The 144,179-nt window shown below is 41.0% G+C and overlaps 4 protein-coding genes and 1 pseudogene across 5 annotated transcripts; 4 read left to right on the top strand and 1 right to left on the bottom strand.

The window, feature by feature from the left end:
• Nucleotides 1-3,427: 3,427 nt before the first annotated feature.
• On the bottom strand, nt 3,428-8,065 carry LOC139474603 (uncharacterized). Its single transcript, XM_071257676.1, has 3 exons — nt 7,833-8,065; nt 7,679-7,721; nt 3,428-3,637 (listed from the first exon to the last, which is right to left on the bottom strand). Exons 1-3 carry the CDS (start codon nt 7,947-7,949, stop codon nt 3,492-3,494), a joined length of 306 nt encoding a protein of 101 aa, XP_071113777.1. The 5' UTR covers nt 7,950-8,065; the 3' UTR covers nt 3,428-3,491.
• An 11,132-nt stretch (nt 8,066-19,197) lies between these two features.
• LOC139473933 (uncharacterized) lies at nt 19,198-43,667 on the top strand. Of its 2 annotated transcripts, none has more exons than XM_071256751.1 (6): nt 19,198-19,410; nt 21,623-21,907; nt 34,154-34,543; nt 36,092-36,196; nt 41,447-41,530; nt 41,708-43,667. In XM_071256751.1, exons 1-5 carry the CDS (start codon nt 19,350-19,352, stop codon nt 41,515-41,517), a joined length of 912 nt encoding a protein of 303 aa, XP_071112852.1. In that variant the 5' UTR covers nt 19,198-19,349; the 3' UTR covers nt 41,518-41,530; nt 41,708-43,667. The 2 variants fall into 2 exon arrangements, with proteins under 2 accessions (XP_071112852.1, XP_071112853.1); XM_071256752.1 differs by lacking the exon at nt 19,198-19,410 and adding an exon at nt 19,817-20,019.
• A 21,520-nt stretch (nt 43,668-65,187) lies between these two features.
• LOC139475708 (uncharacterized) lies at nt 65,188-120,103 on the top strand. Its single transcript, XM_071258896.1, has 37 exons — nt 65,188-65,205; nt 65,422-65,455; nt 68,020-68,057; nt 69,279-69,363; nt 84,076-84,276; nt 85,971-86,017; nt 86,332-86,416; nt 87,048-87,221; nt 87,517-87,563; nt 87,806-87,890; nt 89,271-89,432; nt 91,062-91,126; nt 92,754-92,838; nt 93,393-93,551; nt 94,605-94,666; nt 95,486-95,570; nt 98,823-98,999; nt 99,372-99,427; nt 99,582-99,666; nt 101,661-101,738; nt 102,991-103,077; nt 103,408-103,505; nt 103,660-103,744; nt 105,740-105,892; nt 106,278-106,363; nt 106,528-106,612; nt 106,980-107,156; nt 107,676-107,734; nt 107,971-108,055; nt 108,692-108,871; nt 109,787-109,863; nt 110,378-111,365; nt 113,519-114,424; nt 114,934-114,980; nt 117,245-117,329; nt 118,587-118,790; nt 119,946-120,103. The coding sequence occupies exons 1-37, from the start codon at nt 65,188-65,190 to the stop codon at nt 120,101-120,103; spliced, it is 5,388 nt and encodes a 1,795-aa protein (XP_071114997.1).
• Nucleotides 120,104-135,306: 15,203 nt separating this feature from the next.
• Nucleotides 135,307-137,875, top strand: LOC139473597 (perlwapin-like). The gene is made up of 4 exons (XM_071256270.1): nt 135,307-135,327; nt 135,495-135,552; nt 137,381-137,506; nt 137,616-137,875. The coding sequence occupies exons 1-4, from the start codon at nt 135,307-135,309 to the stop codon at nt 137,873-137,875; spliced, it is 465 nt and encodes a 154-aa protein (XP_071112371.1).
• Nucleotides 137,876-138,431: 556 nt separating this feature from the next.
• Nucleotides 138,432-140,578, top strand: LOC139475707 (putative nuclease HARBI1; annotated as a pseudogene).
• Nucleotides 140,579-144,179: the final 3,601 nt, after the last annotated feature.

Genomic DNA, 144,179 nt, shown 5'->3' with positions numbered 1-144,179 from the left:
TATGTAGATGACATGATGCATGGCGGCCACGTGTGTCTGTACACATCACACTCACATGTTCTTTGATGTTATGCCAGCACAACTACACGTTATGTTCTTAGACTTTCACTTCATGTGTGGATGTTGGGTCCGACGTTGTTGGTATTTGACGTGTACGCAACAATCCGATCTATTTCTATAGCTCTTCCAAGAGTCCCTTATTTCCTACAGTGTGTCATGGTTCACCCGGTCAGAGTGTGTGTATAGTGAGATGTATTACTTGAGGTGATTACGGCTGTTTTATTGTTTTCCACACACTCATTTCTTGCAATAAAAAAATGTTCATTGATAACAAAGTTGTCGAAATGTATATTAATCGTTTGATATTCTGGGTTGTAGGTTTGAGTCAACTGTGTATAATGCCACTGACGTCAGTGCTAAACTCATAGTTGCCATCTTTTGGCGGACTTTGCAGGGTGCGTCGCGAATTGTGTCCGTCATTGGTTACGTGTTGCTTATTCGTCGGAATCTAAATTGTCTTATTGTCTAATGACAATACTTCAGAATATGATATTGTTACGAGCAAATGTATGATGAAAACATTATACTGAAACACACATTTTGAAACCCACACTCTCCCTCTCTCTCTGTCTGTCTGTCTCTCTCTCTGCCTCTCTTTCTCCCCTCTCCCTCCCTCTAACACCCTCTCTCTCCATCTGTCTCTCCCCACTCTCTCTCCCTCTCCTCTCTCTCATTCCCGCTCTGTCTCTATGTCTCCCTCCCTCCCTCTCTCTGTGTGAATATCTTGGGCTCCAACTCATGTTGTTTATGACAAAAGTCATCCACAGACACCATGAATAGATCATGTACTTGAAGATAGAATATGCATACGTAGACATGTCTTTTCGGAATGGATTCGAAATGGATTTTAGCCTTTGTGACGTTAATCAGAGTGACATAATGAAAAAGTAAATAGTGATTTTAAACAATTCCCAGTAATCCTTGTTGTATTGTTGTCCACTTGTAGGATGAAATCGTGGACTGACTCAATAACGTATGTAGTATAAGCATGTGTCAGTTTATACAGGGAAAGTACGTCAAAGTATTTCAGGTACAAAGTGACCTAAGTGTTGCCTTATGGTCCTCATGATACACTGCGGCTTCGCCAACTTCATATGGCCGGGCTCATTTAGCAGGAATATGTATTTGACAATCCAGTATTTTGAAATGGTCCTGGCAAAATCGCACACCACACGAACAGAGAATGCCGGTGACACTGCATAATGTCCTATAATTCAACCTTGAGACACTTTGGTAATGGGCGGAAAAAACTTTCAAGAAACATGCAACTGTCATCAAATCATTTTTTCTGGACGTGTTGCTCTTAACCCGATATTAGCATCTCCATCAGATGACAACATGGTACAATACACTGCTGTAATCAACAAATGTGTCCCGTCTTTCCACACATGCTCTGTGATCCAATATGTCTGTGTAAATCAATAACAGAGTAACTGTAAACGTAGCAGCTGTTAAACATAACGGTACTTTACCTACATATGTATACGTACACAAGAGCACACGCACCTGTTTGTATTGCGGCAGTAACTTTTACTTTTCATGTATATATATATACAAGACTCGTGATCTGTGAAAGTAAGTTAATGATGCACGTGCAAGCTGAAGGGGCTGGACGTTCATTGTGTTGTTACTATTTGACTTAATAAGAACGGATAAGCTTATGGAACGGGTGGCCCAGTCGTCTAAGGCGCCGCGATTCGCCGTGCAGAGTTGCATCCCTTGGGCACGCCAGAAACCCATAATTGTGGGCTCGAATCCCGGTTCGCCCCGAACCATACCCGTGCTCGTTGGTTTCACCGAAGTGCTAAACGTCTGAGACCTGCATCACTTTGGGCTTTCCTCCCACATTAAGCTGACACGCCGCGATATAACTGGAATACTGTTAAAAGCGGCGTTAAACCAAATTCACTCACTCACTATGACTGCAGACGCTTCAATGAGTTTTGTCGTAGTTCAGTGATATGTTACTGTTAATGTTTATACATGCAAAGGTAGTACATGCTCAAGTCACAATATGACAGCAAAAGCGGAGGGACGAAGGTGCAAAGATGGCTAATAATCAGAATGCCTTCTACAGCGTTGTCTGGATTGTCTGGTTCATCGATCACTTGATTGTCTGGTTTGTTGAAATCTCGCTGTCGCATGACAGGAGGACTGCTGTGTCCGGCAATAAATACTTACTTTTTTATGCAAATTGTGTGAATAGCGTGTGCTACTGGTAGGACAGGATAGGCTTACCCTTTTTGCGAACGCCTGGTGTCATCACTGATTTTCAGCGGTCCATTGATATAATTTTCATAGCAATATTGTCATTTACGGCAAATGGAATCTGTTACATGATCAAACCAATGTTGTGACGAACCTTCCACGATCAGGGGAGTCACCTGTGACGTCACCATGAGAAGACAGGGTATTGCTTCGATTAGTACTACGACAGCCGTCCTGAAGCGGCCCTGGCAACTCAATCTGTCAACCAGAACCGTGAGGAACGTCTTTAGAACAGCAGAAATGGCCCCCAGAAGAAACATCAAGCGCCCCCTACTGGCAATCGGTATCAGAGGTGACGTTTGGCATGGTGTTTAGCACGACGGATATGAGAACTTGGCGGAACATGTATTGGTCTGAGGGAGTAGGTTCCCGCTCCATGTTACGGAAGGGCGAGTCAGGGTTTGGAGCACAGGAATAATGACACCCAGGAACATCAGGCCAACTGGTCCTTATGGGGGAGGCTCGGTAATGATTTGGGTATGTATCTCACACAAATGGTGGCTGGACCTTGTCGCCATACTTGTGTACCCAAGTAATCGTGGACTGATGACGTCACCACAAATAGTGATGACGTCATGATGACATGGCCGCCTCCTGTAAGAAATCATCTGTATTAAAACCTAATCTGAAGCAATCCGCTCTCCATCATAGATGTAACAGTAATCAGTACATCCGACATGCCCTGAAACCAGTTGTCGTCCACCATTTTGACAGCCATCAGTCACCACAAGACCACAGTTAGGGCGACAGCGCCAGGCCCCCTCGTTCCCGGGCAGCGGCAGCCTACCTTCAGAACAATGCTGTGACGACTATCTATGCTTTTGCTCCCAGGAGTCCAGGTCTAAATCCGCTGGAGCTAATTTGGTCTACGAACCTCTTGTACGGAGTCGGCATAAGCATATATATGTACAACACATGTACAGCAAATGTACGGGAGTAAAAAACAGCTCGTTATATCCGGCAGTTCGTTATACGGGCGTCGCTTATAAGCGTAGTTTACTGTATTTCATTAGTCATTAAAAATATTCTTGGGTGCCTAACTCTGGGATGCAACGTTCAAGCCACTATCCCGGCCATGCAGTTTACCAACCCTTCCCATTTAACACACAACGCCTTCTTCTTACAACGGACAACTTTTATTTGTACCCTTAGTCACAATAATCTCAAACAAGGCAGCATACAGCGAATATGTCCCTCGGATCAATGTGGCATTCGCTGAATTCTGGACAGACCCGGGAACGTGAACCCCTCCCACAGAAATACTCTTCCCCCTTGTCGTCCACCAGGGGGACTCCTGTTGGACACTGAGCTGAAGATGGACAGAAACACAGCCTCGTGTAAGTTCAAACAAAGCACACATTGTCTTTATTAATACATATAATAATGGTGTTCACGCCGCAGTCAGAAATATACCAGCAAAATATGCAACTGTACTAAATATTCGAGTGTTAACTAAGTACAAGCTGCTCATAGTGTAAGCAGCCACCTTTGTCGTTGGGGTACATGTCACTCCAAGCTTCACTACAGATATACCAACAGCTTGACTACAGTCACTCCAAGCTTCACTTCAAACACATCAACAGCTTGACTACAGACACACCAACAGCTTTACTACAGACACATCAACAGCTTGACTACAGACACACCAACAGCTTCCCTACAGACACACCAACAGCTTGACTACAGACACATCAACAGCTTGACTACAGACACATCAACAGCTTCCCTACAGACACACCAACAGCTTGACTACATATAGAATAATGTATTCACAACAGTCACGCCAACAGACATACTGACATGTTCACTACAGGTATGCCAGATTGAACACAACATATGTAATACAAGTTTTATGAGAGACATACCAACGTGTTCATTACAGACAAACTCACAGCTTAACATCAGACAAACGACTATGCTCAAGACAGACACATCAACAGGTTTTCTACAGATTTGATCATAACAGACATAGCAGCTTGTTCACAGCAGATATGATGACAGGTTCACTATAGACACACCAACAACTTCACTATAGACACACCAACAACTTCACATTAGACATACCAACAACTTCACATCAGACACACCAACAGTTTCACAACAGACACACAAACAACTTCACATCAGACACACCAACAACTTCACATCATACACACCAACAACTTCACATCAGACATATCAACAACTTCACATCATACACACCAACAACTTCACATCAGACATATCAACATGTTTACTATAGACACACCAACAACTTCACATCAGACATATCAACATGTTTACTACAGACATACAATTGAGTTCACAACGAACACCATAATCCTCACTACAGATACGATTCCAGGTGCACCACAGACAAAATAACAATATTTTCACTACATATATACCAATATGTGTATATAATACCAGATATACCAAATGGTCATCAAACGCTTTCAAAAACGATCGCGACATACATACTACCTTGATATACTACCTTGACATACTACCTTGATATACTACCTTGATATACTAACAGGGGCACAACAGATATAACAACAGCTTCACAACCAACACACCTATATGTTCACAACACATACGCACTGCAGCTTCACTACGGACATACCTACAGGTTCACATCACACACACACTACAGCTTCACTACATAAAGAATATTCATTCATTCATTAATTCATTCATTCATACACACTACAGCTTCACTACAGACATACCTACATGTTCAAAGCACAAAGGCACTATAGCTTCACTACAGACATACTTACATGTTCACATCAGATACACACTACAGCTTCACTACAGACATACCAACATGTTCACATCACATACACACTACATATTCACTACAGACATACCTACATGTTCACATCACATAAAAACTATAGCTTCACCACAAACATACCTATATACTCACATCACATACACACTATAGCTTCACTACATACATACCTACATGTTCAAATCACATACACACTACAGCTTCACTACAGACATACCTACATGTTCACATCACATAAACACTATAGCTTCACCACAAACATACCTATATACACACATCGCATACACACTACAGCTTCACTACATACATACCTATATATTCACAACACATAAACACTACAGCTTCACTACAGACATACCTACAGGTTCACAACACATACACACTACAACTTCACCACAGACATACCTACATGTTCACAACACATAAACACTATAGCTTCACCACAAACTTACCTATATGTTCACATCACATACACACTACAGCTTCACTACAGACATACCTACAGGTTCACAACACAAACACACTACATATTCACTACAGATATACCTACAGGTTCACAACATATACACACTACAGCTTCACTACAGACATACCTACAGGTTCAAAACACATACACACTACAGCTTCACTACAGACATACCTACATCTTCACATCACATACACACTACAGCTTCACTACAGACATACCTATATATTCACAAGACATACACACTACAGCTTCACTACAGATATATACATGTTCACATCACATACACACTACAGCTTCACTACAGACATACCTACATGTTCACATCACATACACACTACAGCTTCACTACAGACATACCTACATGTTCACATCACATACACACTACAGCTTCACTACACACATACCTACAGGTTCATAACACATACATACTACAGCTTCACTACAGACATACCTACATGTTCACATCACATACACACTACAGCTTCACCACAAACACACCTATATATTCACAAAACATACACACTACAGCTTCACTACAGACATGCCTACATGTTCACATCACATAAACACTATAGCTTCACCACAAACATACCTTTATACTCACATCACATACACACTAAAGCTTCACTACAGACATACCTACATGTTCACATCACATAAACACTATAGCTTCACCACAAACATACCTATATACTCACATCACATACACACTATAGCTTCACTACAGACATACCTACATGTTCACAACACATACACACTACAGTTTCACTACAGACATACCTACATGTTCACATCAAATACACACTACAGCTTCACTACAGACATACCTACATGTTCACATCACATACACACTACAGCTTCACTACAGACATACCAACATGTTCACATCACATAAACACTATAGCTTCACCACAAACATACCTATATACACACATCACATACACACTACAGCTTCACTACATACATACCTATATATTCACAAGACATACAGACTACAGCTTCACTACAGATATACATCTTCACATCACATACACACTGCAGCTTCACTACAGACATACCTACATGTTCACATCACATACACACTACAGCTTCACTACAGACATACCTACAGGTTCACATCACATACACACTACAGCTTCACTACAGACATACCTACATGTTCACAACACATACACACTATAGCTTCACTACAGACATACCTACATGTTCACATCACATAAACACTATTGCTTGACCACAAACATACCTATATACACACATCACATACACACTACAGCTTCACTACATACATACCTACATGTTCACAACACATACACACTACTGCTTCACTACAGACATACCTACATGTTCACAACACATACACAAGACAGCTTCACTACAGACATACCTACAGGTTCACAACACATAAACACTATAGCTTCACCACAAACATACCTATATATTCACATTACATACACACTACAGCTTCACTACAGACATACCTACATGTTCACAACACATACACACTACAGCTGCACTACATACATACATACATGTTCACATCACATACACACTGCAGCTTTACTACAGACATACCTACAGGTTCACAACACATACACACTACATATTCACTACAGACATACCTACAGGTTCACAACACATACACACTACAGCTTCACTACAGACATACCTACAGGTTCACAACACATACACACTACTTCTTCACTACAGACATACCTACATGTTCACATCACATACACACTACAGCTTCACTACAGACATACCTATATATTCACAAGACATACACACTACAGCTTCACTACAGATATATACATGTTCACATCACATACACACTACAGCTTCACTACAGAGATACCTACATGTTCACATCACATCACATACACACTACAGCTTCACTACAGACATACCTATATATTCACAACACATACACACTACATATTCACTACAGACATACCTACATGTTCACATCACATCACATACACACTGCAGCTTCACTACAGACATACATACATGTTCACAACACATACACACTACAGTTTCGCAATAGACACGGTGTACATATTATCTTTAGATTTCATCACTGAAAGTATGACGCTTGAACTCACCCCTGGAATGCGACAACATGGCGAGGTAAACAAGGGCAGAAACCTGGAACAGACATGACAGACATCAATGACAAGGAACAAATCGCTGAACTTTGATTGTCTGTGAATCTGAATGTGAATGGCAACATGGCCAGCACTGGGCTCCTGTACTTACCAAGAGGACAACACGAGCCGCCATCTTGCCGTTACAGTCTTTGTTAGTCCAATGTGTTTCTTGTCGTTTAACACTGCGGAACAGCTGTCGCAACCTGTTCAACAGGTTGCTCAACATTCATGTGTAATGAATAGGCGAGGTGGGTCGAGAAGAAATGCGGTGTTAACGTCGCGATCAAGAATTTTGTAATTGTATGGTGACGTGCATGTACTTGAGTCTGTGTGTGTGGACGACTGTGCGTCCGGACAACTGCTGGTTTTATAGCGCTAGCCCACTGAGATACCACTCTGCAGTTTTAACATGGATACCCCACTCAGACACAAGATACTGACTCTCATCCCAACCAGTCTTTGATTTATCTCAGGCAGGGTAACAACAAGTACCACCATTAAGCGACCCGGTATCGAACTACCGACATTCCCCCTCTCCTGGTAGTCACTCTATCCACCCGACTGTGGAGACGGGCTTCGGGCAGACGCTCTAACTGGACTGTGGAAGCGGTTGTATAGATCAGGAAAGATCAGAAGATAATTTTGAGGTACAAATTATAAGGGGTTTTTGGACTAAAATAAACAAAATAGTATTACTTCCCAGTATTTGTTATGGCGTATAGTATCGGATACCTCTGGAGTTTTGTATGACAAGAAGTAACAACCGAATACTTGTCTCAAAACAGAATTATAAAATTTTCCTGCTGATACAACGTCACTCAAATACCTTGTGTATTGTTTATAAATTCCAACATGTCAGACAAACCAGTGATTGATGATAAGCGCATCGCCATGCGCCGTCGGGGTACGATGACATCACATGAACAACCTGTCAAAGCCAGAGCTGCCAATCCAGCTCATTGTCAGTCGCCTGTTACGAATAACGTTCGTGTATGTAGGACGTGCTGTGTGAACTAATGAATTGAAAGTTTCACAATACCGAATATTTACATTGCATGATCCAGGTAAGAGATACACTGTCTACAGAACGATCATTGATCGCAGGTTCCAGGAGCTTATATCTCGTGATATATAAGATATGAATTCAGCCCAGCTGTCAGAGCTCATATCCTCTACAATAGGGGTTATACCACCTAGTGATGTCACAAGTTTTACTTCGTCATCTGCGCAGTCCTCAATACACATATATTGTTCGGGGTTTAAAGTGTCAAATAGATGTTCATGGAGGGTGTCCTGTGCATTAGCTAAAGCTGTACAACATTTACATTTGTAATCTATGTGGGATACCGGGCTCCATATATTTGATATACCTATCAATTCTCTCTAACAAGATCTTTTCATTTTTTTGCAGCAACGTCCTGTGTACCTCAGATAAGTCTTAGGTCTTAGTTTGTTTACAGCCCTGTAGAATCCAGCAATATCTAATTCACCTGCTGAGCTTATTTTTACATATTTTTCTTTTCTTATCTTTAACAACGCCGAAAAACACATTTAGCCAGTTTATATAGGATATACGGGTCGCTACCGGCATCCTGAGGCCTGCCTTCTGCTGACCACACTCGTTTTGCCTGGCGCATCTGGTAATAATTAAAGTCAAGATTCGAACTCTTCCAGTAAGGTTTCAGGTGCGGTCTATAGTGTCCACGTGGTGTGAACCTTGCAGCAGACGTATCTGGTGCACTGCAGCTCCTGTACCAAACACATAACACATGTACGATACATCAGCCTTAATGATGTTCGTGTTTGTCTGTGTTTTGGCGTAAATAGGAGGGCCAGTTGTGTCTACGCGTCGTGCGTGATACATTTACAAAATAACTGCCCTGTCAGCAGGACAGATAGTCACTCGGATTAATTGTTCAACTGAGGTGGCACTTGTCACACCATGGCAGGTTGATGGTCTTGTCTGTACTTGTTGCCTGATAACAGTGATATATTTAGCACGGAATTCGTCCTATATACATGGTGTAATCTGGAGTTTGATCAGATGTACTAGCTGTGATTGATCAGTTGTTGGAGTAAACTGCTAAACCAGATATACAACGTGTCAAGAAAAACTGAATATTTCTGAGAAGATGCCGGAAGTCACAAAACAACTATTTAGCACTGGTTGATGTCTCTGTTCAAAATACGGTTGATTACAGTTTTCCTCAGGTCAATGATTGACTGCTCATTTGTAATTTTAGGATGATTTCAAAAGTCCTGAGCATAATTTATGGACATGGAATTAAAGAATATTTTCTCCAGCATTATTGGATACAAGGTCCATTGTCTCACCTTACATTGACATACTGGCTTCTGATTGGTTAAAGAGTGGGTCATTATTTCCCATGTACCCCGCTGAGAAATAAATCGGAACACACCTAATGCAACTTGCTTATCTCGCACAAGTATCTTTGAGCTGAAATAAACCGATGTTTATCCGAATGCATAAGGTAAAGGGAAGCACATTGTGATCGTTTGCGTCGTCTGCTAGCTGTCGAAATGGCTAATTTCAAGCGTTTTATCTAGTGAAGCTTCGGACATATATTCCGGGTCAGTATGAATGGATGTCGATGAGATAAATTCGTTGTTAACCGATCCCTTGGGGCATATGGTGTCATGTACCCAGTGTGTGAGCGTATAAATCACGAACCCCATATCGATACAAATACGTGTGTGTGTTTATATCACTCAAAACAGGTACATGGCATATACATGTAATCGATGATCTGATTGGTATTAGCAGGTATAAAAACTAAGTAATGATCAATGTCAAAGTACTTGCAATTCGAGTGTATAGTCCATTATAATATATCTAATTTTTTAAGCATTACACAACGCTGAATGCTTTCTCCGGCATCTCTCACTCACATTCAGATTCTCCCCGTTGAGTGAAACATGACATCGTTTTGTTTTACAAGACAATACAAGACAAGAGGTGTATTCAGTATACAGGCATATGACCAACAGTACAGATAGAAATAATAAGGACACCAGCTCGCGGTTAGGTAGTGGGGATACAGTCTACACACAGGATCTAGTATCTACAATATGCCATGGTCATCAATTCAAGTAATTTATGGTATTGCATGTATATCAAATTAAAGTGATGGCTACCTAAAGTTGTCCCACTTGAAGCGTTCATAGAATAATCTTGAGACGTTGTATCCCTTGAAGCATTCATAAAATACCCATTTGAATTTTGTTTGTTTGTGTGTTGTTTAACGCCGGATTCAGCAATATTCAAACAAGATGATGGCGGTCTGTAAATAATCGAGTCTGATAAGACAATCCGGTGATTGACTTCATGAGCATCGGTCTACGCAATTGGAATACGATTACATGCATCAACCAAGTCAGCGAGCCTGACCACCCGATTCCGTTAGTCGCCTTTTACGGCAAGCATGGGTTGATTGCCCATTTGAAACATCACTGAAATACATATTTCATGACCAAAGCCATTGATTGATTAGGCCTACATTATTTGAAGCTTAAAATATAAATATGAGATATTTTGCATGTGAAATCTTGGCAAATGTTTCGAATATGAAGGAATATTTCCTACATATGTTAGAATCTGGTCTTCATCTTAAATTTGTCCAAGATAACCGTTACTACACACACAATCAAGTTTTTGGACATCTTGTCTCCTTCTGTACAGATTTATCTGTTAAAGTTATGGAATGATGTTCCTAATTTACAAAGAGCTCTAATGAGTGAGCTATCCTGAAGGTCAACGCTGGTGCACGTGTGACTATAAATCGGCCTGAGTACTTGAAAACTCTGATGTACTTGTCGATTCATGCCACAATTGTGAACAAATATACATTAATCTTTGACAACCCTGTAGCAAAAAGTAAGTGTCTGACATCAGACACCTAATATAATTTATTTTGTCTCTCCTTAGCACCCAAACATTTAAGCTTTTATCAAACAAACCTATACGTTATTTCGAGAACAAATGGTATCATCACTATTTTATAGTGATTCTTAACCAAATGCACCTGACATAGTCAGAATCCTACAAACGACTACGCTTTAAGCAAATCTGTCTTGTGAATATGAAAGGGATTTTGTTTTATTCAGTGGTAACATGTTAACCATGTTCCATAACCTTAAGAAATTATTCTTAAAAATGAAATTTCTAAGATGCTTCCGAAAAAGAGCAAAGGCGCCGACAGTACCATATTCTGCGATAAAGTATACGTCAGAGTGGGCTGACGTCATGACGCTGTTCAAGTTACCTCCCACTGTCACATAAGGCATCCTTGGTAACACTGTTCTATCATTCCTGTCAAAGAGGGCGCACACAACATCTTTTAACGATGGTGAAACAGTGTCTGATAATGAGTCCAATAAGACATTTGACAATTTTGAGAAGGTAAAATAGTCACGGGCGTGTCAAGAAAATAGTGACAATTACCCCTTAAAACGTTAAAAACTCTCTTCGTACCTTGTCAAACGAATCCCAACAAATGATGCTTTCTTTCCTCATCCAATTTCGAAACAGAAGTCGGATTGTCAACAGCCCATGGGTGAATACAGTTTACAACGGATGACGTCCGCCATCTCCCTCACCGTTACTCTAACCGTACAACAAACACACGTGTCCTCGCCACAGCAGCCACAAAGTTGTCCGAGGTGAGCATTGTCTGTCACAGTCTGACAGTGTCAATGGACACAGAACCCGTGACGATCAGGGTCAGAATTGATCTTCAGCAACCCATGCTTGTCGTAAGAGGTGACTAACGGGATCGGGTGGTCGGGCTCCCTGACATGGTTGGTGCGTGTTATCGTATCCCAATTTCTTGGATCGATGCTAATAACGTCAATCCCTGAATTGTCTGGCCCAGACTCGATTCACAGACCGCCGTCATATAGCTGGAATATTGCTGAGTGCGGCTTTAAACAACAAACAAACAACATAATTGGAGTAGATAGATTTACCCCCAAAGGCCTCTTACATGCCGTTATCTATACAGATTCAATTTTTTTAAATCTACCCCCGTATTTAAGCGCCATGAAGTAGAACTGGGGCAACCGTTGTGTCAAATATCTCAAAGAACAGGTCATAATGAATTGGCTTTAATTTATATGGCAGTCTCAAAACATTGAACAATATCTTCTTAGCCTGTCTAGTAGCATTTCCTATATGTGGGACCCAGGAGAAAGTTTTACTGAGAGTAGCCCGCAAGTCTTTATAACATGAAACACATTCCAGCACTCTTCACTTCTCGCCAGAATATCTCCTTTTATAAAAAATACAACTTTTGTCTTATCCAGGTTAATAGTTAGTTGGTAGTTACAGCAATATTGTTCTATGACCCAACTTGCCTCTGGAATTCAGAAATAAGAATAACATCATCAGCGAAAAGTGAAAGGATGTCTGGATGAAACTGGATACCGTAACTCCACGATGTTTTGATTTCCTCTGCCAATAAACATCGAAAAAAAGTGGGGACTGAGTCCACAGCTATGGGTTTTCAATGTGGCGACCAGCACCAGCACAAGGCTATGGGGTCGGTTTCAACAGCATGGGTCAACACGTGATAGGCCAAGGTCGGGACGACCAAGGGTGACCAACCCCGCCCAAGATCGTTACATCCGACTGCACCAGCTACATGACAGGACGACCACAGCCATCTAAACCGCACCCCAAATACCCGGACTGCGGAGAGGTTCCGGCCACACCGTACGAAATCGTTTAAGAGCAGCAGATCTACGAGCAAGACGTCCTGTTCGACACGTCATATTGAGTCGACAACATCGTCAACAACGACTGCACTGTTGTCGTCAACACAGGGTATGGTCTCAACTGCGATGAAGAGATGTCTGGTTCAACGACGAATCTCGAATCTCCTCCGTCGAGGGGATGGACGTCGTTACGCCGGAAACAGCGTACAGGTGGTGGACGTTTGATGGGGTAGCGTTATGATGTGTGCGGATATCTCTCATCGTGGCAGGACAGGTTTGGTCCATATCCAGGGCAATCTTACGGCTCAACGATACATCAACGAAATTCTCCTACCACACGTCCTCCCAATTGCCGCCGACGGCAACGATGTATTCCAGCAGAACAACGCTCGACCGCATACAGCATGGATCACAAGAGCCTGTCTACACAGCAACAACGTTGCTCCCCTCCAGATCCCAGGACATACGCGTTATTGATGGTAGCTGACCTTCACCTTGGACTTTTCCGATGTACCGATAACTGAGATGACTACAATAACCAAGTATTCTCTCCGAAACATTTTTGCTCACTGCCTTTACGGTTCCTCGTATAAATGTATTTCCCTACCTCACACAGCGGTTTTTTTAAAGAGTATACTTTACTATGGTCAGTTGTATTCAACAAACCGTTGTCTGATCAGAATACAACTGTCTTCTCCTCACTGCCACAGTAGTAAACGCATTCCGGACTTGAATGTTATTATCTAGAGAATCCCTGTTCTTACACCGACGGAACACATGGACAAGTTTGATTCTCTCACAACAAAGAAACTCACACTCTTTATCAAACGACCTCTGTGGTTTAGACCTTCAAAAATCAGCAGTTACTTTTATACTGCTAGAAACACAACATATAGCGTCAGTAACGATATCAACGGCATTATCTAAATCATCCAATACTAAATCAGTAAAAGTGTCAAACAGGGAAATAACCACATCAGAGAGTGGGTTTGCTCTGAAGCAGTCCCGTTTTCAATCGTCCCAAACATAGCGGTAATCAACACGGGATGCACGTGCTTTCTCTGCATCAGAGTCTACCGGTACAGAGTCACGTGACAGCAGTGAGCGTGCAGACGGAAGGTGACGGGAGTGGGATCGGGATACAATATCCAACCGTGTGCATAAAGAAACACTTGAAGAGATGACATAACATAATCGACAACACTAGACTCATTCGTACTAGTAAACGTAAAATCACTCCAAAGCTACAAACATTCAGTGCTGTATCCAAGTATTTGCACTATTCACAAATTTGCTCTGGGGTAGACATATAATTTATACCAGCTAGCACAGATCATAAACGCAAAGATATATAAGATTCGAACGAATTATTTCGAAACTTGTAAAGGAAAAGAAAGCTATCATCGTAAAGAGATCAGCATAAGATACTGATGGAAAGTGTTAATGAAAACTTAATGCAATGAATATAATGGGGTTTAAATTACCTAAATGGGTGACGTACATATATTCTGATTTATCTAACCTGTAAGAGACAAGTATGTTACTCCCACACAGTGTAATGAGTTAAAGATATTTATGGCATGTCTAGCGCTCAGTTACATGTCCTAACATTAGTTGATAAGATTGTAATTCTTCCTTTTTTCTTAACACCTTAAATCTGAACGAGCTTTGAATATTAAAGCTTGTTTGTTTTTGTTTAACGCCGCACTAAGCAATATTCTATCTATAAGACGGCCGCTCGTACATAATCGTGACACCACCAGGCAAACCAGTAATTGATATGGTAAACAACGATCCATTATTATTATTATTATTATTATTATTATTATTATTATTATCATTATTATTATTATTATTATTATTATCAGTCATTATAGAAGGAGCTATAAAATGTGTTTCAAGCTTTGAAAAGACAATGTCAAATTTGCCACATTGCCACGCTTAACGGCGTATGTCTGAGAAATTCATTATTGAAATTACTTTAATCACAAAAAACACTTTTGTCTTTCGTCAGTTTTCTTCATCTAACTTTAATATCTTATTTAAAACTAAATAATTTACAAACAGAACATGAAAAGTTGAGAATGAATGAGTTGAATAGCCTGCCAAGTATACTTTTGTACAAAAGTACATACTAGTATTTGTATGAAAGAGGTTCACTCCTTTTACAACAGGAGTAAGGGAGCGCTGCTGTAACGCCTACATCAATTCTACAGGAAGATGCTGGTAAAATAAGAGTTATCGTTCTTGTTTGAAGTAGTCCATACGCCAGTATGGAAACTATTTAAAAGGCAGTACTGAGAAGTTGACGGATGACAAACAGGACACAACATATGGATAACAACTTCTTTAATACTGTCAACGCGCATGTGTTGACGGGGAATTAGCTCTTGGGGGAATAAAGGACAAAATCGACATCACTGTCCCGGAACGCTTTATGCACAACATGTAAACAATAAACAACAATTGCACAATGAGCGGAATACCTGCTCTGACAACACAAACACAGCAATGAGCAGACTTTCCAGCTCAGGCGTACGAGAGGTGCTCTTCCCGTGTCTTTAACGGAGCTTGCCCATATGTTATGGGTGCTATGCCCAAGGAAAATAATAATCCTTAATTCCGACATCAAAATTCTGAAATGCTGAATACCGCTGTGCTGTTAATTACTTAATACTGACATACAATATACATGTGTGTGGGTGGATAACCCAAGAAAATCCCTAATCTGCATTCAAAGTCCAAGACAATACTTTCAATTTTGTACCAAACTGTGCACATTAAAAACTTGTAACGAATGATAAATTTGGTCGTTTAGATTTTTGAAATTACGAGTCTAACTTTCAGGTGTGACACGATAACCCTACAGCTTAGGTTTGTCTGGGCCCTAGCTGTATCTATATGTCTGGCGTTGCCTAGAGACATTTCCAAGATTCCCTACACAATAACTTCAAAGATCTAGCGTGACTAAACATGGAATTGGAGTATATTGCACATATAAAAATTAATTTTGGAAAGACACATTTTGGCATTAATATACTGGCTTTGATTAAACATACCTGGTTGAACTTATCAACAGTCACACATCATATATCCTGGATTGAGTCCATGTAAGTAAACACAAATTAGTAAGTCCCAATGAGATATCTTGTACACAGTGTCCATCTTGTAGGTGCCCGTGAGGCGGTTTCTGTATGATCTGCATCATGATGGCTGTGGTCAGGATCACTGCGGGATAGGCGTTTATACTTCCTTGGTCCTGTGTATGAACGAAATCTTGAGAGATTCGGAGAGATTCCTGTTGTTTTCTTCAATCTTGTTTCTTCATGGCTCGAGTTGATGATTGTTCTTCAGGGTGGTAGGCACACAGAGAGGTTACGGGATCGGGAGTAAGCTCAAAAGTTACTCCAGCCGGATTCTAACACCAGTTGTCAACGCGCATGTGTTGACGGGGAATTAGCTCTTGGGGGAATAAAGGACAAAATCGACATCACTGTCCCGGAACGCTTTATGCACAACATGTAAACAATAAACAACAATTGCACAATGAGCGGAATACCTGCTCTGACAACACAAACACAGCAATGAGCAGACTTTCCAGCTCAGGCGTACGAGAGGTGAGCGGAGCTCCAGCTCACCTCAGGGCGTTTCCTACGAGCAGCATATCCTGCTCGAGGTCGTCCCTATGCCAGCACTCGGAATACCAAGCCTGACTAACACACTAGTAACTGTGTAATGGTAGCACATATATAGTAATGAACAACAATGGACAGACAAAGAGACAACGACGTTGCTTTGGACATATGGGCGTGATAAACAAACACAGTTCATGGGATGATCAATTAGGGCAATAAATGCCATACTATAAAAAGCAGTAGTTAAAGGGAAGTGATATGGTAGTCCAGGCTGACTGACAGTCAAAATACAATGAAATGTTGGTGAGGATTAACAACGGGGATTAGCGCCTAAAACGTAATGACAATTAAGTTATGGAGACATGGCTACAGGGTAAATTGCCCTTGAAGTCAAATGTACTGCAGACAATGGTAGTCATAAATCAGTCGCTATGACAATACTGTAAAAAGCGACGTTTCGGTAAAGATCCTTATACCGTTGTCAAGCAATACTGAATGAGGGACATTGTACAGAATATGTATAGTAGGTGGAGGATTAACAGTAACAACAACTGCTTGCATGAGTTGGATAACTTGAGTAGGTAATGACAACAGAAGGATAATACTGTTAAACATGATGGACAGAGAGCACCTATGTCCCAAAGAGAGACGAAAAATTAAAAAAAAACTAACGACAGTGCACAAAATAATAATGAACGAATGTGCCTCATATCTAAATGATTTGTTACCCCACAATAGATCAGCTGCTTCAAATTATAACCCACGTAACAAACAGAACATGACTGTACCTTTCGCCAGAACAAGTACATTTCAGAAATCATTTATTGTAGACTCTTTAATGGAAATCACAAAATGAAAATGTTAAAAATGGTATCTTTGTAGCTGAATTAAAAACAAAAATGTACCAAAATGTTATTAAATCTCCATATTTTTTCAGTTATGGAAAGCATGAAATTAATATTATACACTCAAGACTTAGACAAAGATGTAGCAATCTAAATGATGATTTATTTAGGTTTAATTTGTCAGGCACTATTTCTTGCTCTTGTGGTTCCCCATGCGAAAATGCTTTTCACTATTTTATTGAATATGAAAATATACCTCAATAAGACAATCTTAAATCTTAAGACAATCCTACATGAGATTAAACAAATGTGACATGCATACTGTCTCTCTCATGCAACTCGTGTCTCTATGTCAAACATTATGGCTTTGCTCACCAAAGAGTCTTTATTGATGAGTGAGTGAGTTAGTTGAGTTTAACGCCGCTTTTAACAGTATTCCAGGTATATCATGACGTGTCAGCTTAATGTGGGAGGAAAGCCCGATGTGATGCAGGTCTCAGATGTTTACCACTTCGGTGAAACCCACGAGCACGGGTATGGTGCTGACAAACCTAGAAACATAATCGGGGCGAACCGGGATTCGAACCTACAATCATAGGTTTCTGGCGTGTCCAAGGGACGCAACTCTGCATAGCGAATCGCAGCGCCTTAGACGACCCGTGCCACCATGTATTGATGAAGATATTGAGGTCGAGAATATTTCTTCATGCTGAGATTTCTGTTCAAGCAGATGGGAGCTAGGAAATAGACATAGTGTTTACTCTCGCGTGTCACGTTATCGTGCTTACCGCCGTACAGCAATATGAATACAAGTGCGTTAGAGTAGAACCATTTCCTCGCTATCCGAATTGGAACGCTATCAGAACTTGATGCGTTTCAGATCCTAGATCACGAAATGATTCCTCTTTGACATGTCACCTTGCTCATCAACACTCGCTAGCTTCCTGTTGTTCTATTGATTTATTCACAATTACTTAGGCCTAATTATTTTGCGGGTGTACGTTGGATCAATATTGCCGACCAGCGTTTTTCAACCAATCATTTGTCAGCATACCTGCCCAACTATTTCACAATGCGTCTTTGTGTGGCCTCCGCATCAGTGATATATGAACCGGTTTGGGAACCCAGGTATAGCATCTACCGGTGTGGCCATGCATGAATCATTCTACTGTAACACGGCCACGCCTTATTGTGCATCGCATCATAGCGTTTTTTTTGGTTTTGTAACCGTTATTGATTTGAGTACATGCACATGAAACGACAGCTGTTGGTCTTGTTGAGTCAGTCACATTGTGAACGCGGAGGGAAAGTGAATGTTGTAAGAGATATTGTGCAATACTGTCAATAAGGAACGAGTACCGGCATACCCAAAGACTGCATTCACTCGCATCCTCAAGTCCCCCATCTCTCACCATGGCTACGACAAGGCTGACTGTTGTGTGCTTCCTGTACAGTCTACATCTCATGGTGCGAGGTGAGTTCAACTACGACCATACAGTGTTAGACCTAAACGCAAACCTTTACTGATCTTTACTGGGCTAGCCCGGCTGAAGGTAACACGCCATTAACATCTGGCGGAGAGCCGCGATATGGTCCTACAGTCAAAACATAGCTAGGGTCATGTTTTGACTATTGGATTACATCGCAGCTCTCGGCTTCATTGTAATGTTAATAGGGACATGTGTACTAGTTCAGGGGATCCGCCGATGCTACGTTGATGATACTCAGTGTTATCTAACTCTGGATTTTGGAGCACCTTTAGAATACAGCACCACAACTTCTCGTGAGGACGATCTCTGCCGTAGGTCACGTGTCTCAAAGACAAGCAACCAGCCTCTGTGGGCTTTTGTCCCATTTCGTTATCTACATGTACACGAGTGGTGAGGAATGTGCCGATATGGCGAGAACAGGGTACGGCTCTTGGCGTCAGACGTCGAACACGGGTTTGCATGAATGACATGGGATTTAATAATTCTCCGGGTGATTTTTGTGACAGTAAAGTGTGGTAGGGAACACTGTATGGATAATGTGGATAACTGTAAGGAACAAGGGAGGCATGAGCATTGCTAGTGACGACACAAGGGTGAGTTCGCTTTTGAATCAGTACTGAAAATATGTAGCTGGTGAAAGTGGCTTGTGTGAATGTTCCAGGACAGTTTCCGATAGCCAAAATATTCGACACTTAACCATTTCATCCTATTTTCTCGACGTTATTGTGTGAAGAATATTAGCAGCAGCTATAGAACCAATGATAGCCACTATAAACAGGTACCTTACCCAAATGATAGTAAAGGGTGAGAAATCGTATAGGGGATCCAAGGGCTAAGGATAGCGTTCGGGGTAACCTACCCAAACACCGGCGACATTTGGATGTGTTCAGCGCCAGTATAATATTTAAGGACCGAACAGATAATATATGTATCTTAGTTCCTATTTATCATCATTTTAGCTACTTATTACGAAAGAACAAAATAAAAGATATATAGCCGCAGGCTATATTTAGTGAACAAATATTCAAAACTCTCAACATCGCTGGGCCTATTCAATGACATTGCGTGTAGAGATGATAGATCACTGGGTGGAGCTTATGCTCACTCGATGACCCCTGACGTCACAGGGCATTTTTAAAGACCCGTGGACATCATGAACACAGTTGTGACGTGGGTCATAATATCACAAAATGCTGTATATATTTTAAAATATTAGATTGTTACAAAGACACGTGACATTGGACAAGTTTTTTGGTTCCTTTATGTGGATATCCGCGGAAACATTCCTCAAACAAGGTAACTGCCTGATATTACACAGATAACTTTTGTCGGCTGTAATTACGATTTTTACATTTTGTTTTCATTCATTTGCTGTAGCAAGAACACAGGAGGCCTTAACGACAAGTGATCAAATTGTTCCATACCTAAAACATATCCGACAATCAGTTGTTCCAAAGTGCTACACTTCTGATTATTATTATTTTACATATACATAGTAAAACCTGGAACTGAAATACCTCGATGTTGGAATATTTTATGTCCGATAAAATAATAGTTTCAGATATTATTCATCCGATCATTGCATCAATATTCTTTGAAGTATTTTTTATTGTGTATTTTTTTAACCGAATCACCAGTAGAATGGTAGAAAATATGTAGAGCTGATTGCTATATCCAGCTTAGTTCACGAGAAAATACACTCGTAAAATTATAATTCTGCATATAAAACATTGCCTAGCAGAACGGAAAATACAATTTAAATGGTAAATCATCATGTTTAGTGCTAATATATCTGAATTTCACATTTTTCTATTGATCAAGAGGATTATCACTTTGTCATTATATCAGAGGAATATGTAGGTTTTTATTGTACAATGTTGATCGATATTTCCATCCCTTTCAAGTCGTACATGCATTAATCAACAACGAAACACATGTCAGTTTGGCTGCAGCTCTTTACTGTGTACCTTTGTTATGATATACGTCTTTTCATGCTTCGATCCTCCAATAGGTGTCGCTTCGCACATCGCAGCGAGAATAGCACAGCCAATTGAAAATATAGTCCATAATAAGCGAATTTTGAATCCATGAAGACAATGCCGATCCATATCTAAAAACTTTCCAAATTGGAGTGTTGTTTCCCTTTAACGCTAGGTACTATGTGTGTCTTGTGGCCATACTTCTTCTTCATTCCAGGTGACGACGTGAAGGAAATGAAGACGTGTACCTCCGATGCCAATACTACATTCAGCATCACATGCCAGGAACAGGAGATGATGTATTTCATCAATACAAAGTTGCAAGAGATGACAGATGATTGTAAGCCTGGCAGCTGCTCTTTCGGACACTCCATCAGTACTGACAGTGACTGCACCGGTGTCAGAGCGTGCGAGAAGACAGTGAGGAAAAGCTGGGTAGATGGCGGTTGTAACAAGACGACCAACTTCTATCAACCTACGTTATTATATGAGTGTATTTCTGGTATGTATTGTCTGGATATTACTTTGGTTGTCACACACTCAGCCTGGTCACACATGCAGTCAGGTCACACACTCAGTCAGGTCACACACCCACTCACTCACACACATGCAGTCAGGTCATAGGTCACACACTCAGGTAAAAATGCCGTCAGGTCACACGCTCAGTCGAGTCAGACATGCATTCAGGTCACGTTCAGTCAGGTCACACAATTAGCCAGGTCACATACACAGTCAGGTCACACACACACAGTCAGGTCACACACACTCAGCCTGGTCACACACGCAGTCAGGTCACACACTTAGCCTGGTCACACACGCAGTCAGGTCACACATTTAGCCAGGTCACAGGTCACATACTCAACCAGGTGACACACATACTCAGGTCACACACTTAGCCAGGTCACACACACAGTCAGGTCACACACTTAGCCAGGTCCAACGCTGGGGTCACACACTCAACCAGGTCACACATGCAGTCAGGTCATAGGTCACACACTCAGTCAAGTAAAAATGCAGTCAGGTCACACGCTCAGTCAAATCAGACATGCATTCAGGTCACGTTCAGTCAGGTCACACACTTAGCCAGGTCACAGGTCACATACTCAACCAGGTCACACACATACTCAGGTCACACACTTAGCCAGGTCCAACGCTGGGGTCACACACTCAACCAGGTCACACATGCAGTCAGGTCATAGGTCACACACTCAGTCAAATCAGACATGCATTCAGGGCACGTTCAGTCAGGTCACACACACAGTCAGGTCACATACACACAGTCAGGTCACATACACACAGTCAGGTCACATACACAGTCAGGTCAAATACACACAGTCAGGTCACACACACAGTCAGGTCACACACACAGTCAGGTCACATACACACAGTCAGGTCAAATACACACAGTCAGGTCACACATAATCAGGTCACACACACAGTCAGGTCACATACACACAGTCAGGTCACATACACACAGTCTGGTCATACACACAGTCTGGTCACATACACAGTCGGGTCACATACACAGTCTGGTCACATACACACAGTCAGGTCACATACACACAGTCAGGTCACATACATACAGTCAGGTAACATACACACAGTCTGGTCACATACACAGTCAGGTAACATACACAGTCAGGTAACATACACAGTCAGGTAACATACACACAGTCAGGTCACACACACACAATCAGGTCACACACACAGTCAGGTCACATACACAGTCAGGTAACATACACACAGTCTGGTCACACACACACAATCAGGTCACATACACAGTCAGGTAACATACACACACTCAGGTCACATACACACAGTCTGGTCACATACACACAGTCAGGTCACATACACAGTCAGGTCACATACACACAGTCAGGTCACACACACAGTCAGGTCACATACACAGTCAGGTCACACACACAGTCAGGTCACATACACACAGTCTGGTCACGTACACAATCAGGTCACATACACAGTCAGGTCACACACACAGTCAGGTCACATACACAGTCAGGTCACACACACAGTCAGGTCACACACACAGTCTTGTCACATACACACAGTCAGGTCATACATACAGTCAGGTAACATACACACAGTCTGGTCACATACACACAGTCAGGTCACATACACAGTCAGTTCCCACAGATCACAGATCACATATCACAAACCTAGCCAGGTCACACATGGTCTGTCGAGCGGAACGGATGTCGCTGGTGTTGATTGGTAATCTGCCGATCTTGTCGAGGTGAGGTGACCCTAGGACGACCGCTCCGAGGAAGGTCATTTGTGGTCTGTCTAGCATTGTATCGATGCAGGAGACGGTACATTGTGGTTATGTTAACGTTGAAATGACTCACAAGCTTCCAAACAACCTGGTTTCTCTAAATTTGATTTAGGCGTGGCATTGTTGATCAAGGAGTGGTAGGTCCAGGAATCGGCCACAGTTTTATACCCACTACAGTTCGTGACAGTTCGTGCATTTGCGATTTCGCGAGAAATGGGTATATTGAAATGGTGCGTTTTGGCGATTTGTTTATTATGTTGCAATTTTATGTAGTAGCGGGTAAGGGGTGGATGTTGGTGGGGCACACACAACACGACGCTACTCGTCAGTTCACATGACAACCATCTTTATTCCGAGAGTAGATACTAATCATATTAAACCCTGAAAATATAATGCAAACATCATAAGTATTTTTGTAGCAGAACATGGAGATTAAACACAATTACAAGACTTCATCTTATCAGCTAGCACATTAGCACTAGCATGAATAAATCCTTAAATATAAATAGCAGGTTGTAAACTATTTCTGAATAACTATATAAAATTTCCATTTGTAAATACTTTGAGAATACATTAAATTCACACAAAACATTAATTTAGAAGAATAACCATATACTAGTTATTAGTTTGAACCATATATATATAATTATGCTCCCTACTTACCACTGTGTGGCAATGAGCTTATCTCATTGGTTCGCAGTCACGTTCAATGTTGTTTACGGTCACATCATTCTATAACAAGTTGAAATACAACCTTGACAATACTAATAATGGCCATATAAAATAAGATATAAAAACAACCGATCTCCCATACATACGTTCTTATTTCATACCACGTTCAGACAGTTATAGATTTAAGAACATGTTTAAATAATAATTTAGTTTAGTAAAGTGTATACTAGTAATGCAGTATTTAAGAAGATAACATACTGTAAAGATGCAATATGATACATTTTAGATTGAAATTAAATAAATTCTACATACAACCAACTGTAATGATAGTTGAAATACCTACTTTACTTTAACTACCAGCTAGGTTTACTTATACACTGATGCATTAATTTAACACCTCTTAAGTAATACAATATGTACAAGACCATATATACAATAGATGAAATACTAAGCCCATAGAAACTAACCTGGATAATGAAATCCTCAATACACAAACATCGAGTTCCCTGAATGTACAATGTTCAACATCCACAATCAGCAAGGGGCTGATATGAAGGAAAACGATCTAATACAAATCTAAGTGACCTCCTTGAATAATTGTGTACAACTGCCAACAGGATATGCCGGACAGAAACCTTTAAATCTACATACACAATAGATAGTAAGCTGACCACAGAAACTAAAGCAGACAGACAAAAGAAACTTGTGCAGTGTGCATACGCATGGGTCAGAACCTGGCCTGACCCAGTAAGGTGGCTATTGTTAAATGCAGGGTGCAGGGATAGGCTTATTGTATTGAGGGCTTGTATAACTCTAAAGGTTTGTTTGTAGGGTACTGTATGTAAAGTTTAAAGCTAAAATGAAACATCTAAAATATCTAACTTATATGTACAAATACTTAAAACATGACTTGGCCACATACTTCCCCTCCCCCAGAAATGACGTCCTCGTCATTTGGAAGTTCCATCCAGAATAGAAATAAAAGCCTGGGATAAACTCTCACTAATATGCTTTAAAACACCACTAGCTGCAAGTTCCTGGATTGCTCTAGATCTTCTGTCCATAGTAGCCTCTGAACCTGTCACTCTGTGACTCATCAAGTACTCCCCTGATGTCATCCAAGAAGGCTTCTTTGAGTCTCTTCCTGAACGTCTAGGTGCAGATGCAGTTGGAAATATCGATGCAGTTGCAGCAGCAGATGTTTCGTCATCTATCCCTGAAGCGGTCTGAGCCCCAGGTTCCTCCTGTTCAGTTTCGTCCTCATCAAGTTCCTGTATTTCTTCTTCACGGGTCTCTTCTGTGTCCTGCTGTTCCTCTGACAACACTGACGAGTGACCGTCGCCACCAGAAGAAGATCCCTCTACCTCAAGAAGTTCTTGGTCGTCACCAGTCTTTGCTTGGGTAGATTCCTCATCCCTCTCTGCAGATTCTGCGTTCATCACTGTGGAGCCATGAACGTCTGCTGTATCTTGGGACGTCTGAACAGGCACTGTAAATGTTCCTATCTCCATGATATCTTCATTTCCAGTAGACATCTCTGATGTCGCGTCTTGAGTGTATGCTGGGGATAACACAGTTGATGTCCTTCGTCTAGGAGCTGGAGTTGGCCTCTGCTTGACCTTGGCATCCTTTGACTGTGAAATGGCTCCAATAGGCAGGAGATGGTTCCGGTGCAAGGTCCTCTTCCGTCCTTCACCAAATTCCTTCTGGACCACAAACACAGGAATGTCTAAATTTGGCTGTTCCAGAACTACATTAACATCCTCTTCCCATCGGTCTGCTAGTTTATGTCGTCCATCGAAAGCCAAAGCTTTGACCAGCACTCTGTCTCCGACCTCTATGGTTCCGCCTCTAACCTTCAGGTCATAACCTGCCTTCTGTCGACCTTGAGCATCTTGTGTGGTCTTGGCTGCCTGCTCATAAGCACTCCGGAGTCGTTCCCTAAGGGCCTTGGTGTACTGAAACACTGATTTCTTCTCTCTGTTGAGCTCCAGTCCAAAAGCAAGGTCGATTGGTAATCTGGGTTCACGTCCAAACATAAGGAAGAAGGGTGTCTGGCCAGTGGTCTCGTGGCGGATGCAGTTATAAGCATGAACTAAAGGTCCCACATAATTCTTCCAGTCCCGTTTCTTGTCAGGCGATAGGGTGCCAAGCATGTCACAGAGGGTCCTATTAAATCTCTCACACATGCCGTTGCCCATAGGGTGGTATGGAGTGGTCCTTGACTTCTTGATGTTCAGTAAGTCACATAATTCCTTCACGAGCTTGCCCTCAAAGTTTGCTCCTTGGTCGGTGTGGAGACGCTGTGGCATTCCATAGTGTTGAACAAAGTGGGTGTAGAAAGCCTCTGCAGTTGTCTTGGCTGTCTGGTTCCGTGTGGGAATGGCCATGGCATACCTGGTAAAGTGGTCTGTAATTACCAACACATTCTCGTAGCCTTGGGATGATTCCAGTGAAAGGAAGTCCATGCACACTAACTCCAGAGGTTGGCTGGTGTTGATGCTCACAAGAGGTGCTCTGGCGTTGGTAGGAGACTTCCTTCTGAGGCATCTTCCACAAGCACGTACCCACGCTTCAGTATCTTTGGACATCCCTGGCCAGAAAAATCGGTCTCGCAGAAGTGATAGAGTGCGGTCTCTTCCAGGGTGTCCCACTTCGTCATGGCATCCTATCATGGCTCTTTCTACACAGGAGGCAGGGAGAACCAGCTGTAGTCTCTTTTCTTCTCCTATGGTGACCTGTCGATAAAGGACTCCATTCTTCAGGATGAGTCTGTCAAAAGCCTTGAACAGAGTTGCATCCGTCTTTGTTGATGGAATCATGTCTTTTTTTGGTTTGAGACCAGCTCGCACATTGGCTATCCATGGCCTGAGAGTCGGATCTTGATACTGTGTTTTCCTCCAGTCTCTGTCAGTCATGAGGCGGATGTCTTGTCCTTGGTCTAATTCGATATCTATGACCTCAGCTGATAGGCACAGGGTTTCTACAAAGGCTTGAGAATGGATTACATTACAAACAGCTTTGACAGATTCTATAGGAACCTGTGATCCTTCCTCTTCCTTTCTTGACAATCCTGGAAGCCTGGACAATCCATCTGCATCTGCATTACTCTGACCTGGGCGATACATAATGTCGAAGTTATAAGCTGCAAGTGCAGCTAACCAACGATGGCCAGTAGCATCGAGTTTGGCAGTGGTGAGCACGTAAGTCAGTGGGTTGTTGTCAGTAAATACAGTGAAGGTATTGCCGTACAAGTAATCCCGGAATTTCTCAGTCACTGCCCACTTGAGGGCCAAGAACTCCAACCGGTGTGCAGAGTAATTCCTCTCTGACTTACTCAACCCGCGACTTCCATAACAAATCACTTGCTTCTTCCCGTCGTCTGTCTTCTGGTATAGAACTGCGCCAAGTCCGTGAGTACTAGCATCTGTATGAAGTTCAAAACTCCTCGTGTAGTCTGGGTATCCTAGGACTGGTGGTGATGAAAGAACATCCTTCAATGTCTGAAAAGCTGACTCTTGTTCTGGACCCCAAGACCATGGCTTACAAACGTATGTCTTCTTCTTGGTCCTCTTGCATTCCTTGGGAGCTGGCATGAGACTTGAGAGTGGTTGAGCAATTCTGGCAAAGTCCTTCACAAATTTACGATAATACCCAGCAAAGCCCAAGAACTGGCGAACTTGCTCTGGTGTTATAGGACGTGGCCAATCCTTGATACGTTGTACTTTATCTGGATCTGCTTCAACTCCTTTCGATGACACAACATGTCCAAGAAACTTTATCTTCTCCTTGAAGAAAGAACATTTATCTGGTGTTAACTTCAGGCCACACTCTCTGATTCTCTCGAAAACTCGGTCAAGTCGTTCCAAGTGTTCTTCATATGTGTCCGAGAAGATAATGATGTCATCTATGTAGATTAGGCAGATCTTGAGATGAAGCCCATCAAAACACTCGTTCATTAATCTCTGGTACGTTGCTGGACTGTTACACAAACCAAAGGGCATCCTGGTGTACTCGTAAAATCCGAGTGGTCCTACTGTGAAAGCTGTTCTCTCTTTATGTTCTTCAGCTAACTCCACCTGGTGATACCCACTCTTCATATCCAAAGTCGTGAAGAATTTGGATCCAACCAGAGCATCAAACATCTCTTCCACTCTCGGCAAAGAATAGCTATCCTTGATAGTCCTGTTGTTGAGCTGGCGGAAGTCCACACACATTCTAAGTTTGCCATTCTTCTTCCTTGCGAGCACAACATTAGACGACCATGGTGAATAGGATTTACGAATGATCCCACTCAGTAAAAGTTGTTGAAGATGGTCTCTCACTTCCTGATACATCGGTGGTGGGATCCGTCTGTGTCGCTGTTTGAAGGGATGCTCATCAGTCAGCTTAATCCTATGCACCACCCTGTCAGTATAACCAACATCTGCATCCCCAGTTGAGAAGATGTCCAAGTGCTGTCTAATAACATCTTTGCCTCTGGCCAGTTCATCAGGAGTCACAGCAGCTTCTTCAAAGTCCATCTTCTCAATCAATGGTCCATCACTAGTGGTAGATGTCTGGGGTATGTCTTCAATGGTGACTGGCTGTACTTCACAAAGTATTGCATTGGGTGGTATAGAAACGGTCCTGGTGGTGACATTACAGATGTAAACATCAACTCCCATCTTCTGTTTACTGTTGTAGGAGACTAGACTTGGGGCAATGTCAAGGTCATCTGGTATTGTGGAAGTCTTCGTTGCCTGCAGTACAGCACAAGTCGAGTGGTACTCAAGAGGTTTATCAAGATATCCATGAATCTTTACTTCACTATTTGGTGGGATGATAAATCTTTTGAACTCGGCGCTCTTCACTAAAGCTAACCTATTGTGGCGCTTGACTAGCTCCTTCTCCCTAAGTACGAGACATCTGAAGGCAAGGTACCACGGGGTAAAGAGATTAGCACACTGTAAAAATCTGTTCCCATGATGCTCCTTACAATTAACCATAAGCGCATTCAAAATGTTTGTGCCCATAAGAATAGGTACAGTCTCATTGTAGTCACTGTCAGGGACAACAAGAAATAATCCTTGCTGGTCAGCTGGTGACATACCAGTTACCTGAAGCGGTGTCTCTACATATCCAAGATATGGTAATGGCTTACCATCAGCACACTCTACATGCAGGATACCTTCAAGTGGCTGTATAGGGAGGTGGGACAGGTGATCTCGATGGAAGGACTCGCTCATGGTTGAAACTGTAGCTCCGGTATCCAGTAGGGCTTTAGTGTTCACTCCATGAACGGCAACTTCCACTTCTGATGCAGTACCCACAAGGCCAGTTATATCATCATCTTTGGGACCCTGTACACTGAAATCCATAACATGTCCCACCTTATGGATTCTCCTCAGTTTAACGGATTCCAACTGTGGTCCATCCTAACTGTACACTTGTAGCTGACGTGTCCAGGTTGTCCACAGCGGTAGCAGATGGGGGTAGGCTGTCCATATGCATCAGTTGTCCACCCCTGCCTTGGCCGAACTGTCCTTGGATGAAAGGCTTGCTGTCCCCGTGCATTGTTGTTTTGAGTCTGAATAGAAGCAGGGGATGAAAACCGAACTGGAGGACCCTGAGGGTGCCGTGGCATCTCTTGGACTCCCTGAAATGGTGGATACCAGGCACCTGCAAAATCAATGGCGGGTCGTGTCTGTGCTTGAGAGGTATTGTCGCACTTCTTCTTGAGATCAGCTACTTCACCTGAAAGTTTTCTGATCATCCCCTTGATCTCTGCCAATTCCTTGTTCTCCTTGGAGACAGCCGCCATACCAGGAATAGGATTCTTCTTAGTAACAGTAGAATTGGGAGTAAAAGACAGGGGCCCTTCACGTGTCTTTAATTCCTGTTCTATTCTTCTGAGGCTGATTAGAAGATCGCTGAAGGTGAGGCTCTGGTCGTACTTGTGGCCGGAAATGTCCTTTAAGTCAGGCAGAAGTCCTGTCCATAGCATGGATTTAAGCATTCGGTCTTGCTTGTTAGCTTCCACTTCTCCGGCATCTATGGCCTGTCCCAAGAGGTCTTCTAGACGCACAGCCCAGGTAGCTACTGACTCAGTCTTGGTCTGTTTGGCGGAATAGAACTTGGCTAAAAGTGTCTCCGTCGCATCCACATCGCCAAAGACGCTGTCCATTTTGGCTAAAATAGAGCTTCCATCAACGTGTGGGCCTAACCTAAGTAATACTCTGGCAGCAGGTCCCTTCAGTGATCTCCTGATGGCTTGCTTGATGTTGTCCTCCGAGTGTAACTTATCCTGATATAGACACTTCACTTCATATCGCCAAATGTCATAACTGGCATCCTTGTTACCTTCCCCAGAAAAAAATGGTAGGCGAGGTACCTCTGCCACCTTTAGAACCGTCTCTGTACCAGTAAGAACTCCAGGGGTCTCATGAGTGCCTGTCTCAAATGGTAATTCTGAATGCTTAGATTCGGTCTTTACCTGTGAAGTACCAGAACACTCACGCATCCAGGCCATAAAGTCTTCTGGGGAACCCAACTTGGGGCGCATCTTGAGTGTATTGAGAGTAGACACAAGCTGGTCTATCTCCTCTTCAGTCATACCATCTGGCTCCATAATGAATAAGTAAACAAACTAGTAGATAGAAAATGAAAAATGGTAACACTTCTCACCAAATGTACTATCTGATGATGACTCAGCAAAGTCAAACACAAAATTGTGCCCTAAGTAATATACATGTTGGCGGAAGAATAAGCAGTAAACTTGTTTAGGAAGACATACTTGTTGTCGACTGGTAAAAAGCACAAAAATTGAGTAGTAACACAACTAAGAAGGAACACAAAAACAGCTAGAGTATATACTGCAGGTATGTATACTATCTACTTGAGTCAGGTATGTTGTATACTTCAGGCGAGTATACAAGTATAATATATACTTCAGGTAAATATACTGGGTACACTATACAGTGTATACATTGATATTTGCAATAGGATACTGGGGAATTTATGTATGATCAATTATGTGTAGGCTAAGTGCTCAGGTTAGTACACATTTCATGCTTAACTTATGCAGGTGCAACGCAAGCGCAAATGATAGGTGAAACAGGAGAACACTGAAGAAATCCAACTGCAATAAAGACAAACTACTTAAACCAATTAACCGAAGAAAGGATCAACACACTAAAACCTAGTCGAACGAGATATCAACCCCTTTAAACTAAATGCTAAATACTAACAACTAAATACTAATATCTATATTTATGATAATAAAGCATTAGACTATGCACCTTAACACGTAATTGAAATTATCTACTGGACGTAAATCCTACATTACTAAAATTTATTTAATAGTAAGTAATTATATACTTTATTGATTCCCTGTTTATTAATAAACACAAACTCACACCATGCAAACTCAATCACATGATATCAATCAATCAAAATCAAATGAAGTGACAAAAAAACACTTCAAGATGAACGCTTGGTTACATAATAAATTACCGCGACAATAGCGAGTCGTGGCAGTACTGCGACAATATAAGGCTAAACAGTCGCGACAAAATCTGGAAAACCAAAGGCCTGCAACAATATTATCGCAACATCAGCGCGACAACAAATCATGGCAACGGCGCGAAATGAAAACAGGTCAAATATGTATTTATGGCAATGATCTAGTTATCAAAATAGTTATCAAAATATAAATTACATGAACATATGAAGCCTATAAATCACACGAAAGTCTGTAGCACAAAGACTCTGGCCCAAAGTCACTTGGGCTAATGCATGGTAGTCCCACTTGTAGTCTTGCAGATCAGAGTCACTGAATGGCACAAGCACCAATATACTCCCACTTATATCATAGTCAGTGGCACTAGCACCGAATAGAGTCAGATGTCACAAAAATCATATAGTCACTGGCTCACATATCACCACATAACATGGTGTCTCTCACGGTGTCTGTCTCCAGGGGACGGGTATCACTCTCTGGTTGTCACTCCTCACTGGGGGCTCCAAAATGTAGTAGCGGGTAAGGGGTGGATGTTGGTGGGGCACACACAACACGACGCTACTCGTCAGTTCACATGACAACCATCTTTATTCCGAGAGTAGATACTAATCATATTAAACCCTGAAAATATAATGCAAACATCATAAGTATTTTTGTAGCAGAACATGGAGATTAAACACAATTACAAGACTTCATCTTATCAGCTAGCACATTAGCACTAGCATGAATAAATCCTTAAATATAAATAGCAGGTTGTAAACTATTTCTGAATAACTATATAAAATTTCCATTTGTAAATACTTTGAGAATACATTAAATTCACACAAAACATTAATTTAGAAGAATAACCATATACTAGTTATTAGTTTGAACCATATATATATAATTATGCTCCCTACTTACCACTGTGTGGCAATGAGCTTATCTCATTGGTTCGCAGTCACGTTCAATGTTGTTTACGGTCACATCATTCTATAACAAGTTGAAATACAACCTTGACAATACTAATAATGGCCATATAAAATAAGATATAAAAACAACCGATCTCCCATACATACGTTCTTATTTCATACCACGTTCAGACAGTTATAGATTTAAGAACATGTTTAAATAATAATTTAGTTTAGTAAAGTGTATACTAGTAATGCAGTATTTAAGAAGATAACATACTGTAAAGATGCAATATGATACATTTTAGATTGAAATTAAATAAATTCTACATACAACCAACTGTAATGATAGTTGAAATACCTACTGTACTTTAACTACCAGCTAGGTTTACTTATACACTGATGCATTAATTTAACACCTCTTAAGTAATACAATATGTACAAGACCATATATACAATAGATGAAATACTAAGCCCATAGAAACTAACCTGGATAATGAAATCCTCAATACACAAACATCGAGTTCCCTGAATGTACAATGTTCAACATCCACAATCAGCAAGGGGCTGATATGAAGGAAAACGATCTAATACAAATCTAAGTGACCTCCTTGAATAATTGTGTACAACTGCCAACAGGATATGCCGGACAGAAACCTTTAAATCTACATACACAATAGATAGTAAGCTGACCACAGAAACTAAAGCAGACAGACAAAAGAAACTTGTGCAGTGTGCATACGCATGGGTCAGAACCTGGCCTGACCCAGTAAGGTGGCTATTGTTAAATGCAGGGTGCAGGGATAGGCTTATTGTATTGAGGGCTTGTATAACTCTAAAGGTTTGTTTGTAGGGTACTGTATGTAAAGTTTAAAGCTAAAATGAAACATCTAAAATATCTAACTTATATGTACAAATACTTAAAACATGACTTGGCCACATTTACTCGGGGCTTCCAAAATGCAACCAAAAATATTGATAACACCATCAGGCTTCAGTACATGCTAAAACCCGTATCAATGTATGGTTCCGTGTTTGTGACCTATTTGCTTAAAACCACTTTCTTTTGCGTGTGAGTATATTAGGACTAAAATATGTAACATCTCACTCGGCTATAAATCTATATATATCGTACAGAAGCATGGCCTTGGATATGGACAAACCCTATTTTTAACATTATACACAACAAAATATTGAGGTCATTCACAAAATGTTTTCTTAGATTTTCAAAGAACCACTAAATGGCATCTTCATAATGAGTCATGTAATGTGCTGGAGACAGGACAGCTGGGATGTCCTGTGAGGCCCGGGTCCTACTTAGGACCTGACCCGAGTACCCGATTTACGCTTCCCAGCCTTAATCCACTCACTCACTCAGTGTGTGTTGTTTTCCAGAGACACCACTTGACATCTGCAGTGTGGGCGGAGTTGCATCCGGGGTGGACAGTTACTTGTATCTGAAGTCTCCAAACTACCCAGGGAACTATAGCGTAGACTACCCAAACAAGACCTGCACCTGTGAGATCCGGGGAGCGGGAATGACAATGCAGATCATTGATGCCCTGATCCTGCCCCGCGCCAACGACACTGACAAATATACCATGACTGCAGGTCTCACAGTCTATCCCACAGCTGGAGAAGTTAACACTGTTGTGGGACACAGATTTTCTGGTGTACGACCATTTTTTGATTGGCAATTGAGGGATGTGAAGCAGGTGCAGTTGGTGTACAATGCCGGGGGGAATGAGAGCAAAGACGGCAACCACTTGTGGATGAGAGTGAAGGGTAAGAGGGTTGTGTCACGGAGGGCAGCCCATGTTACTGGATGTAAACATTTCTGCACCAGTTCCTCCGTTAATACTTCTATTGTCGATAAGCAGAGGGAGGTTTCCAATGAAGGAGCTTTAAGACATTTGAGTTACTTAGAAATGAATTATGCATGATTAATAATTCAAGTTCATGGTTATGTTTTTACGTCAATGTCATTGGGTGTCCTACTACCTTCCTCTTCACCATGATCGTCCGAGAGCGCCGCGGTAGACTCGCAAAACTCTGTAAGGTTTTCACAACAATTCCAACGAATAAGCACTTCGTTTGAAATGAAAGGCCTACATAATATTCTTGATATTCCATCAAAATAAGGAAAGATGTGTTTACATTCAAATGTAATTTTACGTATAATCAAACGCCTGAAACGATGGAGGAATTGGGGTTTAATTTTGTCAAAATATTAATTAAGTACCTTTTATGAAAATGACTGTGCCCAGTAAGCGCTATACATAAAATTGAAGTGTGCCGTTTCCTATTTGTGTGTGCCGCGGGAACAATGGCGCTCTGACTCTTCCTGAAATATGGAGAAACATGGCTATAGAGATAACATCAGAATCTGACAATGATGTGACAAAAAAGCTGAACTTTGACCTTTGACTTATTTTGACCAACGCGTTTCCAATCAGGGCTACATTGGGAAGGTGTATCCAAGTTTGATGATAAATGTATTTGTTACTTTTTGAGAAAGTGTAACCATAAACCTTATATGTTAATCGTTTCTTTCTCATGACCTTGACCTTTGACCAATTCATTACATGAACCAAAAGAATTGCCAAGGTCAATGAGAAGTCCAGGGAAGGATATTCTCGGATGTCAATGATCTTTTTGTATTAGACATTAGAAAAATGCAGGGGAACAAATTCCAACAAAATTTTAAAGCAGTCCTTTTTATTTGGGGAGTTAAATATCCCAATATGCTGTGGGAGTGAACAGGATTCACAGTTAGTGGGAAGGAAAGTAGTTGTAAGTAATTGTGTAGGCTCATGTAGTGAAGCCAAACGTGCATGTGACTTATTTGCCTTATTTGCCAAGAGATTTCAAAGAGCGACTCTTGCTCAGAAGTTGTTTGATCAACGTTACATCATTCAATAAAGTAAAGCTTTTATGGGAGTTTTATGGGAGACATTTGGAGGACATTTCCAAACTTGACGCATCAGTGACAAAATTGTCCGATGCAATTCCCTATTTTGACTTGTACCATATGTTCCTGTAGGTTTTTTAAGATGAACCATTGACTTGCCTTTGCATGTGTTTGTGACACCGATAGGGCAGGATACACTCCCCCTATCGCGAACACCTAGTATCATCACTATTTCATAGTGATTCATAAAAACATGCCCATGACATAATCGGAATCGCACAATCGACCCTGCAGTCTCGATTTCTATTGGATATGGAAAGGGTTTTGTAGCTTTATTATTTTAACAACTTATGAAGCAGTGAATAACATAAGGATCATATTTAATGTTATGAATGTCGAATGTACTTTTGTATATATTGTAGGCACATCAGCCACAACCGTGTCTTGCAATGGAGCTCCACATCCAAGCACACCTGCCCCAACCAACACAGTCACCCCAACCAACAAAGCCGCTCCAACCTACACCGGTATGTCCAACACATGTTCCTGCTTCAATAGTCATGCTTTACCTCAACCGAAGTAGGGGCGGACAGGTAACCTACTGGTTAAGTGTTTGCTCGTTACATCGAAGACCCAGGTTCGATTCCTGACATGGGTACGATGTATGAAGCCCATTTCTGGTGTCCCCCGCCGTGATATTGCAGGAATATGGCTAAAAGTTCAACCTGAGTATCTGCGTGGCAGCACCGACATGTTTGTTCCATGTCAATATCAAAGTACAGAGGACTCGATACTCTTGAACATTAGGTGTGTAGACTTTAGTATGGAACTAATACTCCTTGAGCTACATTTTCCAGATATATCAAAACTTTGTGTATTTTTACACATACATCTAAGGGTGCTGCTACCTCATGACAGACACACACAGACCTCTGGGTGTATGTATATTAAGGATGTGCTACCTCATGTCAGACAGCCTACACAGACCTTAGGGTGTATGTATATTAAGGGTGTGCCACCTGATGTCGGACAGTCTACACAGACCTTAGGGTGTATGAGTATTAAGGGTGTGTCACCTCATGTCAGACATTCTACACAGACCTTAGGATGTATGTATATTCAGGGTGGGCTACCACATGTCAGACACACACAGACCTTAGGGTGTATGTATATTAAGGGTGTGCCATCTGATGTCGGACAGTCTACACAGACCTTAGGGTGTATGAGTATTAAGGGTGTGTCACCTCATGTCAGACATTCTACACAGACCTTAGGGTGTATGTATATTAAGGGTGTGCTACCTCCTGCCAGACAGTCTACACAGACATCAGGGCGTATGTATATTAAGGGTGTGCTTCCTCATGCCAGGCAGTCTACACAGACCTCAGGTTGTATGTATATCAAAAGTGTGCTACCTCATGTCAGACATTCTACACAGACCTTAGGGTGTATGTATATTCAGGGTGTGCTAGCACATGTCAGACACACACAGACCTTAGGGTGTATGTATATTAAGGGTGTGCTACCTCATGCCAGACGGTCTACACAGACATCAGGGCGTATGTATATTCAGGGTGTGTCACCTCATGTCAGACAGTCTACACAGACATCAGGGTGTATGTATATTAAGGGTGTGTCACTTCATGTCAGACAGTCTACACAGACATCAGGGCGTATGTATATCAAGGGTGTGTCACCTCATGTCAGACAGTCTACACAGACATCAGGGCGTATGTATATTAAGGGTGTGTCACCTCATGTCAAACATTCTACACAGACCTTAAGGTGTATGTATATTCAGGGTGTGTCACCTCATGTCAGACACACACAGACCTCAGGGTGTATGTATATTAAGGGTGTGCCACCTCATGTCAGACAGTCTACACAGACCTTAGGGTGTATGTAAATTAAGGATGTGCTACCTCATGTCAGACAGTCTAATCAGACCTCAGGGTGTATGTATATAAGGGGTGTTGTACCTCATGCCAGACAGTCTACCAGATCTAGGGTCATAGATCCATGACTCGAGATGCATCATTTGTCTTATGCAGGATTAGCGTGTCAAGTTTGAAATCACGTGCATCATATCGTGATGAGAGTGAGTGAGTGAGTGAGTATGGTTGAACGCCGCTTTTTGCAATATTCCAGCAATATCACGGCGGGGGACACCAGTAAAGGGCTTCACACATTGTACCCATGTCGGGAATCGAAACCAGGTCTTCGGCGTGACGAGCGAACACTTTAACCGCTAGGCTACCCCTATCGTGATAAAGACACTATGGTGACACTTGGCTGATTGTTAGTTTTGTCATTAAGTGGTAAATAGCGGAAACATCTCTTCTTGAGGTACATTATTCTCTTTCTTACCTCCGAGGGCAAACATATCGAAGTTAATATAAATCATATGTGCCCTAGGGTAATATCACGTCACGAGACAACTGTGTATGGACCATCTTTTTGTTCCAAAGGGCAATAACCCTCCTTTTGAAATTATATAAGCGACGGTCCGACCTGTCGCTTCCGGTCAGGTTCACGGATCTATGCGCGCTGCGGCAACTGGCAACAGAAAACGGAGCCAAGATAATTTGTTACCCTGTTGCACCGACATTCAAAAACGGTCAATTACAACTGGATATGTTTTACTAGCACACATTTTGTAGTGATTATTAGTTTAGAAAATCAACATCTGTTGAGTCTTCAACTAAAAGACGAATTGTCACGATGGAAGATAGCTGGGAAATCGGCATGAAAAACGGAACATTGACACGATATTTTCAACGTTAGAAAACGGCGAGGCATTCTGTCAGTCTGGGCTAACATTTCGCATCGATGAAATAATGCAAACTCATTTTATTTATCAGCCTTTGTGTTACTTCCCACGACAATTCCAAGTATTCCATGGACTTTAATGTAATATAATTGGACTTACACTTACTGTTGCAGCACACAGACATCTTTGACAGGCCTTTACGATTGATCTGTATTTAGTTTACATCTGTGCCAAACAAGAAATAACATTCATAATAAAACAACTGATTTTAAATGTTACTCTTATGTCAGAATTCAAGTTACATCTGACTTTTATTTCTTTAATTCTGAAATTATTTTTTTAGAAAATAAATATGATATAAAAATAAAATAGATATCTACCATGCATCTATCAAGCAGTCAGTTGTTCTGTTGCAATTAATATACATACCAGTCATTATATACTTTGAAATAAGAGATTTACCCATATTATTCCTCCCCTTACAAAATGTGTCCGCCATTAAGTGTTAATTCATTGATCCATCATTCCTTACAGGACTCTGATACTCATGTTCTCAAAATTGTGGTAAATTACAGAGATTTGTCCAAACAAACAACAAATCATACTGACTACCCCAAAAGTGAGTGAGTGAATATGGTTTTAACACCAGAAATGGGCTTCACACATTGTACCCATGTCGGGAATCGACCCGGGTCTTCGGCGTGACGAGCTAACGCTTTAACCACTGGGCTACCCGACCGCCCCGACTACCCCAAAAGACGTGTATGATACATAAATAGATGTAAATCATAGTTGTATAGTTTTGTTTTAGTAACATAATATTTATCATTCTATTGACAACTTATTTCCCTTACAACCCATACACTACCCTGCTGTAGCTATGTATCAACAGTACTTCAAGCTACCTGTAGTATTAAGTTTATTTATCATCCAAATCTGGCTCCCACAGGAGATATAGCTTGGATGAGATCAAGCGATATCTACACTGTAGATATCGCTGCAATGAAATTACAGCACAATGCTTTGCAGATCATTGTGACATCACTGGTTACCATGACGTCACAATCACATGACATCACTAATAGCTCTGCTACTGAAGCTGTTAGCAATACTTTTTACACTGAAGACACTGCTAATTACTGACTACAAAATTGAAAAAGTTGGAAGAATGATGTTGGATGATAAATAAAATCTCACCCACGTGTCTCTTGACATCAAATATATCAACACTCGTTGATATATTTGATATCAAAAGCCACTCGGGTGAGATTCTCTATTTATGAGATATTATTATCATCTAGCAAATATGATTTAATAAAGTTTATAATGAAATATTCTGATTACATAAATGCGAATTTAACCGCACAATCATTCCATGTAGATGTATTTAATTATCTATGTTAACTGGTTTTGCATATAACAGATTATATTTATATATGTTACAGTCAGTGTCTACAATCACGCATATGAATATTAACTGTGTCACTCAGGCAATGTGTATATTGTCTTACATTTTCAGTCAGTATACATATTACTGAAATGACTCCTTAAATTAATCTTATTTTAATTTGGATCTATTTAGATCTTACAAAGATCTAAGTAACATATGTAAGTAGTTAAATATGTTCCCACAGTGAACTGAGTGGTTCTTCAAACATGAAAGTATACTAGATATAGTCCTGTTATATGTTACTTATCTGCATTGACATAGTATACAGTTCAGTAAAAGATAATGACTGCTAAAAAGTCCTGCATGTGTAATCTAATACTAGCACACATGTACAAGTATACCAAGATACCAAACAAACTAATAACAGTCATTGTGCAATGCAGATACCTGTTGGTGTAAAGGGAACAAAGAATAACATTAATAATAAGTTTAAGTGGGAATTTGGGACATCAGTTTAGAATAAGAAACATTGAAAGCCAGGCCTAATGAAATTATGAATGAGCTCTATCCCTATTACACTCATCTGATGATTGTCAAAGCAATCAGTGCAGACACTGCAATGTTAATACAATCATCATTATAGATATTGAAAATTAGCATGGATTTATTGTTCCAATTTATAAGATGAAAAATTGTAGTTGGTATAAGAACCTTTAAATAGGCATTGAAACTAATATATATAGTGTCTTGTGTCTGAAAAAAAATATAATTTTCTAATTTTTTAAAATTAAAAAGGCCACATTAATAAATATGATTTATTTATCATATTGAAGTATAATCACACTAGTAGTTGGCAAAAACAGGCACCATTCATCCATAAAATCTTTTTATACAACATGCACCAACTAAACCTTAAATATCAAAATAGATTTCAGAAATTTCCATTTCTGTTATATTGAACATTGTTAATGATATCTAGTTGATGACATAATTTTTCAGTGGCTGTTTCTTTTACCATATCTTGAAAACCTGATTAACACTTACATGTGTTGCAACATTTAGGCTACTGGCAACTATTACGTTGCATAAGACCTTACTATTCCGCGTACCGCATCGCCTAACCGCTGTACTGATATTCATGCATTTGATGTGGCGATACTACAAGATTGATATGGGAACGTGTACAATGAAATTCTACTTCATTTTTAAAAGTGTGATACTTACATCAAGGTCAGCACTTCCAGTACCGATTGTAAAACGTCAACAAAGCGACCTGGAATGAACGATCAGCTGATCTCACCCTATCGCTTCGAACGGCTATCGAGTGGTTAACTATACAATTTAATCAGTCGTGGTTATCCCTGATGCATCACTGAATCACGGAACAGTTATTTCCGGACGTGACAATAGTTAAATCATTGTTTAGGCGAAAAGATATACTGTCAACACACCAGCGTGACCGTTGCCGAGAGAGATGAAGGTAATACTGGTTAACTGTCTATAGGCGTCATAGTAACATTAAAACTAAAATGCGTCTCAGTATGTAATAAATAAAACATTATATTCGTGTTCATGTCATACTATGTCATATGTTTCTGTGGTTTTGCGTTTCTTCAGGCCATCATCGGCTGACATTAACCAGTCTGGTTGCTATGGTTACTGCCGTTGTGATGTCTAGTGCTGCCTAACTCAAGGACTACTGTAAGTGACATCATCCACAAGACCAAGCCGTGTACGGAAAGCACGACGAGTTTAATGCTGTTTATATTAATAATAAAAAAACAGTGACGACATTACACATAAAGTTTTGAATCAATGATGATAATCAGTTGACATTATATGTTTTGTTTGTGTATTCATGCGCTCGTCATGTTTCAGGACCGATGACACGGCAAAAGAAGAGTTGGAATCCTCCTATACCGGAATATATATTTCTTATAACCAGATACATGCCTTACTGAACAATTACAGAAGATTGGTTGGAATCCTCCTATACCGGAATATATATTTCTTATACACCAGATACATGCTTTACTAAAAAAATATATATTTCTTGTACACCAGATACATGCGTTACTGAGCAATTACAGAAGATTGGTTGGAATCCTTTTATACCGGAATATATATTTCTTGTACACCAAATACGTGCTTTACTAAACAATTACAGAAGATTGGTTGGAATCCTTCTATACCGGAATATATATTTCTTGTACACCAGATACATGCTTTACTGAACAATTACAGAAGATTGGTTGGAATCCTTCTATACCGGAATATATATTTCTTGTACACCAGATACATGCTTTACTAAACAATTACAGAAGATTGGTTGGAATCCTTCTATACCGGAATATATATTTCTTATACACCAGATTCATCCTTTACTGAACAATTACAGAAGATTGGTTGGAATCCATCTATACCCGAATATATATTTCTTGTACACAAGATACATGCTTTACTGAACAATTACAGAAGATTGGTTGGAATCCTTCTATGCCAGAATATATATTTCTGATACACGAGACACATGCGTTACTGAACAATTACAGAAGATTGGTTGGAATCCTTTTATACCGGAATATATATTTCTTATACACCAGATACATGTTTTACTGAACAATTACAGAAGATTGGTTGGAACCCTTTCATACCGGAACATATATTTCTTATACACCAGATACATGCGTTACTGAGCAATTACAGAAGATTGGTTGGAATCCTTTTATACCGGAATATATATTTCTTGTACACCAAATACATGCTTTACTAAACAATTACAGAAGATTGGTTGGAATCCTTCTATACCGGAATATATATTTCTTGTACATCAGATACATGCTTTACTGAACAATTACAGAAGATTGGTTGGAATCCTTCTATACCGGAATATATATTTCTTGTACACCAGATACATGCTTTACTAAACAATTACAGAAGATTGGTTGGAATCCTTCTATACCGGAATATATATTTCTTATACACCAGATTCATGCTTTACTGAACAATTACAGAAGATTGGTTGGAATCCATCTATACCCGAATATATATTTCTTATACACAAGATACATGCTTTACTGAACAATTACAGAAGATTGGTTGGAATCCTTCTATGCCAGAATATATATTTCTGATACACGAGACACATGCGTTACTGAACAATTACAGAAGATTGGTTGGAATCCTTTTATACCGGAATATATATTTCTTATACACCAGATACATGTTTTACTGAACAATTACAGAAGATTGGTTGGAATCCTTCTATGCCAGAATATATATTTCTGATACACCAGAAACATGCGTTACTGAACAATTACAGAAGATTGGTTGGAGTCCTTCTATACCGGAATATATATTTCTTATACACCAGATACATGCTTTACTGAACAATTACAGAAGATTGGTTGGAACCCTTTCATACCGGAACATATATTTCTTATACACCAGATACATGCGTTACTGAGCAATTACAGAAGATTGGTTGGAATCCTTCTATACCGGAATATATATTTCTTGTACACCAAATACATGCTTTACTAAGCAATTACAGAAGACTGGTTGTAATCCTTTTATACCGGAATATATATTTCTTATACACCAGATACATCCTTTAATGAACAATAACTTTGCTTTCCTTCACCCTGTGAGACGTAGAGTAGTTTAAATGGGAATCAACTTTTGGGGTGTGATATCTTGAAGCAGTGCCCACCTCTCTCACACCCTAAGACCCCTGCCCTCTCGAACCCAATCTCTTCTAATACTGAGGCAAAAGTAACTGATCCGATACATTTATTAATGACTGAAAACAGCTTAGAAATAAACTTTTTTATGCTTACTGGAGTTCGTAGACAATTATTGTATATGTTCAAATGGCTGGTAACTGGCATTGTCCTTTTGCCGTGACCAAGAACGTTAGATTGAAATTAGAAGGAAGTTTTTCATGGATTTTACTTCATCTAGTGTGGCGTTTAATAAAAGCAAACCAACAAACCAAAGTCCGAGTTTGTCGATTGGTTTGTGCCTCAAGATTCCTCATTACCTCCCTGATGTAGTGTTTGGCCGCAGATGTTGGTGTGGCATGTGTGACGTGGTGTGGCAGGTGTGACGTGGTGTGGCAGGTGTGACGTGGTGTGGTAGGTGTGACGTGGTGTGGCAGGTGTGACGTGGTGTGGCAGGTGTGGCGTGGTGTGGTAGGTATGACGTGGTGTGGCAGGTGTGACGTGGTGTGGCAGGTGTGACGTGGTGTGGTAGGTGTGACGTGGTGTGGTAGGTGTGACGTGGTGTGGTAGGTATGACGTGGTGTGGCAGGTGTCACGTGATCCCAGGCTTATCTGCAGTAGACCATCACTCTGGAGGACAACTGGGGCCATTGTATTATCAATACAGTCCATCAGATGATTAAGCTGGATCTTACGGTTTGGGGAACTGAATGATTGTGTGTAACACGGGTGTATCACTGGTGTATCACAGGTGTATCGCCCAATCATTCAATTCTCCAAACCGTATAAACTCCATCATCAAGGGGTGAGAACTGCGCAGGAATTAGACAACTGAGTGAATGATTCTCTGTGTGAGGATAAGCTGTGAAAACAGCTGAGGTCAATGTAATAAGTTAGTTGAGTTTGAAGAACTTCATTTCCAATTTTTGTAACCTGTAAATTGAAACGCTTGTTGTGAAAAACATTAGCATTGTCATTACACTCAGGGTGTCATTTTGACCAGGGTGGCATTATGAACAGGGTGGACAGTGCCTGTCAATAATAGGGATTTCACCATCATGCTCATTGAGTCTGTGTTCTTTAACAGATGGCGCTGGCCATGTATTAATGATATTATACTCTGTAGTGTACGATTTATTGGAATACCCGTGAAGATCCGGGTTAGAATAGATCTTCAGCAACCCATGCTTGCCGAAAAGGCGACTAGCGGGATCGGGTGGTCAGGCTCGCTGACTTGGTTGATCTATGTCATCGTGTCCCAATTGGGGAGATCGATCATGATATCAATCACTGGATTGTCAGACTCGATTATTTACAGAACGCCGGCATATAGGTGGTATATTGCTGAGCGTGGCGTTAAACAACAAACAAACAAACAAAATATTGGCATTAACATGTAGGCTATTGTGTTGATGGTGGTGTATTCATGTAATATATTATCATACTCGGTGCGTGGTCAGTAAAACGACTCTTTACTCTGCTGCTGCTTGGGCGTGTACTATTCTCCAAGTTAGAATCATATATATATATAACTGGAATGTTTATGGAATGTTGGTGTTTGTCTCTGCACGTTCACATTCCACAAAACAATTAAACCCTACGAACATACGTACGTATATCCCACCGTCGGGTTCGCCATACTATCCTCAACAACAAAAGTTCCTGTGACACCAATATTTTAGTGTATTTTTCAAACAAGTAATGTTTGTTTTTCAATAATGTAGTACATGTATGGGACCAAGTCACAAAAACGCAACTGCTACAGAAAAGCATGCATTCCATGCATTTCACTACCCAAGAATGGGTATAAAAACATGTGCGTTAACGGGATTCCATCCCATTTTAATTCTGGAAACCCAAAAGTCCAGAAACTCTACGCTCTTTGCCCAGTCTCGGTTAAAGGTATTTACAAAATTAAACATGCCGTTTTCATGGGAACATACCAAGGAAGAAAAAATGAAAAAAAAATTGTTTAAAAAATCAATATTTAGACTATGTCGCCCATGGGCCTGCCCATGGGCGAAGTCTGGCCCATGGGTAGGCCCATGGGCAGGCCCATGGGCGAGAATATGTTCCTTTACTTAAAACTCATGTTTTTGTTTCGCAAATACATTTAATGTATTTATTCAAGTATCATGACACAAAATTTAACTCATTTTAACTTAATTCAACGATTTTATAGCGATATTGAAATATTTCGCCCATGGGCGAGAAAAAGGTTTGGCCCATGGGCGAGAATATGTTCCTGTACTTAAAACTCATGATTTTGTTTCGCAAATACATTAAATGTATTGAAAGAAGTATCATGACACAAAATTTAACTCATTTTAACTTAATTCAACGATTTTATAGCGATATTGAAATATTTCGCCCATGGGCGAGAAAAAGGTTTGGCCCATGGGCAGGCCCATGGGCGAGAATATGTTCCTTTACTTAAAACTCATGATTTTGTTTCGCAAATACATTAAATGTATTCATTGAAGTATCATGACACAAAATTTAATGAAAAAATGAAAAAAAAATGTTCAAAAACTCAATATTTAGACTATGTCGTCCATGGGCCTGCCCATGGGCGAAGTCCGGCCCATGGGTAGGCCCATGGGCGAGAATATGTTCCTTTACTCAAAACTCATGTTTTTGTTTCGCAAATACATTAAATGTATTTATTGAAGTATCATGACACAAAATTTAACTCATTTTAACTTAATTCAACGATTTTATAGCGATATTGAAATATTTCGCCCATGGGCGAGAAAAGGGTTTGGCCCATGGGCGAGCATATTTTCCTTTACTTAAAACTTATGTTTTTGTTTCGCAAATACATGCAGGTGTTCTTACTATTTTCATGGCACATAATGTAACTCAATTTTACTCAATTCAGCTATTTTACAGATTTATTGAAATATTTCGCCCATGGGCGAGAAAAGGTTTTGCCTTCGAAATCCTTGATTATTATATCATGCCAGAGTTCTGAAATACAGTGACAATGTTGCTGAACAGTAGAATCTGATGGACGTATTGTGCAGAACCTGTTTGACACTATGGGTTCCAGGACCACTAACACTTTGAGCTGAAAAAGTTTGGTCCTAACCGCACCCAACATCTTTAATGAACCCGGCCTTATCTCTCAAAACGTTTTGGCAGTTTATCATACGAATTCATGTGCGTGTACAACATTAAATTTTAGTTAGTTTCTATTTCATTTCCCATTTTATGACCCGTTGATACATCCCACTGTGCAATTACGTGACAGGTACGCGTGCGCGTATTTTAATGGAAAGAAACTTTTCGTCTTTTATTGCATAACGTTTGGCTGAATATCTTACATTCTAACGAATTCTCGAAATAATTATTTAATTACAAGCAGTGTCGAACTGACCAGTAGGAATTATGTTTCAATGCGATTGAGGAAAACGTGAGTGAATATTGTGACACTAAAGCAACTTTTAACTGCATTGTCACTTTTGGTATGAAAATGGTAATAGTTAAGAAAAACGTAACAGCCTTCTTATGATAATTTTCATATTCTCATTAGTACGTTGTGTCTAATTACAGCGTCGACCTTATTTACAGGTGATTCTACAATACTTGTTGTCGGTCAATTACAATCTGCCACACCACGCGTGAATAAACAGTTATGCAGGTGTTGCTGTGGGCAAATACCTAGCCTGTACATGTATATTTTTGTGGATACATGTATTACATATTTTCGTTGATATGTGGATATATTAAGCACCAAGACACAAAAAGTTTATGAAAGATGAATTTGTGCCTTGATATATATATTCAACGCGAACGAAGCTTGTATTTTCTCCGCGATCCTGATGTGTATCATCGTTTAATTGGTCATTCATTAAAAGTATGTTGTGAGGCGATATCAAAGGAGCCGCTCAATATACACAGTGTCGTCCGTTTCGCGTGAACTACCACCCCACCCTGTCAGTAAGAGTTATGTAATCGGTACACAAATATATTTGGTGCGATGTCAGTGTGGAAGGAGTTTGAATTACGTCCGCCAGTGGCCACAGAAAGTATAGTACCAATCAACAAGGCCGTACTAATAACCTAGTGACTCGCGTAACAACGGCTGTCAATATGTCTGCTACAACTACCATACCATCATCCCTGTCACAACTGGCGTAATAACGGTTTATTCAAAAAATTATTGTAGAAATGTCGTTACCAGACTAACGTACGTCGTATTCAGTCCTCAACTGGATGTCACATTCCTTATATCAGTTAACAGCCCTGTTTGTGAAAATATTAACTAGACATAAGATTTAAAGACTAATAAAATCAATTGTAAGACCGCATAGACCATAAAACCGAATAGAATATGTCTTGGTATCATCTCTTGTGTATTAGATGATGGCAATGACCGGAAATGTTATAACGTTAGATTAAGAAGGAGAAACATTAAAGTGTTTTACAATACTTGGAAACATGAGCAATAAGATGTAGCAACATAAACATGCATGGAATAGGGAAAAAGGATTAAAACAAATTGAAAAGGATTTTAATACAAAATTATCGAACTAAATAACTTGCCTGAACAGAAGGGGTACCCAAACTTGTTTGACAGTTATTCGTGTGTTGTAGACTGTCGAATGGGACTCATGTGTGTACGTAGGGTACGCATATCTATTGCAAGTTTTAGTACTCATACACTTTCTCTTTTTGTGTTTTGTTTGTTTGTTAGTTGTATAATGCCACACTTAGCAATATTTCAGCTGTATGACGGCGGTCTGTAAATAATCGAGTCTGGACCAGACAATCCAGTGATTGACATCATGTGCATCGATCCACGCAATTTGGATACGATGACATGCATCAACCAAGTCAGCGAGCCTGACCACCCGATCACGGTAGTCGCTTCTTACGACAAGCGCTGTCGCCCTTTTACGCCAAGAATGGTTTGTTGAAGATCTTCACGGGTCTATTGAATGCAGGGATTTGTTTAAAGTCATCAGACAGCATACAATGCCAACTAAAAAATTATACTCAGTGTCTCCGCAAAGTAATATAGTACGGAACTTAGAGTACATGTGAGATTATACTCAGATTAGGGAGATGTTTAATCCATATAACGTGTTATTATTCTACCTAACAATGTATTTAATGAAATGAATGCAAAACAAACTCAACGGCTAAAAGGTTTCATTGAAAAAACTACCCCTAGTCTTGACTAATAAAACAACTGCAACCCGACACAGATTAAACGCAACTTACAAACACAATCATAATCTGGTTAGTCTGTATCACTCAACGAGGCCGCTTACTCTGCCCACAGTATGACAGTATTGGGCAGTTCAGTAATTAGGAGCCAAAACCAGGCAGGTACGCTGGTCACACTTGACTGGTCTGACTGATGATTAGGTCGTCTGACAATTGGGAGTGAACCATAGCAAGAAGTATCTGCGAAACTATTTGCTCCTTTTATGGGACCGATTAGTTTTATGACCATGGGCCTCGGCACAATCGTGGTGTTGGAAGACAAGTTATACATGTACATCCGATATGGTGACTGTTTTTCGCTATTCATATTCTAAATACATTCATAATACCACAACATTTTAGTACTCCTTGAAACTTTACAATCACTTCAATATGTACAATAGATTGAACGAGAACACTTGATATATTGCAGATTATTAAATCATTGTCTCTATTATCAGCCGCTACGTTTGTATCGTTTGCATTGTACAAAGAAATATTTTATCTGTCCTTTTGCAGATTTAGCCTCAGAATGTGCTCATTCGAATTAGGAACGAAAATAATTGCTTATCATGAGTATATATCATACAGTTAAAAGTTACTTGTACACTGTAGACGTATTCACTTTAAAGTCGCATACGACCTTCGCGAGCGAGTTGAATGATCCAGGTTAATTGGAACGAAGTCTAGAAAGGGTTATAAAGTTTTGTATTTGGTAATGTGTAGGTTTGTTAAATATAATTTTTTAAATTCCTTTTATTTCAATATGTAAAAACATAACTATGCGCTTAAAAACAGAGCTGACTTGATGGGAGATAGCCACCTCAGATTGTCTGTTGGACACGGTTTAACCTTACTGTGTCCTCACCCTGGTTGTTGTTACCGTTGTTATAAGGGATTAAGAGCTACGGCTCATTGCATTTTTGGTTACAGTCTGTATCACTAAAGTGGACATGTGCAGGTGAACTCTTTTCAATTAGTATATGAAATGCCCCAAAATGTGAACTCCAGACAATAATAACCTGAGGGTAAATCCACGTGCGTCTGCCTTTCCCCTCGTTCACCTTCGAAATCCTTGATTATTATATCATGCCAGAGTTCTGAAATTCAGTGACAATGTTGCTGAACAGTAGAATCTGATGGACGTTTTGTGCAGAACCTGTTTGACACTATGGGTTCCAGGACCACTAACACTCTGAGCTGAAAAAGTTTGGTCCTAACCGCACCCAACATCTACAAGTTTGTAAGCTTGTAGACATCATTAAGAAGTAATTACCAGTCCCATGCTGAGACCTTTCTCAAAATTCAGACCGGTGGCAGGCTGCCAACAAAGAGAAGAAAATATTGCAACCCCGACACGAGTGTGCTCAGGCAAACAATGAACTTACGACCGGCAGAAACGTCGTATTTTAGGAACAGTGCTATAACAAGACATTTGAAATTTCTTACAAGCAGATACATTAGAGACAGTGACTAGACTACAGGTACGTAATCCGTATCAATCAAAGGTGTAAAAAAACTGAAAATCATATCTGTCGGAGACCTACCAAATTAACAAGTTTTATCATTACTATATTTATTACAATGCAAAAACTTTAGTGATACATTTTTTAGCGGAGAGGGCATACACACAAGTATATTGCTTCCGTGTGTGAATGCAGGTTGTACTTGGTATATCAGTTCTCAGTTGCATACCGGTTGTATAACTGAATTTGTATATGGAACCATGCGTACAGCATGACAATTACTTGCTATTCGTCAGTTTACAACACACATAACACGGTCAAACAATTTTAGGCACCGCTTTTGCGAGTTATTTAGTACAATAATGTTTTATTAAAATCTATTTCAATTTGTTTTCACCATTTTCCCTATTGACAGTCGTTGTTACGAGCATCACTAGGTAATTAGTACGGATTGACCTTGTTTATTGTTTCTATACTTTGAGGATTTCTGTGGCAAGTGGCGGACGTAATTCAAACTCCTTCCGCTTACTTACTTACGTTTGGAGATTTAACGTGCGCTTTCCGACTGGAGCGTATTTCGCACACGGGCCCGGTCGGGCCATTTAGCGTGGTTTTGAAGGGAAAATAAAGGTGTTGCAACCAGAGGAGGGTTTTAGTGGTTGCTTATATAAGTTTTGGAGATTTTGAAATTTGGAATGCATGCCTAGGGGTGTGGTAGTGTACTAAGGGAGTGTGTTGGTGTGTGTTTGTTTGTTTATGTGGTGTGGTTGAGTGTTTTTAGATGCGGATCATTAGATTGGTTTTAGTTAAGTATACGCCTAGTGCTTTAAATTTTATTATATTGTTATGTGGATTTAGGATTGATTCTAGGGTTATGGCTTTATCTAGTTTTAGATTTGTTTGGAGTGTTGCTCGGTGGGTTTGGTAGTGCGTGCAGTGTAAGAGTGCATGTTCTATTGTTTCCAGGTGTGGGCAGTGTGGGCATTTTCCGGTTGCGTGTTTTTTTATTTTTAGAAGTTGACTGTTTAGTTTAGTGTGACCTGTTTGGAGTTTGGTGATTATTCTATCAATTTTCTTGGATGGATGGAGGATTTTAGGTTTGGTAAGAGGTTTTTTGAGGATTTTGATTATCTGTGTGTTTGTTTTTAGGTATGTCTTATGCCATTTTTGGGTGATTTTACGTTTGTTAATGCTTTTGATCTCTGCTTTAGATATTGGTAGATTAAGGCTTATTTCAGGAATTTTGAGGGATTTTTTTGGCGGCTTGATCGGCGTTTTCGTTTCCATATATTCCTACGTGGGCTGGGATCCAGATAAATGCTATTTGTTTGCCTGCCTCTGTTAAGTTATTTGCGCTTTTGAGTATTTGGTTAATGAGTTTAGGGCGGTTTTTGGTGTTTTTATTTTGGAGGGCCTGTAGTCCACTTAGTGAGTCTGTGAGTATTAGGATTTTTTTAATGTTTTTTAGCATGTTGGTTATGGAGGGCGGATGCTATGCCCATTAACTCTGCAGTGAAGATGGACTGGTTGTTTGGGAGTCGATAAGATTGAGTGTTCCTATTTGTTGTGCTATGTGGACTCCGAAACCTGTGCGATTTGTGATCGGATCGGAAGATCCGTCTGTGTAGATGTGGCACCAATTTGGCCAGTTTTCGTGTATGTAAGCTAGTGTGGTGGATTTAGCTATGTTTGGATCGGTTTGTTTGTTTATTGAGTTTGCCAGAGATGTGTCTATTTTGGGGATTTTTAGTTTTGGGGTAAATATATTTGATGGTTTGCAGTTTTGTTGGAGGTTATCTATTTGGTTTTCGTTTAGGTAGTTGAAAATTCGTTGAGATATTGGAGTAAGTAAAGGGTGCTTCCTAGTTAGAGCCTGGTTACGAGGGCGGATATTTTCGTTTAGGAGGTTTTGGATGAGAGGGTTTGATTGGGACGAGGCCCAGAAATTAAGGGTTAAGTGTTGCCTACGTAGGTTTAGTGGCATTTCTCCTGTTAAGGCCTGAAGTGAAGTGAGAGAGGTGCCATGTTGGGAACGTGTGACTATTTTAAGAGCTTGGTATTGGATTGAGTCTAGTTTTTTGGTTAGGTTATTGCTAAGCGTATCATAGATCGCACATCCGTAATCTAATTTAGACCTAATTAGTGATGTGTAGAGAGAGAGAGTAGAGTATCTTTGGAGGCCCCCCAGTTGGAGCCGGTGAGGCATCTTAGTGCGTTTAGATCTTTGCTGCATTTAGTTGTTAAGTTTTTAACGTGGGCCTCCCATGTTAGGTGTTGATCGAAGATTAGCCCTAGGAATGTGGTTTGTTTTTGGAACTTAATTGGTTTATTGTTTAATTTAAGATTTGGGGTGGCGTGTTTCATTTTTCGGTGTTTGAAGACTATTCCTGTAGTTTTTTCGGAGTTTAGGGAGAAGCCCCACTTGTCTGCCCATTGCTGTATTTTATATAGGGATTTTTGGAGTAGATTTTGGGAAGTTGACATACTTTTTGTGCGGATCCAGAGGGCTCCGTCATCTGCGAATTTGGATGTTTTAATTTTAGGGGATAGGCCCTCGAAGAGGTCATTGATCATTATGTTAAAGAGTGTTGGGCTAAGAATGCTGCCCTGGGGAGTGCCGTTTTCTAGGGGACACTGGTCCGATAGAACCTGGTCTATACCCACTGTGATTTTTCGGTTATTTAGGAACTCCTGGATGTAGTTAACGATTTGTCCTTTTAGTCCTATTTTTTTTAAGTTTTTGAATTAGCCCGTTGTGCCAAACCATGTCGAATTAAGTAAAAATTAGTTAAATTTTGTGTCATGATACGTGAATAAATACATTTAATGTATTTGCGAAACAAAAACATGAGTTTTGAGTAAAGGAACATGTTCTCGCCAATGGGCCTGCCCATGGGCCAAACCTTTTTCTCGCCCATGGGCGAAATATTTCAATATCGCTATAAAATCGTTGAATTAAGTTAAAATGAGTTAAATTTTGTGTCATGGTACTTCAATAAATACATTTAATGTATTTGCGAAACAAAAACATGAGTTTTAAGTAAAGGAACATATTCTCGCCCATGGGCCAAACCTTTTTCTCGCCCATGGGCGAAATATTTCAATATCGCTATAAAATCGTTGAATTAAGTTAAAATGAGTTTAATTTTGTGTCATGATACTTCAATGAATACATTTAATGTATTTGCGAAACAAAAACATGAGTTTTAAGTAAAGGAACATATTCTCGCCCATGGGCCAAACCTTTTTCTCGCCCATGGGCGAAATATTTCAATATCGCTATAAAATCGTTGAATTAAGTTAAAATGAGTTTAATTTTGTGTCATGATACTTCAATGAATACATTTAATGTATTTGCGAAACAAAAACATGAGTTTTAAGTAAAGGAACATATTCTCGCCCATGGGCCAAACCTTTTTCTCGCCCATGGACGAAATATTTCAATATCGCTATAAAATCGTTGAATTAAGTTAAAATGAGTTAAATTTTGTGTCATGGTACTTGAATGAATACATTAAATGTATTTGCGAAACAAAAACATGAGTTTTAAGTAAAGGAACATATTCTCGCCCATGGGCCTGCCCATGGGCCTACCCATGGGCCAGACTTCGCCCATGGGCAGGCCCATGGGCGACATAGTCTAAATATTGAGTTTTTAAACATTTTTTTTTTCATTTTTTCTTCCTTGGTATGTTCCCATGAAAACGGCATGTTTAATTTTGTAAATACCTTTAACCGAGACTGGGCAAAGAGCGTAGAGTTTCTGGACTTTTGGGTTTCCAGAATTAAAATGGGACGTGTTATATGCATTTTTCGCATCGTGCTGACAACAACCACTCAGAAAAGCAACAAGATTACGCAATTATTCAACATTACGAAATGCCACGCCTGTCCGAAAATGAGCGTCAGTGAGCCATTGGTATGCTTGAAGCAGGATCGGGTGAACGTGATGTTGCAAGACAATTTAACGTCCACAGAAACAGCATTTGGTGTTTATGGCAACGTTGGCAATAGACAAATGCAGTCAGAGACCATCCTCGGAGTGGCAGGCAACGCGTAACCAATAATCGACAAGACAACTGGATTCGAACAACACGACTACGAAATCGATTCCAGCCAGCAACAGTGACTGCAAGAAGCAACCCTGGCCTTCGACGAATATCTTCACGAACCGTACGTCGTTGCCTCAGATGTGCGGGGATTGTCGCCAGAAAACCCGCCAGACGTACTATTTTGACAGGAAACAACCGTCAGACACGTCTACAGTGGTGGAGACAGCGTCTACGCTGGACGGCCATGCAGTGGGGACAAATTCTATCCACTGACGAATCTCGTTTTCACCTAAACCACAGCGATGGACGGATTCGAGTGTACCGAAGTCGCGGTGAACGTTACGTCAATCATTGTGTCATGGAAGAATATCGGTTCGGGGACAACAGCGTTATGGTATGAGGTGGGATTACAACAAGACAGAGGATCCGTTTGATAGTGGAAGAGGGAAATCTCAATGGACAGCGCTACCGCGACGAGATCATCGGCCCTGTTGTTCTACCGTTTTTGCGTCGTCATGGCCCAGGCATTACCTTTCAACAAGACAACGCCCGGCCTCATATTGGTCGACTTGTTCAGGATTCTCTTCAACAAAACAACGCGAATGTCATCCCCTGGCCGGCTCGTTCCCCTTATCTCTCTCCAATCGAGCACAGGTTGGATGTGATGGATCGGCTCCTTCGACGTCAACCACGTGTTCCACAGACACTCCAGGAACCTCGAAACATGCTCCAGCAGATATGCAGATATCCCACAGGACTTCGTGCGACCCCTGGTCCATTCCACGAGACGAAGATGTGTTGCTTGCATCGCAACCAGAGGTGGACACACACGCTATTGATTTGTAAATTGACATTTTGTCATGTTGTTTTGTTTTTTTATGAAATCATGCATTTCCTGAAGTCAGTATGGCAAATCAAACCATTTGAACACTAAGAGGAGTCTATTCTCTGTTGCAAACCGAAATTGTTTCAGATTTGGTAAAAAAACATAACTTTGCCTTAAATCTTATTCATTGTCACAGGAACTTTTGTTGTTCAGTATATAACAATAGTAACTCTAAATGTAACATTGAACTGCTTGATCAGTTCTTATTAGAAAACTTTTGAGAAATTTGTGATTCTTACACAGTTATTTGTGGTGATATGATTGAACGTTCAGTTGAACAGAACAACCAACTTGCTAACTTGCTAACTTTAATTTGATGATGCTTTTGATAAACACAACATTCCATTTAGTGAGGAGGAAGATCTACCTATTGATGATCGTAACTCTCATGACAGTGTGATAAACAGATTCGGACAGATATTGTTAGACATGTGTGATTCATTCCAGCTATTTATTGTTAACGGCAGGGTATATGAAGACGCAGAAGGGGAATATACATATTGTTGTCACCGGGGGACGTTGTGTGAATGATTACTATATCTGTTCTCCGGATCTTTTTCAATCCATTGACATGTTAAACATTGGGGATCGTATAGAGTCCATTTACCATTAGAATTAACATGTAAATTCCCAAACACGAACAGCCAAAATGATAAGCCAACATCTGGTGGCTTTAAAGAAAAGACTGTTTGGAATGAATTTCTTTGTGAAACGTTTTTAAACAGCCTGCAGGAAAGGATAGTGTCTTGTAATCAACTACTTTTGAGTAAACTGGATTTTAACATTGATGGGGCTATAGATGATTACGTCGATGTTATCTTAGATTGTGCAGATTGTATGAGGAAAAGAACTAGAATTATGCGTTACCAACATACCAAGGCCCCATTAAGTGACGAATGTAAGATTGCTAGACGGGATGCTCGAAAAGCATTGAGAACATTTTGACGTAGACGTACTGTTTCTAATAGAAACATCTACAGCAAAAAGAGAAATCACTATAAATCCTGCTGTAGGAAAAATAAACCTGACTTGTGTAAATTTAGGCAAAAAAAAAGTGTGTGATACTATCTATTCTCCTCTATGTTTTGGAAATAAACACGGTCATTAAAAAAACAGACAAATAGAAAAATTGGTATCTCAAAGGCTTATACATTTTATGAAAGTGTTTTTCAAATGACACTGTTTTCAACACTTACAGTGATTTGTTTTACGATATTATTGATGTTTTCCTCTTCATGTTTATAATGATGTTGACGATGTTGATTTTAGAATCACCCATGAACACAGGATGAAATTCTGGACGCTATAGTACATCTAAAAAGTGGAAAAGCATATTGTGGTTGAAATGATAAAATGTTCCAAATTTGAGATGAGGCCTTTTCTCCAAAAATGTTTCAATAAGATGTTTAACAGTGGTATATTCCCCAGAAGCTGGTCTTGTTCGGTAATTATTACAATACACAAGAAAGGAGAGTTTAACAACCCAGACAATTATAGGGGAAATTCCTTATTGAGTATTCTTGGAAAGATTTTTACATCAGTGTTTAATTCAAGGATTACGAATTGGTCTAACATGCGAGATTAGATTCCCGAAACATCAAGCTGGTTTTAGAAAAAAAAGTACTCAACTTCAGATCATATATTCACATTATATGTAATAATCTAAAAATATCTATCACGTCGTAAACACAAAGTTTATGAAGCCTTTGTCGATTTTTAAAAAAGCTTTTGACTCCGTTGATCATTATACACTATGGTACTGTTTAAGAACTACTATCCTTCATGAGAAAATGTACTCCATGTGAAAAGCTATGTATTCAAATATCAAATCATGTGTACGATGTAGTGACGATGTAATCGATTTCTTTGACTGTCCTGTTGGCTTACGACAAGGATGTATCTTGAGCCCGATAGTGTTCTCATCTTTTATTAGTGAATTCAATAGAAATTGTTATGCTACAAAAGACAACAAAAACAACTTAACATTTTAGAATGTAAGTCCAAAGCGTGGAAACTATCAGTTAACCATGACAAAACAGATATTGTCATTTTCAGAAGGGGGGGGGGAGGGGGGGTCAGGTGTCACTGAATGAAAGACGGTTTTTCGATGGTAAATGTGTTAATGTTCTGAACCGTTATACATATCTTGGTGTAATGTTTACCCAATCAATGAGGGGCGGTCTGGTAGCCTAGTGGTTAAAGCGTTCGCTCGCCACGCCGAAGACCGGGGTTCGATTCTCGACATGGGTACTATGTGTGAAGCCCATTTCTGGCGTCCACCGCCGTGATATTGCTGGAATATTGCTGAAAGCGGCGTAAAACCATACTCACTCACTCAGACTTGAATGTTGATAACATGCATATGTGTGATCAGACCTGTCACCTCTGTTGACCAAACTATTGTCCTATGGGAGTTATCTAATTCCAGTAAGAAGTTGTATGCCAGGTTGAGTGAAAACATTATACTTCCAGTTAATTGTACCCAAACACTTTATTGAGAAGTTTTATTCAAGTGACCTTATCATTCACCAAATATATGAAACTGTCTCAACCAACACAAGGTATTGTTTTGCCTGCCTTGATTCTGTAGAGGGCGAAATTTATATGCTGTTTAACTGTCCCACAATTACCATAGTTACCCTTCTCTTTTTACACTATCATAGTGCAATAGTTTACGATTTTATTATTTTGTCCATGATAAAATGTTATGACAGCGTTTCATGACAAGGCATTATTGTCGTTTTCTTCAGGTAAAACCTGCATATGAATATTTTACATAAAAGAACATCATGTATATTGAAGTTTGTATGCTCTGGGCATCAGGATGTCATCTGTATCACCTGTTTATCGGATGGTCTGTCCCAACTTCTGTAGATGTGGCTTGTACATCTTTGTTTTACATGTTGTATATGTCCTAATGTATAACATCAACCTTATAATAGTGATGTATACATATACGGCGAGTGCCTTATTGTAGATGAATGTTTTACCTGCATATATATTGAACACGCAGTTTTAGACACAGTATAATGATATGCTATCATGGTTCCCTGCCTTGTTGACTTGATATATGTGGGACACAATGCACACAAACACATCTCAACATTTGATTCTGACATGTGTTGAATGTGCATGGGGTTGTTTCAAATGTGCTATTGATTTCCCTGTATTTTTCATTGTTCCCTTATTCGTTTCCATCTGTTTGTTTCAAAAAGATGTTTTTATTTCATGTGAAGAAGGATATTGTTTCATCCTGTATATGCTACAGTCTCTCCTAATTGATGCATGCATATGTATATATGTTGTAACCTGCTTACATTAACTGCCTTCCTGTCTGCCCAAACATCTACAGCCTAAAACAAAATGGTGCTTATCCCTTGTCTCTTCTACCCAGTGTATTTAATTGTTTATTGTATTTTTCTGAATTTAAAAACATTTTGTTTTGTTTTTGCTCGATAGTATAACGTAGACACATAGAACATTAGACGTAATCTGGCTGTGCAGTTTGAATTCAAGTGTTGAGGACAAGGTTTCACCCGATGTCACTGTGTTGGCTCCTAGTAATCGTTTATATTAAACAGGGTAAATACAGGGTGTTGACACACTCACAAGAAGAATCATGTCAGACAAAAGATCCCGCCACACTCGCTCTTCCTCAATCGCTTATATTTACCAATCATAATGGGAGGGCGTGGTTTGATTAACGTGGAGGCTCCTCATGATAGAATGTTTTGTGCATTTTCGCACACGTTTACTCTGATGATCCTTTAGTGATGCATGTCAAGACTCATGATGAAAACAAGGCATTCTACAGCGTACGTAAACTAGCCAATGATGAGGGAAATAATCTCAATGCCAATGTTGATTCGTTGATGGTTCTGTACTGCTGGACGGCACAGACATGAGTCTCAACCAAGCGGTGTGCAAATCGGCAAAGGCTCGGTTTCTCAAGTGAAGGCTCTCTGAACGACCACCTCATCGAGTTTATGTGCAGTATGTTGAGAAGATCCTACGCTTTGATGAGGTCGGATGGCCTGCTAAGTGAAACAGAAGGCTTTCTGTTTGCTGCTCAGGACCAGGAAGGAAAGTGCCCACTCGAAACCGTCAATGTGTGATTTTGCATTAAAATGTAAATATGAAATGTAGATTATGCAATGAATTACTGAGACTGTCAACACATTGTCAGTGGCTGCCGAGCTTTGGTTAAAACACAGTATCTTAAGCAACATGATGGAGTGGCTCGATCGTTCTATTACCGTCTTTGCCTTTCTTTCTTTTTTCTTTTATTTAGAGGTCCATCCATGGTACGACCCGGAATATGTAGAGGGCGTCATGATAAATGGTAATTATAAACTTCTTTGGACAAGGGCCGTATACAGCCTCAGACCTATTCAGGCCAACAAACCTGGCCTTGTCCTTTTCGATGAAATTCGATGAAATTATCTGAAGTTCAGAGCTGAACGCTCGCAATAAAGTCAAAGCCACAAATACCTATGCTGTACCCTCGTACTCTTCCACCTACAGACCTTGTTCATAATGTTTTTATAGTGCACGTAAAATGAAAAGTAGTATTTTTTTTACAAAAGTATGTAGTCAGATTGATGTACAATACGAGTAAAAAAGTGAGAAAACGCAAACTTTGCGCTGTTTCGCTAAATAAAAATAGGTATTTTGAGGTCTGAATAACGACTCAAACGAATCTTAAAAGCGCTAACGAGGAGGCGTGGTTTAATTAGCACGGCCGGCTAGGCCTGCAAGCTGATTGGGAATTATCACCACCCGGGTACAGAATATACCATATTGTTTCATTTGTTGTGACATGTGATGTATATGAAATACCGGTATGGATTCCTTATATGTCAAGGGTATGGCTGGTGGGGGCGTATATAACTATAATATTTAACATTGTAAGATATTTTCCTTCTCAATTATTATGGCGAGAGTTCCTTACATGTTCGCGAACACCTGATATCATCACTCTCTTCAATAGTGATTCATACACATGTGTTTAAATTATGATCGGAATCGAACAATCGAACCTGCTTTCAGCAGATATTATGTATGAATATGCAGTGTCCTTTGAGCAACACAGCAAAGAAGCACTGTACAAAATAACATCCAAATGTAGACGTTAACCAACTGTACCTTTCTTCCTGCCCCTGCCAATTCTCACATAGCCAAATGAATGCTCAACGTTGCTGTACAGACTACCAGAACTGGATGACAACAAACTTTCTCAAACTTAAAGCCGATAAGACCAAATACCTGCTAACTGGATCGAAAAGCAAAGGTCTAGATTGTGACATAACATTTGGAGATGTAAAGGTAACACCAAGCCAGAGAGTGAAGAACCTTGGAGTAGGGTTTGACAGACATCTCCAGATGACAGACCAAACATAATCGGAACAGCTAACCTTCATCTCCGCAACACTGGTAAATTACGAAACTACCTTAGTCAATCTGCTGCATCCACTCTGGTCCTGTCTCTTGTTATGTCCCGGATACACTACTCCAATAGCCTTCTCTCTAACATCAGTCAACAACAAGTAAACCGACTTCAACTACTACAGAATGCTGCTGCAGGAATCGTCACAAGAACCCGCAAAATTAAACATATAACCCAGATTCTAGAGAACCTACACTGGCTGCCGATACCTGCACGACTTGACAATAAACTTCTCCTCTTTGCCTACAAATGTGTCAACCATCTAGCTCCAGCCCACTTGACAGAACTGATTACACTTTACAAGAATGTGCGCTCTCTGCGGTCCCAAAACCAGCTACTTCTAACAGTGCCACCTGTGAAGACATCATCATTCGGCATGCGATCGTTCGCCTACACAGCAAGCTCCAAGTTGAATGAACTCCCTCTCTCCATAAAGACTTCCTCATCACTCTCCTGCTTCAAAAAAAACATCACGACCCACCTGTTCAAAAAACACTCTTTCTGACTATAAGTTTAATTGCAGCGCACAGAGCACTTATGCATAATGAATGCTGCGCTATACAAATGCATATATTTTTATTATTATTATATCATTTTTATTATTTTTATTATGCACTCTATCCCTTGAGGTTAAAAGCGACGTTAAACTAAACTCACTCACTCATTATCCCTTGAGCTATCTTGACCAACATCTTTCCAAATAGGACAACAAGGCCCGGACAACAACAGATGGTGACATCACCAGCCCAGACAACAACAGATGGTGGCACCACCAGCCCAGACAACAACAGATGGTGGTACCACCAGCCCGGACAACAACAGATGGTGGTACCACCAGTCCGGACAACAACAGATGGTTGTACCACCAGCCTGGACAACAACAGATGGTGGCACCACCAGCCCGGACAACAACAGATGGTGGCACCACCAGCCCGGACAACAACAGATGGTGGCACCACCAGCCCGGACAACAACAGATGGTGGCACCACCAGCCCGGACAACAAAGTATTGACAAAGCTGCTGCCACTCCAAGGAAAGGAGATCCAAGGATGTCAGCAGCCTCCGGTCAACAAGACAAGACCATCATCTTCCAAAGTGGCAGACAAGTTAATAATGTCATCACGGCATGGTGAGTTGCCGCTTGAGTTGCAAGGCACAAAGGATGCTGCAAGGGGCATGGAACAGCTAAGTTTTAAAAGATTTTACTTATGTTTTATTGTGCTCGAGTTCTTTACTACATATTATTATTCATTTTCATTTATTATTGATCAAACAAAACCCAAGTATACACACCTTCTGTCAGAGAGTTCCATATACCAAATAACTGTCTGCTGGCCACAATTCTGAATAGAGGGAGTGTTCATTGTTTTTCTTGGGCACGCTAGAAACCTATGATTGTGGGTTCGAATCCCGGTCGCCCCGATTATGTTTCTAGGTTTGTTAGCACCATACCCGTGCTCGTGGGTTTCACCGAAGTGGTAAACGTCTGAGACATGCATCACTTCGGGTTTTCCTCCCACATTAAGCTGACACGCTGTGATATAACTGGAATACTGTTAAAAGCGGCGTTAAACCCAACTCACTCACTCACTCTCTTTGTATGTACCTGTAAATTGTTAACTATGAATTTATTTGTGTTTATTGATTGACTTTACTGATTCGTTAAGGTGAAAATTTTAACATCATTGTTTAATCTACTGCGCATGCACACTCAGTCAAAAGGTTAGGTGCCCCTATATCTGAAATTATTTGAGACATGTTCTTCAAAACGATGACCAATGTTGTCGCTTTTATCATTAAGTGTACATTCCGTATGGAAACCTGATCTCTAATACTCAGCTGAGTACAATGTTCACCCAACAGACGTTTGAAAGGGGATCACACAGAATCAACAAATTGGCCTGCTCTCAGAAAGACAAGGAACAGGTTGTATATGGCTGCACTCGTCCGTATAAACAGGTTCACTGCAATGAACTTCAAAGTGATTAAAGGAACATGATTTCTACCGAGATGCAACTGATTGTGAATGAATACAAACCACATCAGGTAAGGCCTCTATTTCGTTGGGGAATTGCATCATGAAAGTGTAACAGTAAATAAATGAGTAATTTCTAATGTGTCGGAACATGTCATTCGTGAACATTTGACTAAACCTGGAATGATCATATAGGAGCAGACGTATTGTTACATAGTAATCAGGAAGGCCTGTTATCAAATAACAATCACGGCTAATGAAGTAATGTACATCTAAAAATGTAGCCGAAAACATTTTGTGTGCTTTGGTTTTGTCTTAATTATATTTGATCAGGATTAAAATGTATTGAAAGATAAAGTGACAGGCAAAATATTTTTCAAAATATTCATTTAAAATTGAATTTGACCAAAACATAACAAACGTTATCAAAACATTACGAGGCTTAAAACAGTACCCAAACCCTGTAAACTTAGGATCCGAAACAAAACTATGATTCCCGTATCAAATGCATCACCATCGAAAACTCATTTCGTGTTTGTTTCATTTTTAGCCATCCGTGAAATCCGAGTTAGAATTAGTAACATGCGACCATGCGACCATAAGAGGCGACTTACGGGATCGGCTGGTCAGGCTCGCGGACCTGGTGTGTGCATGTTAGGGTGTCCCAATTACGTAGACCGATGCTCATGATGACAATCAATGGCTTGTCTGGTCCAGACTCGATTTTTTTACAGACCGCCGTCATATAGCTGGAATATTGCTGAGTGCGTCGTTAAACAACAAAGAAACAAAACTCATTTAGAGCCACCATCAACGTGGATATATACTTTCGACAGTATATATCCGACGCATGTATGTGTTAACTGTGCAATTTTAACTGCTATGCTGAGTTCTTTAATGACATACGTCAAGTCAAGCAATCGGCGAAATGAAGTGACGCAGCCGAAAAAGGACAAAAGTCAAATCGTAAAATGTAGGGTGTAATGAAAAACAAAAAGGTTCTAATTATGATTTATCAAAGGTTTGGTATTGTTAATGGTAAAAGTGAAACTGAATGTAGTGCCACGTCATTCTTGACCTCTTATGTTACAGAGTTGTAACCTTGTTTCGGGACCTCAGAATATGACTTAATTTTACTATGCACTACTTCCTTTTATATATGCCTCGATTCCGACCTTGACATGCATATGCATGCATGCATGCATGTATGCACTCCACTTAAAGCCATTCATGCCATGGGTGGAGCATGTTACTTGTCAGAGGGGTCAGTTGAAGTCAAATTAAACAACGCCTCTCTCTCACGTTTTGTTATACATAAACTTAATACAAAGCACAAAGCTGAATAAGTTCCTGTATCTCATCAAGGCACACAAAAGAAGCCCTCACCTGTATCTCATCAAGGTAAACTAAGGAAACCATCACCTGTATTTCATTAAGGTACACAACGGAAACCCTCACCTGTATCTTGTCAAGGTATACAAAGGAAACCCTTGCCTGTATCTCTTCAAGGTACACAAAGGAAACCCTCACCTGTATCTCATCAAGGTTAACTCATCAAGGTACACAAAGGAAGCCCTCGCCTGTATCTCATCAAGGTACACAACGGAAATCTCACTTGTATCTCATCAAGGTATACAAAGGAAACCCTCATCTGTATCTCATCAAGGTATACAAAGGAAACCCTCACCTGTATCTCATCAAGGTAAACTTAGGAAACCATCACCTCACCTGTATTTCATCGGTACACAACGGAAACCCTCACCTGTATTTCATCAAGGTATGCGAAGGAAACCCTCCCCTGTATCTCATCAAGGTATACAAAGGAAACCCTCACCTGTGTCTCATCAAGGTAAACTAAGGAAACCCTCGTAGCTCATCAAGGTACACAAGGTAAACCCTCACCTGTGTCTCATCAAGGTAAACTAAAGAAACCCTCCCAGCTCATCAAGGTGAACTAAGGAAACCATCACCTGCATCTCACCAAGGTATTCAAAGGAAACCCTCACCTGTATTTCATCATGGTACACAAAGGTAACCCTCATTTGTACCCAATCAAGGTACACAAAGGTAACCCTCACTTGTACCTCATCAAGGTACACAAAGGAAACCCTCACTTGTACCTCATCAAGGTACACAAAGGAAACCCTCACTTGTACCTCATCAAGGTAAACTAAGGAAACCCTCACTTGTACCTCATCGAGGTACACAAAAGAAACCCTCACCTGTGTCTTTAAGTTCCTTCTGTAATCTGGCCGTTTATTCTGTTGTGTGTTAACGCTTCATGCTGCTGTGACAACACTAATGCCTCTTTCTTTGACACTGCCTCATGATGTACTCCCCAGAACACTGACATAGTTCATCTATTGACCCGAACCATGCCCTAGACCAGTTTCATATGTACATATTAGCTCATCGCAATAAAACATATATATTAAGTTAGAAAATTCACCCAGTTGACATTTAGCAAATAAATCAAAAGGGTTTGCTTGAATTGCCATTAGAATGACACTTGTCACAAACTGGCAGATTAAGGGCTGCGCAGTTCGTACTTAAGCCATGACCGGACATAATCACTGCGGATTTTACACTGACAGTCATGGAGCGTTTTCTCTGGGTATGTACAACGTAATTGTAACCTAATGTGAACTTTTTTACTTCGATGTAGCCGATGTAACCCCATTTCCCAAACAGTTTCAATACGTAAATCACACATGTATTGCAATGCCACTCACAATGGTCCGACTCAACGTATAGCATAGTTTATTTGGACGGATGCGTGTCTTTCAGTGGCCGAGTGTATATTTCATTTGTTTCTGCTATATTTCAAAAGGTCCTGTGTATGGCTGCCGGGTTCTCTGTCAACTGTAAGTAATGCGCTGTTGGGGAATGCATGTGATTGTTCCTTACAGTTCGGGAGTTCAATTGGAGAAATAACTATTTATCTACTTACATATTACAACATTCTATAACAGTTTTCTTGAAGTATCTTATATATTACAACATTCAATACAGTTTACTTTAAGTATCGTATATATTATCTCGTAAAACGAGTCTCTAACATTACAGTATTCATCTCAGTTTACAATAAATCTTATCTATATATATGTATATATATATCAGCATTCAATACAGTTTATTATAAGTGTCTTTAATATAATAGCATTCAATACTGTTTACTATAAGAATCTTATATATTACCTCGTAGTGAACGAGTCGCTATTATTACATCATTCAATACAGTTTACTATAAGTATCTTTAATATTATCAGCATTCAATACAGTTTACTATAAGTACCCTTAATATTACAGCATTCACAACAGTTTACTAGATGTATTCTATACAGTACAGTATTCATTACAGTCTAAGATAAACAATTTATATATTACAGCATTCAATACAGTTTACTATAAGTATCTTTAATATTACTGCATTCAATACAGTTTACTACACGTATCTTATATAGTACAGCATGCAATACAGTTTACTGCACGTATCTTATATATTACAGCATGCAATACAGTTTACTATACGTATCTTTAATATTACTGCATTCAATACAGTTTACTGCACGTATCTTATATAGTACAGCATGCAATACAGTTTACTGCACGTAACTTATATATTACAGCATGCAATACAGTTTTCTATAAGTATCTTTGATATTACATCAAACAATACACTTTTCGACAAGTATCTTATATATTAGATCATGCAATACAGTATACTTCACGTATCTTATATATTACAGCATGCAATACAGTTTACTATAAGTATCTTTAATATTACATCAAGCAATACACTTTTCGACAAGTATCGTATATATTAGATCATGCAATACAGTTTACTTCACGTATCTTATATATTACAGCATGCAATACAGTTTACTGCACGTATCTTATATATTACATCATGCAATACAGTTTACGAAAAACATCTTATATATCACAGCATGCAATACAGTTTACTACACGTATCTTATATAAATTACAGCATGCAATACAGTTTACTGCACGTATCTTATATATTACATCATGCAATACAGTTTACTGCACGTATCTTATATATTACAGCATGCAATACAGTTTACTGCACTTATCTTATATGTTACAGCATGCAATACAGTTTGCGATAAACATCTTATATATTACAGCATGCACTACAGTTTACTGCACGTATCTTATATATTACAGCATGCAATACAGTTTCCTTCACGTATCTTATATATTACATCATGCAATACAGTTTACTGCAAGTATCTTATATATTACAGCATGCAATACAGTTTACTGCACGTATCTTATATATTACATCATGCAATACAGTTTACTATACGTATCTTATATATAACAGCATGCAATACAGTTTACGATAAACATCTTATATATTACATCATGCAATACAGTTTACTACACGTATCTTATATATTACAGCATGCAATACAGTTTACTGCACGTATCTTATATATTACAGCATGCAATACAGTTTACGATAAACATCTTATATAGTACAGCATGCAATACAGTTTACTACACGTATCTTATATATTACATCATGCAATACAGTTTACTACACGTATCTTATATATTACAGCATGCAATACAGTTTACTACACGTATCTTATATATTACATCATGCAATACAGTTTACTGCACGTATCTTATATATTACAGCATGCAATACAGTTTACTATACGTATCTTTAATATTACTGCATTTAATACAGTTTACTGCACGTATCTTATATAGTACAGCATGCAATACAGTTTACTGCACGTAACTTATATATTACAGCATGCAATACAGTTTTCTATAAGTATCTTTGATATTACATCAAGCAATACACTTTTCGACAAGTATCTTATATATTAGATCATGCAATACAGTATACTTCACGTATCTTATATATTACAGCATGCAATACAGTTTACTATAAGTATCTTTAATATTACATCAAGCAATACACTTTTCGACAAGTATCGTATATATTAGATCATGCAATACAGTTTACTTCACGTATCTTATATATTACGGCATGCAATACAGTTTACTACACGTATCTTATATAAATTACAGCATGCAATACAGTTTACTGCACGTATCTTATATAAATTACATCATGCAATACAGTTTACTGCACGTATCTTATATATTACAGCATGCAATACAGTTTACTGCACGTATCTTATATATTACATCGTGCAATACAGTTTACGATAAACATCTTATATATTACATCATGCAATACAGTTTACGATAAACATCATATTACATCAATCAATACAGTTTACTATACGTATCTTTAATATTACAGCATTCAATGCAGTTTACTTTAAGTATCTTTAATATTACAGCATTCAATACAGTTTACTATATTATTAGTATTTTTATGACCCATATCATGACCATATCTCATATGTTCCTACTTCAGATGGGCTGAGAAGGGAGCCTTATCCTTGTGAACCGGGGGTGAGTGTTTCACACGTTGGATCTCGGTTGACAAATGTCTAATCACTGATTCAGGGCGGTAGATGTAACACAATGGAATCATGTAAACCTGAGATTGTGTTGGTGAGTTTGGGTTTAAAGGCTCTGTGTTTAAGATCGCTTGCACACATCGTGTGGTATCTCAGTGGTTAAAGCTTCCCTCTTTCATCGAAGACCTGCGTTCGTTTCCTCACGGTGAAATCCATTTTGGGTGAGTTTACTATAACCGTACTCGTTCACTCGTACTCGTACTGAAAAGGATTTCAGTTAAAGCCTGACACATGTGTATCCGGCCCCAGCACCTGGGGGTATCGAGACTTGGCTGGACAAATACCCATCTCCGATGTATTCAAGGAGTATCTTCCTTTAAACTCAGCTAAAGATTCACTTCTGTTCTTAGCCCCTTCATCCCCTTATCACTCACTGGAAACAGGTGGTTAACAAAGGGCTCTTGTTTTTTATTGGAGCTGGACAGAATAAAACGCCCTGTCGCACGTCCCTCACCACGGTTGCGTCAGCAACTAACACTGGCATGTTACTGACACCAGGGGACAGAATCCCCAATGATCAAGACATTAATCATTTCTATAATTCCAATTGGCTCCTGAAAAATAGTAAACATTCACTTATTTGAATGAAACGCATACAATCCTGCGTGTGGTTTACATGAGACTGTAACAGGGTAAAACTAATTAATGACAATAGCAATGTGGTTTTAATTATTGTGGGTGTGTTAACATGTCATCGTGTTGAAGGAACGGACGAGTGGGAATACACTACGAACAAGACCTAGCCTGGTTGAATCGTTTTCATACAAGGATAACATCAACGTAGCTTCTTATCTAACCGACCGGTGAAGATCCGGGGTAAAACAGGTCTTCATGATCAGAAGCCCATACTTGTCACAAAACGCGACTATGCTTGTCCAAAGAGGAGACTATGCTTGTCGTAAGAGGCGACTAACGGGATCGGGTGGTCAGGCTCGCTGACTTGGTTGATGCACGTCACCGTGCCCCAATTGCGTAGATCGATGCTCATGATATCAATCACTGGAATGTCTGCTCCGGACTCGATTATTTACAGACCGCCGTCATTTAGCTTGCATATTGCTGAGTGCGGCGTTATACAACAAACAAACAAAGAAACAAGTAAATTAAACTACCAGTACTGTATATACTGTTTGACGACCGTTTTTGTTTGCAGTTAAATGTGAACTGTACAACTGGAGAATGTCGGTTAGTGTTCAGTTGCAGTCTTCGTCGTTGTGGAGTGCGTCCTGAATGTGTAGGTAAGGGAAAGTTGTATTTGTACTCGTGTTTAATACTACAATTAGTTTTCATTCATTTTCAATAACATTAGATTATTTTAGTGATAGTGTCAGTGGACGTCATTACTTATAGCACGTGCAACTGACACAGGACACCTTCACGTGTAAGTAGAGGTTTGTTCTAGACGAATACTATGTGTATTCTGTATGTGTGTCACAGTGTACTTGATGTATACGATGAGTATACATATCTGCAAGAGTGTTAGTATTCCATCACTTGGTGAGAACTGTACATTCCTGCTTTATTGAAAGCATGTAATACTCATCCCTGAAGAGATCACATATTTGATAACAATACACCTTTAACCTGTTTAATGACATTAGGTGCGGACTATGTTTGACTCGTCATTTGAAGGGGGCCGTCGGTAGCACTGTGCAACTGTACCCTACAACTGTTCCCTCACTTAGTGTTGTGGCAGGACAAGCACAGAGGCACTATACAGCTTCAGAGCATCACTAATATACAAACCATCATGTTGAGTATTCAAATAACAGGTACACCAGGACTCCATCCTTACGTTATACTAGAACAGCTTCTTGAAACATCAGGTCTTCATTCTTACATTGTTAGAACATACTCTTGATACATCAGGTCTTCATCCCTACGTTGTACTATAATGAACTATTGAAGCATCAGGTGTTCGTCCATACGTTGTACTAGAACAGCCTCTTGGAGCATCAGGTCTTCATCCTTACGTTGTTAGAACAGACTATTGATACATCACAGGCTATTGAAGCATCAGGTGTTAATCCTTACGTTGTTAGAACAGACTATTGATACATCAGGTCTTCATCCCTACGTTGTACCATAATAACCTGAAAGACACAATTTTTATGGATAACAACTTCTTTAATACTGTAAAAAGCGACGTTTCGGTATAGATCCTTAAACCGTTGTCAAGCAAGACTGAATGAGGGTTACTTACTTACTTACTTTGGAGATTTAACGTGCGCTTTCCGACTGATGCGTATTTCGCACACGGGCCCGGCCAGGCCATTTAATGTGTTTCCGAAAGGGGTGAGGGTGGTCTGTGCAACCCAAGAGGGGGCTTTAGGGGTTGCTTATATAGAATTTGGGAATTTTTTAGATTTGGAATAGATGCCGATGGGGTTGGGGAGGAGAACTAAGGGAGCTGGGTATGGTGGATGATTGCTTGTTTATGTGATTTTGATTTGGTAGGTTATTATGGTTTTAGATGCGTTTTATTAGTTCCGTTTGGATTAAGAATACGCCTAAGGCCTTGAAGTTTTCTAGTTTATTTTGTGGGTTTAGTATTGCTTCTAGAGTGAGAGCCTTGTTTAGATTGAGGGTGGTTTGTAATGCGGTTCGATGTGTTAGGTAGTGTGTGCAGTGGATGAGTGCGTGTTCTGGGGTTTCTGGTTGTTTGCAGTGTGGGCAGTTACCTGTAGTGTGTTTTTCAAATTTTTTTAGGTGGTTATTTAGGTTGGTGTGTCCTGTTTGGAGTTTAGTGATTACTCTGTCGATTTTTTTTGATGGATGGAGAATTTTTGGTTTGGTTAGTGGTTTGCTGAGCACTCTTTTGATTTGGCTATTTGAGTTTAGATATAGGTTATGCCATTTTTTGTGATTTTTTGTTTGTTTACACTTTTAATTTCTGATTTTGAGATGGGTACGTTTAAGCTTATTTCTGGGATTTTGAGGGATAGTTTAGCTGCTTTATCGGCGTTTTCATTACCGTATATTCCTACGTGGGCGGGTATCCACAAGAAGGTTATTTGTTTGCCTGCCTTCGTTAGGTCGTTGGAGCTTTTAAATATTTGATTTATTAATTAAGGTCGGTTTTTGGTATTTTTGTTTTGGAGGGCTTGTAGTCCACTTAGGGAGTCGGTAAGTATTAGGATTTTTTGGTGGTTTTTGGATTCTTGATTGTGGAGGGCTGAGGCCATGTCCATTAGTTCTGCAGTGAATATTGATTGGTTATTTGGGAGTCGGAAGGGTTGTGTGGTTTTAGTTGGTTGTGTGGTATGGACTCCGAAACCCGTGTGTTTGGAGGTCGGATCTGAGGATCCGTCCGTGTAAATGTGACACCAATTTGGCCAATTTTTGTGTATGTATGCTAGTGTGGTAGTTTTAGCTATGTTTGGGTCGGTTTGTTTATTTATTTGGCTAGCTAGTGTTGTGTCTATTTTGGGTATTTTAAGTTTAGGGGTGAAGATATTTGATTGTTTGCAGTTTTGTTTAAGATTTTTAATTTGGTGTTCATTTAGGTAGTTTGTTATTCTTTGGGATATTGGGGTAAGTAAGGGGTGTTTACGAGCTAGAGCTTGGTTTTTAGGGCTGATGTTTTAAGCTTAGCTGTTCCCTGCGTAGACTTCGTGGCATTTCTCCTGTTAGGGCCTGAAGTGAGGTGTAGGAGGTGCCATGTTGGGTGCGTGTAATGAGTTTGAGAGCCTGATATTGTATTGAGTCAAGTTTTTTAGATAGAGAGTTGTTTAGGGTGTTGTATATGGCGCAGCCGTAGTCTAGTTTTGATCTAATTAGGGATATGTAGAGAGAGAGAAGAGTATCTTTGGAGGCTCCCCAGTTAGAGCCAGTTAGGCATCTTAGGGTGTTTAGGTCTTTACTGCATTTAGTTGTTAGGTTTTGGATGTGAGCATCCCAGGTGAGATGTTCATCGAAAATAAGTCCTAAGAATTTGGTTTGTTTTTGAAATTTGATTGTTTGATTGTTTAGCTGGAGGATTGGGGAGGCGGGTTTCATGTTTTTATGTTTGAATACTATTCCTGTTGTTTTTTCTGAGTTAAGGGAGAAGCCCCATTTGTCAGCCCATTGTTGTATTTTATTAAGAGATTTTTGGAGTAGATTTTTGGCCATTTTCATGCTTTTAGTGCGGATCCAGATGGCTCCATCATCCGCGAATTTTGATGTGTTTACTTTAGGGGATAGACCCTCGAATAGATCGTTTATCATTATATTGAAGAGGGTGGGGCTGAGGATACTGTCTAAGAAGATGCCCGTGGTATATTGTTTATTTAGTTGTCCTGTCTTAATATCTTGTTCTAGTCGGGCGAGGTTATCTAGGGTTGAGCAGCCAGGAGTGAAACCGCTTTGATCTGGGTTTATGATGTTATTTTGGGTTAATTAATGTTGTAATCTATTTTTAGCCATTGATTCCATTACTTTACATAAGTTTGAAGTTAGGGATATTGGTCTATATGAGTTGATTAGCTGGTTTATTAGGTTTAGGGATTGGTATGACTAGGGCCTGTTTCCAGGGAGTAGGAACCTGTCCGTTTAGGTAGATGAGATTGTATAGTTTGAGTAGTGCCTGGAGTAGTTTTAGGGGGAGTTTTTTAATCATTTGGTAAGAGGTTAGGTCTAATCCTGGGGCTGTGCCCTTTTTCCTGTTTTGGATTACGTAGAGGAACTCCTCCATTGTGTAGGGTTGATTTATTTCTAGATTGTTATTGTTTGGTTCTTTTGTGGGTTTGTTTTCTGTTTTAAGTTTATCTTGGAATTTTTGGCTGAAGTTGCTGTTACTGCTAACGGCCGAAAAGTGGTTGGCAAGATTATTTGCTTTTTGGACGGGGTTGGTTGAGTTGTTAATGTTAGGTTTTTTTATGTCGTTTTAAGCCTCTAATGGCGTGGATTTTGCGCCTGACCGTTCTGGCATCTGTACGGTTATTTATACCTTCGCAGAATTTTTTCCAGTCTCTACTTTTGGCTATTTGGACTAGTTTTTGAACCTGGTGTTTTAGTTCGTGGGCTATGTTTAAATATTTGTAGTCGCGTTTTGCTTTATTGAAGGCTGATTTACGTTTTCGTCTAGTCTGTTCTATTTCCTCATTCCACCATGGTACCATCGGTTTGCCTGTCTTAGATGTTTTGAAGGGGATGGAGGTTTTGGTTGCGTTTATAATATATTCTGTTAGGTTTTTACAATAGGTTTCTGGATCATTATTTTCTATTTCGTTTAAGTTAGCTTCGTTGCAGATATCTTGGAATTGGTCCCAGTTAGCTTTATTGTAATGGAATTTTGGTTCTTGGTTTTCTGTTTGGATTGGTACGTTTGTATTTCCTATGGTTATGTTTATGGGGAAGTGGTCACTACCTAGCGGGACGTCGTGCACTTCCCACTGAGTGCTTTGGGCTAGATCTGCGGTGCATATGGTTAGGTCGATAGCCGACATTTTTTGGTTTATCTTATCGTACCTCGTGGGTTGGTTGCTATTAAGGAGTACTAGGTCGTTTGTTTCTATCCATTCGGAGATTAATTTGCCATGATTATCTATTTTATCATCTATGCTCCATGTAGGATGGTGAGCGTTAAAGTCTCCTAGGAATATAGTAGATTTATCGCTTATTTTGAGTAGTTTGTTTAGATCCTCAGGTTGGACTTTTTGTTCCGCCCAGTGGTAAAAATTTATGATGTTTATGTTTCGGTTATTTAATGTGATTTTAATGCCGTTGGCTTCTAGGTTTGGCGTGTCTATTTTTATTTCTTCGTAATTTATATCTTCCCTGATAAATATGATTAGTCCTCCTGCGGCTCTTCTTGTTTTCGATTTAGCTCTGTCAGTTCTAACTGAGTTGTAGTTAGGTAGTGTGAATTTCGATTTTTTTGAGAATTTGGTTTCCTGTATACAAGCAATGTGAGGGCCTTTATTTAGTTTAAATTTAGTTTTTAGTTCATGGCCGTGGGAGGTGAGTCCGTTGGCGTACCACTGAAAAATATTTAGTCGTTCCATTATTGGTTTCGGGTGATTGGTGATTTAGTTTTTAGTTTTTATTTTATTCGGTGAGTTCTTTTAGATGGAGGTTAAAGAGGAAGAAGGGAAGATCGGTTAATTTTAGATTGAAAGCTACTTTGTGGAAGGATTCCATACTAGCTTTTGGTGAGTTTTGACTATGCATGTATGCTAGGAGTAAGGTGAGGTTATTTAGGTTTGGGGTGTTGGCTGGTTGGGAAGTTTGGTTTGTTTTAGTTGGAGTAGTGTCTATTGTTTCCTCAGTAGTGGAGAAATCTTCGTCATGGGTTGGATTAGGTTTAGCTGGTTGAGTTTCCATGGGGGAGGCATGTGATGTGGAGGGTTGTGAAGGTGTTGGCGGGATGGGTGTAGCTGATGTTTTCTTAGTGTTTGTGTTTTGTTGTGCTTGCTCGTGGGAGAGTGTTGTTGCCATATGGGCTGTAGGGTGCTTGGATGAGGGTCGTGTTGTGGTGGTCATTTTGAGGTTTGTTTTGCATGCGGGGGTTGATGTTTTGGCTATGTGAGATGTGGGAGGGTTCGTGGTTGGTTGAGTGGCTGCTTGTGTGTGTGAGGTGGGTGCGGTTTCTCGGTAGGGGTCCCAGACAGAGCTGTCGGTTATGGGTGTGGTGTTTGTTTGTGGGATGGTGTTTGGGTGTGGTGTAGGGAGGAGTGGTTTAGATGCAGGTGTAGCAAATTTTCGTGTTTGGATTTTAGCCGTTTCTATGTTTATGTGTTTGTTGGCCTGCTGGGTGAGTGTGTGTCTGTGTGGGCATTGAATGAGGGTTACTTACTTATACTTACTTATATTGGAGATTTAACGTGCGCTTTCCGACTGCAAGCGTATGTCGCACACGGGCCCGGCCAGGCCATTTAATGTGTTTCCAAAAAGGGGAAAAGTGAGTTTGTGCAACCCAGGAGGGGGCTTTAGGGGTTACTTATATAGTAATTTTGAAATTTTGAGATTTGGAAAGAATGCCAAGAGTGGGTGGGGGACGAACTAAGGGAGCTGTGTGTGTTGGGTGGTTATCAAATAAGGTAGTTTTGGTTTTAATATTTTATTTGGGGTTTAAATGCGACTATTTAGTCCTGTTTTTATTAAGTATATGCCTAAGGCTTTGAATTTTTCTAATTTATTTTGTGGGTTTAGGATTGATTCTAGTGTAAGTCCGGTTTTAAGATTTAGGGTGGTCTGTAGTGTTGTTCGGTGTGTTTGGTAGTGTGTGCAGTGAATGAGTACGTGTTCTGGTGTTTCTTGTTGTTTGCAATGTGGGCAGTTTCCTGTTGTGTGTAGTTTAGCTATTTTACGGTGATTATTTAGTTTGGTGTGGCCTGTTTGTAGTTTGGTAATTATTCTGTCGATTTGTTTGGATGGGTGTAGTATTTTGGGTTTATTTAAGGGTTTTTTGAGTACTTTCCTGATTTGGCTATTTGAGTTTTGGTATATATTTTGCCATTTTTTGTTAATTTTTTGTTTAGTGACACTTTTGATTTCTGATTTTGAGCTGGGTAAGTTTAAGCTTATTTCTGGGAGTTTAAGGGATAATTTTGCTGCTTTATCTGCCTTTTCATTTCCAAAGATTCCTACGTGGGCGGGGATCCAAATGAACTCTATTTGTTTACCTACCTTAGTTAAGTTGTTTGAGCTATTGAGTATTTGATTTATTAGTTTGGGGCGGTTTTTAGTGTTTTTATTTTTGAGGGCTTGTAGTCCACTGAGAGAGTCGGTTAGGATGAGGATTTTTTGGTGTTTTTTAGATTGCTGATTGTGTAGTGCTGAGGCCATGCCCATTAGTTCGGCCGTGAATATGGATTGGTTGTTTGGGAGTCGGTAAGATTGTGTGTCTTTGGTTGGTTGTGCGATGTGGACTCCGAAACCTGTGTGTTTTGAGATCGGATCTGAGGATCCGTCTGTGTATATGTGACACCAATTTGGCCAATGTTCATGTATGTATGCTAGTGTGGTGGTTTTAGCGATGTTAGGATCGGTCTGTTTATTTAGTGTATCGGCTAGTGTTGTGTCTATTTTTGGTATTTTAAGTTTTGGAGTGAAGATATTGGATGATTTATTATTTTGTTTAAGATTATTTATTTTGTGTTCGTTTAGGTAATTGGTTATTCTTTGGGAAATTGGAGTAAGTAGTGGATGTTTCCGGGCTAGGGCTTGGTTTCTAGGGCTAATATTTTGTTTTATTAAGTTTTCGATTAGTGGGTTTGATTGGGACGCGGCCCAGAAGTTTAGGGTAAGTTGTTCCCTACGTAGTTTAAGTGGCATTTCTCCTGTTAAGGCCTGGAGTGAGGTGGAAGAGGTGCCATGTTGAGTTCGTGTGATTAGTTTTAGGGCCTGATACTGGATTGAGTCTAGTTTTTTAATGAGAGAGTTGTTTAAGGTGTCGTAAATGGCACTGCCATAGTCTAGTTTGGACCTAATTAGTGATATATAGAGTGAGAGGAGGGTGTTTTTAGAGGCCCCCCAGTTGGAGCCGGTTAGGCATCTTAACGTGTTTAGGTCTTTGCTGCATCTGGTTACAAGGTTTTTAATGTGAGCATCCCAGGTGAGATGTTCATCGAAGATTAATCCTAAGAATTTGGTTTGTTTTTGGAATTTGATTGGTTTGTTGTTTAGTTGGAGGTTTAGGGTGGCGGGTTGCATATTTTTGTGTTTAAATACTATTCCTGTGGTTTTTTCTGAGTTTAGGGAGAAGCCCCATTTGTCAGCCCATTTTTGTATTTTATTTAGAGATTTTTGTAGTAAGTTTTGGGCCATTTTAATGCTTTTAGTGCGGATCCAGAGGGCTCCATCATCCGCGAATTTTGATGTGTTTACTTTGGGGGATAGTCCCTCGAATAAATCGTTAATCATAATATTGAAGAGTGTTGGGCTTAGGATGCTGCCCTGGGGAGTGCCATTTTCTAGGGGACATTGGTCCGATAGCGTTTGGTCTATGCCCACGGTGATTTTGCGGTTTGTTAGGAAACTTTGGATGTAGTTAATTATTTGACCTTTAAGTCCTATTTTTTGTAGTTTTTGTATTAGTCCGTTATGCCAAACCATGTCGAATGCTTTGGAGAAGTCTAGAAAGATGCCTGTAGTATATTGTTTGTTAAGTTGGCCTGTTTTAATGTCCTGCTCTAGTCGGGCGAGGTTATCTAAGGTTGAGCGTCCAGGAGTGAAACCGCTTTGGTCTGGATTTATTATGTTGTTTTGTTCTAAGTAGTGTTGTAACCTGTTTTTGGCCATTGATTCCATTACTTTGCATAAGTTAGAAGTTAGGGAGATTGGTCTGTATGAATTAGCCTGGTCAGCTGGTTTATTGGGTTTGGGGATTGGTATGACCAGGGCTTGTTTCCAAGGTGATGGGACCTGTCCGTTTAGATATATGAGGTTATAGAGTTTCAGAAGAGTTTGGAGTAGTTTGGGTGGTAGTTGTTTAATTATCTGGTATGAAGTAAGGTCTAAGCCTGGGGCTGTGCCCTTTTTCCTATTTTGTAGGACGTGGAGTAGTTCTTCCATTGTGAAATGGAGATTAATTTCTAGGTTATTATCTTTTGGCTCTTTGGTAAATTTGGTTTCTGCTTTTAGTTGTTCCTGGAATTTTTGGTTGAAGTTGCTATTGCTACTGACGGCCGAGAAGTGATTTGCTAGGTTATTAGCTTTTTCAGTGGGGTTTGTTGAATTGTTTACGTTGGGAGTTTTTTTATGACGTTTAATGCCCCTAATGGCGTGGATTTTGCGCCAAACTGTTCTGGCGTCTGTATGATGGTTAATTTCTTCGCAAAATTTTTTCCAGTCTCTTGTTTTAGCTGTTTTAACTAAGCTTTGTACTTTGTGATTTAGTTCATGTGCTATCTTTAGGTGTTTGGAGTCACGTTTGGCTTTATTGAATGCGGATTTGCGTTTACGCCTCGTTTGTTCTATCTCCTCGTTCCACCAAGGAACCGAGGGTTTGCCTATGCTGGTTGTTTTGAAAGGAATGGAGTTTTTAGCTGCGTTTATTATATAGTCAGTGAGGTTTTTACAGTAGATTTCGGGGTCGTTACTTTCTAGGTCAGCTAGGTTAGCCTGGTTGCAAATGTCCTGAAATTTGTCCCAGTCGGCTTTGTTGTAGTGGAATTTAGGTTCCTGGTTTGGGGCTGGTGATGGGATGTTTACGTCTCCTATAGTTATATTTATGGGGAAGTGGTCACTACCTAGTGGTACCCCGTGTACTTCCCATTGAATACTTTGGGCTAAATCTGGGGTGCATATGGTTAAGTCGATAGCCGACATTTTGTGGTGTATTTTGTCGTATCTAGTAGGTTGGTTGTTATTTAGTAGTATTAGGTCATTTTGTTCTATCCATTCTGAGATGAGTTTTCCGTGTTTATCTATTTTATCTTCTATACCCCAGGTAGGGTGGTGGGCATTAAAGTCTCCTAGGAAGATTGTAGATTTATTGCCTATTTGGAGGAGGGTGTTTAAATCCTCAGGTTTGACCTGTTTTTCTACCCAGTGGTATATATTTATGATATTAATTTTTTGGTTGTTATTTGTTATTTGGATACCGTTTGCTTCTAGGTTCGGTGTGTTTATTTTTAGTTCTTTGTAGCTTAAATCTTCCCTGACGTATATGATTAGGCCGCCTCCGGCTCTACCTGGGTTTGTTTTGGCTCGGTCAGTTCTTATTGAGTTATAGTTTGGTAGGGTGAATTTAGATCTGGTAGAGAATTTAGTTTCCTGTATACAGACTATGTGTGGACCTTTGTCTCGTTTGAATTTGGCTTTTAATTCCTGGCCGTGGGAGGCTAATCCGTTGGCGTTCCACTGAAATATATTTAGTCCTTCCATTTTGGGGGATGAGAGGTTATTAGTTTGTTTTGAGTTTTAGGTTTTGATTAATTGGTAGCTTCCCTAAGTTGAGAGAGAAATAACTCAAAGGAGAGAGTTGTGAGTTTTAGTTTTTGTGTTACTGAGTGAAAAGCTTTAATACTAGCATTTGGTGAGTTTTGCTTATGCATGTAGGCTAGGAGTAGTGTGAGGTTATTAAGAGTTTTAGTGCTGGTTAATTGAGGATTTTTGCGCCTGAAGTTTTTGTTGGTTTTAGGGGCTGAGAAAGTGATTTCATTTATTTCCTCGGTGGAAGAATACTCGTCTTCGTCGGTTAGGTTGGTTTTTATTGTTTGAGTTTTCATTGGGGAGGCTTGTGGAGGTGTTTGTGGTGTGGGGTGTTGAGTTTGTGCTTGCGTGTTGGGTGTAGCTGTGGTTTCCTCAGTGTTTGAGTTTTTTTGTTGTGGTTGCTTGTGGGGAAGTGTTGTTGCCTTGTGGGCTGTAGAGTGTCTGGCTGAGGGTCGTTGTGTGTCTGTGGTTTTGCTGTTTGCTTTGCATGCGGGTGTTGATGTTATGGGGGAGTTGGTAGGTGGCTGTGTGACGTGATGTGTGGAAGTGGTGGGTGCGGTTTCTATGTGGTTGCCCCAGATTGAATCCGAGAGTTTGTGTGTGGTGTTTGAGTGTGGTGTGGGGAGGAGAGGTTTGGATGTAGGTGGTGCATATTTTCTTGTTTGGATTTTGGCCGAATCTATGTTTATGTGTTTGTTGGCCTGTTGTGTTAGGGCATGTCTGTGCGGACACTGGTTTGAGAGTGATGTATGTTTTATGCATTTGCAATGGATGCACCAGGGAGAGCATGTACCTGGGCAATCGGTTTGGGCGCATTTTTTACATTTAGTTTTTTTGAATGTACATTGGGTGGCCGTGTGGTTATATCTAAGGCAGTTAGAACATTGTTTGACCTGTTTGATGTATGGTTTAACTTCTAGTTTAGTGTGGGCACCGAAAGAGATGTGATTAGGGGCTTCAGGAAATTTAGCAGTTTTTTTGAAGTTTACAATAACGATTGATGTAGGGACCGTTTTGCCGTTTCTGTTTGTTGTTATCCTGCGGGTGCTTGTTATTTGGGGTTGAGGGTATTGATTTGTGTTTGCTTCTTGGGTGTAGAGTTCTAGGTCTTCGGCTGATTCTCTAGGGTTTACTCTTATTACCCCTCGGGTGAATTGCTGCCAATTTGGAATTTGTTTTGTTACGGTTACGTGAAAAATTTGTACTATTTTTTTAGCTGCATTGAATGAATCTTGATTTGGGAATATTATTTGGTAACCTTTATTTGCTTTTTTGATGTTGCTGTAATGGATTTTTTCGCGTTTAAACCATAAACCTATCCTGTCTGCTGAGAGTTGTTTAGTTAGGATTGATGCTGAGCCTGCGGCGAAGAAGTATAGTGCGAAGGTGGTGATGAAGGAAGCCGGGGTGGGTGTGGGAGAAGGTGGTGGAGTGGATGAGTCGAGCTTACGTTTTTTGGGGTTTGTGTATTGTGGAGGCGAGTTGGCTGGTTTGGTGGGGGTGGTATGTTCCATGTCTGAGCCATACTCGTCCGGAACAATGTATTCGACTGTCCTCCCGGAGGTGTTGTGCGCTTCCGCGGGTGTGGGTAAGTCAGGATCTGGGGTGTTTGCGTGTGAGATGATGCGTGTGTCTGTCATGTTTTGGGGTGTTTGGTTTGGGTGAGTTGAGATGTGTGGTGCCTGAACCCTAGAGATTTATTTTTTTTGCTGGAAGGCTGGGGTTGGTGAGACAAGTGGAAAGCTGGGATTAGGAAATATTAAGTCGAAGGAGTGGAGTGATAGGTGAGTGGTGGGCGTGGGTGGAGAGTAGGAAAAAGCGTGCGTTGTGTTTAAGAGAAGGGGGGATTAGGTGTTTTTGGTTTTTAGGAGTTGGGTCAAAGGGTGCGTTTGAGTGGTGGGCGTGGGTAGTGAATAGAAATGAGAGCGTGCTGTGTTAAGGAGATGGGGGAGGGTAAGGTGTTGGTTTGAGACTAAAGGGTGTGTTTGAGTGTTGTTGTTGTTTTTTTAAGGATTTAGGGGTTTGTGATTAATTTGGTGAGGGTGATAAGAGTATGTGAGTAAGGATGAAAGGATAACGTGATGATAATTACCGATGGTGAAGTTTCCTTGGCTGGCTATCAGGCAATGCTCTGTGCTGGCTTGGGAAATGTTGCTCGCTGGGAGTACAAACTGCAACTGATTGTCTGGCCAAGACTCGTTTATTTACAAACCGCTGTCCTGTAGCTGGAACACTGCTTGGTTCGGCGTTAAACAACAAACAAACAAACGGTGAGAGTGATTGTAAGAGTATGTGAATAAGGCTGAAAGGATGACGTGATAATTACCGATGTTGGAGTTCTCCTTGGCTGGCTATCAGGCAATGCTCTGTGCTGGCTTGGGAGGTGTTGCTCGCTTGGGGTACAAACTGCAACTGTGAATGAGGGACATAGTGCAGAATATATATACAGCAAGTGGAGGATTAACAGTAGAGGATTAACAGTAACAACAAGGGCATACATGAGTGGGATAACATAGGTAGGTGTGACAACAAAGGGATTATGCTATCACAACACGATGGGCAGAAAACACATAGCTAGAAGCCAATAGGGGCATGAAGCCAATAAACAGGTGATTATTGGTTGATGAGTTCATAGTAGGCGGATGGGATGAAATAGCCTTCATCTCTGTTGATTGATGGCTTGTGGCGGCGAATGTGGACTGCTTCTGTTAGTTTTCTTTTGGTGAAATCATGGAGGTTGTTGTCAAGGATTTGGACATTGTCCCAGTTGATGATGTGATTGGGACAGTTGATGATATGGTCCGAGATGGCTGATTTGCTGTCGGATTGGATGGTGGAGGTTTTATGCTCTTTGATTCTGGTGTTGATTGGGCGGGATGTTTCACCTACGTAAGATTATCCACAGTTGCAGGCAACTGTGTAGACTACACCTTTAGCCTCTTGGGGTTTAGCTGTGTTCCTGCCGTTGGCTCTTAGCAGGGTGTTGAGGGAGTTGGAGCTGATGAAGTGGGTGTCGATGTTGGCTTGCTGTTTGAGGAGGCGGCTGATGATGTGGGAGGCTTTTCCTATGAACAGGAGGGTGATGCGGAAGGGCGCTGATTCGGGTTTAAGGCTCGCAGGTCTGGGTGTGGGATAGAGTACAGAGGCGATGACTTTGTCGACTAGTTTGGCTGGATAATTGTTGAGGGGGGTGAAGACTTGGCGGAGGTGTGCGATCTCAGGTTTGGGGTCAGCAGAGGAAAGGTTGATGGCACGTTTGGTAAGGGTGGAGATGATGCCAGTCTTGGTTCTAAGAGGGTGGTTAGAGTTGAAGTGGATACACTGGTCGGTGTGGGTGGCTTCCGGTAGACACTGGTTTGGATTCTGTTAGCTGAGTTTCTACAGACGAGGACATCTAGGAAGGGTATGTGGTTGTCCTTTTCTGTTTCGATGGCGAACTGTACTCGGGGGTGTTGTTGGTTAAGATGTTGTAGTAGCAGGGTTGGGTCTTGGTCTTGTTTGAGGATGACAAAGGTGTCGTCAACTTTCCTGTACCAGCAAATAGGTTGGATGGGTGATGTTGCGAAAGCTTGCTGTTCGAAGTGGGTCATGTAGATTTCAGTAAGGATAGGAGCGAGTGGGGATTCCATGGGTAGGCCGTGTATCTGTTGATAGTACTCGTCGACCCAGGTGAAGTATGTAGTGGAGATACAGGCGGTGGCGAGGGCGAGGGCGAGGGCGATGATGGATTCGGTGGTTAGGCTGGTTTCAGGAGGGGTTTCAGTGATGCGACGGCGGAGAATTTGCAGAGTGTCATCTATGGGTACGTTGGTGAAGAGGTCTACTACATCGTAACTGATGATTTGATCTGGATTGGTTTGATCTGATTGATCTGGCTTTTTACAGTATTAAAGAAGTTGTTATCCATAAAAATTGTGTCTATCTTGCCATCCGTCAACTTCTAAGTAATGCCTATCAAACAAGCTATAATAACCTATTGAGGCATCGGGTCTTCATCCCTACGTTGTACTAGAACAGCCTCTTGCAGCACCAGGTCTTCATCCTTACGTTATACTAGAACAGCCTCTTGAAGCATCAGGTTTTCATCCTTACGTTGTACTAGAAAAGACTCTTGATATATCAGGTCTGCATCCCTACGTTGTACTATAATAACCTATTGAAGCATCAGGTGTTCGTCCATACGTTGTACTAGAACAGCCCCTTGAAGCATCAGGTTTTCATTCTTAGGTTATACCAGAACAGCCTCTTGAAACATCATGTCTTCATCCTTACGTTGTTAGAACAGACTCTTGATACATCAGGTCTTCATCCCTACGTTGTACTATAATAACCTATTGAAGCATCAGGTTTTCATCCTTACGTTGTACTAGAACAGCCCCTTGAAGCATCAGGCTTTCATTCTTAGGTTATACCATAACAGACTCTTGATACATCAGGCCTTCATCCCTACGTTGTACTATAATAACCTATTGAAGCATCAGGTGTTCGTCCATACGTTGTACTAGAACAGCCCCTTGAAGCATCAGGGCTCTATTCCGACGTTACACTTTAACAGCTGCTTTATTCACCATGCCTCTATTCCGATATTATAACAGGCCTCTACTCCGACGTTACACTATAGCAGCCACTTGAAGCATCAGGCCTTCATCCTCACGTTGTACTACGACAGCCTCTTGATACATCAGGCCTCTGCTTCGACGTTACACAATAACAGCCGCGTGATACACCAGGCCTATATACCGACGTTACACTATAACAGCCGCTTGATACACCAGGCCTATATACCAACGTTACACAATAACAGCCGCTTGATACACCAGGCCTATATACTGACGTTACACAATAACAGCCGTTTGATACACCAGGCCTATATACCGACGTTACCAAATAACAGCCGCTTGATACTCCCGGTCACTTTTCCGATGTTATACTTGTTTACAATGACATTTGGAGTCGCAGGTCTCGCTAGTAACGTTATGTTTCCTACTGGCATGTGGTCGCTCGCATGTGGCTTCAGTTGAACACCATTGCATCCCACATGAGATGTGTTGATCTTGACGTGATTATTTGTTTTGTGAAACTTCCAACAGATCGTTCACCGATACCATCAATTAACTGCCCCATTGGAAAACCTACCATTGACACCAACCTCCAGGAAATCTCTTGTGCGCCAGACGGGTCATGTCCAGCAACCACTGGGTGTGTTCGGGGTCCCCCAGCCAAGCCAGGAGTGTGTTGTTTTAATCCTTCTTCAGGACCTCCGGGACCTCCGGGACCTCCGGGACCTCCAGGTTGTCAATCCTCTTCATTAGGGTTAGGGTTAAGGTTAAGGTTAAGGTTAGTGTTAGGGTTAGGGTTAGGGTTAGGGTTAGGGTTAGGGTTAGTGTTAAGGTTAGGGTTAGGGTTAGGGTTAAGGTTAAGGTTAGTGTTAGGGTTAGGATTAGGGTTAGGGTCAGAACCTACAGGTTGATAATCCGCTTCATTCAACACAGATGCCTTAGATGTGCATACTCCCTCCCTGAATGAATTATGAATCTTGTACTTTATCATTGATTGACTCTTCGACAATGGATTACCTAAATACGTAGTCATTAACATGTAAGTGTATGGTAGTGAAGAATTATTGACAGCTATGAAGGCAAAGAAATATATCAGTTCGTTTCAGCTCCTAGAGAAAGAGAAATATCAACATGATGGAAATAATCATGGTGTTGAGAAATATGATGCCAAATCCAAGATATACAGCAGGTTTGAATGTATCCAAAGAATTACTTTGGTGGGTGGGCTCATCACATTTAAGTGACTATATGACGTCAACGCCAGAGAATACTCAGCCCAGGTTCCAGGGGTCGTCAAAGACAGAACAGCAGGTGACACTTTATGAATGGATCAACATAAAGAACTACCTCAAAATAAATAAAAGTAGATTTACATCAAAAACTAATATTCATGTTTAATTGTCGCCATTTATGTTGTCTGGAATACTTACGTAAAGTCATATACAATAAATGTACCAGTTGAGCGCGAGATGTGTGAGTGACGGGTGATACCAGTAGAGCGCGAGATGTGTGAGTGACGGGCGCTACAAGTAGAGCGCGAGATGTGTGAGTGACGGGCGCTACAAGTAGAGCGCGAGATGTGTGAGTGACGGGCGCTACCAGTAGAGCGCGAGATGTGTGAGAGACGGGCACTACCAGTAGAGCGCGAGATGTGTGAGTGACGGGCGCTACCAGTAGAGCGCGAGATGTGTGAGAGACGGGTGCTACCAGTAGAGCGCGAGATGTGTGAGTGACGGGCACTACCAGTAGAGCGCGAGATGTGTGAGTGACGGATGCTACCAGTAGAGCGCGAGATGTGTGAGTGACGGATGCTACCAGTAGAGCGCGAGATGTGTGAGTGACGGGCGCTACCAGTAGAGCGCGAGATGTGTGAGAGACGGGCACTACCAGTAGAGCGCGAGATGTGTGAGTGACGGGCGCTACCAGTAGAGCGCGAGATGTGTGAGAGACGGGTGCTACCAGTAGAGCGCGAGATGTGTGAGTGACGGGCGCTACCAGTAGAGTGCGACATGTGTCAGTGACGGGCGCTACCATTAAAGCGCGAGATGTGTCAGTTACGGATGCTACAAGTAGAGTGCGAGATGTGTGAGTGACGGGTGCTACCAGTAGAGCGCGAAATGTGTGAGTGACGGGTGCTACCTGTAGTGCGCGAGATGTGTGAGTGACGGGTCACTACCAGTAGAGCGCAAGGGATGTATGCTTTTCGCGAACACATGTTATCACTTTTTTTCAGTGATCCATTCAAATATTTTTCACGACTGGTTGGCCTTTTCCACCCATGAAATATGTTTCGGCAGATGATCGCGACTGACTATTCTCTGACGTTGATGTTTTGCAGTCCCTATTTTAGCTCTGAGACCTGTCAATATCATGGATGCAAATTCAGAATGTACTGTTACATATTTTTCTGTATTTCTTTTGTTAAGGACCACCACAGCCAGATCCAAATCCTTTAGACCCTTGCTTCCCTGGCGTAAGTCTCATTTTATATATTATGTCAAGGATCTATCAGTGTGCAAACAGGCAACATTCTATGTTCTGACCCAGTAGTACTTTAGACACAATCCATGAATACGTCGACTGTCCGTTATTTACACGTCATCGTGATACGCCCTGTATCTGTCACTGTTGCCACTCTGTTAAAGAGATGGGCATGACTTTCAGAAAGAAAGATTCATCGTGTTATAATTCTGTGTGTTTGCACTTCCATACCCTAACTTGGCCTTCCTTTCTTTGCCCGTCCTCCATGACACAATTTGATAACAGTTCTCAATGGTTGCTTGACAGAAACATGTGAACTGCACAAGTGGAGAATGTCGCTTGATGGCAGATTGCCAGCACGAGAGTTGCCCGGCACTTCCGTATTGTGTTGGTAAGGAAACGTTATTGTACTATTCTTTATATCGTCACCACGATTGTCTTGTTGTATATGTAGCAAGTATATCATTATTACCCATATCAAACACATACAAGCAGGCCGGTACAATATATATAACACAGAGATATCACAAAGACATCACCACCACGTTCTGCACATAACACAGTGTAGTTACAGAACAGTTTGAGTATGATGATCAAACGCAGGTATCATCCTCAACTAATACAAGCGGCAAACGCAGCAGTCTGGAGCGAATTCATCAGTTGTACACCCGTATGATGGTCAACCTGTAAATTAACGCAAAGTCATCAAACTAACAAACGACTAAAGGAAACTATATTTTATTAACGATTTCAAAGTGTTCGCTATTGCCTTGTGAGCTGCGTGGTGATTCAGCGTCGCCGCTGGAAGGATTTTATGTATGCTTCACAAGGCCATGAGTCATCCTGCCAACAGGAAGCATATGCACATTACGTCTTTCACGTGTACCCGTCCCCCTGTGGGTAATGTTACCATTACCACATACACTTATTATTTCACAGTCTTTCCTTGCGATCAGATGTGGTCTTTGCAAAGGATTGTGTTTGACATTAATTTCTTTTCTATCTTACCATATCATCCACAGCTCCTTCACCGAACGTGACAGTCCCATGTCCTATCGGTAAATCTGCTATCGACCGCAACCTCCGGGAGTTCTCGTGTTTACGAAACAGAGACGCTTGCCCAGGATCCACTGGCTGTGTGGTCGGCGCTCAGGGATCAGCAGCCGTTTGTTGTTACAGGCCTCCACTTGTACCAGGTAAACGCATCATGCAGTTCAACACTGGTGTTTCTGATGTTTGCAATACTTGCGTTACAATAAATATTCTTTAAGAACATAAATAATTAATTGGCAGATAGTAACATGATACATGGAGAGTAGCATGCAGTTGATTTGTTGACACATTCCGTAGCATGGCTTGCCATCTTTAGGTTGGACAACGACAAACCACCGCTTCACTAAAGGGTTCCAATCTACTACTGAGAATAGCAAATAACATGGCTGCAAGTTCACAATGCACTTTTATTTATTTGTCTGTATTTCTTCTGTTAAGGACCAACACCGGCCGATCCAAATCCTTTAGATCCTTGCTTCCCTGGTGTGAGTCTCATTTTTATATCTTTGTCTGACAATTGGATGACAAAATACTACTCATCACATTAAATATACTATGTATTTGTGTGTTAGCCGGGAATATAAGTATATCCTTCCCAATGTATATCCACTGGTAGCACCATTGCCTTTGACACATATCATAACTCTTACATGTTGAAACTACAGACGAACGGGTAATTCTATTCTATTCTATTCTATTCCCTCATGTTACAAACACTTTCTTTCAGAAAAATGTGAACTGCACAGCGAGTGAATGTCGGCTGGTAGCAGACTGCTCTCGAAAAGGATGTCCTGCCGTCCCCACGTGTGTTGGTATGTCTTTGATAGCTATCGTGGTTGAAGATAGACACATGCAGACGTCCTGCCGACTCCCATGTGTTGGTATGTCTTTGATAGCTATCGTGGTTGTAGACAGACACATGCAGACGTCCTGCCGACCCCCATGTGTTGGTGTGTCTTTGATAACTATCGTGGTTGTAGACAGACACATGCAGACGTCCTGCCGACCCCCATGTGTTGGTATGTCTTTGATAGCTATCGTGGTTGAAGATAGACACATGCAGACGTCCTGCCGACTCCCATGTGTTGGTATGTCTTTGATAGCTATCGTGGTTGAAGATAGACACATGCAGACGTCCTGCCGACCCCCATGTGTTGGTGTGTCTTTGATAGCTATCGTGGTTGAAGATAGACACATGCAGACGTCCTGTCGACCCCCATGTGTTGGTGTGTCTTTGATAGCTATCGTGGTTGAAGATAGACACGTGGAGATGTCCTGCCGACCCTACATGTGTTGGTATGTCTTTGATAACTATCGTGGTTGAAGACAGACACATGGAGACGTCCTGCCGACCCCACATGTGTTGGTGTGTCTTTGATAGCTATCGTGGTTGAAGATAGACACATGCAGACGTCCTGCCAACCCCCATGTGTTGGTATGTCTTTGATAGCTATCGTGGTTGAAGATAGACACATACATATGTCCTGCCGACCCCACATGTGTTGGTATGTCTTTGGTAGCTATCGTGGTTGTAGACAGACACATGCAGACGTCCTGCCGACCCCACATGTATTGGTGTGTCTTTGATAACTATCGTGGTTGATGATAGACACATGCAGATGTCCTGCCGACCCCACATGTGTTGGTATGTCTTTGATAGCTATCGTGGTTGAAGACAGACACATGGAGATGTCCTGCCGACCCCACATGTGTTGGTATGTCTTTGATAGCTATCGTGGTTGACGATAGACACATGCAGACGTCCTGCCGACCCCCCATGTGTTGGTATGTCTTTGATAGCTATCGTGGGTGAAGATAGACACATGCGGATGTCCATAGACGAGGCAAATGTGACACCAAAGGGGGCGTACATGTTTAATATACATATGTTTTAGAACTAACTAATAGCACTGGATGAGGTTATGCATACTTTGACTTGAGTTGTGATGGTAACCCATCAACTGTTTTCAGCAGACTGTTCATCACATCTATAACATTTCTATATTAACAACATTTTAAGTGTATTTTGAACTGTCAAATTCTGTAATATAATTTCTTTCATAAACACATCAACGTCAGAGAATAACCGGTCTCCTTTAGTCTTCAACGTAAATACAGCAGAAAGTGTAAGCATGTCCTGCTATTATTAAAATAGTTTTATGTCATTGATGTCAATCCTTCTCTGATTACAGACCCCTCACCCACACCTTCACTGAACTGTGACATTGGCAAGCCTGCTCTGAATTCCTACGGCAATGAAATCTCTTGTGCAGGAGGGGGTGCATGTCCAGTCAACACTGTGTGTATGGCACATCCAACAGGGGCACCCGCCGTCTGCTGTTTCAAACCAGCTGGTACATAGTATTTCTCATAACAGTACATATAGTCATAAACGAAATCTCATTCATGGGAAATGTATAGTGAGGGAGTTTACTGCATTACACAATGTGATATCATGTGCTCCAAATCATAGCCAATACAGCATAACCTCAGTGAATCTGTGCCCTACACCGATAGCCAATACAGCATAACCTCAGTGAATCTGTGCCCTACACCCATAGCCAATACACCATAAACTCAGTGAATCTGTTCCCAACACCCACAGGCAATACACCATAACCTCAGTGAATCTGTTCCCCACACCAATAGCCAATACACCATAAACTCACTGAACCTGCACCCCCCCCCCCCCCCCCCCCCCCTCAGCCAATACAGTATAACCTCTGTGAACCTGTTCCCATCAGCCATAGTCAATTCAGCATAGCCTCAGTGAACATGTGTCCCACACCCATAGCGAATACACCATAACCTCAGTGAACATGTGCCCCACGGCCTCAGCCAATACACCATAACCTCAGTGAACCTGTTCCCCACACCCATAGCGAATACACCATAACCTCAGTGAACATGTGCCCCACACCCATAGCTAATACACCATAACCTCAATGAACCTGTTCCCCACACCCACAGCTAATACACCATAACCTCAATGAACCTGTTCCCCACACCCATAGCCAATACACCATAACCTCAGTGAACCTGTGCCCTACACCCACAGCCAATGCACCATAACCTCAATGAACCTCTTCCCCACACCAATAGCCAATACAGCATAACCTCAGTGAACCTGTGCCCTACAGCCACAGCCAATGCAGTATAACCTCTGTGAACCTGTGCCCGACACCCACAGCCAATGCAGTATAACCTCAGCGAACCTGTGCCCAACACCCACAGCCAATACAGTATAACCTCTGTGAACCTGTGCCCTACACCAACAGCTAATACACCATAACCTCAGCGAACCTGTGCACAACACCCATAGCCAATACAGCATAACCTCAATGAACATGTGCCCCACGCCCATAGTCAATACAGCATAACCTCAGTGAACCTGTTCCCAACACCCATAGCTAATACACCAAAACCTCAGTGAACCTGTTCCCCACACCCATAGCTAATACACCATAACCTCAGTGAACATGTGCCCCACGCCCATAACCAATACAGCATAACCTCAGCGAACCTGTGCACAACACCCATAGCTAATACACCATAACCTCAGTGAATCTGTTTCCCACACCCACAGCCAATACACCATAACCTCAGTTAACCTGTTCCCAACACCCATAGCTAATACACCAAAACCTCAGTGAACCTGTGCACAACACCCATAGCCGATACAGCATAACCTCAGAGAACATGTGCCCCACGCCCATAGCCAATACAGCATAACCTCAGCGAACAATCCATACTAACCACCAAACCATCATCGCTCGGCTCAGATATCCTACACAGGGCTTAGACACACTACTCAACTACTATTTCATCGGAAGGACCATCAACATGGCATAGGTGACCAAGTGACATGGGACATCAATACTACTCAAGTGATATGGGACATCAATTGCTATATCTAGGATACTGTTCAGGTACCTTGAAACGTCAGTGAGATACCGATGCAAAATATCAGCTTTTTTGTTTAGGCCCAACAACACCCCAACCACCACCAACGCCATCATTCCCTACAGGCGATCCTTGCGAACCAGGGGTGAGTCTTCTTTTGACCTACAAGTTCATGAAATCTGTGTAAGTTATTAACTTACTTTTTCATTTCAGTTAATGTTATAATGTTCAAGATATCTCCGAATGACAATTTCCGCAGGTGTTCAATATGCGCTACATATCAATACATAATGGTATTCACTTTCCACGTTTCCGTAGCTACACATAGCACATATTCTTTGGTTTCTGTGCATGCCCACGTCTCTACCAGTTTCTATTTCTAGACGATGTGAGCCACATCTTAACCTTGCCGAAGCCACACTGTAGCATTAATAGTGATACAGTTTTAAATAAAGAGTGTGAGAACGTTTTAGAGCCTAGGGGTAGGGAGGCATGCCAATCCTGTTGATACATATACTTTGATCTAGCCATGTCTAGAATGTATACTGCCAATAGCTTGATCTTCCCAGCCAAAACCAAATCCCATTTTAATATATTAATAATCTTACTTGTTAATGTTTCCATGGCTAGTATCTAGTAGTAGTAGATTATAGCATCTTTTGGGAAAACGACAGGGTTTGCATACACAACAACTTATACTTGTATTTAATACAACGTTTATAAGCCCACACACATTTATATATATACCTTCCACATTCACCACGGACAACGTGGTTGGGGGTAGATAATTCTTCACCAAGGAAATATTTACCAGCTAACATCAGCGTTACTATTATAGTCTTATCCCCGTATTTCCGCCTCGTATAAAAGAACAGGCATTACGTTTGAGACATATTTAAAAAGAAATACATCATGCAGGAGAGGTTTCAAATTTTAAAGGAATTTAAAATACCAAAGAAGATCTTTTTGTATTGTAGAATAGAACTTTTCAGGACAAGTTTTGTTGAAAATATGATTCCCAGATATTTATATAAAGTTACATGCTTAATATAGTTACTCTGCAAATGCCATTTTTAGACATGCACTTAAGATTTATTCAAATTTACTGCTAAATTATATTCCTTACAACACTCATCTAACACGTTAATTTGTTTTTGTAAAACAGAAATAGTCTCTGAAAAATAATTACATCATCAGCAAACAAAAGTACAAAAAAGTTGCGTTAATTCAGGATGTACTTGGATGCCTGGATAACATGATAATTCTTTTTATTTTGCCAGTTCATGTATAAATTTTGAAAATAAAACAGTTCGCAAAACACAACCTTGACGTACACCAATATTACACTCAAACATCTCAAACAACAGGAATAATCATATTTTACACATGACTTTACAGAGTCAGAAATAGATGTAATACAACCTATATGTTTTGTTGATATTCCTTTTTGAAGCAAAACTGTCCATAACTTGGATCTATTCACCAGATAAAAGGGATTGGTGAAGTCAACACAAAATGCATATAATTTACATTTTTGGGCTTAAATGCTATTAGCGACTGATTTTTAAAGAAAGATATATTATCAATAGTTGCACACCCGGCACGGAGCCCTACCTGCCACTCAACAACCCTGTTGTTGAGTTACAACACTAGAGATCCGTTAAATTCCTCTGTCGTTTGGCGAAGTTAGCTAACTATACTGAGATCTGTGTCAGTGTTTAATGTTGAGCACTGCACAGTAACAAGCATCTTTACATTATTGGTGTATGTAGGTGAATGTCAACTGCACAGCGGGTACATGCAGACTGGTGGTGGACTGTCGAATCCCAGGGTGCCCGGCTGTTCCTAAGTGTGTCGGTAGGTACACGTGAATTCATCCAAGGCCGATTGGATTTCATGATTTAGATATTGTTGCTCACAAATAGCTTTGTAGTTTATGATACAAAATAAGCGTTTATGCAGATTGGCAAACGTAAGAAGGATGGGTGAGTTTAAAAGGGAAAAGAAGAAATGTTTATTCGAAATGTTAGCATGTTTGATAGTGTTACAGTAAGATGTACATATGAGATCAGGCATTGACATCGACAGAACCTGATTCAAATGTCAACAGTGTGTTTGCCTATGTAGTTGTAATATATTTGTTGTTATTTTCTAATAATAGCCAGAATTATAGGACAAAAACATAGGAAATAATTTCATCATATGTTCTGATTATGGTTTCGGCTGCGTTCGGCGAACCACAAAACCAAAAATACAAAACGTCGTCTAATTTACATTAAAAAGACCACAGTGACTTTTCGTGTGAGATTCGCTTTCATGCTGACGATGGCAGAGCTGTCGTAATCAATGTTTGATTGTTCACAGTTTGAGGACATGATTTGTCAATGTATATATACCCCATTATGTTGTAGATCCCTCCCCGGACCCGTCACTGAACTGCTTAATAGGTGACCCCGCTCTGAACCCAGACTTACGGGAAATCTCCTGTGTTGGGGGAGCTGCATGTCCCCGAAACACAGCGTGTTTTGCCGCCCCGTCAGGATCACCAGCAGTCTGTTGCTACACCCCAGGTAGGAGTACTGAATTCAGCAGGACACCAGGTGTTAATCAAATGCTCCCTGTTCTGCCGGTTGAGCTCGATGTCACAGTGGCTTACCAAGATACATTGGTAGCCATGCTGACCTAGGAATAGGTTTCTGTTAGATGACTTCATGATGACCTTATTGGCACTATGTTACAGGAATCGTATTAGTAGGAGTACCTTGTGCATTTAGGTCGATGAGAGTAGATCCTAAAAACAGGAAGAGGTTCAGAAATGAGTGACTGAGTCAGTGAGTTGGATTATTGCTCCTTTGCACAATATGCCAGTCAGATCAGGGCGTATCACCTCTGGAGAAGAACGTTACGCAGCTGACAAACCGAGACAAATTACCTGTGATTCGAACCCACGGGTACAGATTTCTGGCACCCTCAAGTGACGCAACTCTGCACAACATCGAGGTTTGGAAATGCCGTATGTATAGTGTAGGTTCTCCAAACGGTTAACATGAACATCCAATAAGAGATGGCATTCACCCCGTATATTAGCACTATTTATTCACAGATGTAGAACGAGATCTACATTTAGCAACACAGTGCAACATCGTGAGAAATCCTGTATGTCATTCAATCATACTGACAACACCAGTTGAAGATGTCCTCATCTCGTAACCGTCTTTTCAAAATCTATTAATGTATGTCTGTACATTTGTAAGACAGTAAAATACTATATCAGTAGGTACATGTATGCTGTTCACGTACGTTGACACTTCAGTAAAATACTATATCAGTAGGTACATGTATGCTGTTCACGTACGTTGACACTTCAGTAAAATACTATATCAGTAGGTACATGTATGCTGTTCACGACGTTGACACTTCAGTAAAATACTATATCAGTAGGTACATGTATGCTGTTCACGTACGTTGACACTTCAGTATGATACAATATCAGTAGGTACATGTATGCTGTTCACGACGTTGACACTTCAGTAAGATACTATATCAGTAGGTACATGTATGCTGTTCACGTACGTTGACACTTCAGTAGGATACCGTTGCAACATGTCAGTCATTGTCTTCAGTGCCACCAAGACCCGAACCATCAAGGCCATCCCCCCCTACAGGCGACCCTTGTGAACCAGGGGTGAGTCTTTTTCAGTCTACATGTTCACAAAATCTGTATGAGTAACTGACTCATTCTTTCATTTCAATATTTTACGATACTGACAATTATCTCCAAATGAAATGTCAGGTTATTCTTGTGACATGAGTACATGATGAGCACCCGATGAGACGCCTTCTCGTCACCACACGTGCATCTATCTGTACAGTTACCTTCTACCTTCTACTATTTGATCTGTATGTGAAAAAAGCATACAACAAGGAATTTTCACATCAATTATAACCGCGAAATTCCGCTGGCGAATTTAGGTGACTGTACTAAGATATATGTCAATGGTAAATATTGAGCATTACTGTGGTTCTTGGGTCTAAGTGTTTTTAATTTGTAATTCCAACTTGTTTGGATTCCCTTTATTTTTCATGTCTCATGTCTTGACGTTGAATAAGCATAATTCTCAAATGGCCTCAAAATATAACACCAAAGAATGTTTTACTTTGATACACAACAAATGACATTTAACTGTGGCCAAGTCGTCTAAGGCGCTGCGATTCGCTATGCAGAGTTGCGTCCCTTTAACACACCAGAAACCTATGATTGTGGGTTCGAATCCCGGTTCGCCCCGATTATGTTTCCAGGTTTGTCAGCTCCATAATCGTGCTCGTGTATTTTACCGAAGTGGTAAATGTCTGAGAGCTGCATCACTTCGGGCTTTCCTCCCACATTAAGTTAACACGCCGCGATATGACTTAATACTGTTAAAGCGGCGTTAAACCCAACTCACTCACTTACTCACTCACTTCTCTATGTTAACAACTACCTGTACATTATTGTTGTATGTAGGTGAATGTCAACTGCACAGCGGGTACATGCAGACTGGTGGAGGACTGTCGAATCCGTGGGTGCCCCGCTGTTCCTAAGTGTATCGGTAGGTCACAAATCGCTTATAAAGTGTTTGCAAGGATCACTCAATTCATTATCTCATACAAAATAGAGCAAAACAAAACTCTTCACAGGACTGTATCACAATACTTTCAATAGACTTAAACTTTCAAATAGTCAGCTTTCCTTTTATTTCGTGCAATATTCAACCATCACGAGCCTTCGGTGTCTACTTTTCACAACTTTAAAGGAACAGTCGAGCATGCTTTTTTCTTAGACGATTACAACAGTTGTTTAGGGTTACAACATTCAAGGCCTCAGAAAATCTTTCAAAACGTTTCATGGTTGACATTTTGAAATTTGACACATCAGTGACACAGTTGATGTATGTTGAAATTCCCAATTTTAACTTGTACCATATGTTCCCATGTTTCAGGTGAACAATTAATTTGTCTTTGCGTGTGTTTGTGACGGGTAGCGGGTGCCGTCGCTGGGAACATCTGGTATCATAACTACTTGAAAGTGATTTATATGATCAGATCAGACACAGGATGGATCAGACAAATGATCAATCAGATCTGACAAACGATGGATCAGATCAGACACATCATGATGGATCAGATCAGACACAGGATGGATCAGATCAGACACATGATGGATCAGATCAGACACAGGATTATTAGATCAGACACATGATGGATCCAATCAGACACATGATGGATCCGATCAGACACAATATGATCAGATCAGACACATGATGGATCAGATCAGACGCATGGTGATCAGGTCAGACACATGATGAAGCAGGCACACGATTGTTCAGATCAGAATCATGATGGAGCAGGGGCATTATGATCAGATCAGACACATGATGATCAGATCAGACTCATGATGGAGAAGACACATGGTAATCAGTTCAGACACATGATGGATCCGATCAGATACATGATGATCAGATCAGACTCATGATGATCAGATCAGATACACTGATGATCAGATCAGACACAGGATGGATCAGATCAGACACACGATGGATCAGATCAGACACATGATCATCAGATCAGACACATGATGAAGCAGGCACACGATTGTTCAGATCAGACTCATGATGGAGGAGACACATGTTAATCAGATGGAGCAGGGGCATTATGATCAGATCAGACTCATGATGATCAGATCAGACACATGATGGAGCAGACACATGATGATCCGATCAGACTCATGATGGAGCAGACACATGATGGATCAGATCACACACATGATGGATCATATCAGACACAGGATGATCAGATCAGACACATGATGGATCAGATCAGACACATGATCAGATCAGACACATGATGGATCAGATCAGACACATGATTGATCAGTTCTGACACATGATGGATCAGATCAGAATCATGATGGATCCGATCAGAAACATGATGGATCAGATCAGACACAGGATTATCAGATCAGACACATGGTGGATCCAATCAGACACATGATGATCAGGTCAGACACATGATGAAGCAGGCACACGATTGTTCAGATCAGACTCATGATGGAGAAGACACATGTTAATCAGATGGAGCAGGGGCATTATGATCAGATCAGACTCATGATGATCAGATCAGACACATGATGGAGCAGACACATGATGATCCGATCAGACTCATGATTGATCAGTTCTGACACATGATGGATCAGATCAGACACATCATGATGGATCAGATCAGACTAATGATGGATCCCATCAGAGACATGATGGATCAGATCAGACACAGGATTATCAGATCAGACACATGATGGATCCAATCAGACACATGATGATCAGATCAGACACATGATGGATCAGATCAGACACATGATGATCAGGTCAGACACATGATGAAGCAGGCACACGATTGTTCAGATCAGACTCATGATGGAGGAGACACATGTTAATCAGATGGAGCAGGGGCATTATGATCAGATCAGACTCATGATGATCAGATCAGACACATGATGGAGCAGACACATGATGATCCGATCAGACTCATGATGGAGAAGACACATGATGGATCCGATCAGATACATGATGATCAGATCAGACTCATGATTGAGAAGACACATGGTAATCAGATCAGGCACATGATGATCAGATCAGACACATGATGGAGCAGACACATGGTAATCAGATCAGATTCATGATGGAGAAGACACATGGAAATCAGATCAGACACATGATGGATCCGATCAGATACATGATGATCAGATCAGACACAGGATTGATCAGATCAGACAAACGATGGATCAGATCAGATACATTGTCATCAGATCAGACACAGGGTGGAGCAGACACATGATGGAGCAGATCACACACATGATGGATCATATCAGACACAGGATGATCAGATCAGACACATGATGGATCAGATCAGACACATGATAAGATCAGACACATGATGGATCAGAACAGACACATGATGGATCCGATCAGACACATGATGGATCCGATCAGACACATGATGGATCACATCAGACACATGACGATCCGATCAGACACAAGATGGAGCAGACACATGATGGATCAGATCAGACACAGGATGGAGAAAACACGTGGTAATCAAATCAGACACATGATGGATCAGATCAGACACATGATAAGATCAGACACATGATGGATCAGAACAGACACATGATGGATCCGATCAGACACGTGATGGATCCAATCAGACACATGATGGATCCGATCAGACACATGATGGATCCGATCAGACACATGATAATCAGAGCAGACACATGATGGAGCCGACAAATGTTGGTTATGCTTATTCACAAACCGGAATTAACGAACATGAGCCTTTCTTCTAATAGTTACAATTTTAGGCCTAATAAGGAAGCCAAGCTGAATATAGTTACAGTTATAGACCTAAGAAGGAAGCCAAGCTGAATATAGTTACAGTTATAGACCTAAGAAGGAAACCAAGCTGAATATAGTTACAGTTATAGACCTAAGAAGGAAGCCAAGCTGAATATAGTTACAGTTATAGACCTAAGAAGGAAGCCAAGCTGAATATAGTTACAGTTATAGGCCTAAGAAGGAAGCCAAGCTGAATATAGTTTATGTTTCATAAGACCAGTTGATTGGCGATGTCCAATTAGGTCCATATAGGAGGTGATGCTGGGGAGGCTTCCGATACATGTGTTTTAAATATCCACTTTCGTACCCACTTTGCACAAGCACAAACACATACACAAAACCACAGCATCAGAGTTCTTCTGTACAAACAGATTCTTAAATGTTTTCAATTCATGTCAGTTTCTCATCTCATAGACCGAGACCCACCACTTCCACCTCCACCTGACGTCTGTCCCGTGGGTACACCTGTACTTGGCGCAGACTTAAAGCAGCTGTATTGTGGCCGCGGAGGGAGAAGATGTCCCGGGAATACTTACTGCGTTATTCATCCCGCGGATAGATATGCTGTATGCTGTTTTGGTTCTGGTCCAGGTATTTCTTAGAATGTTCTTCTAACTGGTATCGGGGCGGTTGGTTACGCCGTCACACCGTGGACCCGAGTTCGATTCCCAACAAGGGTACAATGTGTGACGCCCATTTCTTGTGTCCCCCTCCGTGGTATTGCTGGAATATTGGGTATCAATGTTTTCTTGTAACAGCTATAGTAACATTTAGACAGCAGCTACAGATATCATAATTATAGTATAGGCCCAGTGAAACTGTCGATTCCATTCTGGTTTATCAATACTCCCATTAACTGTCTGAGTTAATTTCAGGGGACATTTATGACACACAAAATGCATTCAGAAGAACTGTATTGAGTTTCATTTTCTCCACCAGCTCAAACAACAGTTCCAATACCAGTGTCAACATCAGCACCAACATCAGCACCAGGACCTGTGGGTCCCTGTGAACCTGGTGTAAGTACACATGTACTTGTCGCACATTAATACCCAAGAATACCATCTTTGATGACGTCTATGATAAGCATATCTAATATTTTGAGACTGCTTTATTAATCATGTTTTCCTTCAATCAGCAGATATTCACACATAACACTTCCTTTGTACACAGGTCAATGTGAACTGTACGAAAGGCGAATGTCGACTGGTGGCCAATTGTGAAAGATGGCCGTGTTTTGCGCACCCAACGTGTGTTGGTATGGTATAATTCCTTTATATTCGTTGTCAGACATTGAATAATCCCCACATTTTTGAAAATATATGTCTTTGTAAAACATTGTTTTGCTCGGTTGTTGATCAGGAGACAGTCATTAATCGTGTATAAATTGTTTTCAAGGATTTCCACACAATTGACCACTCAATTCATAATCTCATACTTATAATACATAATGGAATTTGACGCTTAAATTAAGCAGCAGCTACATCGATGATCTGATATCGTTCTTTGATGGTCAAATAGTCAATTCCATTTCAAAGATTACTCACATTGAGCAAGAAATACCACCGACACCGAATCATCTGTTTCATATTTAGATTTTTGCAGAAGGATTCAGGGTGACTCTCTACGGGACTGTATGACAAGACTCTCCATGATTTTCAAATTTCAAATAGTCAACTTTCCCTTTCTTTATATCGAACAATATCCCAGCATTTCGAGCCTTCATCGTCTACTTTCTTAGACGATTTCAAAAGTTGTTAAGGGTTTATGTTGAAATTCCCTATTTTAACCTGTACAATCGGTTCCCATATTTTAGCTGAACAATTAATTTGTCTCTGCGTGTGTTTGTGACGGGTACCGCCGCCGGGACAGGATGTGCTCACCACTTCGTGAACACCTGGTATCATTACTATAGTATACTGATTCATAAACATATTCTTATGACATTGCCGGAATCGAATAATCTGCTTTTAGCAGAGCTGTCTAATGATTATGAAAAGGGTTGTATTGCTTTCATTCATCTACATTGGGATGTACTTTACTTCATGATCTGAATTCTTGAAAGTAACTCAGTGTCACAACAGACGTTATGCCAGTGTTCATGATCGGAACTTGTCAGAAGCCAATGTACAAGATATCTAGGGTGGGGTCTCTATCGCACCAGACCTGTGTTGTTATCTGCATAAGGACAATATTGGCATCATGATATGAAAACGCCTGTAACACCACATGTGTGTGGCGTTTGATGTGTGCAGCGACATGTGTTTGGTGTCATCACTGGTTTTCAGCGCTCCATTCATATAATTCTTGCTGATATAGGGGGACACGGGTGGCCCAGTCGTCTAAGGCGCCGCAATTTGCTGTGCAGAGTTGCGTACCTTGGGTACGCCAGAAACCTATGATTGTGGATTCGAATCCCGGTTCGCCCCGATTATGTTTCTAGGTTTGTCAGCACCATACCCGTGCTCGCGGGTTTCACAGAAGTGGTAAATGTCTGAGACCTGCATCACTTCGGGCTTTCCTCCCACATTAAGCAGACACGCCGCGATATAACTAGAATACTGTTAAAAGCGGCGTTTAACCCAACTCACTCACTCACTCACTCACTTCACTCACTTTTACGCCCATTGGAATCTGTTTCGGGGGATAATGGACACCGGGCTGTTCCATTCTGACCATACTTGTTCATGCCTATCATTATCGTCGTTTGAAGATAACTTTATTATTCGGAATAGGAGTTCGACTAAACCACTTTCTTCAAGACCGTCCATGTACTAGTATTTCATTTGCACATCATTTGCACATCTACACAACACGCTTCAAACTCTATTATACTGCAGGCACTTTCTGATTTTTAAGTGTCTCTGCAAAGGGAATGTTTCACAAAGTAGTGTTGAAATCATTTAATGGAAAGTTCCAATAACTACATAATAAGGTCACTGGACGCTTGATGGATCAGACACATGGTGGGGCAGACATATTATGGAGCGGACATATGATGGATGTGCTTATTCACAAACCGGAAATGATTAACCTTTCTTTTTATAGTTACAGTTATAGACATAATTAGGAAGCCAAGCTGAATGCAGTTTATGTTTCATAAGACCAGTTGATGGGCGATGTCCAAATATGTCCATATAGGAGGACTGTAGCTCGAAGGTGATGCTGTGGAGGCGTCCGATACAAGAGTTTTGACTGTGGTCATCGATGTACACTATGTATTAGTCGTTGTCATTGATTCTCCTTTTGCAGATCCCTCTCCGCCACCGTCAGTTGAGTGTCCAGTGGGAAAACCAGCGTTGAATGAAAAGCTCAAAGAATTCCCTTGCAAAGATTGCCCCTTCAATACCGAGTGTTATAAAGGCGCTGTCTGTTGTGTCCTATTGTCAGGAAACAGACCACCAGGTGTTTATCCATTGTGTCTCAATCATTGTTTCTGAATGAGATTGTTTGGCACCATAACTATGTTTAACGTGATCGTTCTCTTAAACCAATTCCTTGATTATGAATGATGAAATTGTTGCTGGTGTGTACCTTTCAGGTGCTTGATTGAATATGATAAGTATGACATTGAATGACACAGACGTAAAGATTTACCATATATGATCGGCTTAGAAAAGGATTGAGGTAGACATACATGGTGTCAGTTCCTGGTAGGTGCTGGGACAATCAGACGTGAAGGCCAATCATTCCACATTGTTTTTATTGGTGCACATGGCACACCGCGATGGTTAGAATTCGACTCATTCTCTGTATGCAGCAGGTCCCGCAGGTTCCGTTCGTCCCGCAGGTCCCGTTCGTCCCGCAGGTCCCGTTCGTCCCGCAGGTTCCGTTCGTCCCGCAACCTCCGTCCCACTGGACCCTTGCACACCTGGTGTGAGTTCTACAACGTTTATACCATACTTTCTCAAATTAATATTATTTTACTTACATCCTCTTTGTGGTGTTGTTTGGCATTTGCAAAACACTTGTAACATACAGAACAATAGATATGACGTTACTCTAATAATCTATCCACAAATCTTTTTTATGGTGTCCAGTTGAATGTCAACTGCACAAGGGGTGTCTGTCAACTTGTCGAGGACTGTAGACGACCTGGCTGCCCCGCCGTCCCCACATGCATTGGTAGGTACTGGCACTGACACTACCATGTAATCGTTTGCATTTAGAGGTTATTGAAATCAATGACGACAGAACAGACTCATGGACCTGCCTGATAAAGGTGCTGGTGTCTGTCCCGAAACGTCGCAATGAAGCAATAAGCAAGTTGACAATCAACTGTCTTTAATGTTACATTATTTGGTTTACAAGACAAAGGTGTTTGAAATGATAGCATTCCTCTTATTGCCTTTCGCCAACACAATTAACGGATCAAGAAATATCCACTTTCGTACCTACTTCGCACAAGCACAAACACATACACATTCTCACAGCCCCATGCACAAATACATTCTTGAATGTTTTCAATTCATGTCAGTTTCTCATCTCATAGACCGAGACCCACCACTTCCACCTCCACCTGACGTCTGTCCCGTGGGTACACCTGTACTTGGCGCAGACTTAAAGCAGCTGTATTGTGGCCGCGGAGGGAGAAGATGTCCCGGGAATACTTACTGCGTTATTCATCCCGCGGATAGATATGCTGTATGCTGTTTTGGTTCTGGTCCAGGTATTTCTTAGAATGTTCTTCTAACTGGTATCGGGGCGGTTGGTTACGCCGTCACACCGTGGACCCGAGTTCGATTCCCAACAAGGGTACAATGTGTGACGCCCATTTCTTGTGTCCCCCTCCGTGGTATTGCTGGAATATTGGGTATCAATGTTTTCTTGTAACAGCTATAGTAACATTTAGACAGCAGCTACAGATATCATAATTATAGTATAGGCCCAGTGAAACTGTCGATTCCATTCTGGTTTATCAATACTCCCATTAACTGTCTGAGTTAATTTCAGGGGACATTTATGACACACAAAATGCATTCAGAAGAACTGTATTGAGTTTCATTTTCTCCACCAGCTCAAACAACAGTTCCAATACCAGTGTCAACATCAGCACCAACATCAGCACCAGGACCTGTGGGTCCCTGTGAACCTGGTGTAAGTACACATGTACTTGTCGCACATTAATACCCAAGAATACCATCTTTGATGACGTCTATGATAAGCATATCTAATATTTTGAGACTGCTTTATTAATCATGTTTTCCTTCAATCAGCAGATATTCACACATAACACTTCCTTTGTACACAGGTCAATGTGAACTGTACGAAAGGCGAATGTCGACTGGTGGCCAATTGTGAAAGATGGCCGTGTTTTGCGCACCCAACGTGTGTTGGTATGGTATAATTCCTTTATATTCGTTGTCAGACATTGAATAATCCCCACATTTTTGAAAATATATGTCTTTGTAAAACATTGTTTTGCTCGGTTGTTGATCAGGAGACAGTCATTAATCGTGTATAAATTGTTTTCAAGGATTTCCACACAATTGACCACTCAATTCATAATCTCATACTTATAATACATAATGGAATTTGACGCTTAAATTAAGCAGCAGCTACATCGATGATCTGATATCGTTCTTTGATGGTCAAATAGTCAATTCCATTTCAAAGATTACTCACATTGAGCAAGAAATACCACCGACACCGAATCATCTGTTTCATATTTAGATTTTTGCAGAAGGATTCAGGGTGACTCTCTACGGGACTGTATGACAAGACTCTCCATGATTTTCAAATTTCAAATAGTCAACTTTCCCTTTCTTTATATCGAACAATATCCCAGCATTTCGGGCCTTCATCGTCTACTTTCTTAGACGATTTCAAAAGTTGTTAAGGGTTTATGTTGAAATTCCCTATTTTAACCTGTACAATCGGTTCCCATATTTTAGCTGAACAATTAATTTGTCTCTGCGTGTGTTTGTGACGGGTACCGCCGCCGGGACAGGATGTGCTCACCACTTCGTGAACACCTGGTATCATTACTATAGTATACTGATTCATAAACATATTCTTATGACATTGCCGGAATCGAATAATCTGCTTTTAGCAGAGCTGTCTAATGATTATGAAAAGGGTTGTATTGCTTTCATTCATCTACATTGGGATGTACTTTACTTCATGATCTGAATTCTTGAAAGTAACTCAGTGTCACAACAGACGTTATGCCAGTGTTCATGATCGGAACTTGTCAGAAGTCAATGTACAAGATATCTAGGGTGGGGTCTCTATCGCACCAGACCTGTGTTGTTATCTGCATAAGGACAATATTGGCATCATGATATGAAAACGCCTGTAACACCACATGTGTGTGGCGTTTGATGTGTGCAGCGACATGTGTTTGGTGTCATCACTGGTTTTCAGCGCTCCATTCATATAATTCTTGCTGATATAGGGGGACACGGGTGGCCCAGTCGTCTAAGGCGCCGCAATTTGCTGTGCAGAGTTGCGTACCTTGGGTACGCCAGAAACCTATGATTGTGGATTCGAATCCCGGTTCGCCCCGATTATGTTTCTAGGTTTGTCAGCACCATACCCGTGCTCGCGGGTTTCACAGAAGTGGTAAATGTCTGAGACCTGCATCACTTCGGGCTTTCCTCCCACATTAAGCAGACACGCCGCGATATAACTAGAATACTGTTAAAAGCGGCGTTTAACCCAACTCACTCACTCACTCACTCACTTCACTCACTTTTACGCCCATTGGAATCTGTTTCGGGGGATAATGGACACCGGGCTGTTCCATTCTGACCATACTTGTTCATGCCTATCATTATCGTCGTTTGAAGATAACTTTATTATTCGGAATAGGAGTTCGACTAAACCACTTTCTTCAAGACCGTCCATGTACTAGTATTTCATTTGCACATCATTTGCACATCTACACAACACGCTTCAAACTCTATTATACTGCAGGCACTTTCTGATTTTTAAGTGTCTCTGCAAAGGGAATGTTTCACAAAGTAGTGTTGAAATCATTTAATGGAAAGTTCCAATAACTACATAATAAGGTCACTGGACGCTTGATGGATCAGACACATGGTGGGGCAGACATATTATGGAGCGGACATATGATGGATGTGCTTATTCACAAACCGGAAATGATTAACCTTTCTTTTTATAGTTACAGTTATAGACATAATTAGGAAGCCAAGCTGAATACAGTTTATGTTTCATAAGACCAGTTGATGGGCGATGTCCAAATATGTCCATATAGGAGGACTGTAGCTCGAAGGTGATGCTGTGGAGGCGTACCGATACAAGAGTTTTGACTGTGGTCATCGATGTACACTATGTATTAGTCGTTGTCATTGATTCTCCTTTTGCAGATCCCTCTCCGCCACCGTCAGTTGAGTGTCCAGTGGGAAAACCAGCGTTGAATGAAAAGCTCAAAGAATTCCCTTGCAAAGATTGCCCCTTCAATACCGAGTGTTATAAAGGCGCTGTCTGTTGTGTCCTATTGTCAGGAAACAGACCACCAGGTGTTTATCCATTGTGTCTCAATCATTGTTTCTGAATGAGATTGTTTGGCACCATAACTATGTTTAACGTGATCGTTCTCTTAAACCAATTCCTTGATTATGAATGATGAAATTGTTGCTGGTGTGTACCTTTCAGGTGCTTGATTGAATATGATAAGTATGACATTGAATGACACAGACGTAAAGATTTACCATATATGATCGGCTTAGAAAAGGATTGAGGTAGACATACATGGTGTCAGTTCCTGGTAGGTGCTGGGACAATCAGACGTGAAGGCCAATCATTCCACATTGTTTTTATTGGTGCACATGGCACACCGCGATGGTTAGAATTCGACTCATTCTCTGTATGCAGCAGGTCCCGCAGGTTCCGTTCGTCCCGCAGGTCCCGTTCGTCCCGCAGGTCCCGTTCGTCCCGCAGGTTCCGTTCGTCCCGCAACCTCCGTCCCACTGGACCCTTGCACACCTGGTGTGAGTTCTACAACGTTTATACCATACTTTCTCAAATTAATATTATTTTACTTACATCCTCTTTGTGGTGTTGTTTGGCATTTGCAAAACACTTGTAACATACAGAACAATAGATATGACGTTACTCTAATAATCTATCCACAAATCTTTTTTATGGTGTCCAGTTGAATGTCAACTGCACAAGGGGTGTCTGTCAACTTGTCGAGGACTGTAGACGACCTGGCTGCCCCGCCGTCCCCACATGCATTGGTAGGTACTGGCACTGACACTACCATGTAATCGTTTGCATTTAGAGGTTATTGAAATCAATGACGACAGAACAGACTCATGGACCTGCCTGATAAAGGTGCTGGTGTCTGTCCCGAAACGTCGCAATGAAGCAATAAGCAAGTTGACAATCAACTGTCTTTAATGTTACATTATTTGGTTTACAAGACAAAGGTGTTTGAAATGATAGCATTCCTCTTATTGCCTTTCGCCAACACAATTAACGGATCAAGAAATATCCACTTTCGTACCTACTTCGCACAAGCACAAACACATACACATTCTCACAGCCCCATGCACAAATACATTCTTGAATGTTTTCAATTCATGTCAGTTTCTCATCTCATAGACCGAGACCCACCACTTCCACCTCCACCTGACGTCTGTCCCGTGGGTACACCTGTACTTGGCGCAGACTTAAAGCAGCTGTATTGTGGCCGCGGAGGGAGAAGATGTCCCGGGAATACTTACTGCGTTATTCATCCCGCGGATAGATATGCTGTATGCTGTTTTGGTTCTGGTCCAGGTATCTCTTAGAATGTTCTTCTCACTGGTATCGGGGTAGTTTGATCCATCGCCACGCCGAGGGCCCAGGTTCGATTCCCGACATGAGTAGAATATATGACGTCCATTTCTGGTGTCCCCCGCCCTGATATTGCCGGAATATTACTAAATCGGCGAAAGCCACACTCATCCGCTCACTCCATTGGGTAACGGTGTTTTCTTCTAACAGCTATCAGTTTGTTCTTTTAACAGGTATCAGTAAACTCTTCTAACAGGTGTTCCTGTGATCACTGACCATTGATATGTTGTACAAAAGGAACAATTTCAACAAATATAAAAAGGCTGTCACTATGTGCGATATTTATTTGTATTGTAAAAATGTAATCTATCATTATATATTTCATAGAATGAACTAATGCATTTTCCTCTTGATACTAATCTGTTTAGTATAATCAGACAATGGCAAGGTAACACAATCACATATTTCCCACATTTGCCCCTGGCTACTGAGGATAACTAACTCTTTCTTCTTATTATGTAGGTCCGCAGCCAGCTATACCTACACCCCCACCCCCAACAACGTACCCGTGCACACCTGCCGTGAGTTGCACTTCCGTTCTTCTATGTGCTGTGTCCAAGCTTGACATCCATAATGCATACCGCATGTTACGTACTCTTCCATTAAGTTTGAAAAGCGTAAAAGTGTAAACGTCTTAATATTCCTTGTAAATGTTGCTATTATAAATCATCACTTAAATGCTAATATTCATAATGTGTGCATCCAGGGCCAGAGACCTTCCAGGTTCCATTCCGCATACATTCTCTTCTTTCTTCAGAATATTAACTGCACAGCCGGCGAATGTCGTCTCGTAGCGTATTGCAACGCGGTGCCTTGTGGGAGGACAACGCCAACATGTGTTGGTACGGTATATTCCACATGTCGGGGACGCATGGAACTTTGCAACTTTAATAAGGAATGAGTCAAACGTTGTTTTCACTATTCACAGCCTTCCACGTAACATACCAGATTTCAACATTAGGTTTATGTTTAACAAATACGCGCAGAAACGAAAGAATGTTGTATGAATGTATACTACAACCACCTAACAAATCTGGGTGGTTATATATATATATAAAGAAAGAAACGAAATAGGCAATTTAACCAATCGGTTTCGTGAGCATCTTCTTCATGTCAACCAGGATAGTTCCATAGACCAAATATGTTATTGGCTGAAATAAATATTCATGGTCACTAACCGTAACTGCATATTACTTTCTTATAAAGATGGTTATGGCCCTGGGGCCTCTGTTTGTCTTGTATCAAAGGTGTGTTTCCAAACTTGACGTAATGTTATGATGCCGGAATTGCTCATGGTTCGTGAACATGATTCTGAGGGAGGGGGGGGGGGCAATTTGGGGACATTCCGGAAAATGGAGATGGGGCTCCACCTGCTGCAAACACCTTTCTTGTTGTTCCATGGGATAAAGACGACAGTTAACTTTACTTGTATTGTAATGCCGAGTCCATTGTAATCTCCACTGTCATGACTATTCCAGACTCCTCGCCACCCCCGTCCCGACAATGCCCAGTGGGTAAGCCTGTTCTCACCCCTAGGCTGACGGAGTTCAGATGTTACCCCAGGGTCCGTCTGTGTCCAAGTGACTCATTCTGTCTCAGGGGTCCAGGTGACGAACCAGGAGTATGTTGTTGGGGTAACAGATTACAGCCCACACAAGGTATGTATATCAACATTAATGCTGGATGTGTCTGTCAACCCCAATCTCATGTGTGTATATGAACCCCAATACCAGGGGAGTATATGTAGGTTTTTGGTGATGGAATGGGATAACATTACCTTGTGTAGTTGTTGCAGTGACATTACTGGGGATACGTATAGAATATCTCTCGGGGTGGCATCCTAAAGTACTCATGGAAATGAAAAAAAAATGTTTTGCTGGATTTGATAATCGACACAAAGCATTACGTACATGTACATACGAAATAACAAAACAACTGGAAAAGTACTAGTCTGGATTCGATAGTTTTATCTCAGTGCTCAAAACAAAATGTACTTTACAGGAGGTAATTTGTAGGCACTTTCAACATTCAAAAATAAAACTAAGTCCAAATTAACATGGCAGAAACAGGCTATAGGCATTATGCAAATAAGCCTGGAAAAAAAGTTATCAAAACAACAATAAAAATAACAGCTATGTTTATGTACATAATAATAATGTAAGTTGTTGTTTGAGAAGGGAAAATGTTACTTTTACGTTCTGATATTTTGACGATGATTCACTATCCCACAATGCCACTCACAAATCACTAACTACTGAAAAATCACATGCACGTGGGTTTCAAGCACCTGTTTTCACCTGTCGTCAAGGTGTCATAGGTCATGGACATTCACCTTGATCTACTAATTATAACACCTGGTTATGCTCTGTTTCACAATAGTCTGTTTTGTTCATATTTTTAAACACTTTTACGTGTAAAAAGACATAAAAACCTTTGATACGCTGTATTTGTGCAAAGGCCAAATTAGTACTAATTGAGTTGTTTGAATATTTATATATTTTGTATGTTAAATGCATTTATTTAAAATCTGAGATCGAAAAAACAGGTTTTTTTCAATTCCGTGAGTATTTTAGTTGCCAGTAGGAACCAGTTTACATGTGTCACATCACACAATTCAAGTGATGACATGCCGACTGACAACTTCGTAAGAGTAAGGATTATAGCACTGGCTTAGGATATAAAATAGCCGTAAGCATTCTAAGCACCAAACACTGCTTCCAAACATAGGTGAATAAAACTCTCATGAATGATACCCGACTTACACAGAGCTTACAGCACATGATAAAGGACCATAGACCGGAACGTGGTCACAACACAAACACACACAACACTCTACCTGTTTGAAAATGAACCTGGGGTGGCAGACTGTTGGGAGTGATCAGAAATAGGAGCAGTTGACGGACAGTTTCCTTAGTCTGTGATTCCATACTTGATAGCAAACTTCAGGCGTGCTCCAATGCGGTCGCGGGGGAATGAGGAGCACAACGCCTGAACATGATCAATAATACGACTCGTGTCTCTGAGAGACAAGACCAAGTCTGCTTCCAAAATCAGCTGTTCAGGCCTGTCAGCAATACCTGGTTATCCAACTCCACTATCAGGCTATACAACGCCACTGTCAGGCTATGCAACGCCACTACTAGTTTATGCAACGCCATTATGAGGCTATGCAACGCCACTACCGGGATATGCAACGCCACTACCGGGATATCCAACGCCACTACGAGGCTATGCAACGCCTCTACCAGGGTACCCAACGCCACTGTCAGGCTATGCAACGCCACTACCTGGGTATCCAACGCCACTACCAGGCTATGCAACGCATCTACCAGGGTATCCAACGCCACTGTCAGGCTATGCAACGCCACTACCAGGGTATCCAATGCCACTACCAGGCTATGCACCGCATCTACCAGGGTATCCAACGCCACTACCAGGCTATGCAACGCCACTACCAGGGTATCCAGCGCCACTATCAGGCTATGCAACGCCACTACCAGGGTATCCAACGCCACTACCAGGCTATGCAACGCCACTACCAGGGTATCCAACGCCACTACCAGGCTATGCAACGCATCTACCAGGGTACCCAACGCCACTGTCAGGCTATGCAACGCCACTACCTGGGTATCCAATGCCACTACCAGGCTATGCAACGCATCTACCAGGGTATCCAACGCCACTACCAGGCTATGCAACGCCACTACCAGGGTATCCAGCGCCACTATCAGGCTATGCAACGCCACTACCAGGGTATCCAACGCCACTACCAGGCTATGCAACGCCACTACCAGGGTATCCAACGCCACTACCAGGCTATGCAACGCATCTACCAGGGTACCCAACGCCACTGTCAGGCTATGCAACGCCACTACCTGGGTATCCAATGCCACTACCAGGCTATGCAACGCATCTACCAGGGTATCCAACGCCACTACCAGGCTATGCAACGCCACTACCAGGGTATTCAGCGCCACTATCAGGCTATGCAACGCCACTACCAGGGTATCCAACGCCACTACCAGGCTATGCAACGCATCTACCAGGGTACCCAACGCCACTGTCAGGCTATGCAACGCCACTACCTGGGTATCCAATGCCACTACCAGGCTATGCAACGCCACTACCAGGGTATCCAACGCCACTACCAGGGTATCCAGCGCCACTATCAGGCTATGCAACGCCACTAGCAGGGTATCCAACGCCACTACCAGGCTATGCAACGCCACTACCAGGGTATCCAACGCCACTACCAGGCTATGCAACGCATCTACCAGGGTACCCAACGCCACTGTCAGGCTATGCAACGCCACTACCTGGGTATCCAATGCCACTACCAGGCTATGCAACGCATCTACCAGGGTATCCAACGCCACTACCAGGCTATGCAACGCCACTACCAGGGTATCCAGCGCCACTATCAGGCTATGCAACGCCACTAGCAGGGTATCCAACGCCACTACCAGGCTATGCAACGCCACTACCAGGGTATCCAACGCCACTACCAGGCTATGCAACGCATCTACCAGGGTACCCAACGCCACTGTCAGGCTATGCAACGCCACTACCTGGGTATCCAATGCCACTACCAGGCTATGCAACGCATCTACCAGGGTATCCAACGCCACTACCAGGCTATGCAACGTCACTACCAGGGTATCCAGCGCCACTATCAGGCTATGCAACGCCACTAGCAGGGTATCCAACGCCACTACCAGGCTATGCAACGCCACTACCAGGGTATCCAACGCCACTACCAGGCTATGCAACGCCACTACCAGGGTATTCAGCGCCACTATCAGGCTATGCAACGCCACTACCAGGGTATCCAACGCCTCTACCAGGCTATGCAACGCATCTACCAGGGTACCCAACGTCACTGTCAGGCTATGCAACGCCACTACCTGGGTATCCAATGCCACTACCAGGCTATGCAACGCATCTACCAGGGTATCCAACGCCACTACCAGGGTATCCAGCGCCACTATCAGGCTATGCAACGCCACTAGCAGGGTATCCAACGCCACTACCAGGCTATGCAACGCCACTACCAGGGTATCCAACGCCACTACCAGGCTATGCAACGCCTCTACCAGGGTATCCAACGCCACTACCAGGCTATGCAACGCCACTACCAGGGTATTCAGCGCCACTATCAGGCTATGCAACGCCACTACCAGGGTATCCAACGCCACTACCAGGCTATGCAACGCCAATACTAGGGTATCCAACCCCACTATCAGGTTATGCAACGTCACTATCAGGGTATTAACCGCCACTACCAGGCTATGCGCCACTACTAGGCTATGTAACGCCACTACCAGGGTATCCAACGCCACTGACAGGAACCGCTTGAAAGAAGCTGGTCTTTAATGCCGCCGTCCATTGAGATGAATTTGTCCAACAGCTAATCACAGTGCCAGACACCATGGACAGTGCTCACATGCATTTCGATATAACCTCCACTGTGTAGAGGGACGACTGCGCGTTTTGAGACGCGCTGATGAGAGTCTTGTGACCTTCATATCACAAACGAGGCATATGCAGATTTCTGTGTCGCTGAAATAATGAATGTCCCCCTTTGAGACCCGGCTTAGAACTTGTCTTCAGAAAGACGCTGGAGAGGTTAATGCATTTCGCCGTATCCAAGTTGGGTAGATCGATGGTCATGAAGCCAACTACTGGATCGTCTGATCCAGACTTCATTATTTACAGACCGCCCTCATGTAGTTGGATGCATGCATGTCAAACAGTATTGATGAAATTCTGATCCAGTGATTCGACAGATGGCACAGAGAGTTGGGCCAACTTTTGAATTTCAGCAAGACAACACAAGGCCTCATACTGCCAGACTGATTATTTTTAACCATCACAATATCCGGGTTCTGTCAATGTAGGGTAGATTGTTAGGCAAAGACGATGTCAGGCGGTAACACAGGTCTAGGGCAGACATATGGGCTACATTGTGATTTGTCTACAATTTGGTGTAAGCCCCGTTAAATGAAGATGTTTGCTTTGCCTTTTTTTCACTGAGTCTATTGCAAACTCGAAGAACCGATTTTCCTTTGTAATAGACATAGTATCATTTGATTTGAAGGGAGATATTTATATGTGTGTGTGTGTGTGTGTGTGTGTGTGTGTGTGTCTGTCTGTCTGTGTGTGTGTCTGTCTGTGTGTGTGTGTGTGTGTGTGTGTAATAGCTGACATGTTCCTGGATTATATACTTAGTTCATAGTTAAACATGGTCCCTTTAACATATGTCCAGGATTATACTTATCGTAATTCATGCAACTTCTCCTCCAAAGGCTCAGGCTCAGGCTCAGGCTCAGGTTCCAGCTCCAGTTCCAGCTCAGGGTCAACTTCGGGTTCTGGCTCAGGGTCTGGCTCAGGATCAAGTTCAGGATCGGGTTCAGGATCAAGTTCAGCATCTGGCTCAGGATCAAGTTCAGGGTCTAGCTCAGGATCAAGCTCAGGATCAAGCTCAGGATCAAGTTCAGGATCTGGCTCAGGATCAAGCTCAGGGTCTGGCTCAGGATCAAGTTCTGGGTCTGGCTCAGGATCAAGCTCAGGATCAAGTTCAGGGTCTGGCTCAGGATCAAGTTCAGGGTCTGGCTCAGGGTCTAGTTCAGGATCGGGTTCAGGATCAAGCTCAGGGTCTGGCTCGGGGTCTGGCTCAGGATCAAGCTCAGGATCAAGTTCAGGATCAAGTTCTGGGTCTGGCTCAGGGTCTAGTTCAGGATCAAGCTCAGTATCAAGCTCATGGTCTGGCACAGGATCAATTTCAGGGTCTGGCCCGGGATCTGGCTCAGGATCAAGCTCAGGGTCTGGCTCAGGGTCAAGTTCAGGGTCTGGCTCAGGGTCAAGTTCAGGGTCTGGCTCGGGGTCTAGTTCAGGATCAAGCTCATGGTCTGGCTCAGGATCAAGTTCAGGGTCTGGCTCGGGGTCTGGCTCAGGATCAAGTTCAGGGTCTGGCTCAGGATCAAGCTCATGGACTGGCTCAGGATCAAGCTCATGGTCTGGCTCAGGATCAAGTTCAGGGTCTAGCTCGGGGTCTGGCTCAGGATCAAGTTCAGGGTCTGGCTCAGGTTCTAGTTCAGGATCAAGCTCAGGGTCTACATCTGGGTCACGTTCAGGCTTTGGTTCAGCGTCAGGCTCAGGCACAGGCTCAAGAAAGGGCGCAAGTTATGACACTGATGCAGACTCGGGCTCAGGTAACAGGAAATGCATATTGATTATCTGAACAAAAAAGATCAAAATCAAACATTCTACTAAAACGCATGCACGTGTTTCCGGGCGTAGAGTGAGAAATATTTACCTTTTCGGCTTGCTGACAGGGTTAACATGTTTGGCCAAGACGTGGACAAGACGTCCGACTACATAGCCGCTACATTGGCGACCAACGTGTGTCTGACCACGTTCATATCACATTAGAACAGTACCCAACTGAACGGCTCTGTAGCAGAGATGGCATGCTTACATCTTACCTCGTAACATACGTGACCTCTTTGGTTATGTGGAAAAGGCGTCCGGCAGCGTGTCAGAAGGTCTGTGGTTTGACTCTCGTTACGGCATTTGGACTTTCATGGCCGCTACATATACACATGGCTGTTTAAACACGCAGAAATACTGTAATGTAGTAACGGATGGGATGATTCTTATTTCCTTGTTAGCTCTCTGTACTTTTATTCGCAATATAGTTTCATGATTAGTATTTCTGTAGATAACAGATCCCCTGGCTATCTACCGCAAGACCCATGCACTCCCGGAGTAAGTATGATCATGCAGTTATGTGGTGTCGGATTGGTATATAGCCGTTGTAGCATTTACTCTATAAGTAGAAATATGTGACTTGAGAACAGGTTAGTAGAGACAAGCCTACAAACTACGAATCTCTGTCACGAATTGTGAGCAAAAAGCTGACATGACAATGCTCTATGAACATTACTGAAAACACCATCTCTCGGATGTACCCACGTGTATCTACATCTCATGGTATACCCCTCTTAATTAACATATACACATATACATCATCACATGGGGTAATCACCTGTCTATGTAAACCAGGCCCAAGATGTACCCACATGCACCTACATCTCATGACATACCCCTCTTTATTAACATATACACATATACATCATCACATGGGGTAATCACCTGTCTATGTAAACCAGGCCCAAGAAGTATACCCACATGCACCTACATCTCATGACATACCCCTCTTTATTAACATATACACATATACATCATCACATGGGGTAATCACCTGTCGATGTAAACCAGGCCCAAGATGTATACCCACATGCACCTACATCTCATGACATACCCCTCTTTATTAACATATACACATATACATCATCACATGGGGTAATCACCTGTCTATGTAAACCAGGCCCAAGATGTATACCCACATGCACCTACATCTCATGACATACCCCTCTTTATTAACATATACACATATACATCATCACATGGGGTAATCACCTGTCTATGTAAACCAGGCCCAAGATGTATACCCACATGCACCTACATCTCATGACATACCCCTCTTTATTAACATATACACATATACATCATCACATGGGGTAATCACCTGTCTATGTAAACCAGGCCCAAGATGTTCACCCATATGCACTCCACATACTCTTCACATCCTCTTCGCATACTTTTCACATACTCTTCAGATTCTCTTCACATACCTTCCGCATGCACTCCACACATCCACTCCACATACACTCCATATACACTTCAAATACGTTCCACATCCACCCCTCATCCACTCCGTATCCACTCCACATCCATTCCACATCCACCCCTCATCTATTCCACACCCACCCCTCATCTACTCCACACCCACTCCACATCCATTCCACATCCACCCCTCATCCACTCCGCATCCACTCCACATCCATTCCACATCCACCCCTCATCTACTCCACACCCACTCCAAATCCAATCAGAATCCACTCAGCATCCACTCAACATCCACTCCACATCCACTTCAAGTACCTTACGGGGGCACGGGTGGCCCAGTCGTCTAAGGGGACGTGATTCGCTTTGCAGAGTTGCGTCCCTTAGGTACGCCAGAAACCTATGATTGTGGGTTCGAATTCCGGTTCGCTTATGTTTCTAGGTTTGTCAGCACTATACCCGTGCTTCCTGGTTTCACCGAAGTGGTAAACGTCAGAGACCTGCATCACTTCGGACTTTCCTCCCACATTAAGCTAACACGTTGTGATATAACTAGAATAATGTTAAAAGTGGCATTAAAGCTCAACTCAGTCACTCACTTATTCACTCAAATACGTTCCACATCCTCTCCACATCCACTTTAGGTTCTCTCCACATATCCACTCCATGTTCACTCCACATCCACTCCACATCCACTCCACGTTCACTCCACATCCTCTCCACATCCACTCCACATATCCACTCCACATCCACTCCACATATCCACTCCACATCCACTCCACATATCCTCTCCACATCCACTACACATCCATTCCACATATCCACTCCACATCCACTCCACATATCTACACCGCATATCCTCTCCACATCCACTACACATCCACTCCACATATCCATTCCACATCCTCTCCACATATCCTCTCACATTCACTACACATCCACTCCACATATCCATTCCACATCCACTCCACATATCCTCTCACATCCACTACACATCCACTCCACATATCCACTCCACATCCACTCCACATCCACTCCACATATCCTCTCCACATATCCTCTCCACATCCACTCCACGTCCTCTCCACATATCCACTCCACATCCACTCCACATGAGCCCCACATACACTCCACATACACTCACATACACTCCACATACACACACATATACTCCACATACTCTCCCAATGTGTCGCGAGTTGATCTACGGCCTGTGCGAATGAATATGTCTTCCAGGAACTATTCTTCAAACAAATTTGCATTTTTTGCAAGCTTAACGTACTGATATTGAACCTGGATTCCTTTCCAGCCTGTGTGAGACAGTGTGTTTTATTTCTTGACAGCTCTACATCAACTGCACAGCGGGCACCTGTCAACTCACGGCATGGTGCTTATACAACTTCTGCCCCGCAGTGCCGACCTGTGTTGGTTAGTTCATTGTCAAGTCAGCCATTCATATATTCATATATTTCCTTTTAAAGTTATATTTGTGTTATATACTGTAACATACTGTAACACATCCCTAGTATGTGGATTTACCTTTGTTTTCTGGCGATCTATAGCCCGGTTTTATAGTGTACTGTTTTTATTAGTAGTGATATTCTAATGCCCAAATACCAGTTAAAATATAATCTGTGATAATCCAGATATTGTATTATCCATTGTCGACATGTTGTGTCACATCGGCAGAAAACTCACTCATTCACTCAAATATGCAGTGTTGTCAGTTCACATATCATCGTCAGTGTATATGATCTATTGTACATGACTTATAAGTGTGCGGTGTGTTATGCTGATATCTCCAGGTCATTGTTCTGCTGCAGGGAAATAGTCACTAAGAACCCCATGCAACTACCTTCAAACAAATTGTTGGTCAAAATATCTAAGAAGTTAGCAGCTTGTTTCAACTCTTCATTCACACGTCTTATGCTTTTCGTTCTTGATGCAAATATCCTCTCCAGCTTACTATTTCCTCAGTTCTTCAATGTGTAACCAATGTGTAAATGCCCGTTGTTCCCCGGCAGAATATTGCTAGTATATTTCTAAAAGAGGCATAAAATAAACTCACTCACTCACTCACTCACACACTCAAACATGTAACCAACCCAATACCTAAACAACGCAATGTGTCACCAATGTTCTTCCTTTGCCTTATACTATCTATAACCATCATCTAAGCCTCATGCACTCATCTGTGTATATTGTATTCAATTTACATTAATAATCAATGGATGTGATATACCGATTCCATGACTGATATAAACCCGTGAAGATAGGTCTTCAGCAACCCATTCTAGCCGTAAAAGGTGACTATGCTTATCGTAAAAGGCGACTAACAGGATCGGGTGGTCAGGCTCGCTGACTTGGTTGATTCATGTCATCGATCCCAATTGCGTGGATCGATCCTCATGATATTAATCACCGGATTGACTGATCCAGACTCGATTATTTACAGACCGCCGTCATATAGCTGGAATATTGCTGAGTGCGTCGTTAAACGCACCAACCAACCAACCAACCATGACTGATATGACTAACCTGCTTTATACAATATTGCTGTCAGAATAAATACGAAACATAAATCAGCCAAGATTATACAAGAAGTTTTGTTGTTGTTTTCCATCAGGGTATGAGTTGTGTCCCGTCAGCATTATTCTATATCATTTGTGTCTTTGGATTCCACAGACCCATCGCCTGATGCCAGCGGGGAATGTCCAGTTGGTCTACCGGCTTTGAACTACTTTAATAAAGAAGTCTCCTGCAGAACCAACTTACAGTGTCCCAGTAATACCTACTGTAAAAGCCCTGGTATATGTTGTTACCGTGGACCGATAGCTAGACCTCGAAGTTCAAGATATTTGGCTAACTATCTTAAACGTGGACGCTCAGGTAACCGTGGTTTAAGTCAGCTATATAGGAAAGTGAGGTCGCAGTGTCCTTAATACTGTATGTTGGCATGTCACATAAGAATACTCAATATCGAAAATTCATTCAGTGATGTTCCATCTTATCGTCTTTGTATAATATTATCTTTGTGTGTCATTTTATGTGTATTGTGTGTTATCTTTGGCAGTTATCTCATCATCACTGTGTGTCATCTCATCATCTTTGTGTGTCATCTCATCATCTGTGTGTCATCTCACCATCTGTGTGTGTCATCTCATCATCACTGTGTGTCATCTCATCATCTCATCATCTGTGTGTGTCATCTCACCATATGTGTGTCATCTCAACATCTGTGTGTCATCTCATCATCTGTGTGTGTCATCTCATCATCTCATCATCTGTGTGTGTCATCTCACCATATGTGTGTCATCTCACCATCTGCGTGTTTCATCTCATCATCTATGTGTTTCATCTCATCATCTGTGTATGTCATCTCATCATCTGTGTGTCATCTCATCATCTGTGTGTCATCTCATTATCTGTGTGTGTCATCTCATCATCTCATCCTCTGTGTGTCATCTCATCATCTGTGTATGTCATCTCACCATATGTGTGTCATATCATCATCCGCATGTGTCATTTCATCATCTGTGTGTCATCTCATCATCTGTGTGTATCATCTCATCATCTGTGTGTCATCTCATCATCTGTGTGTGTCGACTCACTATCTATGTGTGTCATCTCATCATCTGTGTGTGTCATCTATCTATCTGCGTGTGTCATCTCATCACCTGTGTGTGTCATCTAACTATCTGTGTGTGTCATCTCATCATCTGTGTGTGTCATCTCATCATCCGCGTGTGTCATCTCATCATCTGTGTGTGTCATCTCACCATCTGCGTGTGTCATCTAACTATCTGTGTGTGTCATCTCATCACCTGTGTGTGTCATCTAACTATCTGTGTGTGCCATCTCATTACCTGTGTTTGTCATCTAACTATCTGTGTGTGTCATCTCATCACCTGTGTGTGTCATCTCACTGTCTGTGTGTGTCATCTAACTATCTGTGTGTGTCATCTCATCACCTGTGTGTGTCATCTCAGTGTCACTGTCTATCATCACAAAATCAAATAACTTTCCGATGTTTCTTTTTTGCAGGCAAAAGATTGCAGAAGCCAGGAAGTTGTCCCGCGGTGAGGCCAGGCTGGGCGGGGTCATGTGGTGTCGAGTGCTTCTGTGATAACGACTGCCGGGGCAATCTGAAATGCTGCAGCAATGGGTGTGGTCGCACATGCCAGAAGCCCTGCTTTGACTAGAGACTGTATTAAAATAATTTGCAAAAACATACATAATAACTATCAACATTTCAAAAGTGCCATAGGTTCTTATTTTGGAGTGGTTTGCTTGTTGATGTTGACACTGGAGGTAAACATTCTGTTGTGGGTGCATGTTCCTTATTACGCAAGACGCACAGCAGGATCAGAGTGGCATGGGCACATCTTGTGTCAGTCATGTGTCTCATAGTCTTACTATTCCCAAACAAGTGTCACTCTCGTGTCACTGGAGTTTCTGGTTCATCGATCACGTGATTGTCTGGTTTGTTTACAGGCTGACGTGGCATGGCAGGAGTACTGCTGTGCTGCAAATTTTGTATGGAAATTGTACGAATGGCGGGTGCTACCGGTTGGGCAGGGCATGCTTACCCATTTCGCGATCACCTGGTGACATCACTGTGTGTCAGTGGTCCATTCATATAATTTCCACAGAGTTTTGCCCTTTACGCCAAGTGGAATCTGTATCAGCAGACAGTCAAGGCTGGTTGCAGTCTTTTGCATTTGACAATTTATATTCCTAATGATATGACATACTCTGACAAGCTTATGGTGTCAACATGGCATGTATAGTACTCAGTCCTAATTTCCTCATCTAATATCCTGTAATTATCACGTAGGTGCGATGTGAGACATTATAAACAAAATAAACACGCAGAGCTTACCACAGAAATCAGTTCGCACTGTCCCGAGTTGGGAAATCAGTAAATGAACGACCCCGAACAAAGAACAATCAATAAATTATTTTGAAGTTTACAATACAAAAGTCCACACAATGGGTGTAATAGGTTTCAGCTGCAATAAGTAACAGACCCTATAGTTAATGTCTGTGCACTCACGAATGTTCCTATTACAGTGGGGGCGGTCGCGTAGCCTAGTTGTTAAAGCGTTCGCTCGTCACGTCGAAGACCCCGGTTAGATTCCCGACATGGGTACAATGTGTGAAGCCCATTTCTGGTGTCCCTCGTCGTGATGTTGCTTGAATATTGCTAAAACCGGCGTACAACTCACTCACTCCTGTTACAGTGACTGTCGACTGGCGTGAAGGGGGACGCGGTCTTCCTTCTTGAATCGCGAATAGTGTTGGAAGCTGGCAGGAATTCCATTGGCAAGAAGAGATAAGAAACTAAGGCCAACCGCCCTCTTGTCGCTCTGGTACAGGTACAGCCAGCCTTCTAGACACTGTAACGTCACGACACTTCTCGAACGATCAAGCCTGTCGCGTTTATATATGCAACAAGGGCGGATAACTTTAGTGAGTGAGTGAGTGAGTGAGTAAGAATGGTTTTACGCCGCTTTAGCAATATTCCAGCAATATCACGGCGGGGGACACCAGAACGGATAACTCTAACACAAAGCCAACCTGAAAAGCTTCTCACACTGCTGTTGACTGATGTTGGTTGTTAATAGCAGTTCAACCATTTGTTGACTCGGAGACATTACCATAAATAAATTAATAACAGTTCCTGCCGCCACTAATCTTACTTAAACGAAGCACATTGCTATCCCGGAGGTGTATTTATCCGGTCGATGTCACAGGGTGCCGTCTGGATAAACGAGTTTACACTAATGTATGGGAATCCGCCATATTTCAGTAAAGTAAGTCATCGAATCTTGAACAGAAAATCCAGTGATCGGTCTCACGCCACAAGTAACACCAAAAACCAGTAGGTGACGCTTGAATTGCCTTTGCATGTATTTGTGACGGGTGCCATGGGGTAAGATACGCTTACATTTTCACGAACACCTGGTATCTTCAGTACTTGATAGTCATTCATAAAAAACACATGTTTATGATATAGTCGGAAACATACAATGGATACTTATTATGGAAAGGAATTTGTCTTTTTGTATTCTGTATGTTACTGTTCAGAAGGTATACCCGCACCAATGAAGAGAAACACAGAGTGAAATATATAAGGCGATATAAAACTATATCTGAGCTATAGGGGACAGGGATGGCCTAGTCGTCTGAGGCACCGCAATTCTATGTGAAGAGTTGTGTCCCTTGGCAACGCCAAGCAGCTGTGGTTGTGGGCTCGAACCCTGTTCGCCCCGGCTTTATTTCTATGTTTGTCTGTAGAAGACCCGTGCTTGTGGGTTTCACTAAAGCGGTAAATGTATCTCCATCACGTCGGGCTTTCCTCCCACATCCAGATCTCATGTCATGATATAACTGAAATACTGTTCAAATCGGCGTTAAACCAATTCACTCACACATATGCTATTTCTTTCATCGAGATGCATATTGGATATGTAAGGTTTTCAAATCGCAATATGAACTTCACTTGGGACAATGAAGTCTTTTCCTCTCGTGTCACATCCCCTTAATTCTGTACATTTAACATTCGCAGATTTACCCCCACCATTTTTAGAAAAAAAAAATACTAATCATGTTTAGGGAAAAGAATCTGGTAACCGAATCATATGGTGACACGGTTTCAGCAAATATAACCATTTTATGACGGCATTTTGCCTCACAAACGCCAATTGTCACCTTCTTTACTATTATCTATTATTTTTCAATTAAGATATACCTTTATTTGTACTGCCAATCCCTCTTATCAAATCAGTTCTATCACGGGGATAAAGGGGGGGGGGGGGGGGGGGGGGGGGGAATTATGTGAGCAAATGTAATCTAACCTGAGACGCCCAAAGAAAGTTTCTTTAAAGCAAAGTGTCTGTTCATGACACATGTCAACTGCCAAGTACCTGCCAGCAACGCTTATCGCCGCCAGGTCTCTCAGCAGGAGAGTAAGTGCACCTTGCCTTATAAAACGATGCAATCTGTTTATGTGTTTTGTCTAGACATGTTACACGTGAGTCTGTACGAGGCAGACTTTAGGGTGCATGTCGAAAATAAGGAAATATCAGCACTTCAGATGTCATTTCCGGTCGTCCTTGGCACGTCGCTGGTGACGTCTCAGAACTGGGAACGTCACGGAACGTATTTCCCTCAGGCCAAATAGAGGCAAAACATTACAGTAACACCCTATCAACGTTTAGAAGTACGAGATTCCTGCACATGAACCGGTTATGTCATAAGCATGTATTTATGAATCACTATTAATCAGTAAAGAAAACAGATGTTCGCGAACACGTGGTGTCACTACTATTTGTTAGTGTTTCATAAACATATGATCATGATATAATCGGAATCGCACAATCGACTTTGCTTTATGCAGAGATTCTTGTTAGATATGGAGAGGGATTTGTCGCTTTAGTTATCTACATCAACAAACATGTGACAGAGATTGTCACTATCACTGTATGCCTGTCTAATTCGGGCCACTTTTGTAGCTCTCGTGTAAGGTTCAAAATTAACTTTATAATAGGTACATCTTTCAGAGTGTTTGATGATCAGATTATTCAAATGTTGTTCAAAATTAGCTTAACGTTTAACCGAAAATAAATTTTCTCATGGAGGTCAATATGTGAGAACACATTGCAAATGTAGCTCTGTCGATTTTGAAAAAGTACTACCAACTTCATTTTTTGGGAATAGTAACGGATTAACACAAAGAGTATCCACACCCGCATTTCGTCACAAAGTCATCTTCAAAGTCCAAATCATCGCGAACATCATGCTACCACACATAGGGTCACAACGGCCAAACATCGGCCAAAACAGAAAGTGCATATGTTGAGAGTGATTCAGGCCGGGGTAAGTCAATACTAATGTACTGATGTTGTCACTTAATACAGGCTGCGCTACATGAAAACGGTGTAGTTGTTCTCACCGGCAAGGCCTCAAATAACATAACTATAACAGATGAACATCTCTACAGTAATCATTTGATCAATTAAAGCGACAAAAAACATTACCATAATCACAGGAAATCTCTGCTTCCAGAATCCTTTGTACGTACCATACGATTCTGACCATAACATTCACGAAAAGATGCGCATATGCGGCCCAGTCGGTGGCACCCGTCACAAACACATTAAAAGGCAGTCCAAATGTTCACATAAAACAACACGGGACCATATGGTACAAGTCATAATAGGGAACTGCTTCGGACATTTGTGTCCTCATGTCTACCATGAAACGTTTAGAAAGCTTTACTTGACCGTTGCAGCCGCAAACAACGTTTGAGTCGAATGACGCTCTTTGAAAACTTCTTGGTCAGAGCATGCTCAATTGAAGCTGATTAGTTGAGAAATGTACACACCAAGGGCTGGAGCTGCTGGGATAGTGCTCAACATATAGGGAAAGTTGAAATCACCCCTCTTGTCATTTAGAGTGACAAAAGGCTCTCCACAAGGCTGTATTACAATAAGTATGAACCCTTGCTAAAGAATGTTGTTAAATCTGAACATTTGGTCCGTCTTTTTTTCAGGTGAACAATTAACTTGCCTTGCATGTGCTTGCAAAGAGTGCCATTGGCAGGCGGTAAACGCTGGCTTTTTCGCGTACGCGTGGTGTCATCACTATTTGATAGTGACTAACAAACACATGATACAGTTGTAGTCGTACAATGGACTCTGCGTTTAGAAGATATTTCTGAGGATTATGGAAAGGGTTTTGTCGCTTTTATTTCTATTAATGACTCCATGGCAAATGGTTGAAAATATCTTGCCAAATAAACCATATGGTTGCACTGCTACGGTTTATGGAAGATCTGTCAGGGTGTTGCTATGTGAGGCGTGTTGTGAAGATGAATCTGCTGTGTCTACCTGTTCCCTTTCACAGAGAAGTTCAGCACAATGTTTGTTGAAATATTTACATAGGAAACAGTTTTGCTTTTACAAAATGGATTCTGTTAAGACATGGGTTATATCTTTCCAAGGACGGAAGGATACTTTTGGAATGATGTAAAATATAAACCAATTTCAAAGTCAAACCCCGAAAGAGAAGAAGCGTTGATGGTGTCTGTGAGCATGCGCCTGTTTATTGTCTAGTTCGGGCAACAGACAGTGAACCTGTCAGCCGGGTCGGCGTTACAGTACCTTGGCAGCACAGAGCAGGTCACCTTGGCGCGTCCACGCCCACAAAACAACGGGGTTCTTTCATCACCACTCATCAGTGGATCCCTGCCATCGGGGCACAACTTGATATCTGAAACAGACCCAAATTATTTCGGAGGACGAGTAACTAAACACATTGATGTCATCATGATCTCTAACACATCCAAATACACAAACTTGAAAAAAAAAAAATTTCACACTGAAGAACAACATTCGATATTTTCATAAAACATCCGTGCCTTTTAGAACAGGTACTGTTTCTCACTAAAGAAGATCTGTGGCATTCAGCACTTGATTGCTGTAGCAGGTTGTTTTATGAATAAAAATATTATAGCTCTATCAGCACCATGCGTATGGCAAAGGTGAATGAATATCGTCTTAAGCCGCTTTGGGCAATATTCCCGGAATCATTGTTGAGGGGGGGTTGGATTGGGCTTCACCCATTGTACCCAAATGAGCAAGTGGGGAATCGAACTCGGAATTTCGGCGTGCTGAGCGAAGGCTTTAACCTTGCAATTAATTGATTTTCCGTGAATGATTAAATTAATTTTAAGTTCCAGATAACTATACTTTACAGGTACACACGCGGCGTTCTTCATGCGCACATCATGTCAATTGCAATGAATAGGAGAATAGCATAGGTTTCTATAAATGTGAACATTTTCCATGGCCGACAAATGAGGTATTGCTGTAACAAACTGAATGAAAATACATGATAGCAGCTGTGGCGACATAAAACAACATGCAGGTGAAGTGGAACACACAGCACAATCAAAGTTCATAAGGCCTGTGCTTAAGATGAAGCCTGAGTCAGAGTACATGGTATGCTGAAAGATCACAAGGGAACACACATTGCCCATCCCCTGATGCCCCGGGGGTCACGGCAAAAATAACACATTTGGAAGTAGATCAACGAAACACACATAATACAGAATTTGCCTACCAGTATAAAATACACATATTGAGTGTGTGGGGATCGGCCAAGGTCTATGTGCAGATATCAGATATCTCAACAACCTGATTCCAAAAACAGATAAACGTTCGAAATGACATGTTAATTTCTTGAACCAAACTTAACATGTCGCGTACACGTGACGATCCGGGTTAGAATAGGTCTTCGGCAACCCGTGCTTGCCGTAAGAAGCGACAAAAGGATGGATGGTCTAAACATACTATTGCATTCACAAACAGGGCAGCCTGGTTCTAACTTTAACTCAAGCGGGCAGTGTCTTATTAAATCAGCAACATTGTTATGTTTTGATTGTAAAACAGTCCTTTTAGAATACATGTATACATAAACCCCAACAAAATGCAAAAGAAATATCTTCCGGTCTTAGGCATGTGGAGTTCGTCCCAGAAGGGTACGGTGCCCCACAAATCTTACTTGGTGTGTATCTGTATGCAAAGAATCGTGTTAAGGGTAAATCGATCGAACGTGCCGAGGCAGTACTACTGTCAGGAATTTTGATATGGCCACAACCATCCTCCTTGTGATGAGAGAGTTATATTTTTTCACCAACACATTCTTACAATGTTCAAGAGAAGAAACCGCGCCGATGCAGCAAATCTACAATGATGACATCAACCACCAAGACCAAGACATAGTTTCTCATCTAGCATGAGTGAGTGAGTGAGTTTGGTTTTAACAGTATTCCAGTTATATCACGGCGTGTTAGCTTAATGTCAGAGGAAAGCCCGAAGTGATGCATGTCTGAGATGTTTACCACTTAGGTGAAACACACGAGCACAGGTATAGTGCTTACAAACCTGGAAACATAATCGAGGCGAAAAGGGATTCAAACTCACAATCATAGGTTTCTGGCGTGCCCAAGGAACAAAAGTCTGCACAGCGGAGTGTGACACCCGTGCCCCGTCATCTAGCGTTTTCAGTTCCTGACAAAGAAAAGTAAACATCCAAGCCTTTCCCCAGACAACAGCTGACGTCGTGCTCGAAAACCAATGACCTATTTCTCAAGATGGCAGACGTTTCCCATTATTCAGTGACGGTGAAGAAGATAAGATCTGAGCGTTTTCGTGAGATGACCAGCTTAAAGTACTACAAGCATCTGATGCAATCTACATTGATGGCACTTTTCCATTTTCCCCCCAATTGTGGAATCAGCACAGCATAATTCATGCATTACATGGTACTACTGTGTATCCGTTGGTGTTTGTGATGGTTCCAGACCACAGGGGAACATGACTGACCACCGGGGAACATGACTGAGGCCAACTATCATTCAGACAAGGAGTCAGGTACCACTCAAGCTGCCACAGAAACGTTTCCACAAGTTGAAGTTAAAGGCTCATTCTTTCCCAATTATACCCAGGTTATATGAAGAAAGACAAGAATTGGATTCAGGAATGGATACGAAGACCTGCTGGATTACTAATACTACCCAATCTCAGTGTTCATGATGCATGGCTCAAAGCCATAAATGACACGCCTGGAAGTCGATGGTGTGACGCCATGAACGACTGTCGTAGCGACGTGGGTAGATGAGGATGCTCGCTTTACAATAACCATTTTGGAACCAGCACTTTACTATAGGACCAAGGATAAACAATCTGGAAGGTTCCATTCAAGACTGAACCGTTCCATGCACCATCATCATCCGAACGTGTTCACATCATTGTGGAGCACATCAAGAAGATTGAGATGTCAGAAAGATCCAAAGTCAGTCAGATGGACATGTGAGCTGCCCCTCCTCCCAGGACGTGTATACAAAGAGACTGAAAACCGACTGATTAAAGGAAGGGTTGATAATGGCCAGAAAACTCCTGTTGACATTTACTTAGATAAGTTGAATTGTACACTGTCAGTGATCCATGTTGTCCAAATTGTACAGACTGTATAGTATGATGTCAGTCCAGTGTATTTTCCTTTTATGTATAATAACCAGTAAATGCTAAATTCTCAAGCCAAACTTTTGTCGTTCTGTTGGTGGATCATACCATTATGACTGCAACAGGTGAAGGGCAAGAGATTAGTTTGTGCACAAGATCATTACGTATACCATTGTCATTATAAGTGGTTTGTGTTATGGGAGGTCTGTGTTTTGGAAGAACACCTGAACTATTGCTGAGTACGGCGTTTAATAACAAACAAACAAAACAAAATCTATGCACCGTACTGAAGAGACGCTGTGTGCACACATGTCTAGAACAAAAAGGGAATGATCTGTGGAACCATCGCTAAAACACAATACACATGCGATGAGAATGAAGACCTATTACATTGAATAATACGTTTGCTTAAAAGACATAAGTAAGAATGTATTCAACCTCCGTCTTCTATTATAAGAACGAGAAAACAATTTTCGTAATTATGAATATAAATGTCAATGTAAGAGAATAACTGGTCTTGATTATCCGCCAGAACAGATTCCATTTGACATAAAGGGTAAAATTGCTGTGAAAAATATACGAATGACACCCTAAAAATATCTGCCAAAAGCACCGTCCATTGTAGGATTCCGAGTTTATAATATGCAGGCGTTTATGAATCACTATCAAACTGAACAAACTCTGTAGCAATACCAGGTGTTCGCGAAAAGCTGGGCGTATCCTGGCCCACCAGTGGCTCTCGTCACAAGCGCGTACAAACGTAAGCCAGGTCTTCACCTGAACAAACACGGGAACATATGGTACAAGTCAAAATAAAGAAGTGCATCAGACATTTTTTTATCACTGATGTGTAAAATTTGGAAATATTCATACCAATTGTTTGTCTACCATAAAAAATAACTTCAGCAAGAGTCGTATGACGCTCTTCGAAATCTTTCGTAGAAAGAGCATGTTCGGTTCTGCTTCAAACGTTTGTGAGATGTAAACATCAAAAGCTGAAGCTGCTGCCAGTCCATACATGTCATCCCAGATACCCCTAGCTCAGAGCCAAGATACATCAGCCATCTTGGCCAAGCTTGATCTCATTGAAACTTTCAAAGCTAGATGCTATTGAACAAGATGTGCCTTCCATCAAAACAAACATCTCCAAACTTGAACATAATGTACAAGAAATAGACACATTCAAAACGCGATTAGATGATGTTGCAGAATCAAACCAGTTTATGAGCGACTGTTTCGACACGTGGACGACGTACAAAGCTATGATTAAAAGCAACATGAAGGCATTAAAAGATCAAATTGGGGATTGTGTTCCAAATCTCACCCAGAAAATCTTTCGCTATAAGAATTCTTGGTTGATCAACACAATCGCTCAATACCAGATAATCTAATTTTCATCAATTTACCAGAAGCGACTCTTGAACATTGTGAGAAAATTTTGAAAGACTTTATCAAAGAACATCTGGATTTAGACGCCGAAAACATGAAATTTATACGAGTCCACAGAATCGGCAGGCACCGACCCCCGAGGCATGCAGGAGATACTTGTAGCAAAGTTTATCTACACGAGGGAAAGAAATTTTGTGAAGGCAGCAGTAAACAAATTGAAGTGTAAACCGTTTCCTATCTTGGAGCAATTTCCTGAAGAGGTGAGCCAGTATAGGCAAGAAGTGCTAATGCACCTTTGAGAGAGGCTCGACAGAAGGGTAAGTAAGCTGACATTGTGGTTGATAAGCTGTACATCAACAGAGTGCTTCAGGACGTTCACACCCTACCACCCTACAGGACTTCCCGCAAACAATCTGGTCAAGCATAGGAATGGGACGGTGGACACGAGATTACGAGTGACTATACTAGTATTTTTCACGCTTACAAGACTCTGATCCTGGTATAGACTGTAGCCCCTGGGGTAGAATATCTAGATATAGCAATAGGACTAAACTTTCAGAACAATCTGATAACTCAGCTGCTTCTGCTGTTCACAACATAACTTTGTCTATTAATAACTCATGTATTGACAACCCTCTTGGTGTTTCAGATCTACCTAAGGATTGCCCGTCTGTTGTCGAATGTACCCATGATGATGTGTTGAAAATTGACCCTTTTATGTCGCGCTCTGATTTAAAAAAAGGTACAGTTACTCTCATTCAAAGTTATATATTTTTAGAAAAGTCTACTTTTCATATGTGTGAAGCTCCAACTGATCACCCCCAAACAATTGACTACATGAACAATCAGGTAAATAATAGGGACAATGATATTGCTAAACATAATAACATTGCAGAGAATTGTATTCCAGAATGTGAATACTCCCCAGGAGTAAACACTGGTAATAATAGTAATACTATTGATGCAAATCAGGTTGATGATGATGATAACATAATAACATGGCAGAGAATTGTATTCCTGAAAGTGAATCTTCCCCAGTAGATAATACTGGTGGAAATGGTAATAAAAATTATGCAAATCGGGTTGATGCTAATGCCGGGGATGATGATGATAATGATGATGATGATGATGATGATGACGATGATGATATAGATGATGATATGTTGAAATGCGACTCTAATATATCATCCCCTGATGTTACATATGACACAGTCATCTTATCCAAAATAATTTATTTCAAACAAAATCTATTTTTCATATGTATGAGCTTCCAACTTATCACGCCCGAACGACTAACTGCATAAACAAGCAGGTAAATAATAGGGCCAATCTCCCCTAGGAGATTATACTGTTGATAATAGTAATACAAACGATGCAAATCAAGTTGATAATGGTGTATTGAAAATGTACCCTATTAAATCACCCCCTGATGTTATCAATTGTATAGTCACTCTCATCCAAAGTAATATGTTTTCAGCAAATTCAATTTTGCATATGTCTGAGGTTCCTACTGATCATCCCCCAAATAGTGACTGCATCAACAAGCAGGTAATTAAAAGGGCCATTGATATTGCTAAATTTATCAACATTGCAACATGATGATGATGATGATTTTACAGATAGTGTTCATGATGATGACCCTTTAATTAGAAATGATATTATTATATATATGTTCACATTCCTAAGCTTAAAGGTATGTGGACTTAGAAAACGATTAGAGTACAAAGAATTTAAAAGCTTGCTTAAAAGTAGAGACATAATATGCCTCCAAGAAACAAAAACGGATTCCTTGGATGACTTACAAATTGATGGATATACTCTATTTCTTCATAATAGATCAGGGGGACTGAGAAAATCAGGGGGATTATTAGGTAAGGCAATTAGAAATAAATATATATGGAGTATATATTACTCCTATGGAGGTCAAATGTGAGCATATTCAATGGATTAAACTCTGCAGAAAATTATTTAACTTGGACCAAGATTTCTACCTAGGCAATGTACAACAAGTAAGGACAAAACTGTGATTGATTATATATACAGGAGTTCGCTCCCTTTTTCTCGGATGTACATTGTCCACTCACATTCTCTCCAACTGTGACAAAACCTAACTTAGAAAACCTGGACTTCCCTCAACCGAATAACATACATAAGGAAATGAATAAACCAACACCAACAAAACGACACCAACAAAACTGACTTATTCCACCAAAATATAAATGTTGAACAAATAAATGTACTCACCCAGTTATATACTGCCTTCGAAAGCACATAAAAAATGCATGGACAAACATATACAAAATTATAATTACCAACTGACCGGAGCTTTTCGCAAAAATATCAAACAATCGCAAAAGGATTTTGGAAAATATTAATTAAACAGCGTATAACCAGATATTGCTAGCTACTTTGAATTTTTCATAAAAATAAACCAGATCCCTAAACAAGACAAAGATGACTTTAATGAATATATGTTAGACGGGAATGTAAGAGACTGCAGTATTTTGAATGATGATATCAATACCGATGAAATTATAAATGCAGCAAAGAAACTTAAACGAAACAAAGCAGCAAGTCTAGATAACATAGAAAACGACTACATCATTGACAGTGTCGATTTAGTAGCCCCTTTATATACTGAATTCTTTAATCTGGAACTCGCCTCTGGTATCATCCCTGAAGCATGGTTAAGAGGAATCATAAAAACAATTTACAAACAGAGAGGTGATCCATATGACCCAAATTCGCATAGACCGATAACATTACTTAGTTGCTTTGGTAAATTGTTTACAAGTATTCTAAATGACCAAAAGGAAACGATCTTATAACATCAGCACAAGCTGGCTTCAGAAAGTATTTTTCAACGGCAGATAATGTATTTGTTATTTATATGTTAACACAATTATTAAAAACACAAAAGAAGAATCTCTACTGGGCCTTTATAGACTTCACAAAAGTATTTGACACTGTCTGGAGAACTGGTCTTTGGACCAAAATGCTAAAAACAGGAATAAAGGGTAGATTCTTCAATTTGGGCAAAAATATGTATATGAACATAATATCATTGGTAAAATCAAATAATACATTATCTGAGTAGTTTCCGTGTGAATCAGGTGAAAATCTGTCACCCCTTTTGTTTTCAATCTTCCTTAATGACTTGGAATCCTTTTTAATCCATAATGAATGCGTAGGAGTGACCCAGATCTGAATACATTTGATAGTACTCCTATATGCAGACGACACTGTACTTTTTAGCAAAAAACCCAGAGGTCTACAAAATTCATTAGAAGTGTTTCAAAATTACTGTGGAAACTAAACATACATATATCAAAAACCAAGAATTTATTTACGATGTACTGCTTATTAAAAAGAGCTAGAAATGTAAACCTACCACTCGATTGTCTCCAAAATGGCATTAATAAAATATCACATTTTCTGTACCGCTACATTATTTCAGTGAGTGAGTGAGTGAGTCAATCTTATCCAAAATAATGTATTTCAAACAAAAACTATTTTTCATATGTCTGAATTTCCTACTTATCACGCCCAAACGACTGACTGCAAAAACAAGCAGGTAAATAATAGGGCCAATGATATAGCTAAACATAATAACATTGCAGAGAATTGTACTCCAGAGGGCCATAGATATAGCTAAACATAATAACATTGCAGAGAATTGTACTCCAGAGGGCCATAGATACAGCTACACATAATAACATTGCAGAGAATTGTACTCCAGAATGTGAATATTCCCCTGGAGAAATGACTGTAAATAATACTAAAACTATCAATGCAAATCAGGCAGATGATGCTGATGATGTTATGTTGAAATATGACTCTAATACACCATCCTCGCCAAGGCTCGCTAAATACAATGTTTATTCCTAATGCAGAATATTTACTATCCACAAACACACTCGCTTGATAACCTACACCGAAACGTCGCTCCTAATTGGAATAAAGCAGTTGTTCATCAATAAATTCTTAACCACACTTAATGAAGGAATAAGTTGACTATTGGGATGTTGAAGTCATCCCTCTGATACAGTCTTGGTGAGATTTGTCACTCCGAAATTATATGCATAGATCTAAATATGAAACACTCCCTTATTTCCCGATCACTGGGTAAATCAGTGGAAGGGAATTGACTATTTTATGGTTATTGAACTACATCAGATCATCGATACACCTGAAATACATAAAATTAATGTATTTGGCCATTTTCCCTGTTTTTGACTTTGCCAATCCGAGCTGAAATTCATAAGCATAGAGACACAGATCAGTAAGAAGGGGAGAAGCATTGGTTCCCATGGGTATGGCCACTTTTTGACTAAATGTCTTAGCCCCACATTTAACAAAGATATTTATAAATGAGGAAGTTCAGCATTTAACTTTCGCCATTTGCTTTCATTTTTGCAAACCTCTGAAGATATGTTACTGTATCTATGGTCACCGTGGTCTTGTAACATAAACCCCATGGGTCACAGAAGTAAGTTTTTTCGTATCTTTCTCATGTGGATATTGGTTGTTGAAAAGTGAAATGTTTTGACAGAATTTAATTTGAGTACTTGAGAACCCCCGTGGTATTAATTCCACTTGTCTCAAATACTTTCTGCAACTACAACGAAAGCCAGTCCTTGATTTTATTAATGATTATGGTTAGTCTTTGAGATAAGGATTTGGTGGTACATTTCCTTGACCCAGCAATATATCTCTCTTCTGCGGATCTTTCTTAAGCTTTGGAAACCCACACAAAGGCAGAAGGGACCGGTTTCAAGTTGTTGAGTCAAGTCAAATGTTGCTAGTACTGATGCATGGCTTTCGTAGATTTCTTCCTTAGTTAACCAGTTATACTGGCCTTATACGTGGCATTAGTTGATATGACATTTATGCCAAGTCCTTTGATAAAACAGTTAAACTAGTGATGCTTACATCTGATGGTTCTGTAAATAACGACAAACTTTCATTGTAGGGCAGTCAAACTTGATGACAGCTGGCTGGGACCGAATTGGTTTATTTGATTTCTGTTACCTCTTTGTCAGTTTGTGAATTCTAGCAATGACAATACCATGCATTGACTTAACCCCCCCCCCCCCCCCCCCCCCCCCGAAAGCTCACGCTTTGAGAGCATCCAAGATGATTTTATAGTTGTGATCCCTATTTGTAGAAGGCAGCTCACGATATTTTGTTCCATATTACAAAAACTGACGAAGGGTGTTATTGACAACAATCGAGAAAGCACCTGTGATTATATTACCTACAGGTTGGTAGCAGTATGAATAGTCTTGCCATCCATTAGAAATCAAAGTTAACTCTTTCATTTGCAACCGTTGTCGATGTTGTTTTCCATGACAATTGCTATCCCTGTTAAAAACTTTCTCTTTAAAACATATGTCACTTTACGTGTATGACTCATTTCTAGATGATCTTAATTTGTTTCCATTTGTCGTTAATGTAAAGAGTTGTGTTTGTGGTACATGCAATAAGTATCTTGAGTTCTACTCTGTGTGTGTGTTATAGAATACTACATTGATACAGCATTATGTGGAGATGTTGACAATGTAGCAGCCAATACACTTTCAGCACGTTGTTCTAGGCAAGACAATATAACAGTTTTGTATGATACCTGAGAAAACACCTATCTATAAAACTGGAATACCTAACAGTATACAAAAAAGTGACAAATCTATTATTCAATGTGCAGACATTATGTTGATATTAACCGGCGGTGACGTCATGAAAAGAACTTACTTGCGCTAATCAAACACACATAAGTTTTAAATTAAAATGCATTACCTCGAAGGATGGCATGTCGAATCATAAACTGCTCATTTGGCAGAAAGCAAAAACCAATGTATCTGTTGAATACGCAAAGCAATCCTACAGACAAGTCGCTGACACCTGTGACATCTGTCAGACAATGGCACCTTCAACTTTGGACTCCTATATAAGCAAACTGCTCCCGTCATGTTACCACCAGCAACATGCATCTCCTCCTGTGTTTGGTACGTACAGCTGTCGTAAACTCACCAATGTAAACATGGTCATTCTCTTGTTGGGTGTGTTGCTAACAGTTTTAAAATCTATCGCAATTTGGTAAAGCGTAGATCTAGGGAAAGCACTAATGCTCATTGTATTTGCATGGCATACATCACTTGTTTGACGTCTACAGGTCGTGTGTACAGCGGCTCTTTTGGGAACTGCCACTGGGTATGGACCACAGCTCCCAGGTAAAGCCTCTTATCCTTTAGTTTGATATTATTTGAAATAAGACAGAAGTGTGTCAAGAAGTGAATCATTGTTGTATTGTGTGCACATTTTTTCTACACAAAGTACAAAAGCCAGCACTGCTATAGGTATAACGAAGAAATGTCACTATGATTAAAGGCATTTTGAGCTTGTCGATATTGTATCTGTCAATTTTATTTAGATGGCACTCTGCCATGTCACATTGTGAAGAATGTCATCTAAACGGGAAACATGAAGGTCCACATATTTCGTATATGTGTGCACTGTGCACAAATAACATGTCAGTTTTCCAGGTAATTGGATTGGACCATGAACCCTTACCTTTACAGAACTAGTTTCGCAAAATATTTCATCACCTTTTTTCTTGTTTTGTTGTTTACCCTGGAAATGCAACCAAATGCATTGATTTTAAATAATTGCTATTTCATAAAGCACATAATCAGAAAAGCAATATTTCAATATGCATATGGAGTTAATTAGCTATTTTACTGAATGACCGCGTTCTAGTTCCAGAAAGACCAAAGAAGTTTGGATGAAGCTTCGCGGTATTGCCGTTTTCCCCCAAATGGCATTATAATACAAAACTGCACAATTAGAAACTGATGTTAATGTTTGATTGAACAAAGGTTAACTACTCTGCAGCTGTCTTTGACAAGAATCAGTTTATCGCAAATTCCTTAAAATGTTCATCTCCATTATTAATCGCCATTTCTTTGTACATTGACTGTCTGCTATCCTAAACGAGCTATGTAACTATGTCTCTGATTAATTACTGTTATTTATATTATGACATACATGTGATACCGATCTTGTCCTTGATTCCCCCAAGCGCTAATTCCCGTTGTCAACGTTGACAATACTGCCATCGCTATTTCCCGCATTGTGTCCAGCTCCAAGTTCACTAAACGTTCGAGTTCATGAGCACCTTTTGTGAACACACTAAAATATGCTGATCCATGAATGTATATTTTACAATAATATTGATACACTTTGAAACATATATCTCTTACCATGAGAAGAATATAACATGCACCTTAGTCGATCTACAATTTGATTCAAAATAAATTGTGACTCAAAGACGATGTATTATCAATCTTGGTGGCTATACAGTTTGTTCCTCTGTACGATTTCTGACTGGCATTAAACAACATTAGTTCATCAATGCATAACAATGTTTGGTATGCTTAGGGAAGGTGAAAGGTGAAACGTGAATTAATTCTACCGTGTCGCGTCACCAAGGGCCATTCACACGTACTTATGAAATGAACATGTCATATCTTATGTTTATGTTGATGATATAGTGTGCTATCCTTGTTTACTTCACATCTTCTAATCTAAAGAAATGCTTCGAACTGCTCGTTAATGTACACAGTTTAATTAATTTGATAAAACACTTAAAGCTTACTGTTTGTAGGTGATACACATTGGCCATTGACACACAATTCTGTACACTGTCATGAAATGTCAAACTTCAACATAGATTGATTCATACATTCTTGATTCTGCCTTGACATATTGTGACCGATATACACCCTACACAAGTTCATTTCCTATTCTGTTTACATCCGTGTGCCTGGCCAAAAACTGGCCAAAACTGGTATGATTAACCGAGCAAACCAAAGAAACTAGATAATTTAATGAAGCACTCGTAAAATCTCGACATGTGAATTGTCCCTGTGCTTTATTCAGATGTTGGCATAACAGTACATGGTTCATACTTTCTTGATATAGGATGCGTGTTAGTCGTAGCTGAACATGTAGGTCTACAACAGTACACAATAACCCTGCACTATTTGCCACTTGTTCAAGGCTGTCCTCCTGGGGCGTACCCTGCTGTGTGCGATCGGAGATGCTACAGCGACCGTGACTGTCGGCCTGGCTACTACTGCTGCAATACTGGATGCTTGAACATCTGTGTCCCAAAACCCAAACCAGGTAAATAAAACGGTGGCACCCGTTACAAACACACATTTACAGACTTGCAAATATTCTTGACCAGTTGAAAACTGAAATGTGCTTATACATCAATATTTATATTATCTAGGGATTTGCCCAGTGATAAAACGAGGCCCTTGTAAAGGAAATGCGTGTAACAACGACCAGGATTGCCCCGGAAACCAGAAGTGCTGCGGCAAGCCAGGATGTAAGGGGTGCTACAGGCCAGAAAAGCCCGGAACTTGTCGAAGGAGAAAGTATGATGCGGGGATCTGCATTGCGTACTGTATCGGTGACTTTGACTGCCCCGGGGACCAGAAGTGCTGCGGAAGCTGCCCCAGACAGTGTGAAAAACCATGCTATGACTAAATGTAATTATGTAAATGTTGGTCAATAAATATATTAAGTGTTATTGTGTGTGTTCTACAGACAACATCAAACACAAACCACTATTATACCGTTGATTGGACTCTCAGATGATCACCCAGACACGTATCTTCAATGCAGCCTGCAGTGCCTCATCTGACTTTACATATCCAACTAAGCAATGTACAAATCCACTGAAATTACCTCCAATGCAATTTGGGTGACAATAGTGTCATTATTAAAGAGATTGACAAAGAATGGAATTTTCATAGGATTCTTTTAGACAGAAAAAGATGAACGGATTTCTTTTAATGCATTAGTTATCATTCTTGGTTTTTCCTTGTTGATACTCCTCCCTTGAGATATGTGCCTTGCCTCACAATCTGGGCCGGTTGTTCAAAACCCGGTTAACTGTCAACCAGCCGTTAAGTCAGTGTTAACTCTCCGTTAAATTGAACCAAATGGTAATGTTGTTTCCCAAAGCATGGTTATCTTTAACGACTGGTTAAACACCCGACCACCGTTAAATACTTAACGCCTTGGTTATCTTTGAAACAAAATGGCGTTCATGGTTAGGCCTAGCGCCGCTTACATGGATCCAGAGGTTAATGCGACAATTAGGAGACAACAGAAGCAATTCCTAGCTGTTAATTTTGCATTGATGAACTACACAGACAGTGAACCTCGTGATAGGTACAGATTTGGGCGGGAATCTATCAACTACATCGCCAATATACTGAGGGAAAATTTGGAGCGCCCTACACAACGTAGCCATGCTCTAAACGTCAATCAACAACTGATGATAGCTTTCCTTTCTGTAATAGTCTCCTTCAAGTGATTGGTGGTACAATGGGGGTGGACAAAGTACAGTTTCACGTGTCATAGTCGATGCGACTGATGCCTTGGTTTAAAGAAAGAAGAAACTCATAAAATGGCCAACACAAGAATGCTACATATGTTAGGTTCAAGATGGTTTTCCGAGTGTCCTAGGTTGCATTGATGGTACACACATACGTATTCAGGCACCGACCAGAGATGAACCAGCTTACGTTAATAGGAAAGGATACCACAGTATCATCGTACAGGCAGTGTGTGACCACGAAGGTACGTCTTGTGAAATTAGTGTACTGTCCCTTTTTGCAATTCGAGTAGTTTCCCTTCCAAGGTCTATAAAATTCCGCATTAAAAAGATTCGGAAAAAGATAAATAATGAAAGGTTTGCGTAAACGCTCTCATTACTCTTAATAAATACAAATGGGATATTCTAGTCAGCTAACATGGGATGTTTTTGAAGTTCTTTTCAGCTCTAAGCTGTGACAAGAGATGTGTAATTTTAAGAAAATATTGCTGTAAAAATTTGTAGTATTATATTTATTACTTGTCATTTATAACGTTTTTTTTATTTATACTGTTGAGTATTAATGAGCTGACACCTACATGATTCACGGCAAAGTCCAATTGAATTTAACAGAATAATACTTCAAACACGTCAAAAACGTATGAATTTAATACTATACAACGGTCCACAAAATTATCGTAAGGCTAAGACTATCGCAACTCACATACTTTAACAGACTAACGACTGTCGTTGCGCTACAATACGATCGCCTTGTGGAACGGGCCTTGCACCTCAAAGTTTACAGTAACGTCACAATACCCGATGACGTAATTTGTGGAATTTTGTTGCAAGATAAGCTCGTCTCAGTGATCTATCAACTCCACACGCAATGTCGTTAAATAAGCCAAGGGATGTTGAGAGCTTTCAATATTTGTTCCTGAAACGTGTTCCGAGAGTACAAAAGCACGCGTTTTGGTATAACACAATGTGTAATACAGCTGTATGTTTATTAAATGGGTGATCTCTTCACGGGCAAGTAATAAAATATATATGCCCATAATAGAAATTCCATTAATCCATTATGAACATTGCTTATTTTTTTAAATTATTTGTCTAATTTGTAGGTAAATTTACGAATGTGTGTGCTAAACGGCCGGGATCAACTCATGATAGCCACATATTTAGAACCTCCACTTTGTGTGAATACTTAGAGAGATCGCACACTTCAATAGCAGATGGCTTTCTATTGGGAGACAGTGGATATCCTTGCAGGCCTTTTCTCCAACCCCATACATGACTCCACAAGGCAATGCTCAGCACAGATACAATGACAGCTTGTGTGCTACAAGAGTTACAATAGAAAGAACATTTGGTCGATGGAAAAGACGGTTTCATGTACTTCATTCTGAGGTAAATATGCATAGTATATTTGTGTACTTAATTTGACCAATGTTTTACTTTTCTACATCTAATCATGATTTTTTTCTTCACTTTAAGGTTTGGAGTCATGGTGTTATGTGTTTCAATGCTTCACATTTTACATCGATCACATAGCAGAACCAAATAATATTCGAAGAATCCTAACTAACGTATCCGGTTACTAGTAATATTAATAATTGAAAGAAGCAAACAAGATGCTTCAAACATTTTAATGTGACGTTCTGTATTTATGTATTTGACAAAATCATTTCTTGTTTATTCAACAGATAAGGATGAGTCCACGCCGTGGGTGTCAGATTGTCCTTGTCTGTGCCGTCCTCCACAATGTATCCATATTACTGAATGAGCCAACAGTGGACACATATGGCGGAAGGCATGATGGACGAGGCATTAGAGATCATATTGCCAATACCTTCTTCTCCAGCTAAAAACCTACAGAGGACACAAGAATTTAATAAAGTGATAATGAAACTGCAGATTTATCACATCATAGAAAGTAACAGTTGAGATGGACTGAAATTGTCAATATCATCACGTTGCAGTATTTGCTCAAGGAGTTGAATTTGTAGCTTAAGTTTCTTTTTTTCCATTTCCTGTTTTTCTAGCTCTCCTGATAGAACTCTTTCCTGCAATTGATAGACTCTTTCTGAAGAACTGAGTTTTGTACTTTCTTTTCTGTACTTGAGTTGCCTGGCTTGACGTCCGTCATCAAGTCTTGGTGCTGCTTCACTGTCCTCTGTTTCTTGAGATTCTCTGACTTCAGGATTTGTTTATGTTGGGGTTGAGGTAGTAGCTGCTGAAGTAGGATCTGTGGCACTAGTTGGCAACCAAGGATCAGACACTGATGAGAGTTCAGCACAACCTGGAGGAATAAACAATTATCAATATACATATTTATGGTTTTGTCTGTGTTTCTAAACTACGCTATTTCTAGGATAAAATATGACCAACACAATATGAAGCAGCAATAACAATTATATTGTAGAAATCCATCATTCAGAACAGTAAAATGCGAATTCAACAACAATGTCCTTGACCTCCATCGGGGACATTTCTTGACAAAGGGTCATTCGTCCAGTATTCGATCAACAACATTGGTTACAACTTTAAGGTGACGACGGCCCAGACCGTTCAATACGGCATATGACCTCCATGAGCGGCAATGCATCTTCGAATGCGGCGTCGAACTGTGCAGACAAGCGTCCTCCCATCGACTGCAGGTATCCGATTCCATTCCTCACGGAGGGCAGCGATCAACGCTTGTCTCGTGAAGGGAGGATGTTGACGTTTCCAGCTGGTCACAGAGATGTTTTATGGGTGACAGATCTGGTGATCGAACTGGCCACGTCCGTTGTTGACGTTGGATGAAAGGAAGAACCACTGGCCGTAAGATATTCTCAATGTAGCGTTGTGGTGTCCGATTGCCGTTCCGTCTTCTCGTCCCCGCAAATTCCGCCCCAGACCATCACACTTCCGTCCCCGTAAGGTTCCACTTCCTGGACACACCAAGGAGCCGTACGTTCACCACGTCGCCGATAAACTCGCGTCCGCCCATCAGGTTTGAAGAGTTGGAACCTGCTCTCGTCATTAAACAGCACTCGCCGCCATTCCCTTTGTTGCCATCGCTGAGTTTGCCTGCACCACGTCAATCTGACACGTCGAAGTTGACGGGTCAAGGTCATGCCCTTGAAAGGGCGATAAGCCCAGAGACCATTATGTCTGCTGACCGGATGTCCTAAGCTGTTGGTAGCTGATGACGTCACTGTAAGAAATCTGTACCTTAGATGAAGTACCCGTAAATAGCGGTCATCCTGCGGGGTCGTGACCTTTGGTCTGCCACTCCGTGGTCTGTCTGCAATTCTGCCAGTCCGTCGGAGACATGCGACCAATCTGGTAATGGTCATCTTGGAGCAGTTCATGTAAATGGCAACCGCTCTCTGTGTCGCTCCCATCTGCAGCATACCTATGGCTCTCTCCCTCTGGACAGCGGTCAGTCTTGGCATGTTCGTTGGTGTTAATCATCTCAACCAATGATAGGCAACAGATGCGTGTATAATTTATACCCGGAAATTGCACGATAATGTCGGAACGAAAGTTTTAAAAAATTGCTGAAAAACACCAATATCTTCCAAAATCCGCAAAGCACGTGCAAAGAACGACAGAGAACATGGAGGCTGTATTCGTGAGATGTGTTCTTTATTGTTTTTGAACAGGTTGGCATCTTTGTTTCAAAGTGGCAAATCAGTAAATGTTGGTAACGTTTCTTTTGGCCGTCAGTTTATTAGGGATTACGGCTTAAGAATACTTATATACGGATCTACTCTTGTTTTAATCATTTATGATTCAGAGAAAGACAATATACTGTGAATGTTATCGGCTATTAATGTGTTGAATAACATCAACAGAATATTCGCTTCATTGCAAATTCAGGAGACCGAAAGTATCTTGACTGTGTCTTTATGGCTCTGACTATTCGTTTAATGTGTGTAACTGAATTATTCATTTTTGATTATATTTTTATTAAAACCATTTTACTTCCGCTTCACAATAATTTACCTCACTGACCTTGACCTCTACATCCATATGGAGGAGCGGAAGCGTGCTCATAAATTAATCTTTGCTTACTGATGAATTTGTGAGATATAAACGTGAACAACTCAGGTTTTGTCGTAAGTATTTTTAATAGCATTACTTAACGTATCCGTTACAGCAGATATCGGCTATTGCTAAATCAACAGACTTTGGACTCGATGTTGACACTACAGAAGAGAAACTGCGTCACACTCCATCGCCTGATGATGTGGTTTGGTTTGGATTGTTGTTTTACGCCGCACTCAGCAATATTCCAGCTATATGAAGGCGGTCTGTATATTATCGAGTCTAGACCAGACAATCCAGTGATTGATATCATGAGCATCGATCCCCGCAATTGGGATCGATGACATGCATCAACCAAGTCAGCGAGCCTGAGCACCCGATCCCGTTAGTCGCCTCTTACGACAAGCACAGTCGCCTTTTACGGCAGCATCGTTGCTTAAGACCTATTCTACTCTGGATCTTCACGGGTCGTACAGGTATGTATTGTGTCATTGTACATGTATGTATTGTGTCATTGTACATGTATGTATTGTGTCATTGTATACCTACCCCTACCTCCCCCAGAATACCAAATGAACGGTCCCTGATTCATTTAAAATACGTAGTTTTGCACAATAATCATTGTTTTACTCAAGAACTTGTCACTCTTGATTTTCGCTTGATGATGAATGATTGATGATGTTGTCCTTGAATGCATTGTTAATAATATTTAGGTAGAGTGCAATGGATATTGTCACCACGCGTCATAATGCTAAGGCGTTGTCTCCAAACAGCTGTCAACGTCGTGCAGTGCTGCAGGGCGTGCACGTTAAGAGAATTGGCCTACGGTGATAAGACGTTGTCACATACTCACAGGAGCACATGCAAACATCGGAACACTGACAACATAGCTTAATGTAGACTTGGTGGCCCAAAGGCCTACTTTAAATTTTGTTTGGTTATTTCACAATGGTGGCGATTATTCACATCCTTGACTATTTCCATTAGACATTAAGACCACCTAGTTTTGTTTCTTTTTAACATTTTGTAATTGCATATAATAACATGCATACATCGTGATTCTATAACTAAAATCAAGAGACACAGTGTAGCTAAACAGTGATGAACTAAACAATTAATGATAATTTGACCAAAAATGTGTTAGTAAGAAGTTCGTGTGGGCATATATATTGATACCGAATATTTGGTGGGCATATATTGTATGAACTCCTCTTAGCGTTCCTGAAATGGAGTGTTGTTACAAAAGTTATATATAAAAATCATGTACTTCGATACGATGGTTAGTGCATATATTGGATTGTAGTCCTGGGCTGGAAAACCTGTTAAGACGTCTTGAATAATTTGAATTTTTACCTATGCTTTATTTAGAATCCAGTTTTCTCAATCAATCCAGTTTGAGCTTTTCTACACGACCAAAATATGTGTTCAATA

Source organism: Haliotis cracherodii, unplaced genomic scaffold, assembly GCF_022045235.1.
Source record: "Haliotis cracherodii isolate W230 unplaced genomic scaffold, xgHalCrac1.p SCAF_3, whole genome shotgun sequence".
In the NCBI taxonomy this organism is placed as follows: Eukaryota; Metazoa; Mollusca; class Gastropoda; order Lepetellida; family Haliotidae; genus Haliotis; species Haliotis cracherodii.
This window is presented reverse-complemented; position numbering and strand designations above follow the sequence as displayed.

Bases quoted from the DNA above. Each gene is read 5' to 3' on its own strand.
- LOC139474603 (XM_071257676.1), bottom strand. From the start codon at position 7,949: ATGTTGAGCAACCTGTTGAACAGGTTGCGACAGCTGTTCCGCAGTGTT. The intron at 7,722-7,832 runs GTAAGTACAGGA...TGTCTGTTCCAG, and splicing joins CGGCTCGTGTTGTCCTCTTG to GTTTCTGCCCTTGTTTACCT. The intron at 3,638-7,678 runs GTGAGTTCAAGC...GTCCATCTTCAG, and splicing joins CATGTTGTCGCATTCCAGGG to CTCAGTGTCCAACAGGAGTC.
- LOC139473933 (XM_071256751.1), top strand. From the start codon at position 19,350: ATGGCTACGACAAGGCTGACTGTTGTGTGCTTCCTGTACAGTCTACAT. The intron at 21,908-34,153 runs GTATGTATTGTC...GTTGTTTTCCAG, and splicing joins ATTATATGAGTGTATTTCTG to AGACACCACTTGACATCTGC. The intron at 34,544-36,091 runs GTAAGAGGGTTG...TATATATTGTAG, and splicing joins CTTGTGGATGAGAGTGAAGG to GCACATCAGCCACAACCGTG.
- LOC139475708 (XM_071258896.1), top strand. The intron at 69,364-84,075 runs GTAAGGGAAAGT...AACTTCCAACAG, and splicing joins AGTGCGTCCTGAATGTGTAG to ATCGTTCACCGATACCATCA. The intron at 103,506-103,659 runs GTAAGTACACAT...CTTTGTACACAG, and splicing joins TGGGTCCCTGTGAACCTGGT to GTCAATGTGAACTGTACGAA.
- LOC139473597 (XM_071256270.1), top strand. From the start codon at position 135,307: ATGCATCTCCTCCTGTGTTTG. The intron at 135,328-135,494 runs GTACGTACAGCT...TGACGTCTACAG, and splicing joins TGCATCTCCTCCTGTGTTTG to GTCGTGTGTACAGCGGCTCT. The intron at 135,553-137,380 runs GTAAAGCCTCTT...CACTTGTTCAAG, and splicing joins GTATGGACCACAGCTCCCAG to GCTGTCCTCCTGGGGCGTAC.